Consider the following 144179-nt stretch of genomic DNA (forward strand, 5'->3'; position numbering starts at 1 on the left):
ATAATAAAATATCAATTCCATAACATACCTCTCCGTTGGAAAGCAATTGTCCTCAGTTGCAAAGATATAAATCTGTATCAAATAGTAAAAGAAAAAAATCCATAAAATTAGACAAGATTGCTTATGCCTATCGTCATCCACATACTACCTATTCTAGTGTCCCATATCACTAGAATAAGTAGTATATGTTATACCCTGATGAATTAGGATATCATTGGTCACACTCATCATTGTATAAATCAATTCTCATCAATCTCAAGTTCACTTTCAGAAATATTGTCGCGACAGAAAATCATCATATACCAATTCCAAATTCAATTCCAAAATATCTTTTATTTTCTAAACCCGGGTAACAAAATCATACCAGTTACAGTGGTGGCCAGTCACTGCAGCATGATTTTGTGAGCGGTGTTGCCTCAACCGGCAAGTCTGATACCACTGCTACAGCCGGAGGCGTGGCTGCCCTGCAAATCATCCAAGATAACACAATATAACACATAAATCGGTAAATCCCCATACCTGACGAATCCCATAGCACCGAATCGAAGCCGTACATGAACAAAGAGAGAGATTGAGAGCGCGAGAGGATAAAAGAGCGCATGCAGGTGCACCTCCTAGAGCGGAGTGCTACACCAGCACGATGAGAGAGAAAAGAGGAGAGGTGAGAAGAATAACACAGACACTGGGTGCAATTTCCCCCCGTGCAAGAGTGACCATTTCCCTCGTGCATGTATTTGATTTATAGATTTCTTGAATGGTTAAATGTGTGTACAAAGTGGCCGGCCGGTCATAAATGGCCAAAGCTCATAAAAGAGAACTTGAATAATCAAATGTACAGTATATATATTTCCATTCGCATAGGCCTAGCTTGGTCCAATCTTTTCCACCTGTCAGCTGCAATAAATAATAAAATATCAATTCCATAACAGACTGGGCCAAGGGCCGGACTAGGCAATGTGGAAAGGGAATCCAACTAGGGCAAAGGGCTAGGAGCTTGACCTATATAGTGGGAGGATGGGAGGTGGATTCCAAGCTCTAGTCTCCCCTACTCTTTACATTTAGCATGTCAATCTTTGACACCAACAGGTGCAGAACAGTGCTTGGATGTACAATAGGGGTAAAGGGAGTAATTTCAATGATTGGAAGCTAACTACACGACGCAGGTGTGGAACATTCACATGCCTTTCTTGAAGTGCGATTGCGAGATGCTAGGGCTAGGTTACCAGTGTAAGGACGACAATGTCCTCTGGTTTGATCAAGCACTTTGGATGATACTGCACCATCTACAGGATTTCTTCCCCAGTTCATCTGTTAACAATTCTACCATTCTTTCTCAGCTGGCTGGCAAAGGAGGCGTAGGAATCTCTAAAGGCTTTAATAATTCACATGTTTGACCACGAGAAGCTGAAAGAAGCCATCAAGTTCTCAATATTGTTCAATTAGCCGCCTCCGACTGCTAATATGCAGCATGAAGTGGATAACTTCGTAAAACATTCCATTGCACCAGCCCGAAAACATACAGATGGGCGGAAGAGATCTCGAGGCGAGCCAAACCAACATACACGAGGTCGAGGGTGCTACATAACCCCTCCACACTCCTACACCTCTAAACCCACTCCTAGGCGTGTCCACCCCTACTAACATCATCTGTTAGTAGCTACAAACCCTCTCAAGGCACGCACGTCTTTTTCCCTAATCCCACACAAGACCCTTTGCCTAGGGCCTGTTTTTAACACTAACTTCGGCAACACTGCCAAGTCTATTGTATGATTGAGATACCCTTATGTGATGCATCTAGTTTTGAAGTTAGTTATTTTTTGGCTTACAGGTGTGTAGGGACCGGCATGGTCGATTGCATTTGTCTCAAAAAGAAAGAAATGGAGGGACTTTCATTCCCGTTCATTTTGTAAACCCTCTTCTAGACATTCCTAATTGGAAACGGTTTTTCAGCTTCTTCTTTTTTGGTTTATGTGTGATCACCACTCCCCTCTGGGAGGAATGCGTGCTAAGCTGGTCATTTGACCCACCTCTAAAACTTATGCTTTGTAATGCCAAAGAAGTATTCACTTCTCACAATGAACAAGAATGCCAATGCTTAACATATCCTCATGAAATTGATGGCACTTGGGGACACATCCTCTCATCTAACTTGGAAACATTCATGAGTAACCCTCTCCCTATGATATGCAAGCCGGGTTTGGGGCATATCCCTTCAAAAACTTACGCTTTGTAATGCCAAAGAAGTATTCACTTCTCACAATGAACAAGAATGCCAATGCTTAACATATCCTCATGAAATTGATGGCACTTGGGGACACATCCTCTCATCTAACTTGGAAACATTCATGAGTAACCCTCTCCCTATGATATGCAAGCCGGGTTTGGGGCATATCCCTTCAAAAACTCCTAATCTAGAACAAGCCATGAATGAACTTCACCAACTATTAGATCACCTTATTGAGAAACAATGTGTATGCTTACCCTCACATCTCACAATCAATCAAACCCATACACTATTCTCTCAATATTGCCTCAATTTTTTGCCAATCAAACGACAACACCAAGTCTATCCTAATCACAATACAAAAATGGAGGAAATTAAGTAGAAATTATTTATCACATGCTTAGATAAATCAACAAATATTCTTGTATTAATTTGCAAACACTTCATTATCAGGGAAGCCAAGAAGAGACTCAATGGAGAAGATTTCCAAACATGGGAAATGAGTGTGGACCAAACTCTCTCATCCATCTGGGCACACCTAAATCTTGTCACATGTTCCTCTCATTACTCACTCCCTTACATCACTACGATATACAAAAGGCACAAGAATGCCTTCAGATGGATAACTTGCGGAGCATCCTGCTGCTACTCTAGAATCTCTTTACTCATGGCATGCCTCCTTGAAACATGCCTCCCAATCCTCAAGACCTGAGCATGGCAACTCAACCAAAAAGTATTGTTATGCCATAACATCCACATCCAATCATGGTGGATCATGGAGTCAGTCTACGAGTGCATCCTGAACCTACCCAAAAATGCCATATCTCTCTTTTGTGGTGATATTAAGAAATGTTATGAGAATATCTCCCACCAAGGAGACAATGGGTTAATCTTGCACCTTTCAAAGCTAATCAAACATGCTTTCACATCTACTCATGAGAAATTTATCTCATTCAGAAAGTTCCCCACCCATTGCATCCATGGTACATGGTCTTCACACTCATATAAATTTGAGCTCTCTTTCACTATGGATGAGATAATCACATTGAACACTTGGCTAATTTCTAACATGTTCATCCAATGCCCAAAAACGGTGTATAAAAAATTAATGGCATCCCTACGGAACTCACATGCTCTCCACTTTGGTGCAACTTGTACCTCCATTCCCTTGAATATGACTTCATAGCACAGACATTAAGAGATCCCAATGCCCCATCTATCCTCAACAAGTTGGGTACCTCTTTCAGATACTTCGATGACATCTTCCTAATAGACTCATTAGATCCAAGTCTATTTATGGATCACCACAAAATTTATCCAGATTGTCTAGAAATAGAACATGAGAATAAAGACTTAGTCAAATTTCTCAACCTCAATCTTTCCATAGACAATGGTCTACTAATAAAGAAACTCACAAAGAAAAAGGAGAACTTACCTTTCCTCCTATCAAATTCATCAAAAGGTCTAGCAATAGACCCTCAGACTGAGCACATAAAGTAATCATATCTCAGCTAAAGCCCATCTTATTTTGCAAAACTCGCCCCAATGATGCCTCTGTTGATATCAAAAAACTAATTGAAGCCTTCTGCCTTAATGTATTGGAACATGCCAAACTATGGAGACTAGTGAGAGGATACCTTCAGAACTGCGTAGCCTCCCCACATACTTGTGATCCCCAAAGAATACTACAAGCTTTGGAAATTGGAGGGCACTAGGACCCCTATGGGCGGCCTAGTGCCCCCCATATTTTGGGGATACTCTTACAAAACACCTAGTGTGGGTGGAGGAGGGCCTCTATCTCTCTCTCTTTTTCTAAACCTTTTTCTCCTTAGTCATTTGACTTTGAATTGGTTTTTAAAAAAAGGGGGTGATCCCATAAAAGATCTTTTTGAAATGAAAGGGTGCTAAGAGAGGAGAGTGGGTATGCTATGAGCAAGGACATTTTTTTGGGGAAAAAGATGCAAGCCCCCACTTACCAACTAGAACCGTTAGGCTCCCAAAACCACCTCCCACTCCCAATAGGGACCCCACCATTCTTGCCACCTTACTCTACAACTTCTTGGGCAAGCAAAGGCTGAAAAAGGACCCCCCTCTATAAAAAATAAGGGAGAAAGAGCAAAGAAGAGATAGGCTAAGATTTCTTTAAAGGGTCTTGCTACTCCAACACTTTCACCTCATGGACTCATCCTCTCAAGTCATTTGTCACTTAGAGTTCTTTCGCATTAGGGTGACATCAATAACACATGTGGGTTTCTTACGACACCTGTCTTCCACCACCTCTCTAATTCAAGCCCTGGTGACATTTTTTTCATATGTTTTTCCCTATCACAACGTATCACATTAATTATTAAGGCATGGATGGAAATGAGGCTTGGTCTGAGTAATTCTTGAGCAAATGCTTATGATTTTCACATTTTCTTGGCAAAATTAGTACTTAATAAGTTATGCTACCTACTCTCTCTCTCTCTCTCTCTCTCTCTCTCTCTCTCTCTCTCTCTCCCCCTCCTCACATTACTATGTTATAGTACTTAATAAGTTATGCTACCTACTCTCTCTCTCTCTCCCCCCACATTGCCTTTTGGGCTATTCAGTGCGCTCCTCACTTGCCATCCACCAACCCATCCTCTAGTTGGGCCACGTGGCTTGCGTGAATCTCCTCCTTAATTTACATGCCAAAGATTCAATGGGCTTTTGTAGGCCGTTCAAAGGACGGAAGGTTGTAGCATTGCCGGACCTACAAATATTTGTTAGGGCCGTAACTCTCTCTCTCTCTCTTTCTCTCCATATTGCCTTTTGGGCTATTCAGTGCGCTCCTCATTTGCCGCCCACCAACCCATCCTCTCCTTGCCTGAATCTCCATCTCCTTAATAGATTAATATAATATAGAATTATAGATAATATAGATGATTACCTGGTAAGACTTCAGCACTGAATTATTATTTGGCCACCGCCGTGGGAATCAACTTTGCCATTTGAAAACGTTGTCGCCCATGAGATGGTGACGAACCGAAAGGTTTGCTAGTACAGCTCGACAGGCAGCGACTACAGGCCTGAGAGAGTGAGAGAGAGCAAACGAGCGAAGCCAAAGGCTTGCTAGAACAGCTCCACACACACAGAGAGAGAGAGAGAGAGAGAGAGAGAGAGAGAGAGAGAGAGAGAGAGAGAGACGCATCTGTTTGTGGAATGGCAAATTCTACCGAGAAGAGCCAAGGTACCTTCCGTCTTTCTACATTCTGGTCTTCTTTCACTACAAGCTGTCTTGTGATTTGCAGTTCATTTTTTGTCTCGCTGCAGACGACGTGAGCTTAGTGGTGGTTTTGCTTGATGTGAACCCATACTTCTGGGGGAGGAGAAGTATTGAATCTGCTGCCTCCGGCTCTTCGGCCCTCACATTTAATCAGTTCATGCAGAATGTACGTTCTTGCTAACTTCTACCTCATATTGCTTAAACACACTCTTTCTCTTGTTTGTGAGACCAATGAAAAGGATATAAGTTGGCAAGGCTTCAATGAGAAGCCTGTTCAACAAGCATATTACATGTTAAAGAATTTAAGATGGCTTGCCCAAGAATTAAGAATAGTATTGTGAAGGATGTGTGTGGGAGAGAGAAAGAGATAGAGAGAGGGGGCGGGGGTTTGAGAAATGAGTGCTAAAACAAAGAGAATTGTCTTGGTTTTTTCAATCTCAAGATTTAGCATTAAAGAACAAACAATGATTTGAAGGTATCCATTTAACCATTATTGGCAAGTTGACGAGTCAAACATTTGATGCGTTAAAGTGTTTTTCTTGATTGGATGGAACACATGCTGTTGTCTTGACTCTTAACAACAAGTGACTCATATAATCAACTTTGTGAATTATTCAATTAGGAGTCTTCATCATTAACCAAGAAGGCATTCAAAATTTATAGTCTTTCATCTAAATAGGTAGCACACATCTCAAAAGGATGCAAATGTGCTCATAAGTACAAGACTCCAAAAAAATAGCATTAGCAAGAGCTTGCCCAACATAACCAACATCAACACCTTGGTGGGAATAACAGCCTAGTTGTTTGTGCACCTTGCAGCTGGTTGGGTAAGCCGAGGCAACGCATATATATGCAGGAGGGGGACGCCTAGCCCCAAGGTCAGGGGTGCCCTCTCATGGGCACCCCAAGGGGGTAGCATGTGGAGATCACATGCAGGCATCCCTAGCGTTTTTCATCAGCTTGACCAACGTTTTCCCTGGCAGCCCCCAACGTTTTTGGTGGGTAGCCATGGGGATGTTTGCAGATGATGGCACACATCTTCTGGAGGCGATCTCTTGCTAGGACAGACATGGGCAGCAGATCTTTCCCCTTCTTGTGATCCAAGGCAGCCCGTCCTGTGGGGCATCTCAATCAGAGGCATAGCACTATCCTCTAGGGCCTGCCTAGGAGAGCAGAGATCCAAATGTGTCTCTCTAGTTCTTCCTTTGCCAGGAGATGGATCAGTGGTGGGGAGCCCAACCCATGTGGCCGTGTCAGTGATCTCGTGTGCAAGACCAGTTGACAGTGTGAGTAGCAGTCGCAGTTGTGTGCACCTCGGGTCTATCCATTGGGCATGTCAGAGTTCTATGCCGGACCACCCTCGGTCATTTGTATGAGCAGATTGTTATCATCATGGAGAGCCTTTCCCGGATCTCTCTCTCTCTCTCTCTCTCTCTCTCTCTCTCTCTCTCTCTCTCTCTCTCAGACATTCTTAGATGTCATGTCTCTCTTTACCTCAGTGATCTCTCTTCTCCATAGGTGTGCCTTGTTCATGTGTTTGGCATTGCATGTGTTCTAGATTAGAGTCGAGGTACCCACCGGAACACGATCCAATTCTTGTCTTCATGGCATCTTCCGCTGCCACCTTTGACATGATATCAGAGCCCTATGGTGATATGACTACCTGGATGCTTGGATTTGGTTGATCCGGTGCAGTTTTGGACATGATTGAGAGAGAAAAAGTTTGCTGTTTGTTTTTTTGGCTTTCTCCAAGTTTGGAGCATATTTGCGGAGGCCTTGGATCCTCGTCTGCGACTTCCCTGTCTTTACCCTTGTTTACCCCGACCTCTCTTTACCGAGGGGAACCCGATGGAGGCTTCAGGATGTGTAGCAGCGTTGGATTGCTTCGGTTTCCTCCTAGATGGAGTCATGTTACCGTGTCTTCCTGAAGGGGAGCAAGCATGCGGTTGTTGGATCCAAAGGAGGAGTTATTCATTTCTAGCTTCTTCTTCAAAGAGAAGTGCTTGGACAACAGTAGGATCTTCTTCCTCATTTTTGAAGGAAGTTTCTATGGCTGTGTTTTCTTCGAGGAGATGAATTGGCAGATTTGCTGTGCCTTTTGTAAATGCACCATAGTTACCTGGGAACGGTCCTAGGAGGCTTTGGAATGCCGGAACGGCGTTCTGGCCGGTTGATCATGCCCGGAACGGACATGCGTTCCGACTTGCCAGACGTGATTGGAACGGTTGGGCTGGAACGCACTGGAATGGGCAGCAAAAAAATGGTCATTTGAGCAGCCAATGGTCATAAACGAGCATTTTCAGCTAGCAGGAAACTTATAAATTGCTCCCTCTTCCCCCCATTCCTTCACAAATGCATCAAGGCTCTCTCTCCCTTGCTCTCAAGCCATAGTCTCTCTGCTTGGGCCTCAAGGCTCAATCTCTCAACCTCTCTCTCTTGGGCTAACCCTCAAGGTTCAAGCTCTCTCTCCCTTGGTCTCAACTTTCAAGAGGTGAAGCCTCTCTCTCAAGCTCTCTATCTCAAGCTCTCACGGAGTCAAGCCTCTCTCCCAAGCCCTCTCTCAAACCCTCAAAGATCAAGCTCTCTCTCTTTCACGGATAATCCAATTATCCATGGTCTCTTCTTCTCGTACAACCCCCTCCGTTCATGCGGGCAACACTCAAAAGGTGAAGGAATGGTCGTGGTGGGATGAAGTGACCTTGGAGGGCACCTTGTTGGCGGTAGGAGGTTCTCGTGCATTGGCATGCAAGCTATGCTCTTACACGCGGAAAGGGGGGCATGACAAAGTGAGGGCACACTTTTCTCGAGTGTCGGGACATTAGGTGAGATTTTGCACCAACGTAACCATCGAGAAGAGCAAGGAGCTCGAGGAAAAGGATCGGCCAACCCCACGACGGGCGGGCGGGCTGGCAGACGGGGGCAACTCCCATGTTGGGGGAAGGCCAAGAAGGGAAGGTTTGCCATGAGAGAGAGGACGCGAACGGCCGACGGCACAAAGGTGCCACGATGGCACGGCCAGCGGTGGGGTGAGGAGCGTTGACGCGCCAACGGTGCTCGACGGGTGCGACTGGCAACTCCACCACGGCGTGGCCGGGAAACGCGTTGACGGGGAGGCCGACCGTTTAGGGTTGGACGCGTTGATGGGACGGCGCGGGTCGACGGGTGTGGTCAGACCAGCCAGCGTTTGCAGATTCAGCCCGCCATTCGCAGATTTCAGCATCTGCGTTTTCAGCGCATTGTCGTCATCGCCGTCGTCACCGACACAGAGTCGGAATTCAACATATACAAGATTTGCAGTTTTCAGTCCTTTAGCGTTTTCAGTTTTCAATTCGTCTCGTCATGGTCATCATCGTCGGCAAGTCCATTGCACTTAGACCATTGTACGGGGATTGTGCAATCAATAGTAGACCTCTCTCGCTTTAGAGAGTGGGGCCCTTGGAGGAGGGTTTGACAACATTTTGGTGTCTCATTCGTCTCTCTCTATCTCTCAGTCTCAACACCTTCATTCATAGTGTATCCACTTTGTTTGTGATCATTTGTACTCTCTCACCGAAGGAATGGAAGGCTCTTCCTTTCGTAAGTAAAAGGAACCCTTGAGCATAGTTCGGAGCACTCATCTTGAGCAAAGTCCAACATTCACTTCCGCTGCACCTTACATTGGTATCAGAGCTTTGGCAGTGTTTTTGTATCACTCAAGAAAAGAACCACATAGTTTTTTTTGCTTGTTGCGGTCGCACGTAACCCAAGTCTACTTGGGCGTGTGCAGTCTCAAGCAAAATGGTTTGCGAGTTATGTCTTTTTCTAACTGTGTTTTGTAGCTCGGCACCCAATTACGCAAATCGGATGATGAGCACAAGGAGGCTTTTATTTTCTGGCTGGACGACTTTATCAGGTTTGATGTCGAAGTCCTCGACCCCGTAGATCTCAACAAGGCGGTTGCGATTGCTCTTGCGTAGGAGATGAAGCACAATAAGGGAAAGCCGAAGAACAAGACTTCTCAAAGTAACTCTTAGACTCCTCAGAACCCTAAGAATGGTAAGAACGGTAAGAATGTTAACTCTTCTAACGAATCTTCCTCTAGTCTCTCCAAAAAGAACTCACACAATGAATCTAAGGGTAAAGCTAAAAGAATTGCTAAACCTAAGCTCACTCCATATGAAAAAGCAGCACAAGGAATTTTAGGAGGATACATCACGTCGGAAGAACAAGTCATTTATTCTAAGGAAGGTCGATGTTATCATTGTCACATCAAGGGTCATATAAAGAAAACATGTTCTAAGATTGAATCTAGCGAATGTAAAGAACCCACAAAACCCACATCCTCCGTTAATGCCATCAATGAGAACACGAGTGTGTCCCAAGTTTCTCATGATCCTCCCATTAATGAGTCTCTCATTAAGTGTTATGGTCATGTGAAGGGTCAGCGTTTTGTCATATTGTTTGATCCAGGCAGTATGCATGATGTGATAAATGACTCTCTTGTCGAAAGAGCCCGCTTGGAGGTTAGCAAGACATCTCCTTTCGAGGTGTCGGGCTTCGCTCCCGGTATGGACTCTCTCATTACACGAAAGTGCCTTGATGTGTTGTTCACTGTTCAACAAGCGTCCTTCCGCAGAAAATTTGTAGTATCTCCTCTTTTAGGATGTGATATGCTTTTAGGCATTCAATGGTTTCGTGAGCATAACCCTCTCATTGATCGGGCAGCCAATACTTTCACTTTCAATGCCAAAAGTGACTCTCCCATTGTCATTCATGGGGGGGAAGTTGTTCATTCTTCATCTCTCATTTCTAATGGGCAGGCGAAGCTTGAAAAGAATCAAGAGAAGGAGACTCTCTTAGTCTTCTCTTCTCCAAAGCACGACATGCATGATTTGCATGATATAGATGTGATTATTCACAAGCATGATGATTTGCATGATAAAGATGTGATTGTTCACAAGGATGATGGTTTAGTTGATGCTTTTTCTAGTGAAGCTAACCTCATTGCAGATCGATCAATCACAGAGAACCGATCTTGGCTCTCGAGTCGAGATCCAAGGAAACCACTTAGGAAGTATTATGTGTTCGCATGATTAGTCAGCACGTATTGTTCAAGTGTTTCATTCGTGACGGTTTCTTGTATTTTTGTTACCGTCTTTATGTGTTCCCTTTCCACAGGCATGCCATATTGTACGATGAACACGATTCACTCATGAATGAGCACGGATGTATGCGGATTACTCATGAAAAGAAGAAATGTTTGCATTCAAGGAAATTACATTCCATGTCTCTTCCTTGGCATGACACAGTCTTAGAAAGAGCACAAGAACGATTAACCATCAAGCATCGGCATTTCCATTGTGATTTGCCACAGTTGATAGATTTAGATCAGAAAGACAAGTTTCAATTCCAATTTTTGTGTGTGTTTGATGAACGGTTTGACACTCCGTCTCTTTGTTCATCTACATTGCATGCACAGTCTTTAAAGAAGACTAGAATTTTTCCAGTCACTTTATACATGGAATGGGTATGTTCATGTTTTTGTGTTGGAAGAGGTTTGAGGAATTTTCCTCCTCGGAGATTCTTGATGAAGGTGGACCTATGTCCATAGACGCAGTTGGACCATTGAAGCAGCCACAGATGACTGTGTCGCTTTCGGCGCGGCCCAAACAAGCAAGCGTTGCAAACCTTTGTGAAGTTCAAGTATCGCACGACCCACACATCAGAGTGGGTCGGCGAAGAGTCCTTCCTAGGATTCATCCAAGCGTTGTTGATGATCTTCCTCGACGCCATACAGTTCGGTACCAGTACCTCACTTTAAAAAGGAGGGGATGTCACGTGCATATCTAACCCTATGCGCATGTGGACAAGCTACTTCATGACAAGGGTTCAGTTAGCTTAGGAAGTGTTTTGGCACCTTTGTGAGTCTATTCGCAGACCATGCATGTCCGGACACTTAGAGTAGTTGCATTTCCTTTGGTTGCACACAGCATGATCATCAGAATTACAGCCAGTAGTCATCATGAGCATTTTACAGTGCTCAAAACCCATTTTCCCTGTTTTAGCCATTTTTCACGTATTATTAATAAGTGACTTTGTTGGGAAATTGGGTAGGGCAATTCTGGTAAGTCAATATGTAAGAAAAGCTAGCGCTAGCACTCTCTGGCAGAAGAGGCAGCAGGGACCCAGTGTCTGGCAGTGCACCTTCTTAGCAAGACCCCCGGCAGGAACTCCTAGCGTTTTTCAGCCATGAAGACAACCTAGCGTTTTTAGCATTTGCTAATCACCCTGGCGTTAGCAGATTCATAGCAGACTCCCTGGCGTTTTTGCAGCAGACAACAAATCAGCCCATCGTTTTTGCAATTGCAGACTACCATCAGCGTTTTGCAGATTCTTGGCGACAGAACCTTCACTTGCATCAACGTTTTGCATTTTCAACAGTTAGATTCCGTACCGCAGCCCCCAAACCTCGCAGACCTCACCTTTCCGCAGTAGATCCTCGCCGCACGGTCAAATCAGCCACCGTTTGCAAATTCAGCCGGCCATTCGCAGATTTCAGCATCTGCGTTTTCAGCGCATCGTCGTCATCGCCATCGTCACCGACATAGAGTCAGAATTCAGCAGATACAAGATTTGCAGTTTTCAGCCCCTATCTTTTTCAGTTTTCATTCGTCTCGTCGTCGTCATCGTCGTCGGCAAGGCCATTGCATTTAGACCATTGTACGAGGATTGTGCAATCAATAGTAGACCTCTCTCGGCATAGAGAGTGGGGCCCTTGGAGGAGGGTTTGACAACATTCTGGTGTCGTATTCTTCTCTCTCTCTCTCTCTCTCTCTCTCTCAATCTCAACACCTTCATTCACAGTGTTATCCACTTTGTTTGTGATCATCTGCACTCTCTCACTAAAGGAACGGAAGGCTCTCCCTTCCGTAAGTAAAAGGAACCCTTGAGCACAGTTCGGAGCACTCATCTTGAGCAAAGTTCAACATTCACTTCCGCAGCACCTTACAGTCAATAATAGTGCCATGACATTGGTCTTAACTGTTTGAGCTTTGGATGCAGAAGCACTACAACCATACATTTCCTTAGACCGAAGTTTCTACTACCCTGGGTTTTATTTTAAATGGGAGGGAATGTCATTATTACATCTTGTCCTAGTTGCAGATACGAGAAGTGACATGCTAAGGAGAACCCCTACGCTTCGATGGTCACGACTCTTTGTTCTAGAGTGTCACGTGTACATCTTACCCTATGTGCATGTGGACAAGCTATCTCAGGTCTAGGGTTTAACTCATCTTAGGAAGTGTTCTGGCACCTTTGTGAGCCTGTGCGCATGCCGTGCATGTCCAGGCACTTAGAGTAGTTGCATATCCTCTGGTTGCACACAACATGATCATCAGCATGACACTCAGCACCCATCGTGAGCATTTTACAGTGCACAAAACCCATTTTCCCTATTTATCCATTTTTCATTTTTTTTTAATAAGTGACTTTGTTGGGAAATTGGGTAGGGCAAATTTGCTAAGTTCTATAAAAGAAACCTAGCGCTAGCACTGTCTAGCAAAAGAGGCAGCAGAATCCACCAACTTATAGTGAACCTTCTCAGCAAGACCGGCAGGAGGCCTAGCGTTTCCAGGCAACAACAAATGAAGACCGGCGTTTTGGCTACAGTTTTAGCCTAGCGTTTTCAACAGCTCCAGATCAACCTTGGCGTTAGCAATTGCAGATCAGGACCAGCGTTTTTGCTACAGATACCCCTGGCGTTTTTGGTTGCAGATCAGCATCAGCGTTTTGCAGTTTGCCGGCATCAGATCAGCCCCTAGCATCAGCGGTTTCAGTTTTCAGCACTTGGACTCCGCAAGATCAGCCCCAAACCTCGCAGATCTCACCTACCTGCAGTAGGTCTTCGCCGCACCATCAGATCAGCCAGCGTTTTCAGTTTCAGCCCGCTGTCCGCAGATTTCAGCATCTTCGTTTTCAACGCATCGTCATCGCCATCGCCGTCCTCGTCGACACAGTGTCAAAATTCAGCAGTTAGCAAATTTGCAGATTTCAACCCCTAGCGTTTTCAGATTTCAGCCCGTCTCGTCGTCGACATCGTCGGCAAGTCCATTGCATCTAGACCATTGTACCAGAGTTGTGCAATCAATAGCATAGACCTCTTCGCCATAGAGAGGGGGGTCCTTGGAAGAGGGTTTGACAACCGTCTGGTGTCGTATTCTTTTCTCTCTCTCTGAGTCTCAGCACCTTCATTCACAGTGTCATTCACTTTGTTTGTGATCATCGCACTCCCTCACTAAAGGAACGGAAGGGTCTCCCTTTCGTAAGTAAAAGGAACCCTTGAGCACAGTTCGGAGCACTCATCTTGAGCAAAGTTCAACATTCATTTCCGCTGCACCTTACATTGGTATCAGAGTTTTGGCAGTGTTGTGTATCACTCAAGGAAAGAACCACAATTTTTTTTTGCTTGTTGTGGTCGCACGTAACCCAAGTCCACTTGGGCGTGTCAATTCCTAATCGTGTTTTTGAAGAGTGATAGGTAACCGAAGAAAGAAGGGCTTGTCTGGCCTCCCCTCGTTCCTCTTTTCACTCATTGAGAGCGGACCGTGCACTTAGCGGCCGGCCAATTGACGTCAGGTGGGAAAAAGCAACCTTGGTGTGAGCGCAAGGCCGCCAAGGGGTGCACCCTTAGGGAAGAGTCGAGCTCGGGTAAGAGAAAAGCCTTCTCTAACACAGATTGCAAGCTAAAGAAAGACCTCAAGAACCAAGAACCTCAAGGACTCAGTGTATGGTCATCACCCGAAGTGGAATGGATACTTTACGTGAAGGTGATGAGCATGGAGGTGGTGAAGAAGAATTTTCCCCACTAGAAGGTTTTTCCAACCCTTCCCCTTCCTCATCTACGCCAAGAGTTGCACCAAATCCTATGGAGGCTTTGGTCATGATGACGATGGACATGATGCTACATGTCACGTGCACATCTAACCCTATGTGTACCTGGACAAGCTACTTCATGACAAGGGTTCAATTAGCCTAGCTTAGGAAGTGTTCTGGCACTTTTGTAAGTCTGTTCGTAGACCGTGCATGCCCAGGCACTTAGAGTAGATGCATATCCTTTGGTTGCACACAGCATGATCATCAGCATTACCATCAGAATCCATCAGGACCATTTTCTAGTGCACAGAACCTATTTTCCCTATTTTAGCCATTTTTCACTTATTATTTTTAAGTGACTTTTGTTGGGAACTGGGTAGGGCAATTTAGCCAAGCTTGTATAAAAGAAAACCTAGCGCTAGTGGTTTCTGGCAGAAGAGGAAGGGGAGAGCAGATGCATCTAATTGCAGCAAGCCCTCTAGAGACCTTCTCAAGCAAGAACCTCCACAGCCCCCTTGGCGTTTTTCAACAGCCACATACATCGGCGTTGTTCAGCCAGCCCAACACAACGTTTTTGGACTACAACAGGCAACGTTTTCATCCTTGGCATGCTGGCGTTTGCAGCCTGCTGTCCCCGATAGAACCAAGCAGCAGCTAAATAACTTTGGATCTTCATGGGTGGTGGTGCAACTCATATTAGAGGCCATCACATGGCTTCCTTCACTATTTTCCTTGGGGTTAAGTCTAGATAAAGTAGCCAAATCTGTATAGATTCATCAAGACGATGAATCCTCAAGAGGGGGGATAACTGTAGCTTTTACAGGATACAAGATCTTGATGTGAAAAAACTTTAAATGTTGTGATAATGGTAACAATATTCTCAAATAAACTATCTATCAATCAGCTCATAGCCAATTGTTGCATTATCCATAAGCTCTTGCATGGTTGTAACCCTTTTTGAAAGGCAATACTCTTCTAGTGGTGAAGGTAACCCAATAGTGTATCTCTTACACTTGATCTTCTATCTTTGATGTTATAACTTGTAGTTTCCAAATCAGTCTTTCAATTTAATGGCATCAATAATGATCGATGCTTCTACTACCTGCGCTTCTTCTTGTATTTATTATGTTTTGGTGCTCTAATAGCTTGTACATTTTGTGAATTATTTAATAAAAAGAAACTCCATTTCTTAACCATTTTAGCCTCGGTCAAAACTTTGAAACTTCGGTTTTTCCATGTTTGTTTCTTGTTGCTACTATGGTCCATCTGTAAGAGATTGTACTTTGAGAAAAGATGTACGATAACTACGAGTGAAAATATTCTTAAAAGCTTGCCATGTCCTCGGTGTCATGATTGTGACGTATATTTCATCCGTATGTTACCTTCTTGCATTTGATCCTGTTGCAGATACGAGCATGGGCTAGAATGGAGACTCTTGTCCTTGAAAGGGTGCATCTCTTACACCTCTTCATCAAATGGTTGCACCCTTACACCGAATGGTGATGTCTGTCACAAACGGGAGCGCACACGAATAATCAACAAGCTGAAAATAAATATTGGGGACCAGAAGATGGGTTGGTTCCCCTCCCCCCCCCCCCCCCCCCCCCCCCCCTTTTAAAGAGAATCTTTATTAGGGAGAATCTTTTTTACAAGCACAAGAACCGGAGTAACCCCTCCATTCTAAATCTAAGACTTGATGGTCAATTCCTTTCCGTGCGGGAAATTCTAAGAGATGAGCTCTCCATTCCGTTTGCAAACGAAGTGTGAAATTCCGCAGACCGTTCTTGGTTCCGTTTTCGAAATCCCTGAGAATAGGGCGAGGCCTCCTTGCTCCTTCTTCATAACGGAGTACCTGTAAAAAGCACAAACACAGAACCACAACTCGAAAATCGTATTCACAATCGTTACCTGTCGCTCCAAGTGTGGAAAAAGGGAAATCCGTGCTTTGTCTTCCCGCGAGTACTTGCAAAATCTTGGCAGTAACACTCCTCTGCTCTAGCGCTGGCAAAATTGGGGTACACACAGAGAGAGAGAGAGAGAGAGAGAGAGAGAGAGAGAGAGAGAGAGAGAGAGAGCGTTTTTCCAGCCCACACTAGTAGCGTTGGTCTTTTATTGTAGAGCCTTGCTTTATTTAATTATTGGATATTAAGTGGGCGGTTGTTCAATTTTAAGAATGATGTGAACCTGTTAAAAACTTAGTGAGTTGAAAATTGATGCTATACGACACTTCCTAGGCGTCTCTAGATGCAATTCTCAGGCAGTGATACAATGCAAATACAGATTCCTCGCGGGAAAGCATCTGATTTTCCCGGAAAGCAATTAAGAATATTTTTTTTTTAGTAAAAGCTTCTTAGAACCCATCCTTTATTCTTGTGCTTGCATCTTTACGTGTACTCCTTTTCCCAGATCGATTTCTTGCCAGACCAATAGAATATTTCCTTTCTGATGCTCTTGTCGTTCTCATGTGACGCATCAAGAATATCCACTTTTTGGTCTCTCCCACCGAACTAACGGTACAATTTCTTCGCGATGCTTAATGTCACCCAATTATGACAAATTTGAGTTGTCCGTTCTTGATGGCTCTAATCAATTCCAGCAGATCTACATTTCCTAACATATACAGTTCAAGTGGACACATTTAAATATCCTAATTTCAATATATAATGTGCAGCGGAAGGGAATGATGGTGTATGGCTCGGATGAGTGAACAGTAAGTGCTCAAGGTTCCTTTTATCGACGGGAAGGGAGAGCCTTCCTTGACTTAATGAGAGAATGTGCAAGGAACAAACACGAGAGTGGAATGCAAACTGTGAATGAGTGTGCAAGAGAGTGCTAGAGAGAGAGAGAAGAGATGACACCAGATCGGGTCCCATATCCCCCTCCAAGGGTCCCCCCTCTCTATTGCTAGAGGTATTTGCTTTAGATTGCACAAAGTCTGGTACAATGCTTCTTGATGCTATGGTATTGATGATGACTATGTCGACAACGACGATGGAGATTGTGACGATGACGACGAAGGTGTCTTCGTCAAGTTCGGGATCTGCGACGAAGGTGTCGCCGTCAAGATAGGGATCTGCGATGACGACGAAGATGTCGACGACGATGATGGTGTCGACCATGACGACGACGTCAAGGCTGAAAACGCTAGATAGTCTGCTACTATGGCGTACTGCGGCCTGGATTTGCAACCGCTTCGCTGGGCGAGGGCTGAAATGCAAAAACGTTGGCTGATCTGGCTGAAATCTGGAAACGCTAGGCTGATCTGTGTCTTGATAGGGAAACTAGCGAGGGTCTGCAACCGGGTGGGAGCAGGTTCTCGCGAGGCTAAGGGCTGGAAACTGAGACGTTGATGAAGGCTGAAAACGCTGAGGATGGATCTCCAAAAACGCTGGGGTAAGGTGTCTCGTTGCACTCTGCACTTGTGCACTAAGCTTGTCTTCTGTCTTCTACACTTCTCTGGCGCTTGAGGGTTTCATTTAGAGGAATTATATTCTGGGTAGGGCAAGCTTCCCAACAAACTTAAAAAAAGAATTCTGAAAGTCACTTTAAATAAAATGACTTATAAGAGGTGTTTCCCATGCTGTCGTAAAACTGGGTCATTGTGGTGGAAAATGCTCATGCTTGGTACTGACTACTGATGCTGATGATCCTAGGTTGTGCAATCAGAGGGTATGCAGCTACATGCACGGCCTGCGCACAAGCTCACAAAGGTGCAAGAACACTTCCTAGGCTTCCTAAACCCTAGCAGTAGGAACAACTTGTCCATGTACACATAGGGTTACATGTGCGCGTGACATCCCCCGCTTTTCAAGGTGAGATATTGGTATCGAGTTGTATGGCGTTTGTAAATTCCGCAAACAACTCTTGGAATCTTGCGAAGAACCCTTTGCCGGCCCACTCTGCTGCGTGGGTCGAGCGATACGTGAAGTTCATGAAGGTCGGCAATGCTTGCTTTTTTGGGCTGCGTCGAAAGCAACACAAAATTATCTACTACGGCTCCAATGGTTCAACTTCGTCTATGGTCGTGGGTCCACCTTCTTCAAGAATCTCCATTGAGGAATATTCCTGAAACCACTTCAAACACAAAACCATAAACATACCCGTTCTATGTAGAGTGATTGCAAAACGACTAATCTTCCTAAATGACTGTGCATGCAATGCAGATGAACAAAGTGACGGAGTGCCAAACCGTTCACCAAACACACGCAAAAAGTGAGACCAAAACTTGACCTTTCGACCTAAACCTATCAATTGTGGCAAGTCACAACAGAAAAATCCTCAAATGAGAGAATCGTTTATCAATACCTCAGTGTTTGAGAAAGATGTGTCTAAGCTTAGGCTTAAGCCGATTGAAAATCGAGATTAGCCGGTTGCAAAGGATGGCAAAGGAGAGAAAACCCGATAAAATATACTAGAAAATAGTTTGAATATTTTGCAAATTAAAAAATTTCTACTAGTATTTCCATTTTGTATTTGTATAAGGAGGAAACTTGCCGCTTAGACAAAAAAGACTTTCTCGAAGACTGCATCATAAGATCAAACTCCTATGATATTTGTTTAATGTCTTGATCTCTAAAGTCATTTTCAAGCATGCAGAGAAAGTAAATGCTGCCTTGGAGAATAGCTTTCTATTCCAAAGTTTTAGCTTTCTATTCAAAAGACTTGTCTCTCAAAGAAGGTACACTTGTCTCTCAAAGAAGGTGATGTAAGCAAACAAAAAGGAAAACAATATTATTTTACAAAGACCCTTGCCATGTGGCGCTCATCTAGCCAAAGAATCCAATGGCCTGAGTCTTGCAACAACCTTGCACAATGAACCCCCAAAAAGATATTTTAATGCTTTCAAATAAGCATAGAAAATAATTAAACAATTTAGTAAAGTGATGCTTGATGGACAATTGTGCTCGTGCTTTTTTTGTGACTGTGTCATGCCAAGGAATAAAAATGGAAAATCGATTGACAAAACTGACAGTCGTGAAACATTGTGAATTCCTTGAAAACAAAGCTTCTTTCTTTTCGAGAGTGATCCGCATACATCCATGCTTATCCGTGAGTGAATCATGTGCTTTGTGCAATACGGCATGCCTGTGGGAAGGGGACACATAAAGACGGTGATGAAAATACAAGAGACCGTCACAAATGAGAAACTCGAACAATGCGTATTGACTAGTCATGTGAAGACAAATTACTTTGTGAATGGGTTTCGTGGATCTCGACTCGAGAGCCAAGATCGGTCGTGCACGACTGATCGTATCTGTAATGAGGTTAGCTTCACTAGAAACATCATCATCCAAACCATCATCCTTACGAACAATCACATCTCTATCATGCAAAAAATGTGTGTCCTGTTCGGAGAAGACATGACAGCAAGAGTTCTTTTTATGCAACGACTCATGCTTTTCTAAACTATGGGACTGTGTACTGAGAGAAACAATCATACTACGTGTATTAACCTCTTGTGAATCATGAGAGTGAGAGACTAATGGCAAAGAAGGAATGTTCTTGTCACAACGAAGGACCACGAGAGGTGCTCCTTCAACCGTGAGAGAGAGAGAGTGTGTTTTCTTTCCAATGAATGCGTGAATTATAACTTTAAACCACTTAATGCCAAAAATCAAATCACATCCTTTGAGAGGAGAAACTACAAAACGACGTCAAAAACCGACATTTTGAACTAACACTGTCACTTGAGGACATTCATGTGTGAGCGAAGAGTGTATGCTAGGAGCAAAGCCGCCGGCCGGAGATCTCAATGGGATCCATGGGGAGAGCTTCTAAACGTGCGCTCTTCACAAGAGAGTCACTAATCACATCGTTCATACTACCCGAATCAAACAAGACCACCATGCGTGTACTATTCACATGACCATAACACAAGATGAGAGACTCATCTACATGATCATGAGAAACTTCAAACACATTAGTGTGCTCACTGAGTGCATTCACAGATGATGTGGGTTCGGTGGGATCTTTTGTGGGTTCTTAGGGTCTTCTTTCTTAGGACAATCTCGTTTTATGTGACCTTTAGTGTGACATTCAAAACATCTTTTGTCTCGTGCGTATTCGGCTCGTTCTTCAAGAGTTAACCAACCTCCTATGATTCCTTAAGTAGATTTTTCATCAGGTGTCAACTTAGGGGTGTCCTGAGTTTTAGCCTTACCTTTATCATCATTGTGAGACTTCTGTGCTCTGGGTGTAGAAGAAGAATTACCGTCATTCTTACCCATGGTCTTACCGTGCTTACCATTCGGTTGGTCTTACGAAGTACTCGACTTGTTCTCCTTCGGCTTGCTTTGTTGTGCTTCATTTCTTGTGCTAAGGCAATTCGGACTGCGTCATTATAGTCCTTAGGGCTGAAAACTTGCACATTGACTTTGACGTACTCGTTTAAGCCAAAGAGGAAAGCCTCCTTGCGATCCTCATCAGACTTACGTAATTGCACGCCAATTTGCAAAGTACGGTTAGAAAAAGACATAACAGGGGATCCATTTTGCTTAAGACTACACCAATTTTCTATTAAACGATCAAGGTACTGTGGTGGCATGAAGAGAGCCTTGAGCTTGTCTTGGAAGACCCAACTCAAAGAGGGGGGTTTGTCTTCCTTAGCATGCTCAAGATGCTTGGCCATTTGTGACTCTTGCCAAGGTTGATACCAATTAATGGCATCACCTGCTAGGTACGTGGCAGTAGTCAAAACTTTACTGTTACTTGTTTTCTTGACATTCGTAAAGTTAGCATTAAATTGATGCCACCAAGAATGAATCAAAGAAGCATCCATCTTACCATCATACTTACTAAACGTCAACTTCTGTAAGGTGCAGCGGAATGAATGTTTGCGCTTTGCTCAAGATGAGTGCTCCGAACTGTGCTCAAGGTTCCTTTTGTTCTTATGGAAGGGAGAGCCTTCCGTTCCTAATGAGAGAATGCTATGATCACAACAAAGTGAATGGACACTGTGCGTGCAAGTGTATGAGACTGAAAGATAGAGAGAGAAGAGAGATACGACACCAGAGACGTAAAACCCTCCTCCGAAGGCCCCACTCTCGTCGGTGGCGAGAGTGGTCTACTATCGATTGCACAAGTGGTACAATGATGGTGCAATGGATTGATGTAACTTGGGACTATGTCGGTGACGACGACGGGGATGACGACGACCAATTAAGGGCTGAAATCTGCGGTCTTCTATCTGCTGTCCATAAAAACGCTACGACTGAAAATCTGGGACTGATTCGGGTGGCTGAAAACTCTGTTTTGGCTGTGTTTTTGAGGGCTGAAAATGGGGATCTTCTGCAAGTGGCTAGGGCTGAATCTGCAGTTTTCCTAATGGCTGAAAATGCTGGTCCATCTGCTGCCAATGAGGCTGAAAATAAAAAACGCTGATGTTCCTTGTAGCGTTAGTGAAAACGCTGGGTACTTGGAAGTGTTGGCGATGAGAAGAACTGAAAACGCCAGGGCTAGGGGCTTGAGGTTGACCAAAATGCCAGGCTGAATGTGGGTGCTGAAGGTATGGCCAAAACGCAAAGGGTGTAGAGGTTCTTGATGGTTCCTGCTGAGAAGATGCCTGTTGAGCGGGGAGCTCTTGCTGCCTCTTCTGCCATTGAGTGCTAACTTGGGTTTGCTTATATACAAACTTAGCAAAATTGCCCTACCTACTTTTGTTGGGAAGTCACTTAAATTAATAAGTGAAAAATGTCAAAAATAGGGAAAATAGGCTAAATGCATTGGAAAATTCCCCTAACTGATTCTAAGGGATTCTGATGGGAATACTGATGATCATGCTGTGTGCAACCAGAGGATATGCATCTATACCAAGTGACTGGGCATGTACGGTCTACGAATAGACTCACAAAAGTGCCAGATCACTTCTAATCTAGACCGACTGGACTGACTGAACCTTGTTATGCTGTAGCTTGTCCACGGACACATAGGGTTGGATGTGTCACGTGACATCCCCTCCTTTTCAAAGTGAGGTACTGGTACCGAACTGTATGGCGTCGAGGGAGATTGCCAATAGCATTCGGAATCTTGGAAGGAACTCTTCGCTGGCCCACTCTGATGTGTGGGTCGTGCGGTACTTGAACTTCACAAAGGTTTGCGCTTGCTTCTGTGGGCCACGCCGAAAGCGACACAAAGTCTTCTGTGGCTCCTTCGATGCTTCAACTTCGTTGAGAGTCATGCTTCTTTCTTTAAGAATCTCCATGGCTGAAAATTCCTGAAACCATTTCCAACACAAAACCATGAACATACCCATTCCATGTAAAGTGAGCGGAAAAAATCTTGTCTTCGCTAAAGACTGTGCATGCAATGTAGATGAACAAAGAGACGCAGTGCTAACCCGTTCACCACATACACGCAAACAATGAGATCGAATCATTATCTTTTGATCTAGAGCAATCAACTTTGGCAATTCACAACGGAAATGCCCATGCTTGGTGCTCATACTTTCATGTGCTCTTTCTACAAATGTGTCATGCCACGGAAGAGACATGGAATGCGACTTCCTTGAATGCATACTTTTCAGCTTTTCATGAAAAATCCGCATACATTCGTGCTCATCCATGAGTGAAACATGCTCAATGTACAATGTCATGCCTAGGAAAAGGGATCACATAAACACGCTGACTAAAATACAGGAAACGATCACGAATGAAATACTCGTACAATGCGTGCGTATCAATCATGCGAACACATAATACTTCCTGTGAGGATTCTTTGGACCTAGGCTCGAGAGCCAAGGTCGATTCTTCGTGATTGATCGAATCTGCAACGAGGTTAGCTTCGCTAGCAAAAGCATCAACTAACCCTTGTGAACAATCACATCTTCTTCATGCAACTCATCATGCTTGTGAGAAAACACATCTTTATCATGCAAATCATCATGCTTGTGAGAATCACATCTTGATCATGCAAATCATTCTGCTTGTCTTTATCATTCAATTCATCATGCTTCTCATAATCATGCAAATCCTGTGTGTCATGCTTTGGAGGAAAAAAGACTGAGAGAGTCTCCTTCTCCTGAATCCTTCCAATCTTGTCCTGCATATTAGCAATGAGAGATGGAGAATGAACAATGTCTTCTCCATGAATGACAATGGGAGAATCACTTTTGGCATTGAGAGTGAAAGTGTTAGCCTCCCAATCAATGAGAGGGTTAGCATCACGAAACCATCGAATGGCCAAAATCATATCACATCCTGAGAGAGGAGAAACAACAAATCTTCTAGTGAAGGCAGCTTGTTGGATTGCAAAAAACACATCAAGGCACTCCTCCGTGATGAGAGCGTCCATACCGGAAAGAAAGCCAGAGACCTCGATAGGAGATCTCTGAGTAACTTCGAGGCGGGCTCTCTCAACAAGAGAGGGACTGATCACATCATACATACTACCTGGGTCAAACAATATGACAAAACGCTGCCCCGACGTACGACATAACATTTAATGAGAGAATCATCAATGGGAGGGTCATGAGAAACTTGGGGCACACTCGTGGTATCATTAATTGCATTGACAGAGGAAGTGGGTTCTATGGATTCTTTAGATCCATTCGATTCAAGCTTAGGACATGTTGTTTTTATGTGACCCTTAATGTGACAATGAAAACAACGATCTTCCTTAGAATAAGTGCTATGCTCTTCCGATGTGATGTATCCTCCTACAATTCCTTGTGCTACCTTTTCATATGGATAAGCTTAGGTTTAGCAATTGTGTTATCCTTACCCTTAGATTCATTGGAAGAATTCTTTTCTGAGAGACTGTTGGAAGATTGGTTAGAAGAGTTACCATTCTTACTGTTATTACCGTTTTGAGGGTTGTGAGAAGTCTGCGAGGTACTTGTGGACGTCTTGTTCTCCTTAGGCTTTCCCTTGTTGCGCTCCATTTCCTGTGCGAAAGCAATCGCTATCGCCTTGTTGAGATCGATTGGATCGAAGACTTCTACATCAAACTTGTTATAGTCGTCTACTCCAAAAAAGGAATGTTCATCATCCGACTTGCTTAATTGGGTACCTAGCTGCAAAACACGATTAGAAAAAGACATAACCGGCATACCATTTTGCTTGAGAGCGCGCCAATCGTCCTTAAATCGTGCGAGGTATCGAGGTGGCATAAACCGCGCCTTGAGCTTGTCTTGGAAATCAGCCCAATTGAAGGAAAGGGGCATGAATTCGTCAGGTTCCTCTAGGTGCGCGGCTAACTGTGCCTCTTGCTATGCGTGGTACCAATTGATGGCATCACCGGCAAGGTACATAGCTGCCGTCAAAACTTTGCTATTTCGTGTTTTCTTAGTTGTCGCAAAATAAGCATTATATTGATGTAACCAAGAATGAATAACCGTAGCATCCATCTTATATCATACTTACTGAAAGTCAACTTCTCTGTGAGACTGGATGGTTGGAATCCGCATCGTGGCTTGCGCCACTCGATGAACTTCCACGATCCTTGGGTGGTTCGGACTTCGAGGCAAGTACTTGTCGAACCAATTCTTGAGTTTGTAGTTCTCTTTGAGCCTCTCGCTCGATCTCCAAGGCCGCGCTTCGTGCTGCTGCTTCTTCCTTTCTTAGTTCTTTTCGTTCTTTCCGTGCGTCGCGCTCGCGTTCTAAAGCAATGCGATTTTCTTCTTATCGTGTAGCAAGTCTTGCGTTTCTTTCGTCGCGCTCACGGTCCTTAGCTGCTTGTTCTGCGGCAAGTCTTGCGTTTCTTTCGTCTCGCTCGCGGTCCTTAGCTTCTTGTTGTTCTGCTTTGCTTGCGAGTTGTGCCAACGCAACTCGATTCGTTTCTTGTTGTTGTGCCATCATGTCTAACATCGACTTGACCATCGCCTCCATAGATGTGGGTCCAACTCGTGACGTAGATGGCGAAGGGGGAGGGTTGGAAAAATCTCCTGGTGGGGAGAATCCTTCGTCGCCTCTCTCATGCTCATCACCTGTATAGGAAGTATCCATTCCGCTTCGGGTGACGACCATGCACTATGATCTTTGGTTCTTAAGTTCACGAGGAACTTGGGTTCTTGAGGTTTTCTTTTGCTTGCAAATCGCGTTTGAGAAGGATCTTCTCTTCACCCGAGTTCTACTCTTTTCCGCGGGCGCACCCCTTGGCGGCCTTGCGCTCACACCAAGGTTGCTTTTTTCCACCTCACGTCGATTGGTCGGCCGCTAAGTGCACAGTCCGCTCTCAATGAGTGAAAAGAGACACAAGGGGAGGCTGGGCAAGCTCTTTTTTCTTGGGATTCATGTCACTCTTCAAAAAAACACGATTAGAAATCGACACGCCCAAGCGAACTTAGGTTCGTGCGACCGCAACAAGCAAAAAAATTCTTGTGATTCTTGTGGTTCTTTCCTTGAGTGATACAGAACATTGCTAAAGCTCTGATACCAATGTAAGGTGCAGCGGAATGAATGTTTGCGCTTTGCTCAAGATGAGTGCTTTGAACTGTGCTTAAGGTTCCTTTTGTTCTTATGGAAGGGAGAGCCTTCCGTTCCTAATGAGAGAATGCTATGATTACAACAAAGTGAATGGACACTGTGCGTGCAAGTGTATGAGACTGAGAGATAGAGAGAGAAGAGAGATACGACACCAGAGACGTTGTAAAACCCTCCTCCGAAGGCCCCACTCTCGTCGGCGAGAGTGGTCTACTATTGATTGCACAAAGTGGTACAATAACGATGCAATGGACTGATGCAACTTGGGACTATGTCGATGACGACAACGGGGATGACGACGACGAATTAAGGGCTGAAATCTGCGGTCTTCTATCTGCTGTCCATAAAAACACTATGGCTGAAAATCTGGGACTGATTCGGGTGGCTGAAAACTCTGTTTTGGCTGCGTTTTTGAGGGCTGAAAATGGGGATCTTCTGCAAGTGGCTAGGGCTGAATCTGCAGTTTTCCTAATGGCTGAAAATGCTGGTCCATCTGTGGCCAATGAGGCTGAAAATAAAAAACGCTGATGTTCCTTGTAGCGTTAGTGAAAACGCTGGGTACTTGGAAGTGTTGGCGATGAGAAGAACTGAAAATGCCAGGGGGCTTGAGGTTGACCTAAATGCTAGGCTCAATGCGGGTGCTGAAGGTATGGCCAAAACGCTAAGGGTGTAGAGGTTCTTGATGGTTCCTGTTGAGAAGATGCCTGTTGAGCGGGGAGCTACTGCTGCCTCTTCTACCATTGAGTGCTAACTTGGGTTTGCTTATATACAAACTTAGCAAAATTGCCCTACCTACTTTTGTTGGGAAGTCACTTAAATTAATAAGTGAAAAATGTCAAAAATAGGGAAAATAGGCTAAATGCACTGGAAAATTCCCCTAACTGATTCTAATGGATTCTGATGGGCACGAGTTGATGACCTTGGAGGTCGGATGTGACTGATATATCTTGGGACTACCATCGCCACCAACAAAAACACTGTTTGTCCAAGAGCTGATGGACCATGGTGTGCTCGGCCACGACCCTATGGAAGAAACCTAACCCTAATTTTTGATGCAAGTTTTAGGATGGAAAGTCAGTCGACTTTTCGAGCTCTACTGATGTCGAGATTGCTTTTTAAGTTTGAGTTCTGTTTGATCTTGTTTGATGATCCTGTTTGGAATTTGTTTGAAATGGATGGTATTTGTTTTGAACCTGTTTTGGTGCCGATTTGAATTGTTTGACTCTGGTTTGATACTGGTTTCAATGATTGGTGATCTTACTCCCGGGTGGAGAAGTGAGAAATCATGTTTGAGAATGCTTGTTCATATTGATGGCTCGGACCCTTGTGGTTATTTGCGGGGGGAGTATTGAATGATTGAAAAGTGCTGTTTTTATTTTTTTTACTCATGGCCCGGACCCTTGTGGTTATTTACGGGGGGAGTATTGTTGTTGTGACTCCCGGCCCGAGACCTGGATGGTTATGCGGGAGGAGTATTAAGAAGTCTGAGTAGTGGTTACTCTCAGCACCTCCAAACGACGCAGGTTGCGGTCTGGGGGACGTTTGGTTGTAAAAGGCCTCTATATCTCTCGGCCCGGACCTTTTTAGATTATGCGGGAGGAGTGATGAGGGAGTTGTCGAATATCTCCCGGCTCGGACCTTAATAGGTTATGCGGGAGGAGTGTTCATCGGGGGCTTTACGTTTCTATGTCTTGTAACATGCATATGTAAGCATTTGTGTTGCATTGTCATGTGCCAACTACTGAATGTTCCTAATTGGATGAGATTGCGTGGGTATGTAATTTTAGTGCATCAAGACACCCGTGGAAGATCAGTACGTTCTGGGTGTGATGGCTAATTTTACTACATCGGAATATCAAGAGTTTCGATCTGGACGAAAGGAGAAGCTAACTCCTTGATCAAAAGAGCAGAAAGGAGAAGCTAACTCCTTGATCAAAAGAGCAAACTGATTGTCCCTTGGAAATTTTTGAGCTAACTTGAGTTGTTTTATAGATATGTTGTAATCGCGGACGGTTACTCTGTTTCAAGAAGGGGAGATGTAACAAACTGCTGACGTGTCAAAGCCTAAAGAATGGAGCCAACTTATAGATGTGGCCGAGCGGTCTAAATTATCACAAAGTGATGACGTGCAAATTTCTACCAGAAACCCTAACTGTTGAAACCCTAATTCTAGAAAACCCTAACCCTGAAACCTGCAAACCCTAATTCTAAAACCCTAACCCTAAAACCTGCAAACCCTTATTCTGCTGCCAAAAACCCTAAAACTGCAAAAACCCTAACCCCTAAGGGCAATAGGGAGATTTTCGTGTTTTGCGCCGGTTGATGACGTGGCAGGCTGTACGGATTTTTGTGATTTACGTTGGGAGCTTTTTGGCTTTGCTTTTGGACCAGAAGCTTTTGAGTTTTGAAGGCTTTTTACTGTAATTGCTTTTTAGGCCAAGGGCCTTTAAATATGAGGTTAGGGCTCATTCTCTGGAATGCTTCTTGACGAAGGTGCAGAGTCTGGAGTACCGGCTTGTACTATGTTGATGCAATATAAAGAAATACTGAAAGGGGCGCCAAGGTTTGGGGCCAATACTCTCTGGGGTGGAATTCCGCCACTCCATATCGCGTGTCGTCTCTCTCTCTTTCAGTTCAGTTGTTATTGAAGTGCTAAAAGCGTGTTCAGTCTGTTCTTTTCTATTGGCACGTGGTGCCCTCCTTGTGACAAGCATCATCTCCATCATCGAGGATTCAGTTCAATCCGTGGCATTTATGGGGATGGGGGGGGGGGATCGGGGAACGATCCTCCTCGTGTAGAAACTTCTTCTTCTCCAACTCCACTCTCATCACCTTCATGCAAAGTATCCATTCCGCTCCGAGTGATGACCATTGAAACCGGCCTGTTCAATCCAAAAAGGGCGGTAGACTTTACTTTAAACCTTGATTTAGCTTTCACCCATTATTAGTCGCCTATTTTACCTGTACTTTCAAGACACAACAAAGGGGAGAGGGATACAGGCTGCTAGATTGCACCTGTATGAGTAGACAGACACCAGATTGGCCCCTAACTTAGGCGCCCCTTTCGGTATTTCTTTATTGTTCAAAAGAGGGAATAAACGCTGTGGTTCCCTACAAGCTGCCCCGCACAAACTCGGCTGAATTTCCACTGTTCCAGCCCGATTTCGGCAGTATAACTGTACTAGAACCCTTCACAGTCAGTATTCCCATGCATTGAATGACTTTCCCGACGCATACGGGCACTTTGCAAAACCTGGCGAGAATCTGCAGCATGCTGAATTCTCTGTTTTCAGCCCTGAAAATGCGCCAGATCACCTGTACAGCGGTCCCCTTGCGTCCCCGAACCTCCTGGGGGTATTAGGGTCCGTTTAGGGCCAAAACCCTAAACCTGCAAAAATACACAGCAGGCTGTAATTCACTGTTTCGGGCTCCATTTCGCGTGCCGGTCGCATCCGTAGCAAGTCCTCGAACTCCCGCACCTGTAGGGCTACTTGCCCTTTGAATCGGACGAGATTTCTGGCGTGAAACCTCTCCGAATTCACCTGTACCTGCGGGGGGATTAGCCGCTAGCTAATCCAGTACCTGTGCAAGAGGCTCTTGCCTCGGCAATCGCGCATGAGCCCACACAACTGTACATTGGTCAAATGAAGAGCCCACTAGAGGGGCATAACATACTGCCAAAGGGGAGAGAGAGGGCAATGCGTAGCGTGCAGGGCATCACTCCTGGCACCGCACTGTGCATAAGAGGGAAAGCAAGCACTCCATAGCTCTTAACCTGTGACAAAATCTGAAAATGAGGCTCTCCCCCTCCTAAATTCAGCGCCACTTCTTGTTGCATGAGGCAAGTGCACCAGAAGGTGCCACTTGGCACATTTATAAGCATTTTTCCGTTTCGGGGTTGCCATCTAAAAATATCCCAACCGGTTGCCCAGTTGACTTCACGGCAGAGTAAGAAAATGTTCCCCTTGTCATTCCGGAGATAATGACGTCAACACATTTTCAGGTCCCAAAATAGCAGTTCCCTAAATTTTAGGAGATGCTGCCATTGTATCTTTCTAGGTCATCCGACCCTCTTTGTACACTACGGCCACATCCAGAACTGAAATGTAGCCTCTGTAGCAAAGGATTCCACTTTGGCTAGTCAATGACCCCACTTGGCTAACCATAGTCCTTGTCCAACATTAGTGCTCTCTTGCCCTCAGGCCTGGACTCCCTCTGGACAGTTCCACACTAGCTATGCAATGCAGGGCAGTTAGATTTCCCGAGGGGTGTTTCCAAAAAGTGAAAGTAAATAGATAATAAGAAAGAAATCAACAAAAAGGATAGATAGTAGTCACACGCTGGTGACATACCCCCCTCTTGAAATCTCAAACGTCCTCGTTTGCATCTATGTCGTACATGCTTACTGTCAACACTGATGTATTCAACACCTGTCGACACATATACGACACATACATGGTCATTGTCAACCCTGGTGTATTCAACACCTCGTCGACTCATGTATTGCCTGCGTGTGAACCCTGTCCCAATGACATAGTGGTAGCTTCGCACTCTGCCATTGCTTTGAGTCACTAACTTTCCAATGACAAAATGGTAGCTGCACATTTTGCCACTGTCTTATAGTACACGTTGGATCCCGTAACACTTTCGAGCATACCCAAACCGACAGTTTAAGAATGCAGTTACACATGTACTCTTCAATAGAAGCAATCACTGTATCCTTGACAAACTGACAAGAAATACTCACTTCTATAGCACTAACCAAACTTTTGGACATTCCATAAGAGCAATTGCCAAACTGACAATCTGTACAGCTCTAACATTCATGTAACAGGTATTTGATTTGAGCTCACTTTAAATACCATGTACATCATTTGTTTCAGAAGCCATTGTCACACTGACAATCCATGTAGCTTTGAAACTCAAGGGGTCAAGGTAGGTTGCAAATCGAAGGCTTCAAGGTAAAGTGATAACACAGTTGGTGACTCTGCAAGTTCACCTTCTTCCATCCACTTAGCATCCATTGGTGGATAGTTTTTGAACTTTACCAAGTAACGCCTAGCAACCTTGCCTTTCACTTTCCTTTCTTTGTGTGCCAAAATCTGTTCAGGGACCAAGATCTCGTCAAGTTCCTCGACTTCCGGCTGATCTTCAGCTAGCATATCTTCTGGCACATCACCCACATAGGGTCTGAGAAGACTCACATGAAACGCATTGTGAATCTTCCAACTGTCAGGCAATTTCAGCCTATATGCAACATCACTGATTATGTCGCATACTTGAAAAGGCCCGTAGTAACGCATGCTGAGCTTTGGAAACAGTCTTTCCTTGCCCTTCATCTTCTTTAACCTTGCCTTTTCAAAGCGTAAAAGCACCCAATCACCAAGTGAATATACCACTTCACGACGGTGACGATCAGCTGCTTTCTTTTGCTTTGCCTGAGTCCTTTCTAAGGCCACTTTGACCTTCTTGTACATTTCATCCATGTCCTGAACATACTTATCTGCTTCAAATATCTTGTCCTTTGTATGCAGTATGGGAGGAACTTTCTTGCCACCTTCAACTATCTCAAAAGGTGCCTTGTCAGTTGATGAATGCACTGTATTATTGTATGCATACTCCACCAATGGCAAATACTGCTCCCACTTTCCTTTATGCTCTGACACATAACACTTCAGCAGATCTAGGACAATAGAATTTGCCTCTTCTGACTGCCCATCTGTTTGAGGATGAAATGACGAAGAGAATTTGAGCGTTGTGCCCATATTCTCAAACAAGCCTCTCCAGAACAAACTTGTCATGCGTGGATCACGGTCGCTAACAATCGACTGTGGCATGCCATGATACTTGAAAATATTGCTCATGAACAAGCGTGCCATCTGATCTGGTTTTATCTTCTTCCTGACAGGAATAAAATGAGCCTGTTTGCTGAATCTGCAAATAATGGTCCAAATACCATCGTTTCCTGTCTGCGTTCTCGGAAGATCAAAGATAAAATCCATAGCAATACTTTCCCATGGTTTATCTGGAATAGGTAGTTGTTGAAATAACCCTGGTGCCTTTTGCCTGTCAAACTTGACCTTTTGGCATATTAGGCATTCTCGCACAAAGGCATCCACATCCCTTCTCAATGTAGGCCAATAGAAGAATGTCTCAACCGCTTTAACTGTAGCATCGATACCACGATGCCCTGCATACGGTGGGACATGACTCTCTTCCATAACTTTGCGTCGCAATGGCTTTGTGACACACAATCTGCCATGCATCATCATGAACCCGTCTTTAAAAAGATAGTGTTCATGACGTTGTCCATCCATTAGTTGCTCGAAGACCCTTGCAAAATCTTCATCATTTGCATACTGTTCTCTCATATCATCAAGTTCATGATGATAAGGAATCGACACAGCTGAAATTTGTGGCTTCCTTGACAAGGCATCAGCCACAACGTTCTTCTTGCCTTCCACATACACAATCTGAAAATGGAACATGGACAAGATATTTGCCCATCGCATATGCTTCTCAGATAACTTTGTCTGTGTCAAGAAGTATCGCAAGGTCTGATGATCCGTTTGGACAACGAAATCTGCACCTAGCAGGTAGTGTTTCCAACTTAAGAGCGCATGAATCACAGCCAGTAACTCTTTCTCATAGACCTGCATGGTCATCTCTGGCCCTTGCAAAATTCTGCTCTCATAGGCTACTACCCTGCCATCTTGCATTAGCACTGCACCAATGCTACTACCGCAGGCATCACACTGGACCACAAATGACTTCCTAAGATCTGGCAACACAATGACTGGATCTGAAGTCATCTTTTCCTTTAAGAGATTAAAAGCTGAAATCTCTTTCTGTGTCCATCTAAAGGTGACTGCCTTCTTTTGAAGAGCATGTAAAGGTGAAGCAATCTCAGCGAAATTTTGGATAAACCTTCTGTAATAGGAGCATAGTCCCAAAAAGCTTCGGACATCATGCACCGTCTTCAAATTTGGCCATGACTTGATCGCTTCAACTTTTGCAGGATCCATTCTGACACCATCCTTTGAGACAATGTGTCCCAGAAAGTGAATCTCTTCCAAAAAAAACTCACTTTTCTTTGCATTGATGAGCAACCTATGACTGCGTAGCTCTTTGAACACAATGGCCAAGTGATGCCTATGCTCCTCTTCATTCTTTGAATAGACTATCATGTCATCAAAGAACGTACCAACAAACTGCTGGTGTGGACGGAAAATTCTGTCCATCATCCTATTGAACGTAGCAGGAGCATTTGTGAGACCAAAGGGCATCACTAAAAATTCGTAAAGGCCAAACGTCGTTCTAAAAGCAGTCTTGTGCACATCCTCTGATCTAATGCGGATCTGATGGTACCCACTCTTTAGATCTATCCTGCTAAACATAGCTGCTCCTTCTAATTTGTCCATAATATCATCAATTCTAGGTATAGGAAACCTATTCTTGATGGTATTCTTGTTCAGTGCACGGTAGTCAATGCACATACGCCATGAGCCATCCTTTTTCTGCACCAACAACACTGGAGAACAGAATGGAGATGAATTGGGCTAAATCAGCCCCTTTTCTAACAGCTCCTGTACTTGGCCCATTATCTCTTTCTGCTGAGCCGCACTAACCCTGTACGGAGGCTTATTTGGTGGGCTACTGCCTGGCACCAAATCTATCGCATGGTCCTCGGGTCTCTCTGGCGGTAATTGAGACGGTAATGAATCGGAAAAACAGTCACTATACTGTTGTAAAAACATTGACCTTTCTTTATCTAGCACAGCTAAATTTGATTCATCACAATCTGACACTTCACGTGCAAAAACCAAGTACGCAGAAAGATGCTTTTTCATTACAGAAGTAATAGCAAAAGCTGATACAATAGGAATAGACTCCCCTTTAAGCTTTACATCCAGAATGTGAGTCTTTCCCCTGCTCTGTACAGTGATCTTTTTGTTGTAGACATCCAGGATTCCCTGTACACGAAACAACCAAGGAATACCTAACAACACATCACATCCGTCCAGTGGCATGATGTAAAATTCTTCAGCATCTACATAGGACTGGATATGTAGACACAACTTTCCAATGATGGGCGTCACAGCCTCTGTATGGCCAGGACATGCCAAACCTGCCTTTGCTGTATACCCCATCTCTTCAGCTCTGATTCCCAACTTTGAAGCCAATTCTGGGGAAATGAAGTTGGCTTTGGCACCTGGATCAAAGAAGATAAGCACTGTTTGATCCCTGACCTTTCCCCATGCTCTGCAAAGCTCACTTGCATCTGAATTTGGCTTGTCGCCCACCATATCTGGCACTAGACCAGCCATGGGCTTCTTTCCTTTCTTGTCTTCCTTGTCATCAGAATCAGCTGGCCTTTTCTTTGTAGGACAGTTGTAAGCAATGTGGCCAGGCTGCTCACATATAAAGCATTTGTTCTCTGTCCTCAGGACCTTCTTTTGCTCTTCTGACTTGCGAGGAAAACGTCTTTTCCATTTCTTCGCTGGTCCCTTTTCTGATTCAGCCGTAGCTTTATCTTTCCCTGCGTTGGCTGACTCCTGAGTCCCTTTAGGAGCCTCATTAGGAACGTGCTTCTTGGCTGAATTTTTCTTGCCTGATCTTGCCTTGACGCCAGTGTTAAATTCACAATCTTCTCCCTTGAGCAAACCATTGCCAGTGTTTGCTACCTCGATGAGCTGCGTCAAAGTAGTGACTTTTGTCTTCGTGCAGTATTTTCTCAATCCTTTGGGTAGGCCACAACAGTATTTTTCAATCTGTTCTGTCAATGGCACAAACCTATAGGAAGTTACTGGAAGTAGAGCTTTCCAAAACTTCCGATTGTAATCATCCAGATTTCTGCAAGTGGCAGCATTTAGCTGGTGCCATTCTGTCATGACATCTGCTTCAAAGTCATCAGATAACCATGCTGCTGCAAAAATCTGCTTGAAGTAAATCCATGTGGACGGAGCTTGCCCTTGAAGCAATAAAGTTGTCCACCATTGTCCCGCATTCCTTGTCAAGAAAGTGGCTGCCTTGCGGACCTTTGAAGCCTCTGTAAAGTTTCCCCCTGCATAAGCCTTGTCAAACTGCTGGAGGAATGAGAGAGCCTTCTTCCTGTCATCAAACCCTGTAAAGGTCGTGAATGTCACACCTTTGCCACCTTCTTTGTACGGAGTTGGCCTCTCCAACAGCGTTAAATTGTCATATGGAAGTGACTGAAACATGGGAACACTATTAGGGTTCATCTGTGTTCCTTGGCCGCTATTAACTTGACCTGGAAATGCCATATTTGGCTGCTGATTTGTAATTCCAGCCATACCAAAATTTGCTTGTGGCATCCCAAATTGGCCCTGAGTGCTCTGAAACCCTGGTAGCATACCCATGACACTGTACATGGGGTTAGGCATTATCGTTTGAGCACCCCCAAACATTGTTCCTGGCGTGTAAAACTGATTTCCAGGTGCATGACCAGCCATGCTCTGGAATACGGATCCACCTCCAAAATAGCCAGGGTATACTGAAGGTGGTGGGAAGACCTGTTGCATAGCCTGTAGGTTGCTTCCCTGCCCATTAGCACTAGCTATAGGTTGCTGAAAGGTGGCGGGCTGAACTAGTACAGCTTGAAAGACTGGCATCTCAGCCACCTGTTCTTGCACCTTAGGCATAGGTTGTGGAGACTGCATGTTCTCTGTCAAGTGTACAGGTGTTTCCATTGACTGTGCGGTATGAATTACCTGTGCTCGAGCCTTAACAGGCTTTTGAATATGATCCAGTGACCCAACTTGCTGAGACGGAACAGGAGGTTGCAGAAAGGCTAAAAACCTCGGATTCTGCATTACTTGTGTGAACATAGCCACAGCAGTAGCCAACTGGGTCCTGAATATATCGTCATCTGTCTGTGGTGGTCTTGAGGACTCACCCACTTCATGTGTCTGTTGACCCTGTGAAGAGGAAACCTCTTCAGTCACATCATCTGGTCTGTCAGCCATAATTGCAATTCCCTGTGTCTGGTCTATATGATCCCCTGTGTCTTCAAGCCCAAAACTGACCAAGGCTCACTTCTATGGGAAAAAGTGATTTAATCCCGTCAATGGAACCATGAAACCGGCTTGTTCAATCCAAAAAGGGCGGTAGACTTTACTTTAAACCTTGATTTAGCTTTCACCCATTATTAGTCGCCTATTTTACCTGTACTTTCAAGACACAACAAAGGGGAGAGGGATACAGGCTGCTAGATTGCACCTGTATGAGTAGACAGACACCAGATTGGCCCCTAACTTAGGCGCCCCTTTCGGTATTTCTTTATTGTTCAAAAGAGGGAATAAACGCTGTGGTTCCCTACAAGCTGCCCCGCACAAACTCGGCTGAATTTCCACTGTTCCAGCCCGATTTCGGCAGTATAACTGTACTAGAACCCTTCACAGTCAGTATTCCCATGCATTGAATGACTTTCCCGACGCATACGGGCACTTTGCAAAACCTGGCGAGAATCTGCAGCATGCTGAATTCTCTGTTTTCAGCCCTGAAAATGCGCCAGATCACCTGTACAGCGGTCCCCTTGCGTCCCCGAACCTCCTGGGGGTATTAGGGTCCGTTTAGGGCCAAAACCCTAAACCTGCAAAAATACACAGCAGGCTGTAATTCACTGTTTCGGGCTCCATTTCGCGTGCCGGTCGCATCCGTAGCAAGTCCTCGAACTCCCGCACCTGTAGGGCTACTTGCCCTTTGAATCGGACGAGATTTCTGGCGTGAAACCTCTCCGAATTCACCTGTACCTGCGGGGGGATTAGCCGCTAGCTAATCCAGTACCTGTGCAAGAGGCTCTTGCCTCGGCAATCGCGCATGAACCCACACAACTGTACATTGGTCAAATGAAGAGCCCACTAGAGGGGCATAACATACTGCCAAAGGGGAGAGAGAGGGCAATGCGTAGCGTGCAGGGCATCACTCCTGGCACCGCACTGTGCATAAGAGGGAAAGCAAGCACTCCATAGCTCTTAACCTGTGACAAAATCTGAAAATGAGGCTCTCCCCCTCCTAAATTCAGCGCCACTTCTTGTTGCATGAGGCAAGTGCACCAGAAGGTGCCACTTGGCACATTTATAAGCATTTTTCCGTTTCGGGGTTGCCATCTAAAAATATCCCAACCGGTTGCCCAGTTGACTTCACGGCAGAGTAAGAAAATGTTCCCCTTGTCATTCCGGAGATAATGACGTCAACACATTTTCAGGTCCCAAAATAGCAGTTCCCTAAATTTTAGGAGATGCTGCCATTGTATCTTTCTAGGTCATCCGACCCTCTTTGTACACTACGGCCACATCCAGAACTGAAATGTAGCCTCTGTAGCAAAGGATTCCACTTTGGCTAGTCAATGACCCCACTTGGCTAACCATAGTCCTTGTCCAACATTAGTGCTCTCTTGCCCTCAGGCCTGGACTCCCTCTGGACAGTTCCACACTAGCTATGCAATGCAGGGCAGTTAGATTTCCCGAGGGGTGTTTCCAAAAAGTGAAAGTAAATAGATAATAAGAAAGAAATCAACAAAAAGGATAGATAGTAGTCACACGCTGGTGACAACCATGCACTGAGTTCTTGGGTATTTGGGGTTCTTGGTTCTTGAGTTTCTTGAGTTCTTGGCTTGCAATCTGTGTGTAAGAAGGCTCAACGTTCCTTTTACTGACGGGAAGGGAGAGCCTTCCTTGACTTAATGAGAGAATGTGCAATGAACAAAGACGAGAGTGGAATGCAAACTGTGAATGAGTGTGCAAGAGAGTGCTAGAGAGAGAGAGAAGAGACCATACCAGATGGGGTCCCAAACCCCCTCCAAGGGCTCCCCTCTCTATTGGTAGAGAGGTATTTGCTTTAGATTGCACAAAGTCTAGTACAATGCTTCTAGATGCTGTGGTATTGACGATGACTATGTTGACGACGACGATGGAGATTGTGACGATGACGACGAAGGTGTCGTCGTCAAGTCCGGGATGTGCGACGAAGGTGTTGCCGTCAAGATAGGGATCTGCGATGACGACGATGACGATGACGTCAAGGCTGAAAATGCTAGGTAGTCTGCTACTATGGCGTACTACGGCCTGGATCTGCAACTGCTTTGTTGAGCTAGGGCTGAAATGCAAAAACGCTGGCTGATCTGGCTGAAATCTGGAAACGCTAGGCTGATCTGTGTCTTGACAGGGAAACTGGCGAGGATCTGCAACCGGGTGGGAGCAGGTTCTTGCGAGGCTAAGGGCTGAAAACTGAGACGTTGATGAAGGCTGAAAACGTTGAGGATGGATCTCCAAAAACGCCGGTTGATCTTGTGACAAAGCGTGGGGGTAAGGTGTCTGGTTGCACTCTGCACTTGTGCACTGAGCTTGTCTTCTGTCCTCTACAGTTCTCTGGCGCCTGACGGTTTCATTTATAGGAATTATATGCTGGGTAGGGCAAGCTTCCCAACAAACTTACAAAAAAGATTTCCAAAAGTCACTTTAAATAAAATGACTTATAAGAGGTTTCCCACGTTGTTGCAAAACTGGGTCAATGCGGAGGAAAATGCTCATGCTTGGTACTGGCTACTGATGCTAATGATCCTAGGTTGTGCAATCAGAGGGTATGCATCTATATGCACGGCCTGCGCACAGGCTCACAAAGGTGCCATAACACTTCTTATGCGCAGGCTCACAAAGGTGCCATAACACTTCTTAGTCTTCCTAAACCCTAGAGGTAGGAACAGCTTGTCCACGTACACATAGGGTTAGATGTGCGCGTGACATCCCCTTCCTTTTCAAGATGAGATACTGGTATCGAGTTGTATGGCATTCGTAAAGTCCGCAAACAACTCTTGGAATCCCGCGAAGAACCCTTCGCCGGCCCACTCTGCTTCGTGGGTCGAGCGATACTTGAACTTCATGAAGGTCAGCAATGCTTGCTTTTTTGGGCCGCGTCGAAACGACACAAAATGATCTACTGCGGCTCCAATGCTTCAACTTCGTCTATGGTCGTGGGTCCACCTTCTTCAAGAATCTCCGTTGGGAATATCCCTGAAACCACTTCAAACACAAAACCATAAACATACCCGTTCCATGTAGAGTGACTGCAAAACGACCTATCTTCCCAAATGCTGTGCATGCAATGCAGATGAACAAAGTGACAGAGTGCGAAACCGTTCACCAAACACATGCAAAAAGTGAGACCGAAACTTGATCTTTCGACCTAAACCTATCATTTGACGGAATTGCCAACACTTGATGGACAATTGTGCTCGTGCTTTTTCTGTGACTGTGTCATGCCAAGGAATAAAAATGAAAAATCAATTGACAAAACTGACAATTGTGAAACATCGTGAATTCCTTGAAAAGAAAGCTTCTTTCTTTTCGAGAGTGATCCGCATACATCCATGCTCATCTGTGAGTGAATCATGTGCATCGTGCAATACGGCATGCTTGTGGAAAGGGGACACATAAAGATGGTGATGAAAATACAAGAGACGGTCACGAATGAGAAACTCGAACAACGCGTACTGACTAATCATGCGAAGACAAAATACTTCCTGAATGGGTTTTGTGGATCTCGACTCGAGAGCCAAGATGGGTCATGCACGACTGATCGTGAAATCGGCTCGTAGGGCGGTAGACGTTAGCTTTCACCCGATTCTTTAACACTTGACTATACGACACAAAGCAATGACTTAAAAGGAACCTATAACTGAGACTGGAATTACACTTCAAAACAAAAGGACGGCCAGGAAGCTAGAATGCTCCCAAGCAGACAGCGACACCTGTAGGTCCCAAAGGTTGGCGTCCCTTTCGGTATTTCTTTATTCTTTAACAGAAGGAATAAAACCCGTGGTCTCCTACAAGCTGCCCCGTACAATCCAAGCTAAGAAACACTTGTTTTGGCCCGATTTCGGCAGCATAACTGTACTAGGACGCTCACAATCAGTATCCCCATGCAATAGATGACTTTCCTGACGCATACGGACACTTTGCAAAACTTGGCGAGAATCTGTAGCACGCTGAATTCTCTGTTTTCTGTCCCGAAAATGCGCCAAATCACCTCTACAACGGTCCCCTCGCGTCCCCGAACCTCCTGGGGGTATAAGGAACCGTTTAGGGCCGAAACCCTAAACCTGCAAAAATACACAGCAGGCTGTAATTCCCTGTTTTAGGCTCCGTTTCGCGTGCCGTTCGCATTTGTAGCAAGACCTCGAGCTCCCGCACTTGTAGGGCTACTTGCCCTTTGAATCGGACGAGATTTCTCACGTGAAACCTCCCCGAATTCACCTTTACCTGCGGGGGATTAGCCACTAGCTAACCCAGTACCTGTGCAAGAGGCTCTTGCCTCGGCAATCGCGCATGAACCCACACAACTGTACATCAGTCAAATGAAAAGCCCTCTTGTGGGGCATCACATAACTGCATGTAAGGGAGAGAGAGGGCAGTGTGTAGCGTGCAGGGCATCACTCCTGGCACCACACTGTACATAGAGGGAAAGGAAGCACTCCATAGCTCTTAACCTGTGGGGCAGAGAACAAAGTGAGGCTATTCCCAACTAAAAAATTCAGCGCCAACTTTTTTGGAAAGGGCATGTTCATGAAATTTTGCCACTTGGCGCATTTACAAGCATTTTCCCGTTTCGTGTTTGCCGCCTAAAAATCTCCCGACTGATTGCTCAGTTGACTTCGCGGCAGAGTTGTTAAATGTTCCCCTAATCATACCGGAGGTAATGACGCGAACACATTTCACGGCCCAAAATAGCAGTTCCCTAAATTTTAGGAAATGATTCCGTTGGGCTCCTTGTGGTCATCTGACCATCTATTCTCATTGGGACCGCATCCAAAAGTGCAATGTGGCCCAACTGTCGGATACTTTCTGTTGGTAGTCACACCTTGACTTTAGGCCTTTATTGAGTTCACTTCCTAGTATCCACCAACTTGCTGAGTGCGATGGGGGGACCTATATGATCTTTCTCTGAGCCTAGACATCCTCTTACTATACGAATTCCAATGCCGACCACTTCCTGTCTGTGGGTGAAACTACCGTTCACATTCGCCATACAATGTCCGACCGTTTGCTACTTCAAAAAGAGGGTCTCAAAAATAAAACAAAACCCATTGGAGAGAAACCAACAACTAAAGTTAGCAGTTGCCACGTCCTCGTGACAGAGTTAACAGCTGCCACGTCCCCGTGATATACCCCCCTCTTGAAATCGCAAACGTGCTCGATTGCATACCATAAATACACGCCATTGATAATCTTGTGCTATTAACACTCTTTTATCATCGCATGTATCGGCCAGAAAGGTCGTAACACATAGATACAAATGACTTAATGAGACCTTCATACTTTTGTCATTTGCATCTATTACACTGAATTCATATGTACATTTGATGTACTAGCTCCATCATTACCCCTCCTTTGCACACGTTGGGTTGGGCCATAGGTAGGTTTTAACCCAAAGGCTTCAAGGTAAAGCTGCAATACATTTGGTGACTCTGATAGTTCATGCTCTTCCATCCACTTTGCATCCATAGGCGGATAGTTCTTGAACTTCAGCAAATAGGGTCTTGCAACTTGTCCTTTAACTTTTCTGTCCTTATGTGCCAAAACTTGCTCAGATACGAGGATCTCATCAAGTTCCTCAACTTCTGGCTGATCCTCATCTGGCATATCTTCTGGCACATCACCCACGAAGGGTCTTAGAAGACTCACGTGAAATGCATTATGAATCTTCCATGCATCAGGCAATTTTAGCCTGTAAGCCACATCGCTGATCTTGTCAAGCACTTGAAAAGGCCCATAGTAACGCATGCTGAGCATAGGAAACAACTGTTCCTTGCCCTTCATCTTCTTTAACCTTGCCTTTTTGAACCTTAACAAAACTCAATCACCAAGTGATAACAACAATTCACGACGGTGACGATCAGCAACCTTTTTCTGTTTTGCCCGAGTCTTTTCCAAAGCAATTCACGACTGTGACAATCAGCAGCCTTTTTCTATTTTGCCTGAGTCTTTTCCAAGGCAACTTTAATTTTCTTGTACATTTCATCCATGTTCTCAACATATCGATCTGCCTCAAAGTTCTTGTCCTTTGAATGCAAAATGGGAGGAACCTTTTGGCCGCCTTCAACAGTTTCAAAAGGTGCTTTGCCAGTAGACGAATGCACCGTATTATTGTACACATACTCAAACATAGGCAAATACTGTTCCCACTTGCCCTTATTATCTGACACATAGCATTTCAGCAGATCTAAGACAGTAGAATTAGCCTCTTCTGACTGTCCATCAGTTTGTGGATGAAACAAAGACGAGAACTTGAGCGTAGTGCCCATGTTCTCAAACAATCCTCTCCAGAACAAACTGGTCATGCGAGGATCACGATCACTGATAATCGATTGTGGCATACCATGGTAGCTAAACACATTGTACATGAACAAGCGTGCCGTTTGATCAGATTTTATCTTCTTCCTGACAGGGATAAAATGGGCCTGCTTGCTGAACCTGCAGATAATGGTCCATGTACCATCATTCCTTGTTGGCGTTCTTGGAAGATCAAAGATAAAGTCCATAGCAATGCTTTCCCATGGCTTATCCGGAATCGGCAATGACATAACAGCCACGATGCCTTTTGCCTGTCAAACTTGACCTTTTGGCAAATCAGTCATGCTCGCACAAAGGCATCCACATCTCTCCTCAAGGTAGGCAAGTAAAAGAATGTCTCAACCGCTTGCACTGTAGCATCAATGCCACGATGCCCCGCATACGGTGGGACATGACTCTCTACCATGACCTTATGTCACAATGACCTAGTGACACAGAGTCTGCCATGCATCATATCATGAAACCCTCTCTGAGGAGGTAGTGCTCATGGCGTTGTCCTTCCTGTAGCTGTTCGAAGATCCTTGCAAAGTCTTCGTCACTCGCATACTGTTCCTTCATGTCATCAAGCTCATGATGATAAGGAATTGACATAGCTGAAAATTGTGGCTTTCTTGATAACGCATCAGCCACCACATTCTTTTTGCCTTCCACATGTACAATCTGGAAGTGAAACATGGAGAGAATGTTTGCCCATCGCGTATGCTTTTCTGATAGCTTTGACTGTGTCAGAAAGTATCGCAAGGTCTGATGATCCGTTTGGACAACAAAATCAGCACCTAGCAGATAGTGTTTCCAACTTAAGAGCGCATAAATCACAGCCAGTAACTCTTTTTCATAGACCCGCATGGTCATTCTGGCCCTTGCAAGATTCTGCTCTCATAAGCTACTACCCGTCCATCTTGCATTAGCGCTGCTCCGATGCTACTGCCACACACATCACACTGGACCACAAATGACTTCTTGAGATCTGACAAAACAATTACTGGATCTGAAGTCAACTTTTCCTTTGAGAGACTAAAAGCTGAAATCTCTTTTTGGGTCCATCTGAAAGTGACCTCTTTCTTTTGCAAAGCGTGAAGAGGCGATGCTATCTCTCAAAATTTCTGATAAACCTTCTATAGTAGGAACACAATCCCAAGAAGCTTCTGACATCGTGCTTAGTCTTCAAGTCTGGCCATGTCTTAATAGCTTCGACCTTTGCGGGATCCATTCTGACACCATCCTTTGAGACTATGTGGCCAAGAAAGTGGATCTCTTCCGGGAAGAATTCACTTTTCTTACGATTGACAAGTAACCTGTGACTGCACAGCTCTTCGAACACAATGGTCAAGTGACGCCTATGCTCCTGTTCATTCTTCGAATACACTATCATGTCATCGAAGAACATCCCAACAAACTGTTGATGCGAGCGGAATATCCGGTCCAGCATTCTATTGAACGTGGCAGGAGCATTTGTTAGCCCAAACGGCATCACTAGAAACTCATAAAGACCAAATGTCGTTCTAAACGTAGTCTTGTACACATCCTCTGGCCTTATACGAATCTGATGGTACCCACTCTTAAGGTCTATCTTGCTGAAAATTGCAGCACCCTCTAAACGATCGAGAATATCATCAATTCTAGGAATAGGAAACCTATTATTGATGGTATTCTTATTCAACGCACGATAATCAATACACATGCACCATGAGCCATCCTTCTTCTGCACTAGGAGCACTGGGGAGCAAAAGGGTGAAGAACTAGGCTGAATCGACCCCTTCTCTAATAACTCCTCAACCTGGCCCATAATCTCTTTTTGCTGCGCCGCGCTAACCCTGTAGGGGGGTCTATTTGGTGGGCTACACCCTGGCACCAAATCTATCCGATGGTCTTCAGGTCTCTCTGGCGGCAATTGCAACGGTAATGAATCAGAAAAACAGTCACTAAACTTTTGCAAAAATGCTGACCTTTCTTTGTCTAACACAGATAAATTTGACTGATCACTATCTGAGACATTACGTGCAAAAATCAAGTACACAAAAAGATGATTCTTTATTACAGAAGTGATAGTAGAAGCAGATACAATAGGGACTGACTCTCCTTTAAGCTTTACATCCAAGATGTGAGTTTTGTCCCTATGCTGTACAATGATCTTTTTGTTGTAGGTATCCAAGACTCCATGCACTCGGAACATCCACGGGATCCCCAACAAGGCGTCACATCCTTCCAGTGGCATGATGTAGAACTCTTCTGTGTCCACATACGACTGAATATGCAGACGCAGCTTTCCAATGATGGGAGTAACACACTATGAGTGGCCAGGACATGCCAACCCTGCCTCTGCTATGTACCCCATCTCTTCAGCTCTGATGCCCAGCTTCATAGCTAACTCTGGTGAGATAAAGTTGGCTTTGGCACCAAGATCAAAGAAGATGAGTGCCGTCTAATCCCTAACTTTACCCCATTCCCTGCATAACTCATTGGCATCTGTGCTGGGCCTGTCACCCACCACGTCTGGCACTAAACCTGTCGTGGGTTTAGGCTTCTTGCCTTTCTGGTCTTCTTTATCCTCTGAGTCAGCTGGTCTTTTCCTTCGTGGACAATTGGTAGCAAAGTGACCAGGCTACTCGCATATAAAGCATTTGTTCTCAGCCATTAGGACCTTCCTTTCCTCGAGCGACTTGGGCACAAAAGGCTTCCTTTTTAGTTTCTTTGCCTGCGCTGCAGCAGTCCCGACTGTATCCTTGTCCTTGGTGGCCTTTTCTGACCCTTGTGATGCATCAGGAGCCGTTTTCACAAAGGGCTTCTTCGCTGAATTTTTCTTTTGCTGCCCTCCTTTGTCGTTGCTCGGAAACCCACTGTCCTCTCCTTTCAACAAGGCAAGACCAGTGTTAGCAACTTCCATTAGCTGAGTGAGGGTAGCCACTCTGTTCTTTGTACAGTAATCGCGAAGCCCTTTAGGCAACCCACAACAATACTTCTCTATCTGCTCTATCAATGGCACAAATCTGTAGGAGGTCACTGAGAGTAACGCTTTACAAAACCTCCTATTGTACTCCAGCAAGCTCTTGCACGAAGCTGAAGTAAGCTGGTGCCAATCTGTCATGATGTCGGCTTCAAATTCATTTGACAGCCAAGCAGATGCAAACATTTGCTTGAAGTAAACCCAAGTGGCGGGTGCCTATCCTTGCATTAACAATGTCGTCCACCAAGTAAGCGCATTGTCCTTTAAAAAAGTGGCAGCTTTCCTGACCTTCGAGGCCTCTGTAAAATTCCCTCCTACATAAGCTATATCAAACTGCTGGAGGAAAGTGAGAGCCTTTGTCTTATCCTCGAAGCCACTGAAGGTACTGAACTTTACAGCTGCACCACCTTCTTTGTAAGCTTTTGGCTTCTCCAGTGCCCCCAAGTTGTCATATGGAATGGTCTGCAACATGGCCATTGTACTAGGGACCATCTGTGCCTCTTGGTCATTGAGATTCTGCATCAAAGGTGCTATATCTGGCTGCTGTCCAAAAAAACCAGCCATGCCAAAATTGACCTGTGGCACCCCAAACTGGCCCTGATTGCTCTGAAAGCCTTGTTGCATGCCAATGTTACCATACATGGGGTTTGGCGTCATGCCATGCATACCCCCAAACACTATTCCCGGCATGTACTGCTGGTTTCCAGGTGCATAACCAGCCATACTTTGGAACACGGATCCACCTCCGAAATACCGAGGATGTACCGTGGGTGGTGGAAAAACCTGACGCATTGCCTGGAGATTGGTTCGCTGTCCATTCAATGCAACATTTTGACCCTGAAAGGTGGCGGGCTAAACTGGCAAAACCTGTGGAGTAGGGATCCTCGCCACCTGTTCATGGTTAGGAGGGACCTGTCTAGGAGCCTGACGTGACTCCGCAACATGTGAATGCTCCCTATCCTGCTCAGTCGCATGGGGGACTTGGGCTTGAGCCTCAACGGGCTCTGTACGCTGAGGGCATTCCCTTGCCTGTTGTGACTTTAATGGTGCTTGCAAATAATCCATAAACCTGGGATTCTGCACCAACTGAGTGAAGAAATTCACAGCAGCAACTAATTGTGTCTTGAACGCATCCTCTTCAAAGTGCCCAGTCATGAACCCTAGAACCTGTTCTCGCTGTGCATTCATACGAACAAAAGGCGTAGACAGTGGCGGTCGTGAACTCTCGCCAACTTCATGCTGTAAAGGAATAGCCTGTCTACCCTAGGAAGAGGAACCCTCTTCTCTAGCATTGTCTGTCCTATCAGCCATAATGTAATTCCAAGTTCCTGTGCTGTTAGGTGCAGCGGAATTATTGTTTGCGCTTTGCTCAAGATGAGTGCTCCAAACTGTGCTCAAGGTTCCTTTTGTTCTTATGGAAGGTAGAGCCTTCCGTTCTTAATGAGAGAGTGCTATGATCACAAACAAAGTGAATGGACATTGTGCGTGCAAGTGTATGAGACTGAGAGATAGAGAGAGAAGAGAATACGTTACCAAAGATGTTGTAAAACCCTCCGCCAAAGGCCCCACTCTTGTCGGCGAGAGTGGTCTACTTATGATTGCACAATCTGGTACAAATGGAATGCATGGGACTGATGCAAGTCTGGGCTATGTCGACGATGACGACGGTGATGACGAAGTCGACCTAAAGGCTGAAATATGCAATCTTTCTACTGCTGTCCAAAAACGCTATGGGCTGAAATCTGCGACTAGTCCAAAAACTCTGATTTGGGGGCTGTTTTTTGTGGGTCTTTGTTGCTGAAAATCTGCAGGTTTAGGGCTGAAAACTGAGGTTTCTTAAGGGCTGAAAACTGATGGTCCTTCCAGCTGAATTTGCTACCTTCTTAGGGGTTGATCTTGATGGTTTTCCTACTGCTGAAATCGTTGCATGCTGTGGCTGAAAACGCTGCAATCTGCAAACGCTGTGACAATCCAAGAACGCTAAGGGGAGCTATGCAAAAACGCTAGGGAAACTCTTGCAAAAATGCTATCTGAAGGTGCTCTTCAAAAACGCTAGGCTTGAGAGGATCTTGCGGGAGGATCTGATGCAAAAACGCCAAGGGGAGGTTCTTGCTTCTTGCTTGGAGGAAATCCACCAAGGGTCTTGTTGGAGAAGTTGCCTGCTGAGCTTGGCTCCTGTTGCCTCTTCTGCCAAATAGTGCTAGTCTAGGTTTGCTTATATACAAACTTACTCAATTTGCCCTACCTACTTTCCAACAGAAGTCACTTAAAAATAATAGTGAAAAATGTCAAAAATGGGTAAAATAGGCTAAATGCACTGGAAAATTTCCCTGAAGGATTTTGATGGGAATTCTTATGATCATGCTGTGTGCAACCAGCGGATATGCATCTACACTAAGTGACTGGGCATGCACGGTCTACGAATAGACTCACAAAAGTGTCAGATCACTTCTAAATCTAGACTGATTGGAATGACTGAACCCTTGTCGTGCTGTAGCTTGTCCACGGACACATAGGGTTGGATGTGTCACGTGACATGTGCTTTGTGTCTTCGCCGCAAACCAACCAAGGCTCACTTCTTAAGGAAAAAGTGATCTTGTCCCTGCGTCGGAACCATGAAACCGGCCCGTAGGGCGGTAGACGTTAGCTTTCACCCGATTCTTTAACACTTGACTATACGACACAAAGCAATGACTTAAAAGGAACCTGTAACTGAGACTGGAATTACACTTCAAAACAAAAGCACGGCGAGGAAGCTAAAATGCTCCCAAGCAGACAGCGACACCTGTAGGCCCCAAAGGTTGGCGCCCCTTTCGGTATTTCTTTATTCTTTAACAGAAGGAATAAAACCTGTGGTCTCCTACGAGCTGCCCCGCACAATCCAGGCTAAGCAACACCTGTTCTAGCCTGATTTCGGCAGCATAATTGTACTAGGACGCTTCATAGTCAGTATCCCCATGCAATAGATGACTTTCCCGACGCATACGGACACTTTGCAAATTCTGGCGAGAATCTGTAGCACGCTGAATTCTCTGTTTTCTGCCCCGAAAATGCGCCAAATCACCTCTACAGCGGTCCCCTCGCATCCCCGAACCTCCTAGGGGTATTAGGAACCGTTTAGGGCCGAAACCCTAAAGCTGCAAAAATACACAGCAGGCTGTAATTCCCTGTTTTAGGCTCCGTTTCGCGTGCCGGTCGCATCTGTAGCAAGACCTCGAGCTCCCGCACCTGTAGGGCTACTTGCCCTTTGAATTGGACGAGATTTCTCAGGTGAAACCTCCCCGAATTCACCTTTACCTGCGGGGGATTAGCCACTAGCTAACCCCGGCAATCGCGCATGAACCCACACAACTGTACATCAGTCAAATGAAAAGCCCTCTTGTGGGGCATCACATAACTGCACGTAAGGGAGAGAGAGGGCATTGTGTAGCGTGCAGGGCATCACTCCTGGCACCACACTGTACATAGAGGGAAAGGAAGCACTCCATAGCTCTTAACCTGTGGGAGAGAACAAAGTGAGGCTATTCCCAACTTAAAAATTCAGCGCCAACTTTTTTGAAAAGGGCATGTTCATGAAATTTTGCCGCTTGGTGCATTTACAAGCATTTTCCTGTTTCGTGTTTGCGGCCTAAAAATCTCCCGACTGGTTGCTCAGTTGACTTCGCGGCAGAGTTGTAAAATGTTCCCCTAATCATACCGGAGGTAATGACACAAACACATTTCACGGCCCAAAATAGCAGTTCCCTAAATTCTAGGAAATGATTCCGTTGGGCTCCTTGTGGTCATCTGACCATCTATCCTCATTGGGACCGCATCCAAAAGTGCAATGTGGCCCGGGATACTTTCTGTTGGTAGTCACACCTTGACTTTAGGGCCTTTATTGAGTTCACTTCCTAGTATCCACCAACTTGCTAAGTGCGACGGGGGGACCTATATGACCTTGCTCTGAGCCTAGACATCCTCTTACTATACGAATTCCAGTGCCGACCACTTCCCGTCCTGCGGGTGAAACTACTGTTCACATTCGCCATACAATGTCCGACCATTTGCTACTTCAAAAAGAGGGTCTCAAAAATAAAACAAAACCCATTGGAAAGAAACCAACAACTAAAGTTAGCAGTTGCCACGTCCTCATGACATAGTTAACAGCTGCTACGTCCCCGTGACAGATCGTATCTATAATGAGGTTAGCTTCACTAGAAACATCATCATCCAAACCATCATCCTTGCGAACAATCACATCTCTATCATGCAAAAAATGCGTGCGTGCTTCGAAGAAGACATGACAGCAAGAGTTCTTTTCATGCAATGACTTGTGCTTTTCTAGACTATGGGATTGTGTACTGAGAGAAACAATCATACTACGTGTATTAACCTCTTGTGAATCATGAGAGTGAGAGAATAATGGCAAAGAAGGAATGTTGTTGTCACAACGAAGGACCACGGGAGGTGCTGCTTCAACGGTGAGAGAGAGAGTGTTTTCTTTCCAATCAATGCGTGAATTATAACCTTTAAACCACTTAATGCCAAAAATCAAATCACATCCTTTGAGAGGAGAAACCACAAAACGACGTCGAAAACTGACATTTTGAACTAACACTGTCACTTGAGGACATTCATGTGTGAGCGAAGAGTGCATGCTAGGAGCAAAGCCAGAGATCTCAATGGGATCCATGGGGAGAGCTTCTAAACGTGCGCTCTTCACAAGAGAGTCACTAATCACATCGTGCATACTAAATCAAACAAGATCACCATGCGTGTACTATTCACATGACCATAACACAAGATGAGAGACTCATCTACATGATCATGAGAAACTTCAAACACATTAGTGTGCTCACTGAGTGCATTCACAGATGATGTGGGTTCAGTGGGTTCTTTTGTGGGTTCTTAGGGTCTTCTTTCTTAGGACAATCTTGTTTCATGTGACCTTTAGTGTGACACTCAAAACATCTTTTGTCTCGTGCGTATTCGGCTCGTTCTTCAAGAGTTAACCAACCTCCTATGATTCCTTGAGCAGAACTTAGGGGTGTCTTGAGTTTTCGCCTTGCCTTTATCATCATTGTGAGACGTCTGTGCTCTAGGTGTAGAAAAAGAATTACCGTCATTGTTACCGTGCTTACCATTCGGTTGGTCTTACGAAGTACTCGACTTGTTCTCCTTCGGCTTGCTTTGTTGTGCTTCATTTCTTGTGCTTAGGCGATTCTGACGGCGTCATTATAGTCCTTAGTGCTGAAAACTTGCACATTGAACTTGATGTACTCGTCTAACCCAAAGAGGAAAGCCTCCTTGCGATCCTCATCCGACTTACACAATTGCACGCCAATCTGCAAAGTACGGTTATGGGAAAGTGAATAGTGGTGATCCTAGATGTCATACTCATTTACAGTTTGTGGCTAGAGGAAAATGTGCTACACTTTCACCAGGCCTTGCGAATTTTGCATTGGGACTTGTATGCAAAGCAGCCAAATTTTGCACGGAGTGCTTGTATTTAGGACATCTTATTTCTGCACATGGTGTTCAAATTGACCAAAATGGGTGCGTATTGCCGATTCCACACACCATACATGAGGTGAAATTCTTTCTAGGTGTTATCAGACTCTTTCGGAAGCTCATTCAAAATTGCGCAAAAATTGTTGAATCGTTCACTCACTTATTGAAAGGTATATGGAGCAAGCAATGGGTAGCTAGTACTTTTATTACATGGTCTGATAAGCTTTACATTCTTTCTAGATTATCAGACGGCTTGTTGCTTTTGTGTCAATGTTGAAAACTGTGGATCTCGGTAAGCCTTTTATGGTGGGACCGGATGCTAGCAATTATGCTGTTGGCGCTAAAACTGATCGGCACTTCAAACACGGGCGATGTTTTAGCGAACAGACTTGGATTCAACTTGAAAACATGAAACTCTGCACATAAGGGAATGCATGCAAGAGACAAGTTCTCTTAGGAGATGTGTTCATCCCTAAGGTAGGCACCAAGCTATTGCGTTCCTCAGGCCCGACAACCAGCTACACAGAGAAAGATGGTGGAAAAGTATTCCATTAAAGGTGTTCTACTTTTCAAGCAAGGGAAAGTGTGTGACCAACAATCTGGCTACTTGCCATCAGTTTTTATATGAGTGTTGTGATGCACCCAGCTAGTATTTTTATTGGCTGCACATGAAAGATTTTGTTGAGAACTATGTGTGGGATTGTGCGCAATGCCAGCTTAACAATGCTGAGCATCAAAACGCACATATTCAAGACCCACAGCTTGTTCCCATTGTGTGCTTCACTTGTAACTTAGGATGGCCTGCATTCTGCAACTGTTTTGAGAAGGTATTTGAGCTGGCAGTATTTGCAAGAAGGTGCACGGGGGATCAAGCCTCAATGCAATTTCATGAAAGCATAGAAGTCACATGTAGATTGTCATGCAGTAAGCACTCAATTTTTATATGGGTCATTGACTCGAAGCGCACAGTAATGCTGCAAGAACTCGTTCAGTTCATGTACTCGTTGGAAGTTGGTAATTTAATGTTTGGAAAAATATAAGCTGGGTTTATACTGATGTTCTTGTTTATAAACCCAGTCACCAACAAGGAAAGTATGCTCAGTCACCAACAAGGATGCTTAAAAAGTTCCAGAATACAAAATGATGATATTAAATTTATTAGAGAATACTTATGCGAACTTTGTCATTTTGCTTTTCTACATTCTTTCTTGATTACGTAAGGGAAATTTTTTTTCCACTCTCTCTAGCAGCCTTGACGCATTGGATGTTCTTTTGGGGAAAAAGAAAACGTTCAACTACTTATCAATGGTTTGTAAGTGCAAAAAGGGTAGTTATCTCAAAAGTTTTGTTTTTCTAATGCAGGTCGTTCTGTTTATAAACTCCATTCTGTTGTTAAACAACTTGAATGAGGCTGTGGTTATTGCTTTTGGCACCCGAACTTGTGGATTTGTTTTTAACTCAAATTTGGAAAAGACACAGAATGAGAAGCAGAATGTTTCACCATCATCAAGACTACTAAAACAGGTGGAGGAATTCTTGAATAAAGAGGATGTTCTGCCAACTCCGGCAGAGTCAAATACAGTCAATGAGTCTTCACTCTTGTCTGGTGCCCTTTCCTTGTCTTTATGCTGTATCCTTTATATGTTCTTGGTTGTGCGTGGTGTGAGTGGACTTGACGTCTTTAGTCTAGTCTCAGAGTAATTTTTAGAATGATTTTACTGGTTAGTTCTTGACAGTTTATAGACATACAGAGAACTTTGAAAGCTGGCCCATCTCATCCGCAACCACGGGTAACTTCTTGGATTATTGCTTGTGCTTTGATGTGCCACTATTCTCTCGTGTTGAATGTCCAGGGGCTTTGATGCTTGTGTTGTTACTCCTGAAGCTCCAATCGATTGAAGGTTTTTTCACTGGAATTTCTAGCTGTATTTTGTGTGGGTTGAAGAGAAATGTGCTCTGATTTATCTGCCTCTGCCCTTTCTATCCGTATATTGGGGGGGGGGGGGGGGGGGGGGGGAGGAAACTCGATTGAAGACGACTGGGAATCCTGGAAAAGGTCCTTTGTTTTTAAATTGAGTGCTTTCATCCCTGTATAGATGAAATTTTGTAATTTTATATTTTATGACCTTTTTCTGTAATGATTAGACCATCGTTGCTTCCTTCTTGTATAATTATGGAATACGGTTGTCGTATAGAACCATGGCCTTTGGTGAATGAACCTGGTGGGTCAAAAAAGGCTTTAATAAATATTCTCTTGGTTTATGTTGAAACTTTTTCTGAAGAGCTGCAAGAGGTTTTTGGCCCATGTTGGGAGGGACATGCATGTGAGGGCTGTCTTGATGAAAAGCTAAATTTTGCCCACAAAGCTTTTGATGATTAAAGGATTGCATTTCTTAATTCACAGATATTGTGCTTGCAATGCAAATCAGATGCTCCTCAGCAGTACGTACCTTCCTGATTGTAAATTAGAAAACCTCTATAAACGTTTTTGACATTTCAAACGATTCCAGGTACGTGGCAGTTATGAATGCAGTTTTCTCAGCACAACGCTCCATGGTATGTGCATGTGTATATATTTATTGGTGGTAGTATTTCAATATGGTGTTCTTTTTTATGTACTTAAGTCAAATGTCAAATGTTATTTCTGGGAGTTAAATGTCAATCTAATAAAATATTTTGACGTTGCTCACTACATTCTATGTGTACCACTCCAGTATTTCATTAGTTTTGAGTGGCTTTAATTCTGGCTTTGTGTTTTCTGTCCTAGCTTCCTCTTTACTACCAAGAGTCTTTTTTTGTTCCTAGTTTTTCTAAGTTCTGATAAAATGTCGAACACCAATTGAAATTGTTCGGCTTATGAATGGAGTTCTGCAGGACATCTCTTAGCTTAAGGTTACAAATATGCCTCTTTAAGCGTTCAGCGGCATAAGGGAAACACTGATTTTTGTTGATTGAATATCAGCTTCAGTTTTCTGTAGTTAAGATTTAACATTGCTTTCTTCGCTCTTTGTCTCTGTCTCTCTTTGCCTCTCTTTAGTTGAGGTATACTTTTTTTTGTGTGTATTGTTATGGTCTCATAAGCCACATTGGCCTATAAGGAATGTTGAATATACTCTCTTGGGGTGCGTTACTCGGCCCACCATAGACTTGGGCAGGCTCGATGATAAGTGTGATCATCGCAAGTTCAGATTATATATATGGGACTTGCTTGGTTGGATAGTTCATTGCAGTGTTGTGCACATGTGTACATTTTGTGCAATTTTGAAGGAAAAGTCAAGTGACCCACACTTAGAGATCTGGAGCCACAAACATTGAAGATTTGCGCCCCTGAACTTTGAGGCTAGTGCGACAAACTCAAGGGCTTCTTTTCCTCACACTCTGTGCACCCACTGACCTATGGAAATTGAGATGTGGTCTCACACACAAAGCTGGCGGCGACTTCCGGAATTCTAGCTAGGTGTGCTTCATCACTCACATGGCAGCCTATGACTTACGGATCTCTATGTGACTAAGAAAGCAGCCCTCTCCCTCAGTCTGGTCATTCATTCAGGGCAACATCCTGGCGTTTTGCAAGGCCTCCCTTCTGCTGGTGATCCTCTTCTGCAACCACCTCCAGTCAGTCCATTCAAGGCCTTGTTGGTGGCACCCTTTGCTGCCCATCTTCCCCATCATCAATTTCATCCTCAGCAGCCAAACTTCCCTCACATCTGCTGTGTTTCTGCTTTTCAGATGTGCGTTTTAGCAGCCAGCATTCATTCAGCCTTTGAGTTCTCTCACTTTGGGTGTGTAAACCTGCCCCAGATCTTCTCGGTTTGGCCTTTCGCAGCTCACATTGACTCAGATCTCTTTGGTGTATTAGATTAGCCCTGGAGGTGCTTCATCAACTAACGCAAGGCTAACACGAAATATTTGTGATCATGTGATCTACTTGATTCAACCTAATCTCTCAATTCTGCTGCATTCGACAATCGGGCAGACCCCTTGCACAGTTACATATGTGCGCGGGGGGCCGGGGGGGCACCTTAAGGGTATGTTGTGCATTGCATCACCTCATGCATTATTTTTGCCAATGTTATTGGATTCATTATTCATCTCTCTCTCGCAAGATCTGTCTCTATCATGCTTTATGGAGTGCAGATATGGGGGTCTAGCCTGGATCGTCACGGGCGCACATATGATAGATGGAGATCCATGGAGAGACCACTTGTATCGAGGATCTCCAGGCTCGCCTCAGTATAACATGAGATTATCAGAGGCAATGAGTGCACTGCGGATTGTAGTGGAGACTAGTGTCTTTCATTCACAGCACATAGGAGCTCCCGCGCAACAAATATGCATGACTAGCGCTTGAGTCATCACGACAGTTGGCCAGTGAGGGTGATACTTCATGTTGGTTTTCAGAGATATCATTTTGGTTTGAGCTCATAGATTTAGTATGGACAGGCTGCCCCCTTTTCAGTGTTCCCTGGATGCACCATCCCTTACCCTCACACATTGAGAGATTAGTAGGATTATTAGACATGATCTCATTCAGTTGGATACTAGGAGGACTTGGCTGTCTTGCTCACATGAGTTGGGGACGAAGATGGCTTTTTATCAAGACCATCTTCTCCGCACGATAGATGATGGCTTTATCTCACCTCCTTGGTATATGGACACCAGCTGCTGAATCTCAAAAGGGAGTCTCCCAGTAAAAAGTTGCTCTCACATGAGTTTGGTTGAACCTTTTTAAAAACATTTGAATACTAAGAGGACTTGGCTGTCTTGCTCACATGAGTTGGGGACGAAGATGGCTTTTTATCGAGACCATCTTCTCCGCACGATAGATGATGGGTTTATCTCACCTCCGTGGTATATGGACACCAGCTGCTGAATCTCAAAAGGGAGTCTCCCAGTAAAAAGTTGCTGTCACATGAGTTTGGTTGAACCTTCCTAAAAACATTTGAATCTAGGCCCTCATGGCCATCGATGATCGACCCCACCAATTCAATTACTGCTCATCTTTTCCTCTAGTTACTTCTTTTTTGGTCTTATAGGTGCTTGATTGATTGCTTTCTGCGATTTAGAGAGCTTCTCTCCATCCTATTAAGGGTTTGATTTCTTTTACTTGTTTTTTCTCATTACGAAGACAAAGATAGCACAGCATCAACTTAATATTTTCTTCCTATAATGTAGATCCCGATTGATACATGCATAGTGGGCAATGAACATTCTGCATTTCTGCAGCAGGTAGTGATCCTTTGTTCTTGTACATACGGCCAAATGAAGGTCTTCTCACTTTGCAAATGGTGTTGCAGGCAGCCCATATAACAGGAGGCATATACATGAAGCCATCTTTGCCTGAAGGTATTTTACAGTATCTTACGGTAAGTAATTTGTGAATCCTACAAGGTTTTTTACCCTGGCGGGGGGGGGGGGGGGGGGGGGGGGGGATGAGAACTAGTCTTATTAAATCCAATAAATTGCTGTTAGCCGCAAATTACAAGCAAAATTCAGAGACAATAAAAGCATCGTTGAGGGATTGAACTGGAGATAATGTCCTAACTGCTTTGACTTTTTTTGATAAGAGAGTAAGTAGGTAGTTCCACTAGCTTAGTTGAGTTTTATTGGCTTTTAAAATAAAATTGTTTATGGCTAAAAAGCAGCTTCTGCAGGCACTGTGTATTGTCATGGCTACACGTTTTTATCGCTCCTTGTATTTTGACTGAAGAGTTTTTGGTGGCTGAGCCCAGTCAATTGCTTGCTGTATGCAGGTAGTGTTCGCAACTGATTTACATTCTCGAAGGTTTTTGCAGCTACCTCGCCCTGCTGGTGTCGATTTTCGGGCATCGTATGCACTTAGCTGTCTCTTTTTTTTTGTTTGACATATTTTCTGCACATTTTATGACTTCACATCTTAAAGATTTTTTTGCTGTGCAGGTGTTTCTGTCACAAAAAGACAATAGATATGGGTTTTGTATGCTCTGTCTGCCTATCTATTTTCTGCAAGAAGCACAGTTCCTGCTCCACATGCGGGTAAGTGTCAACAGATTTGGAACACTGCAGAATTTTGTTATTTTGATTATCATAATCACACTGCCCAAAGGTTATGATGCTGTTTGGTTGGATTAAATATATATTTTACAACATTGTTATAGCACCCCAATGAAACTCACACACCCTCTTCGCTAAGTCCTACAATGAGAGGTAGGAAGAACTGCCTTTGATCTTGCAAAAGGTGCTTCTGCTCTTTCTCGATTGCAGGCCCTCTCTCCAGAGCCAGTTAAGGCCTCACACTTCCCTGTATCTAGTGGTATGTGTGTGAGCGAAGTTAAGTAAGCTCCAGCCATTACTAATGATCACTGAAAATTGGATTTTCCTTGTAGCTTGTGAGATACATCACGACTATTCCAACGATACATCACGAAAATTGGATTTTCCTCGTAGCTTGTGAGATACATCACGAATATTCCAACGATCTGGAAGATGATTCTGAATTGACACTAATCAATTTTCTCTGAAACTTGACCTGTGCTTTGCTTTGAATAATGCCTTTCCTTTCATCTTTCGACTTTGAGCTTTCTCAATACAAAGCAAAACCCAAGTACCACTTACATATATAGTTTCTTGTGGGATTTCTCTTCTGCTTCACACTAAAGCGAAACCTTCTTGATCTTACCAGTTACATGCTGTCTAAAAGCACTATACACTGTACATATGTGCTACTTAATGTGTTTACAAAATAGGAGCCACTTCGTGTTCTCAATTATTGTCGAGCAACGTAGAGACACTGCCACTATTTCTCTTTGGATCATCCAACAATGCTCCAGATTTTTTCTCCATAGAGCGTGATTGGAAGAAATTTTCTGTAGGTTCCCAAGTTGAAAACCTCTTGGTAAATTTGCAACACATGAAGCGATTCCAAGTTCAACCTCTTTCATCCACTTTGCATCCATTGGTGGATAATTCTTGCTTTTAACTAAATAATGTTTAACTTTTCTGATTTTTGTGCCTAAATCTGCGGAGCAATCAAGACCTTGCCCAATTCCTTTACATCTGGCTGTTCCTCAACCGGCATATCTTATGGCACATCACCCACAAAATGTGTAAGAAGGTTCACATGAAATTCATTATGTATCTTCTAGACTTTTGGTAGCTTTATGTGTGAGCTACATTGCTAATCTTATTCAAAACTTGAAAAGGCCCACAGTAAGGCATACTGAACTTTGGAAACAATTGTTCCATGCCGTTGCTCTCTCTTGCTATAATCCCTCTTTTCCCCTTCTCGTGTTAGAGCTTCACCTCCTTCGGTGGTGGTCATGTGGAGATGACCGAAGACGACACTCTTATGACCTACAACCAAAGGTTTTGGGACACGTTTCTACCAGTGGCTTCTTTTCATATGGTCACATTCGAGGTGCCACTGGAGTGCTATTGTTTGCGACTTGCTTGAGGAACTACAGAGGTATTACCCAAAGCACAAGTCTTTTAGCACTCAAGAATTGATGGATCATGCTCAAGACGGCTATCATTTGCTTGTGATATTTGACTTTTGGTATTGATTTATCATGGTCAAAGCTAGCAAGCATAGAGACCAAGAAGGGAAAGAAGACGGGGAAGAAGTTTGCCAAGAGAAAGCGGGCTTAAGCACCTCGTTTGATGACCGAGCAAATTGTTGAATAAGTTCAAGAAAGGAAAATGTTACAGTTGTGTTGAGATTGGTCACAATACGACTAAATGTCCAAAGAAGGAGAAAAGTCTCTAAGACAAGTTAGAGATGTCAAAGGAAGTTGAAGAGCTACAAGCCAAGAAAGGAAAGACGCATGCAGAATTGGTTTCTGACTTTATGGAGACGTCGAAGAATCAAAACGGCAGGAGTATGGAGCTTTGCAGAGCATGGGGTAAAGTATGTGATCAAGTGGCGTTAATTTTGTTTGACAACGGAGCCAAGGAAAACTTTATTCCAGCTGAGATGACGGTAATGGGAGTGAAGCTTGACGAGACTTGGCCATAGATGGATACAATTCTAGTGGGCCATTGGAGGGGTGTGATGTTCTCTTGGTGTAAGGTGCAGCGGAAGTGAATGTTGAACATTGCTCAAGATGAAGGGTCCGAATTGTGCTCAAGGTTCCTTTTACTTACGGAAGGGAGAGCCTTCCGTTCCTTTAGTGAGAGAGTGCAAATGATCACAAACAAAGTGAATGACACTGTGAATGAAGGTGCCGAGACTGAGAGATAGAGAGAGAAGAATACGACACCAGAATGTTGTCAAACCCTCGTCCGAAGGCCCCACTCTCTATGGCGAGAGTGGTCTACTATTGATTGCTCAAATCTCTACAATGCTTTGGACTTGCCGACGACGTCGACGACGACGAGACAGGCTGAATTCTGAAAACACTAATGGCTGAAATCTGCAAATCTTTGATTGCTGAATTCTGACTCTATGTCGGTGACGAGGATGCGACGACGACGCGTTGAAAACGCAGATGCTGAAATGTGCGTTTCCCGGGCTGAATCTGCAAACTTCGGTGGATCTGACCGTGCGGCAAGGATCTGTTGCGGGAAGGTGAGATTTGCGAGGTTTGGGGTTTCTACTGCGGTGTCTATGTGCTGAAAACTGAAAAGGCTGAGGCTATGGCTGAATCTGTCGCCGCAAATCTGCAAAACGCTAGAATGCTCTGCAAACGTAAAAACGCTAGGGCTGATTTCTGACTTGCTGCAAAAACGTTAGTGATCTGCTGTGTTTTGTTGTCGCCAGGCTGTTGCAAATGCAAAACGCTGGGCTGATCTGCAAGCTGAAAACGCTGGCTTGTTCTTTGGCTGACAACACTAGGTGATCATGCCGGGGGGTCTTGCTGAGAAGGTGCATTGCCGGATGTCTGGTCCCTGTTGTCTCTCCTGTCAGAAAGTGCTAGCGCTAGGGTTTCTTATATATCTGCTTGCCAAAATTGCCCTACCCAGATTCCCAACAAAAGTCACTTAAAATTAATAAGTGAAAATTGGCTAAAATAGGGAAACTAGGTCTATGCACTATAAAAATGCTTGTGATTGGTTCTGATTGAAATTTGATGGTCATGCTATGTGCAACCAGAGGATATGCATCTACTCTAAGTGTCTGGACATGCACGGTCTGCGAACAGACTCACAAAGGTGCGAGAACACTTCCTAATCTAACTGAACCGAACCCATGTCATGAAGTAGCTTGTCCACGTACACATAGGGTTAGATGTGCATGTGACACTTGGGAATGCCTTGGCACCACAAGGACAATGTGATTGTGGACTTTTGGGGTAGGAAACTAGGTGAAGAATAGTAAGGACAAGGATCTAAGTTCTAAATGTAAAACTCAAAGAAGAATGTGTATCTCTTGTATTGGCTCTGTCCATTAAAAATCAATGAAATCAAGTCTTTTTGTCATAGTCACAAGGGACGCTGCCGTGCCGTGACACGTTCATAATGTGAAACTAAAATATCTACCTCACTCTCAATGCTTTTGTTATGTGGGACCAAATGGTATGATGTACATAGTGTGATATTTGCGAAAACGGATGCTATGGTTGCAGGCGTGTACATACCTTGTCCGGCAGGCGAGGCCAGGGACGTGGCACCGTTGCATGTTTTACCACATTAAATCATGCCTAATTTTCTTTAGGAATGTACAAATGTCAAGTGTTTCGAAGTGGCACGCTAGTTTAGCCTAGAAAGTTCAATGTGGAACAATCTTGGCAAAAAATAGCAGGTTTCATGCACGGGCATAAAAGACGTGTCCAAAGTGCTCACCAAGTGGGAAAAGGAGGTTCAATATGAAATTTGAGCCCGATAGGATTTTTCCACAAATTTAGGGATTTTTTCCAGCTCGTTTGGGTATTTTACGAACAGAAAGTGGTATTTTTGGACAAAAAATATCCATAAAATGGTCAAAAAATAGCTCAAAAATAGCACAAAATGGCTCAAAATGCCACATCAACGACGGTGCCATTGTTTCTCAAGCTAAGGGAGAAGTTTTAGAGCCAAGAATGAGCTGATGTGGGCACATAAGCAAGGAGATACAACCATTTCATTACAGGGTGCTAGTGCAGTCTCGTGCTGCTTCCACTACATGGGTGAGGGTGTGAGGCCTCCAATTAGGGTTTCCACTCCTCAAATAACTACTTGGGCTTCTCCAATGAAGTATTGAAGCTTCCATGAAATGGTCACGACGAGAAATCGAAGCATCATTTTAGGGTTTTTAACTGGTCAAATGAGCACTGCATCTGTGCAATTGGGAGCGAGGCTACACCTAATCTTCACACACACAAGAGTTTTGAGTTAGTATTGGTTCTGTTTGAAAGTGTAGCTTGGTTCTTTTTTAGTGTATTTTTGTATTCAAATCATCAACGCCTAGCTTGAATTTGCTACGAATCCTCACAGTCAGAGGCCCAATGCTTTCCTAGTCGCACTGCGCACTTCTTGACACATTTTTGGTGAACCCGACGCGAAGTAGGCTAGGGTGAGGGCTCAAAAGCTTCATTGAGAGTCTCAATTCAAAAGTTTAAAGCTATGGAGCAACAAGAGGAACAGGGGGTTCGATTTGATCGAGTCACAATGCAAATGTTTCAAGCTTTTGCGGTGTTTATGCAGCAACAAGAAGCTGCGGAAAGGAGGGAGCTTTCAGCAACCAAAGCGCTTCAATCTGTGGTGAAGAAAATGGACCAATTTAAAGGTAAAGATGTAACAAAGTATCTTTGTGGGTATGTAAAGGAGATGGAGCTACATTGAGTGCCCGAAGCAGAGATGGTGCAAAGTTTTGAACTAGCTGTGGTTCCCGAGATCAAAGAGCATGTAAGGGGAATTAGAAATGAGCATGGGGCAACTTGGGAAGCATTCAAATTAGCCTTGAAGGAAGAGTATTTCATGGAGGACTCCGAAAGGGTAACAAAGAGGACATTTTTAGAGTGGGTAGTTCGTCCAAAAGAGGGACTTTCGCCTACCGAAATGCTAAGGGAATTTGAATGCCGCTATGATCAACTTTCAAGGACTGAGAAGGCCACCCTAAACTCAGAGAAGACAGAGCTTTTTTTTAGGCCGCAGCGCAGGTAAAGAGATTCAAGATAAGTTAGAGCTACTACTTGAGGATAAGGATGCGGAACAAGGTGTACAGACTAATTGGAATGAAGTTGAAGACGCCATTTTGCTGCTAACTAAGCGACAACGACGAAGAGACAAGATGATAGTCAACCCTACTCAAGTCCCAAGTGTTCCCAAGAGTCCTATAAAGCCTGTGATGTGGTTCCAAAGAGTGACAAGTCCATTCTAGATGATATTGTCAAGGGAATGAAAGAGCTCAAGTTAAAGCTTACAAGGCTAGAAGAAAAGGGGCAACCATCAGGTCAATCTATAGGGCAACGACCTCAAATTAGAGAAGGCTTTGTCAATAGATGCATATGGTGTGATAGTACTGATCATGCAAGGAGGGATTGTGAAAGTTTTAAAGACGCTTTGACAAAGGAGCTTGTTTTCTTTAAAGATGGCAAAATTCACTGAAGTGAAACAGGTAAGCTCTTTGGGACAAACTTTGGCAAAGGTGGGATGAAGAAACTAGTTGAGGACATGGCTACTAGCCATGCTATCTCGATGGTTGAGGCAGCCGCCTAGGGGTTGAAGGTGGAGTCTATTAAGAAAAAAGGATCAGTCAAGGTTGGGGAAGAGGAATCTAATGGTATTGGAGAGCTATGGCCATGCGCCATAGAATCTGCTATGAAGGGTAAAATGACTACAGAGGTTTTACATGAAGCTGGAGATTATATTCGGCTAGAAACAGGTTGGAATGACCATGTAGATTCTTTGTCAGTACATGCATACATTGCCAAATGTCAAGCCAATGAGGCCATTGCTGAAGAGAAACGTAGGCGTGAGAATGGGGATGAAGGGCCTTCCAAACGGGCGACGAGGAGTGGAGACAGAAATGACAGTGCCTCCTATATCACGTTCCCCGCAACATATCAATGTGACATAAAAACGCGTTTCATGCAGATGAAACCCCGAAACCTATGAAACGTTTTGCCGGAACGCATGAAACGGACATGCATTTTTTATGAAACATTTAAAATTGGGGTTTTTTTTCCATATTTTTGAGGTCTAGATCCAATTAAGAGATGATTGTGGTCCCTAAAACTTATGGTTTGTGACATTGAATTAAGTTTGAACTTTGCTAAATGAATCAATGATGCATCAATTATGATTCATGAAATTAGTGGCTGTGTTTTAACTTTCATCAATACTGACCATCTCTTTGATCGTGCTCGCTTGAACTCGCTTCTAAGCAGTGAGCACGTCTCTCTCTCTCTCTCTCTCTCTCTCTCTCTCTCTCTCTCTCTCTCGCGTGGACATTAAAGTCTAGAGTCATGTGTGCTACATTGTATACATATTTATCATATTTTATTAATATTTAATTTAATCTCGTTTATGAAACCTGTTTCATGTTTTTGACGCTTTGAAACGAAACGTTTCAAAACCTCGAAACCTCGAAACGACCGAAACCACGAAACGTCTCATGTCACACTGCAACAGATACCTGTCTCCGAAGTGCCTATGCAAGAAGCCTCTAAAGAAAAGAAGGAGGATGCAACGAAAGCTAAAGCAAAGGGTCCGGTCTACAAACTCCAATCTGACATAGAGGCGGCAATTGATCTCAAAAAGGTTTTGGAAGAGAGGATTTTGAACAATAAGGTGGAATTTACCTTGGGTGAGGTCCTTGGTATAGCAAAACAGGAATTCCACGAAATTGATATCATAAAGAGGAAGCGACAGTCTCTTACTGAATCTATCCATGTACAAGGTAAAGAAGAGACTTTAAATTCACAAGGTGTACAGGTCTATGCCGAGCAAGGTGAAGAAACTGTTGTTGAATGCTACAAGTCTAGGGGAGGAGTAAAACACATGTTCGCTTCTTGGATGATGAAGATGAAGTTGAGACCACTCACAAGAGTTACTACTTGAAGAGTCACTGGGCAAGAGCAACTACTGAGACCAAGTACAAGTCTGTGGCAAAGAAAGTGAAACCAGTGGCATTACCTCTACTAAAAGACTGTATGGATAAGATGGATCAAGCTGCTTTGCAACCCAGTCTTTGTGAGCCGAGCAAGATTGGACATAAGTTTACACATGATACTTTGAAGGAGTTAAAGATTGGTTGCAAGGACAATTTGATAGATGTTGAAAGAGTATGCTTTGAAGAAATGCTTGCCAAACATGGGAAGGCTTTTGCATTTGAACCGCATGAGATAGGGTGTGTTGATCCATCCATTGTTGCTCCTATGGTGATCTTCACTATCCATCATGTACCTTGGTACTTGAGGTCTATTCCGGTTCCAAAGGCCCATTTGCCAAAACTCATTGAGTTGCTTAATGAAAAGATCAAGATGGGTATTTTGGAGCCCTCTTGTGCTCCTGTCACGTGCACATCTAACCCTTTGTGTGCGTGGACAAGCTACTTTATGACATGGGTTCAGTTCAGTTAGATTAGGAAGTGTTATGGCACTTTTGTGAGTCTGTTCGCAGACCGTGCATGTCTAGGCACTTAGAGTAGATGCATATCCTCTGGTTGCACACAACATGATCATCAGATTACAGTCAGAACCCATCAGGAGCATTTTTACAGTGCATAGACCTAGTTTCCCTATTTAAGCCAATTTTCACTTTTGGGAAACTGGGTAGGGCAATTTAACAAGCAAGTATTTAAGAAAATCCAACGCTAGCACTTTTTGGCAAAAGATGCAGCAAGGATCAGACATCCAGCAGCGCAGCTTCTCAGTAAGACAACCCCCCCCCCGCCCGCAAACCTAGCTTTTCAGCCATCAACAAGAATTAGCCAGCGTTTTTTCAGCATTGCAGATCAGCCAGCGTTTTGCAATTGCAGATCCACTTGGCTACAGGAGGACACAACAGATCTGCTAGCGTTTTTCCATCAGAACCTCAGCATAGCCTAGTGTTTTTGCATTTGCTGACTAATCCCAGCATGTGCAGATTCCCGGCGACAAAACCTTCAGTTGCATCAGCATTTTCAGTTTCAGCATAGACACACTGCAGAATAGCCCCCAAACCTCGCAGATCGCACCTTCCCGTAGCAGATCCTCGCCGCACGGTCATTTCAGCCAGCATTTGCAGATTCAGCCAAGAAAACGCAGATTTCAGCATCTGCGTTTTCAGCGCTTCGTCGTGGCATCGTCGTCATCGCCATCGTCATTGACATAGAGTCAGAATTTAGCAGAGAAAGATTTGCAGATTTCAGCCATTAGCGTTTTCAGATTTCAGCCCGTCTCATTGTCGTCCTCATCGTCGTCGACATCGTCGGCAAGTCCATTGCATTGTAGAGATTTGTGCAATCAATAGTAGACCGCTCTCGCCATAGAGAGTGGGGCCTTCGGAGGAGGGTTTGACAACATTCTGGTGTTGTATTCTTCTCTCTCTCTGTCTCTCAGTCTCAGCACCTTCATTCACAGTGTTTATCTACTTTGTTTGTGACCACTTGCACACTCTCACTAAAGGAACGGAAGGCTCTACCTTCCATAAGTAAAAGGAATCCTTGAGCACAATTCGGAGCACTCATCTTGAGCAAAGTTCAACATTCACATCCGCTGTACCTTACATTGGTATCAGAGCTTTAGCAGTGTTCTGTATCACTTAAGGAAAGAAACACATTTGTTTTTTTTGCTTGTTGCGGTCGCACGTAACCCAAGTCCTCTTGGGCGTGTCGATTCCTAATCGTGTTTTTGAAGAGTGACAAGAATCCCAAGAAAGAAGGGCTTGTCCAGCCTTCCCTTGTTCTCTTTTCACTCATTGAGAGCGGACCGTGCACTTAGCGGCCGGCCAATCGACGTGAGGTGGGAAAAAACAACCTTGGTGTGAGCGTAAGGCCACCAAGGGGTGTGCCCGCGGAAAAGAGAAGAGCTCGGGTGAAGAGAAGATCCTTCTCTAACACAGATTGCAAGCTAAAGAAGAACCTCAAGGACTCAAGAACCCAAGATCCCCAAGACCCCAAGAACCTCAAGACCCTCAAGAACCCAAGAACCAGAAGAACCCAAGTTCCTTGTGAACTTAATAACCCAAGACTCCAGTGTATGGTCATCACCCGAAGCGAAACGGATACTTTGCATGAAGGTGATGAGCATGAGGGTGGTGAAGAAAAATTTTCCCCACCAGGAGATTTTTCTGACCCTCCCCCTTCCCATCTACGTCACGGTTTGCACCAAATCCTATGGAGGCTTTGGTCAAGTCTATGATGGACATGATGTTAAAACAAGAAGCGAATCGCGTTGCCTTGGAGCGCGAGCGCGAAGCACGCGAAGAAAGAAACGCAGCTATTGAGCGTGAGCGTGAGCGTGTGCAAGCGCGCTTGGCGGCCGAAGCAAGAAAGGAGGCGGCTGAAGAAAGATGAGCGGCTTGGAGGCCGAGCGTGAGATACAGAGAGACCTACGCATGCAAGAGTTGGTCCGAGAGGTTCTCACCGCGAAGTCCGAGCCGGCCAAAGATATTGGTAGTTCATCAAGTGGCGCAAGCCGAGATTCAAACTCCAACAACCCCGTCACAGAGAAGATTACGTTTAGTAAGTATGATGGTAAGATGGATGCTACGATTATTCATTCTTCGTTGCATCAATTTAATGCTTATTTTGCGATATCAAGAAGACAAGAAATAGCAAGGTTTTGACAGCAGCTATATACCTTGCTGGTGATGCCATTAATTGGTACCACGCATGGCAAGAAGCACAGTTGACCGCGCACCTAGAGGAAGCCGAGGAAGGCGCGCCCCTTTCCTTCAATTGGGACAACTTTCAAGACAAGCTCAAGGCGCGGTTTATGCCACCACACTACCTAGCACTGTTGAAAGACTATTGGCGCAGTTTGAAGCAAAATGGTATGCCAATTATGCTTTTCTCTAATCGTGTTTTGTAGCTCGGCACCCAATTACGCAAATCCGATGATGAGCATATCAGTTCGGCACCCAATTACGCAAATCGGACGAGTATATCAGGTTTGATGTCGAAGTCCTCGACCCAATCGATCTCAACAAGGCGGTAGTGATTGCTCTTGCACAGGAGATGAAGCACAACAAGGGAAAGCCTAAGGAAAACAAGACTTCTACAAGTACCACTCAGACTCCTCAGAACGGTAAGAATGGTAAGAACGGTAACTCTTCTAACCAATCTTCCAATAGTCTCTCAGAAAAGAACTCTCCAAATGAACCTAAGGGTAAAACTAAAACAATTGCTAAACCTAAGCTCACTCCAGATGAAAAGGCAGAACAAGGAATTTTAGGAGGATACATCACGTTGGAAGAACAAAGCATTTATTTTAAGGAAGGTCGTTGTTTTCATTGTCACATTAAGGGTCACATAAAAAGAACATGTCCTAAGCTTGACTCTAATGAATTTAAAGAACCTACAGAACCCACTTCTTCTGTCAATGCAATAAATAAGAACACGAGTGTCACCCAAGTCTGAAACCGGCCCGTAGGGCGGTAGGCATTGGCTTTCACCCGAAATTCTTTACTTTACACACAGAGCACTTTGCAAAGGAGACCTGTAACGGGAATTAACACTTAATCACCCACACGGCTCGGAAGCTAGAATGCTCCGAGCAGACGCCGACAACCTGTAGGCCCCAAAATTGGCGCCCCTTTCGGTATTTCTTTATTCTTTAGGAGGGTAAATTACAAGGTAAGGTCCTGGGAATCCTTCACGTGTATCCACCTAGATACCATTCGATTTGGCCAAATTTCGGTAGCATAACAGCCCCAAAACTTGCGCGAAACCAATTCCCCTGCTGGAACTTGCTTGCACTGTCGTATACCCTCTGATTCCTGTCTAAAAACAGTAAATTCAGCACGCTTTATTTACTGGTTTTTGCCCTGTTTTCAGCCCCAAACAGTCCCCTAACTGTCCTTTGCCAGTGGGGCACGATTCCCAATGATCCTGGCGTCCGTACGGCTGAAAAACAGTGAATTTACAGCGCATACACAGCGCTGATTTTGCACCTGTACGGTGAGGTTATGACCCTCACCAGTGCCTGCTTTGGAGCAGCAGTTAACTACCCCTGTTCCTGCTCAAGGAGGCTCTTGCCTCAGCACAAAAGCATGAACCCACACAACTGTACATCAGTTCAAATGAGTAGCCCTCTTGTGGGGCATCACATAACTGCACGTAGGGGAGAGAGAGAGCAGTGTGTAGTGTGCAGGGCATCACTCCTAGCACCACACTGTACATGAGAGGGAAAGGAAGCACTCCATAGCTCTTAACCTGTGACAGGTTGCAAATGAGGCCTCTCCCAGCTTAAAAATCAGCGCCCATTTTTCTGCAAGAGGAAAGTTCACGAAAATGTGACTTGGCGCATTTTCAAGCATTTTCCCGTTTCGGGTTTGCCGCTTAAAAATATCCTGACCGGTTGCCCAGTTGACTTCGCGGCAAAGTTATAAAGTGTTCCCCTAGTCATACCGGAGGTAATGACGCGAACACATTTCCCGGCCCAAAATAGCAGTTCCCTTAATTTTAGGAGATGCTTCCGTTGGGCTCCCACTGGTCTTCTGACCATCTATCCTCATTGGGACCGCATCCAAAAATGCAATGTGGCCCAACTGTCGGATACTTTTTGTTGGTAGTCCCACCTTGACTTTACGCCTTAATTGAGTTCACTTCCTAGTATCCACCAACTTGCTAAGTGTGACGGGGGGACCTATATGATCTTGCTCTGAGCCTAGACATCCTCTTACCATACGAATTCCAGTGCCGACCACTTCTCGTCTGCGGGTGAATCTACCGTTCACATTGGCTATACAATGTCCGACCGTTTGCTACTTCAAGAAGAGGGTCTTAAACAAATAAAATAAACCCCATTGGAAAGAAACCAACAACCAAGGTTAGCAGTTGCCACATCTCTGTGACATGGTTAATAACTGCCACGTCCTCGTGACATAGTCTCTCATGATCCTCCCATTGATGAGTCTCTCATTAAGTGTTATGGTCATATGAAGGGTCAGTGTTTTGTCATACTGTGTGACCTAGGCAGTATGCATGATTTGATTAGGGACTCTCTTGTCGAAAGAGCCCGCTTGGAGGTTAGCAAGACATCTCCTTTCGAGGTATCCGGCTTCTCTCCCGGTACGGACTCTCTCATCACGCACGAGTGTCTTGATGTTTTGTTCACTGTTCAACAAGCGTTCTTCCGTAGAAAATTTGTAGTCTCTCCTCTTTCAGGATGTGATATGCTTTTGGGCATTCGATGGTTTCGTGAGCATAACCCTTTCATTGATTGGGTGGAAAATATGTTCACTTTCGAAGCAAAAAGTGACTCTCCCATTGTCATTCGTGGAGAGCAAGTTCATTCTTCATCTCTCATTTCTAATGTGCAGGCGAAGATTGAAAAGGATCCGGAGAAGGAGACTCTCTGAGTCTCTTCTTTCCCGAAGCACGACACACATGATTTGCATGATAATGATAAGCGAGATGATAAGCATGATGATTTGCATGATCAAGATGTGATTATTCACGAGCATGATGATTTGCATGATCAAGATGTGATTGTTCACAAGGATGATGGTTTAGTTGATACTTTGTTTAGTGAAGCTAACCACATTGCAAATTCGATCAATCACGAAGAACTGATCTTGGCTCTCGAGACGAGGTCCAAAGAATGATTAGTCAACATGCATTGTTCGAGTGTTTCATTCGTGATGGTTTCTTGTATTTTCGTCACCGTCTTTATGTGATCCCTTTTCATAGGCATGCCATATTGCATGATGAACACGATTCACTCATGAATGAGCACGGATGTATGCGGATTACTCATGAAAAGATGACATGTTTGCATTCAAGGAATTCACATTCCATGTTTCTTCCTTGGCATGACACAGTATTCAAGCATTGGCATTTCCATTGTGATTTGCCACACTTTTTTTTTTTTTCGAGAAAAAGATCCTTCTATTAGTTAATGAAAACTGCCCATAGGGCTACATCCACCTCTGCAAGAGAGGGCTACAACAAGCATGATGGGGAGACTCTCCCAATGAAAAAACAACATATATACAATGAGGCTAAATCAAGAGATGGGAGGAGGGAAGAGCCACACAGGTTGACAGTAGTGCCATCTGAGCATCCCCTGGACTATGGTGTAGAAAGGCCCAGGTCGCCAGAGTCGAAGGAAAGCCTCGCGGCGCTCTTGCATGCGGTCGGAGCTACCTTGTAGTCCCTCAAGCTGTCCTCTGAGAGTATGGATCAACTCTAGCCAAAAGTCACGAACAGTCTCTGCTGGTGGCACAGGGCTAGCCTCAAAGATGTGGAAACAGCGGACCCGCCAGATGAACCAAAGTGTCAGGCCACTGACGAGCTCCCAACACTCCTCTCTCTCACTGCACCACTCCTGTGGAGTAAACTCTGTAGCAGGCTGGAGTGTAGGTCGCCCCCCCTGCATCACTATCATCCTGTTGGTGGAAGATACTCAAGCTGAAGTGCCGGGCCCGTGAGGGTGGACCAAGCCGCTGCCCCCCAAGTGTACTGTCGAGCCGTGGAGAGGGCAGGCATCAGCCGAAGAACTCGTAGCCACACCTGCTGGGCCGAGGGACAATCCCAAAGACAATGACGCTGACTCTCCACCAACTGGTCACAGGCTGCACATGCGGCCGAGAGACCACTATGCACAAGCCCGCTCCCTACTGCTGTGGCTCTGTGTGCAACCGGCCACTTAAACAAAGTGACGCGCCTCGGCTGTCTGGAGTCCCACAGCCTTTGCCAAAAGGCTGCCAAGAACTCGATTGTGAGGCCCTCCTTCTGCCAATGACGTGCTGCAGCGGGGCGGGCCTCTCTCTGTGCTGCAAGTATATGACATCCAAGCCGAACAGTGTACTGAAAGAAGGGGACTCCTGGGCGGTCTGCAGAAGAGAAGGGGTCCCTCCATAGCCACTCACCAGGATCCCACTGTACTCGTGCTAGTGGACAACACTCCCAAGCCCATAGCCTCCAGTGTCCTGTCTCAAGAGCTGCTGGGTCAGGGTCTATGACGCAAGTCCTCCCACAGATGCCCACAACTCGGATCCTCCAGAAACAGCACTCTGCGACTTGCGGGGCCTCCACTGCAACTCGCTGTAATCGTCCCCCACCCTGAAGCTCGAAGAACAGGGCTGGGACAGTCTCTGAGCAGGCCCTGACTGAAATGAGAACCTCCATTCGTGTGAAGGCTCCCATCCACCGGGGTGCTATTGGCTCGAGAGGCGTGAGCCACTCAGCTGGAACTGACTCTGAGATGTCCTGACACATGCTCTGCACCCCCCTCATGCCCTGTAGTAGTTGGAAACCCTGCACCTCCTCTGACAAACCTGTGAACTCTAGCCAGTCACCTAGAGAGCGCGCTGGACCTGCTGCCATGGGACCCCAAGAAACATGAGGCCGACTCCCAACCAAGTGGCCTCTCTGAGTGCTGACCATGGGGTTCCAGACGAGGGACTGCCGTAGGCGCTCCTCCGTGCATGTCGGCTGTCTTTGCTCTAGGCCACGCCGTAAGAGCTCCTAGGATTGAAGCAAACTCACAGCGAAGCGGTCCTCCAGTCTCCTGCTCAAACCAACTCGGCGCAACTCTGTAAAGATCCATCTGGTCGAAGGTTGCCAAGGGCCTCCTGACTGAGGCACCCTGGCACGAAGCCTCTGTAGCAAGAACTCCTTCCAGGGCTCCTCGCCTTGAAGAAGTCCTCTGACGACGAACTTCCCAAGAAGGGCTCTGCCCTGCTGTGCTGGATCAATGATCCCAAGCCCTCCCTGAGAACAAGGAAGTGTGATGACCGACCAAGCCACCTTGGCTCGGGCAATCTGAGTGTCACGACCTGACCAAAGAAAGTTCCTGATCAGCCTCTCTACCTGGCTGATACAAGAACTTGAGAAGATTTAGCAAGAAGTGATGTACCACATAGTCGCCAACAACACCTGGTTGGCAACTACTACTCTACCAGCCAGCGAAAGCCGTGCTGAGCTCCAATATAACAGCTTTCTCCTGATGGACAGGAGAAGAGGAGCAATCTGCTGCTCGGGGGACAAGTCAAAACCAACCTGACAACCCAAGTATCGAACTGCAGTCCCTGGGGGAGTCCACCTGAAACCCTCTCCTGGCATCCAATCTGGCACAGGAGCACTGCCAACCGAGAAAGCCACTGTCTTTCTCCAGTTGATCAGTGCGCCCAATGCACAATAGAAGGTCTCCAAAGCCTGCTCACATCTGTGTAGATTGGCCTCCTGGCCCTCTAAGTACAAGGCTGAGTCGTCGGCAAACTCAGCGTCCAGAAGCTCATCTCCCCGTATAGGGTGCTAAGCCCCTCAGACCAACCTGCTGTGACACCAAAAATCTGCTCATTGCCTCCGCATAGAACAGAAAGAGAAAGGGGGCAAGAGGACAACCCTGTCTGACCGATCGTGTGAGCATGAAGCGCTCACCTCTACCTCCTGCCAAAAGCACCCGACTGTGAGCCTGTCTGTACAAAGCTGACACCCCTCTGATCCAAGCATCTGAGAAGCCCATCCTGCGTAGAGTGCCCTTTAGAAAGTCCCAGTCAACTCTGTCGTATGCCTTCTCAAAATCGAGAAGAAGAATCACAAGGTCCTCCCCACGGAGCCGTGCCAGGGCAGAAGCCTCCCAGAAAGTGAAGATGTTGTCAAGGATACTGCGTTCCTTGACAAAACCTGGCTGAGTCCCATGTATAAGGCTCTCCAAAAGTGGCTGAATCCTCAAACTCAGAGCCTTGGCAAGAATTTTGTAGGCTGAGTTGAGGATGGTGATGGGGCGCCACTGTCGAATCTCATCCAAGGAGCCACCCTCCTTTGGAATGAGGTAAATCAGGCCCTCACTCATGCTATCTGGCATCACTCCTGTGTGCAGAATGTACTGAAAGGCACTACAAAGATCTGGGCCAAGCAGGTCCCAGTACTCCAAGAAGAAGCTGGGAGTCAGCCCATCCTCACCTAGACAGCTACCACGAGGAAGGGCCCTAAGAGCCGTGTGCAGCTCCTCAAGCTAAAGAGGCATCTCTAGCCTCTGGCGCATCTCCTCAGTCACAAGACAAGGCATCTGTGCCCAAACCTGCTCCCTGCATGCATCCTGCCGCTCTGACTGGGGCTCAGCCGACAGTAACTCACGGTAAAAGTCAATAGCGACTGCATGCATATCCTCGGGCTCACAAACAACTGACCCATCGGGTCTCCTCAACGGATTGACCTTGGCATGCGAGTGCCGAGGTCCCACTGTCTCAAAAAAAGCACCAGTCACTCTGTCACCCACCTGAGTCCACTGAGATGCCTGGCGGTGAAACGCAAACTCATGACGCCTCTCCTCTGTGCAAGCAAGCTCCTGTCGAGCCTGCTGTAATTGCTCCTCTAACCATGGACTATCTGGATGCTGCTCCTGCATCCTCTGTAGTGAAGCAATGCCTCGTCTGAGACGCTGCTTCTCCTCTCTTGCTGCAGCCCGTCGAGCCAGAGACTCCTGGAGAAGAAAGTGGCTAAGCTGAGCTAGGCCTAAGGCCACTCTGTCTGCAGGCAGAGCCTGGCTGTCCATGCCCTCTGTCCAGAGAGCCTCTACCCTCTCTCTGAGTGCTGAGTCCAACAAGACCCGCTCTGGGATGCGAAGCATCGTGCTCCCACTCCTCTGCCCGTCTGCCACTATGAGGATCACTGGTGCATGGTCCGAGAAGGATGTCCCTGCCAGGATGCCCACTGATCCCCCCAAGTCACTGAAGTGGTCACTAGTGTAGAAGCGATCTATCCGCGATAGATTCACTCCTCCCACTCTGCGGTCCGATCTAGAGAAGGCAAGACTCTCTGGACGCCTCACAAAGCCAGAGTGCTGCCATGTATCCGAGACCCTCATAGTCATACACAACCTCTCCCAAGCTGCTAACTCGACTCCATGCACAGTAGCATGGGTGCCTCCAATCCTATTAGAAGGGTCCTCCAACATGTTGAAGTCCCCTCCTACACACCAATGGTCAGCCTGTGGCAAAGACTCAACAATCTGTGACCAGAACTCTGCACGAGCACTCGCCACATTGGGCGCATAGATGTTCAGGAAGCCCACAAGGCCACCCTGAACCTGCATAGTAAATCACTGAGCCCTGCCTGGCATAATAATCCCTCTGCCCACAATGGCCTGCTGCAAGGAGTCCGCAATAGTCATACATACCCCACCCTGGATGCCTCCAGGTCCAAAAGCAGCTGACCAAAAGGTATCATATCGTCCACGCAAAATCTGACCACATCACCGAATGCGGCTCTCAGACAGATGGTGCTCCTGAAGCATAAGGAGATCAATCTGTCCTCCCACAAGGCAACGCTGAAGCTCCTGACGCAATCGGCCTCGCTGTCGCTGAAACTGGGGCCCACCTAGTCCCTGCACGTTCCACGAGACGATCCTCATGGGGAGCGAGAGAGAACAGATGTTGCCGCAGCAGCAAGACGGGCTATCTTCGAGGCTGGCTTGGATGGAGAGTAATCCGCATCCGAACGTCCTCTAGATAGGCGAGACTGCATGTTAGTGGCTAGTCCAAGCCCAAGCAGAGCGAGCCGTGCGTAAAGCAACCTCCTCTGTCCAGGAGTCCTCATGAATGTATACATAGCAAGGCAAACACTGCGTATCAGCAAAAAAGTACACCACAATGTGTCTACATCCTGCTGAGTCTGGGGGTGTCACCGCAAACTTGGCTAGTGGCCACAAAGTCTGCAGCAAATCTGTAACTCCAAGTGATCCCATGTGGTGAGAGAACTCGAGAACCTGTGTATGCAACCATCCCACCACTGAGTCGAGGGACCACTCTGTCTCGGTCCTACCTGAGAGGGGGAAGGAGAAACCAACTGCTGAGTCCAAGGCCTCTGTCCCCCTAGCGGCGAGGAACAAAGCATGGACCCTGAAGCAGGCTGCCTCGTGGTTTGCTGCGGAATGGCCGAGAAAGCGAGTGAACCCGTAGTCGAAGAAATCCCAGCGGCGTCGGAGGTCAATGCTCGTCAGACCACGAGGGATAGCTGCAAGGGAAGATGTCTGAATCTGCAGAGGGGGCTGCAAGAAGGGCTGACCCTCTCACGCTAGGCGACTCGTGGCAAAGGCGCTGCCAAGAGATCTCCTAGCCGTCGGCGAGGGACCAGTCTCCTGAGATGACTGTGGAATTGGAGCAGGAGGGGGGGGGGGCGGAGGGGAGGAAAAGCGGGGTGGGGCGACAGAGGTAGAGGGGCGAGGTGGGGAGTGGACGGGAGCAGAGGGCGGGGGGGAGGATGAGGAGGAGGAGGGGAACTCTGAAGGGGGGGCGGCTGGCGAGGGTGAAGTAGGGGTGGAGGCTGGCGTAGGGGGCTCCTCCTGCTCAAGAGGACCAAAGCGGTTCCCCGTGGGAACCCACTGCTGCTGAGTAGGCACCTGAGGGCCACTCTGAGTGCCAGGCTGTCGCTGTGGCCCCTGGCGTCGACGGCCGCGGGCCTGCTGCCACCCCTCCTCCGCTGGAGCCCCTGGCTCGGAGGGTGGCTCTGAATCTGTGCGCTGTGCCGCTGGCTGTGGCTGCGGCTCAGCCTTGGCAGGTTGGGGCTGAGGCTGAGGTGCAGGTCGTGGCCTCCTCTGTGGACAGGCCTTCGCTAGGTGGCCCATCTGTCTGCAAATGAAGCACTGGTTCGGGAGACCCGAGTACTCCACACTCGTCTAAACCAACCCCCACTCACCCGAGGCAGAAGGATGACCTTCGGGAGTGTGTGGGTATCTCTGACCAAAACTCGAACTGAGGGGATGCCACCGCCTTGGCAGCTACTGATGCTGCCGTACGAGGTGACTCCAGGACAGTCCCGATGGCGGAGCCAATCCTGGAGAGAAGTGGTAGGTACTCCCTCCGTAAACCCGGAAAGCAGACTGAGATGGGGATGTCTGCCTCCGCTACTAGCACATCCGAAGTCGGGTCAAAACCATGTCGCCACTGTCGAAAGTGGGCGCGTGATGCTCGGATGGCCAGTGGACTCATAGCTATGACCTTGGAAGCCATCTCGGAGGTCTCGAACTCGATCTGGTAGTACCCTTGTCCGAGAATCTGGACATCCAAGATCTTGCCCACCTCTGCGAGAAGGCGGGCCTGGAGAAGGTCTCGTAGCTCTCCTCTGCTAGGACGGGTGCCGAGAATTTTGCAGATGACCGAAGTCGCCTGCAAACGCTCAACCTCAACGGCTAGGCTCGCTTGCTCTGACGGCGAAAGAGCAAGTTGAATGGTGGGCTCAGCGGGGTCGGGCGAGGGGGCTTCGGATGAGTCCCTATGTGGCGGAGCTGGAGCCTTCATCTGTGTCTACTGCTGTGGCGAAGAAGCGGGCGGTGAAGAGACTCTGCAACTGAGCACGCCGAGCACTGTCCGAAGAAATAGTGTTGCAGAGCCAAGTGCAGGAACCTTCGGGAATGACGAAGACAGTGGGGGGGGGGAAGGATAAGGCAGTGAGCGAGAATTCAAGGGGCAGCGGGCGGGGGGGGGAGGGGCAGCAGACAGGCTGGGGGGCAGCGGACAGGCTGGGGGGCAGTGCGAGGTGGGGGCAGCGGGCTGTTGCGCGCAAGGGCAGGCGGGGCGGGCTGGGTTGATGCACGCGGGCTGGGCTGGGCTGGGCTGGGGCAAGGGCAGGCGGGGGACGGGAGGCAGCAAGGGGGAGGGGGGGGAAGTGATGGCGCAGCAGGGGGGGGGTCGTAGCAGTAGCGAGCGATGATACCGATTTGCCACACTTGATTGATTTAGATCAGAAAGTCAAGATTCGACCCCATTGTTTCCGCGTGTTTGATGAAAGGTTTGGCACTCCGTCTCTGTGTTCATCTACATTGCATGCACTGTTTGTTCGAAAGACTAGAATTTTTGCAGTCACTTTACATGGAATGGGCATGTTCATGTTTTTGTGTTGGAAGTGGGTTCAAGAATTTTCATCCTCGGAGATTCTTGAAGAAGGTAGACACATGACTATCGACGAAGTTGAAGCATTGAAGGAGTCACAGATGACTTTGTGTCGCTTTCAACACGGCCTAAAGATGCCAGCATTGTAGACCTTTATGAAGTTCAAGTATCGCATGAACCACGCATCAGAGTGGGCCGGTGAAGAGTCCTTTCCAGGATTCCAGACGCTGTTGGCGATCTCCCTCGACGCCATACAGTTCGGTACCAATACCTCACTTTGAAAGGAGATGTCACGTACACATTTAACCCTATGTGTACGTGGACAAGCTACTTCATGACATGGGTTCAGTTTAGTTAGATTAGGAAGTGTTCTTGCACTTTTGTGAGTCTGTTCGCAGATCGTGCATGTCCAGGCACTTAGAGTAGATGCATATCCTCTGGTTGCACACAGCATGATCATCAAATTACAATCAGAACCCATCAGGAGCATTTTTACAGTGCAGACCTAGTTTCCCTATTTTGCCAATTTTCACTGATTATTTTTAAATGACTTTTGTTGGGAAACTGGGTAGGGCAATTAGCAAGCAAGTATATAAGAAAACCAGCGCTAGCACTTTCTGGCAGAAGAGGCAGTAGGGACCAGACATCCAACAACGCACCTTCTCAGCAAGACCCCCCCCCCCCCCCCCGCCCTCCGCAAACCTAGTGGTTTTAGCCATCAACAAGAATCAGCCAGCATTTTCCAGTATTGCAGATCAGCCAGTGTTTTGCAATTGCAGATCCACTTGGCTACAGCAGGACACAACAGATCCACTAGCGTTTTTCCAGTAGAACCTCAACGCAGCCTAGCGTTTTTGTATTTGCTGACTAACCCCAACGTTTGCAGATTCCCGGCGATAGAACCTTCAGTTGCATCAGCGTTTTCAGTTTTCAGCATAGACACACCGCAGAATAGCCCCCAAACCTCGCAGATTGCACCTTCCCGCAACAGATCCTCGTCTCATGGTCCGATCATCCATCGTTTGCAGATTCAGCCCGGAAAATGCAGATTTCAGCATCTGCGTTTTCAGCGCTTCGTCGTCGCATCGTCATCATCGACATAGAGTCAGAATTCAGCAAATAAAGATTTGCAGATTTCAGTCATTAGCGTTTTCAGATTTCAGATCGTCTCGTTGTCGTCCTCATCGTCGTCGACATCTCGACAAGTCCATTGCATTGTAGAGATTTGTGCAATCAATAGTAGACCACTCTCGCCATAGAGAGTGGGGCCTTTGGAGGAGGGTTTGACAATATTCTGGTGTCGTATTCTTCTCTCTCTATCTCTCAATCTCACCACCTTCGTTCACAGTGTTTATCCACTTTGTTTGTGACCACTTGCACTCTATCACTAAAGGAACGGAAGGCTCTCCCTTTCGTAAGTAAAAGGAATCCTTGAGCACAGTTCGGAGCACTCATCTTGAGCAAAGTTCAACATTCACATCCATTGCACCTTACAGCTCCATATTCAAACAGGCGGTTCACAATTCCGAAGAAAAATGGTTCTTTACGCTTTATTCAGGATATGCAACCTGTCAACAAGGTTACAATTAGAAATGTGGGTACAAGGCCAGTTGTAGATGAATTTGCAGAGGCATTTGTAGGAAGGGCAATATATTCTATGGGGTATTTGTACTTAGGGTATGATCAATTCTAACTAGCAATGGAAAGCAGGGACCTGACTACGATGAGGACACCTTTGGGTCTGGTAAGGATGTGCACCTTACCTCAGGGAGCAACTAATTCAGTTGCACGTATGATAAATGGCATGAACAAAGTCCTACGTGACTTCATACCGCAAACTACAATGCCTTTCCTTGATGATGTGCCAATCAAAGGATGTGATGTAAGTGATATAGATGTGGCTCTGGACTCGAGGGGGTGTCGCAAGTATGTGGCAAATCATATCAATGATTGTGATGATATCTTGTCGAGATTGGAAGAAGTGAACCTTACCTTGTCTGGACAAAAGTTAGTGTTTTGTGTGAATGAAGTTCTTATTGTGGAACATATGTGTGGGCCGTATGGTAGAAGGCCTTGTCCAGCAAAGATTGATGTAATTCAAAGAATGAAAGAGACATATATTAATGTAACTGAGGTTCGAAGGTTCTTGGGTGCATGTGTGTTCTACATTATCTGGATTCCACATTATGCGCATGTGGCAAAACCTTTGTATCAACTTTTGAGAAAGAACCAAAAGTTTCAATGGGAAGAAATGCATACCCATGCCATGAGAAAATTAAAGAGGTTGCTACTTATGTCTCCAACTTTGAGGAAAGCAAACTATGAATGTGAAAGATATGTAATTGTGACAGTGGATACTAGCCCCACAGGAATTGGATGGTCGATTGGGCAAGATGATGATGATGGCAAGCGATATGTGGTGAGATTTGGAGCAAAAGTCCTAAGTGCTCGTCAACGCAACTATCCACAGGTAAAAAGAGAGTTATGGGGAGTAGTCACATCATTGAAATGTGACAGAGTATTTGATAGGATCAAATATAATCGTGGAGACTAGTTGCTCAACTCCCAACATTGCTATGTTGAGATGTATTGCCTACATAAAGCCTTTAAATCTAGAATTTAAGCATATTGGAGGGAAAGATAATCCAGTTGCGGATATGCTTTCAAGAGCAAGGTATGAAAATGAAGGAGACATGGTTGTCGAGGACGATGATGTAGGCACAAGGTTCTATACTATCTCTCATGCGAAGGGTGATCATGCTTGCCTGTCAAATGCCCTTGAGTCATTTACAGAGGACCTATATCAAGGTGAATGGTTGCTCATTGGACGCTATCTGAGCACTTTGACAAGGCAAGAAGGGTGGACTGACCAAGAGTTCAAAAGAATACGAAGAAAGGCCTATGAATACATTTTGAAAGATGGGTACTTATGAAAGCGTCCGAAACAAAGAAATGGAATGCCGTTGAGAGTCGTGAATGATAAGGATGCTCAAAATGAGCTTATGAAAAAGTTTCAGGAGAGTCTTTATGCTGGACATAGAGGTGTATGGGCCACCTTTACTAAAATGAAAGTGAGGTATTGGTGGAAAGGTATGTATAAAGATGTATCTCACTATGTGGAGTTTTATGAAACCTGTCAAATGTATTCAAATATACGTCATCGTGATGGGTTGCACCCTACTTACCCATTGGCCATGCACTATAAGTGGGTAGTAGATCTGGTTACAATGCCATTGGGCTTATGGCAAATGAGATACATAGTGCTTGCACAGGAAGATTTAACCAACCAAGTTGAAGGTCGTGCTCCAAGAACAAAAAGCATTGAAGGGGTACGTAAGTTCCTGTTGAATGATGTAATTAGCCGTTATGGCTGTGTTGGGAAAATAACAGCAGACAGGGGTGAATTGGATGCCGACAAAGCAAGGGAATTTTTCTCCAGGTTGGGCATTAAACTTGCTCTCACTAGTGCATATAATCCTGAGGAAAATGGCAAATCAGAGCGTGGGCATCCTCCTATCATTAAAGCTTTGGCTAAGGCCTGCAAAGGTAAAATGGGAGAGTGGCCTAGGTTATTGCCTTATGCTTTATGGACTGATCGTACAACTCATAGCTCAGTTACTGGTTATATGCTTTTTGAGTTGATGTATTGTCAGAAACCTATAATGCCAATTGAGGATGTAATTCTCACATGGAATGTATTGCATTGAGAAGATAGAATGAGTAGGGAAGACCTTCTTGCTTTGCCCATTCAACAATTAGAAAGAAGGCCTCAAGATATTGAGAATGCAATAGCACGATTAAAAGATGCAAGGTTGAAGAATAAGGACAGATTTGATAAAAGGCACAGGCTCAGACCTAGAGCTATTTAGGAAGGTGATTGGGTGTTGATGTATGACAGTAGTCTTGATAACCAACGTTCAGCAATAAGAAAGCTTTCAAAGAGATGGGTTGGTCCTTATGTTGTTAAGCATGTACACGGGAATGCAACTTATACCTTGCATGAGTTGGATGATACAGAAATGAAGATTCCCATTGTAGGGAAAATAATTAAATCGTTCAAAGGAAGAGGCGATATAGATCTCTTTCTTTCACAAGAAAGTAAAAATGAAGGCTCTGATGAACATGTTATGGATGAAGATGAAGAAAGCGACGATGATGCACTAGACTTTGTTGCAAGTGATGACAAAATTGATATGTATGTTGACTTAAATGAAGACTGAACCTGCAAAAGATATGTGTGGCACATGCCGGAGGATGTGCAGGTTTAGAGGGGGTGGATGTCGTGTCGTGGCACGTTCATAATGTGAAATTAAAATATCTACCTCACTCTCAATGCTTTTGTTATGTGGGACCAAATGCTATGATGTACATAGTGTGATATATACGAAAATGGATGCCATGGTTGCAGGCGTGTACATACCTTGTCCGGCAGGCGAGGCCAGGGACGTGGTACCGTTGCATGTTTTACCACATTAAATCATGCCTAATTTGCTTTAGGAATGTACAAATGTCAACTGTCTCGAAGTGGCACGCTCGTTTTGCCTAGAAAGTTCAATGCGGACGATCTTGGCAAAAAATAACAGGTTTTATGCACGGGCATAAAAGACGTGTCCAAAGTGGAAAAATGAGGTTTAACATGAAATTTGAGTCCAATGGGATTTTTCCACAAATTTAGGGATTTTTTTCAGCTCATTTGGGCATTTTTGGGCAGAAAATGGCCAAAAAATGGTCGAAAAATAGCCTAGAAATAGCAAGAATTGGCTCAAAATGCCACATCAACGACGGTGCCGTCGTTGCTGAAGCTGAGGTGGAAGTTTTAGAGCCAAGAATGAGCTGATTTGGGCATCTAAGCAAGGCGATACAACCATTCCATTACAGGGTGCTAGTGCTGTCCTGTGCTGCTTCCACTACATGGTTGAGGCTGTGAGGCCTCCAATTAGGGTTTCCCCTCCTCAAATAACTACTTGGGCTTCTTCAATGAAGTACTAAAGCTTCCACGAAATGGTCACGATAAGAAATCGAAGCGTCATTTTAGGGTTTTTAACAGGTCGGGAATGAGCACTGCATCTGTGCAATTGGGAGCGAGGCCACACCTAATCTTCACACACACAAGAGTTTTGAGTTAGTATTGGTTCTTTTTCAAAGTGGAGCTTTCATGGCTGGAGTTTTGTTCTTTTTTAGTGTGTTTTTGGATTCAAATTATCAATGCCTTGCTTGAATTTGCTACAAATCCTCACAGTCAGAGGCTTGATGCTTTCCTAGTCGCATTGCACACTTCTTGACAATGCGCAAGAGGACGGGAAACAGGGGATGGGGCTCAAATGGATTTTTAGTGTAAAAAATGTTGGGGTATAAAGCCCAATGTGGTCGCCCAGGTAAGTGGGCGGGCCGCCAGGTATGTACACATATTCTTTTGTAAAAACCTAATAAGAACTCACTATGCTCTACACATTACAGTAGAGCGAGTTCACCATATCGTCGTGCTCTTCTTCTCGCACTCTCTCTCGCGTCGCACTTCCGCTCGTACTCCTTCAACTGGTATCAGAGCTCAGATCGAGGCTCGGGGCAACACTGCAGGAGGCTAGAGTCACCAACTTAGATTGGAGTGAAATTCGACAGGCGAAGACACGGCCCCAAATCTCGTGGGTAAGCCCGAAGGGCTTGATGTTGTCAGAATTTCATTCTGAGGTCATCTCGACCACCGTTCGGCTTCGACAAAGGCCTGCGCATGCCATTTTCGACTACGTGGTCTTGGCGGGTGCAAATCCGACTCTGCAAATTTGGGGTTTTCGGCCTACGACTGCAGGTGTTGAGGATATCGACACTCCCAGAGTGTTGATTTGTGGCTGTTTACACATCGAAGGAGGACTCACAGTTCTTGGAGGCGTGTCACATACGACACGAGCGCATCTACACACAGACTGTAGGCGACATCCACTAGTTCATCAGGTAGCTTGTGTTTGCTGCTTGATATTCCAGATTTCATCCTGACATTGCAGGTACTTCCACATGGGATGTATTGTCAGAGATGATGTATGTCTGTTGAGGGTTTGTTGGCTGTGAGTCACGCAGCAAACAACCGCCGCAGCGGTTACAGCATACAGTGGGAAATTTGTGGATGTATGACTTTGTGGGAAGTCTATGTACTGTCAGATTTACTGCAGCCTTTGTTGAGGGTCGAGTGAGGTTTTATTGAGCTGGGGGATTCTCGAATGTTGAGATCCTTTCGGTGATACAGGTCTTGGAGCGATCCCTCGAGCACCCTTAGATAGGCAGCTAAGATGTATTGATTGTGAGTTAGACAGTTGGGATTGCATCTTTGCATTACTGCCGTTGAGGCATTGTCGCAGTTTATGCTTATAGGACAGTGACAGGACAGTGAGAGATAGTACAGGTGCAGGACAGGTTTACCCGCAGCTTACAGTGTCAGAGAGACAGTGTTTTTTGAGCTGTTTTTTGGTCTGTTTTTAGTACACCAGAGCCATTTTACAAAGGAGACTGCCAAAATTTCTGCAGAATTTGAAGCTTTCTTGGTTCATTTGACAGTTTGATATTGGTTCAGAAGTCAGTTTACAGGGGAAACTCTGTCGAATTTTTCCCAGAAAAAGTAAACTACTGTGAAGCGTAGCTATGGCTGGATCATAGGACACTGCTCTTTACAATATCAAGAAGCTGGATGGAACCAATTTCCCATTGTGGAAGAAGCAGATTTGGCACGTGTTGGTACAAAAGAAGCAGATAAAACCTATAAAGCTCAAGGGGATAAAACCAGAAGATATGAACGAAGATGAATGGAGCGAAATGGATGAATTGACACTTTCTACCATTATGCTGACTTTGGCAGAAAGCGTTTACTTCAATGTAGCAGACGAGATGTCGGCTTATCAAGCATGGTTAAAGCTGAGTGATCTTTATGAGAAGCAGAGTGCAGCTTCACAGGTATACTGGCTTAAGAAGCTTGTTGACTTGAAGATGAAAGAAGGGACACCTATGTCCAATCATCTGAATGAATTCAACACAATCTATAGTCAATTGTCAGCTCAAGGTGTCAAGTTTGATGAACCTGTTAGAGCTATGTTCCTGTTGATCACATTGTCGGAAAGTTGGGACACTTTTCGCACAGCTTTGAGTAATTCTGCACCTCCAGATGGTTTGAACATAGCAGGTGTAGAAGGAAGTCTGCTTACTGAAGAAACCAATAGAAAGACAATGGACAAAGGCAAAGGAACAGCCTTAGTTGTCAAGGGAAGGACCAAAGAAAAGTACAAAGGTGGAAAGAGGAATCAGTCTCGTAGCAAGTCCCGCAGTGCTAAAGGCAAGAGTGACATAGAATGCTACCATTGTGGCAAGAAGGGTCACATGAAAAGAGACTGCAGAGAATGGAAAGCAGAAAAAGGCAAAGAGAAAGCTGAAGACCATGGTGAGAAGAACAAGTCCTCAGTGAAGATTCAAGAAATAAATGTGACAAACACTGTTGCAGAGGATGACAGTCTAGTGTCAGGAGACATCTACTTCTTGAAGAATACAATGGACTCAGCTCTTCTTACAGCATCTGATGGAAATGCACTGAGTGACTGGATTATAGACTCAGGGGCATCACTTCATGTGTCTCCAAACAAGGAGTGGTTTACTTCTTATGTGACCACTAAAGATCATGTTCGGCTATGCAATGGGCAGACATGTGAGATCTTAGGTGTTGGAGATATTCAATTGAAGTTTCAGAATGGCTCTTCTTTCACGCTGAAGAATGTGAGACATGTTCCCGCAATTACAAAGAGCTTGATCAGCACAGGTTTACTAGATGATGCTGGCTACGTCACCATTTTTGGACAGAACATGTGGAATATATCCAAGGGTTCTATGACAGTAGCACATGGAGTAAAGTCTGGTGGACTTTTACATGATTTATGTATCAAATGTCTCTAAAAATGTAATCAATGTAACCGAGCAGCCGAACGTTTCTTTGTGGCATAGCCGGTTAGGACATATGTCCAAGAAGGGAATGGAAATCTTGTCTCGTTCTGGTTATTTGCCTGGCTTTTCATTTAATGATTTTGAATTCTGTGAACATTATCTGTAGGGTAAGCAAACACAGCAGCCACATAAGCATAGAAGCAGTAGAAGAGATACACAGTTGGTACTTGTTCATAGTGATTTGTGTGGACCTATGCCTAACCTATCTCTAGGGGGAGCTTCTTACCTTATGACATTTATAGATGATTACTCGAGGAGAGTATGGGTTTACTTTCTCAAGCACAAGGATGAAGCGTTTAGTGTTTTCAAAACGTTTGTGACACTTGTGGAGAATCAGAGTGGCAAGAAGCTTAAATGCTTACACTGACAATGGTGGAGAGTATGTTTCAAAGGCCTTTCAGGACTTTTGTGAGTCAAAAGGTATAAAACGTGAACTTACTGCTCCTTACAATCCTCCTCAAAATGGTGTTGCCGAGAGGATGAATAGGACCATACAAGAGAAGGTCAGAAGTATGTTGTCTAATGCACAGCTGCCAAATGGGTTTTGGGCTGAAGGATTCAGTGCCAGAGATGGTATGGTCAGGCAAAATGCCCTCATACAAGCATCTCAGAGTCTTTGGCTGTGAGCCATATACTCACGTTCCAAAAGAATTTAGGAACAAACTTGAGCCAAAGAGTAAAAAGTGCATCTTTCTAGGCTACGGTAATTCTGGTGAGATGGGGTACAGACTTTGGGATCCCGAATCCCGAAAGGTTGTCCGCAGCAATGATGTTCACTTTAATGAATCCAAATATCATTCTAAACCAGAGAGGGTTGAGGAGATTAGAAGAGTTGTCTTCCAAGAAGATGGACCTGCTTGTGCAAGACAAAATGTCAGGGCTCAAGAGGAGCAAGGACAGGATAGAGTGGAACCACAGGTTGTGGCTGAGCCTGAGCCACCTATTGTGCGTAGATCTGGACGTGTCACGCGACCTCCTGATAGGTTTGTTCCATCTATGAACTATGTCATGTTGACTGATTGCAATGAGCCTTCATGTTACAAGGAAGCAGTGCAAATGAAGGACTCCGGGAATTGGCAATTGGCCATGCAGTCAGAAATGACAGCGCTGCATAAAAACCAGACATGGAAGCTAGTTAAATTACCACGGGGCAGAAAGGCTCTACCCTGTAAATGGGTTTACAGGTATAAGATCACCGCTCATGATAGTCAGCCAAAGTACAAAGCAAGGCTTGTTGCCAAGGGCTTTAAGCAAGAACAAGGCATTGACTTTGATGAAGTCTTCTCTCCGGTGGTCAAGATGACTACATTGAGATGCTTTCTTGCATTGGTTACCATATTAGATTTGGTGTTGCACCAAATGGATGTCAAGACAGCGTTCTTGCATGGTGATTTAGATGTGGAAATTTACATGCAGCAGCCAGAAGGGTTTGTTGAGAAAGGCAAGGAAGATTGGGTATGCCAGTTGTTAAAGAGTCTTTATGGCTTAAAACAATCACCGAGGGCATGGTACCATAAATTCCACAAGTTTATGCTTTCTCAAGGCTACAAACGTATTGAGTTCGATCACTGTCTATATACAAAGAAGGCTAAGGATGGCAGTTGGCTGATCCTTATTTTGTATGTGGATGACATGTTGATTGCTGGCAAGCACTTGGAAGAAATTTCAGCTTTGAAGTCAAAGATGGCAAAATCGTTTGACATGAAAGACATGGGTGAGGCAAGTCATATACTTTGTATGCGCATTGAGAGAGACAGATCAAGGAAGTTGATTTGGTTATCTCAAACAGAGTATATTGACAAGGTTTTGCAACGTTTCAATATGGAGAAGGGAAAGGCATTGAGTGTTCCATTGCCACCATATGTGAAACTTAGCAAACAAGATTGTCCTGTGTCTGAGGAAGAACAGGCTGAAATGGATAAGATTCCATATGCGTCTGCAGTGGGTAGTTTGATGTATGCAATGATTGCTACTCGCCCAGACATTGCATTTGCAGTGGGAGTAGTAAGTCGATACATGTCAAACCCAGGCAAGAAACATTGGGAGGCAGTGAAAGGAATATTGAGATACCTGAAAGCTACAAAGAGTATGCGTATATGCTATGGGAGTCAGGAGCTAAGTGTAAAGGGTTTTACAGACTCAGATTATGCAGGTGACTTAGACAACCGAAGGTCTACGTCAGGGTATGTCTTTACATTGGCTGGTGGAGCAGTATCATGGCGTTCTAGATTACAAGATTGTGTTACTCAGTCTACTACAGAGGCTGAATATGTTGCAGCATCAGAGGCATGCAAAGAATCAATTTGGCTTAATCGACTAGTAACAGATTTGGGAATCAAAGAAGAGATGCCTGTGTTATATTGTGATAGTCAAAGTGCTATACAATTGGCTCGCAATCCAGTTTATCAGTCAAAGACAAAGCATGTGGATGTGAAGTATCATTTCATCAGGGAAATGCTCGAGGATAAGCAACTTCAGCTTGTCAAAGTTCACACCACAGAAAATCCTGTTGATCTACTTACAAAAGGACTTCCCTCAGAGAGCTTTGCGCATTTTCGCAAGCAGTTAGGTGTAGGGTAGTACATCACTTCTCTACATCTCTTGTATATTAGCTTGTATAGTAGCTTCTCTCACACTTAAAGTAGCACATTGGACTTTAAGTGGGAGGTTGTTGGGGTATAAAGCCCAATGTGGTCGCCCAGGTAAGTGGGCGGGCCGCCAGGTATGTACACATATTCTTTTGTAAAAACTTAATAAGAACTCACTCTGCTCTACACATTACAGTAGAGCGAGTTCACCATATCGTCGTGCTCTTCTTCTCGCACTCTCTCTCGCGTCGCACTTCCGCTCGTACTCCTTCAAAGAAGAGGGTGTGACAGCAAGTGGGGACAGGAAGCCCAAAAATGGGCGTCCCCTGTGACTATGCTTTTTGCTTACCTGATTTTTGTCAAACTAATGAGTGAGTTTGAGGATTCAAATTTGTCAAAGCGTTCGAATATTCTCAGGTCTCATGGGGATTGTTCTCAGAGGATCTACCTGGTGAGTTACCTCTGGAGTAGCCAAAGGATCACATTGTTGATTTGATAACAGGGAGTTAACCTAGAAATTGACCCCCCTACAAAGTTAGTAGAGCACAATAGGAAGAAATCATGAGCCAAGTCAACGGATTGGAAAAGGTCTTGGTCCAACCAAGTTCTTCATATTTTTATTGATAGTGCTACTTGCGCAGAAGAAAGACGGATCTTGAAGGATTTGCATCGACAATGGGCTTTTACTTACCTCTGGAGAAGCCAAAGGATCACATATTGAGTCCACCTCAAAACCAACCCCCATACAGAGTTAGTAGAGCACAATAGGAAGAAATCATGAGCCAAGTCAACGGATTGGAAAAAGTCTTGGTCCAACTGAGTTCTTCATCTTTTTATTCATAGTGCTACATGTGCAGAAGAAAGATGGATCTTGAAGGATTTGCATCAACTTTCAATTATTAATAAAATCACCATCAAGAATAAGTTTCCAATTCCTAGGATCAGTGCTATCCTTGATAGGTTACAAGGTTCTACGCGCTTCAGTACAATTGGTCCGACGAGTGGATACCATCAGATTAGGATCTCTCTTGGAGATGTTAACAAGACTGCGTTTGATGATGCCGTTTGGGCTCACCAATGCTCCTTTAATGCTCAATAGGATGATGGACCTTACTTTTTGAGAGGATAGGTATTATGTTGGCACAATCTTTGATGATATCATTGTTTTCTCCAACCCCAATGCAATTACGAGCTTTTGGGGTTGGCCTCTCACCCAACTACAATGGGACCTTGGAAAGTGGCTGTGGAGGGATGTGTCTGCCTCTCCGGACGACCTTTGGATACCTTTTCCCATACAGTAAGTCTTCATGAATTGACAGGAGGCCACATCAAAAAGAACTCAACCTTGGCGACAAGGGGCTCTATGTTGAATCCCTTGTGGTTTTTTGGGCTAGCCACAAGTCTTGCAAATTTTAGTGGTTGGTCGCACAAAGGGGCAATTGAGGTAGTTTGGGTAGCACACAATACACATCTCTTGGTTTACCTTGGGTTTGGAGACCCAACAACACTGTCTATAGAAATGCCCACAGACACAAAAGATTTAACTTGAAGTATTCTTCGTGTTGTGGCCTTTATACTTCTTGAGATCATCATGTAGGGGGCTGTCACACGGTTAGCGATGTCAGAGCCAACACTCCGCTAGGAGACGGAGTAGGACAACTTGAATATCAGGCTCCTTTACCTTACACTCTAATGTGATCAATCCCTAAAGCCAATCCCTAAAGCCAATGCTACACATTGTAACCTACATGCTACTCTCTACCATGTGGTGCATATCCCTCTCACCTTTATTTCCCCTTTTATCTTGAACCTATAAAGCCACTATGCAAAGCTTGTATCAATCTCTTGTCAAAGGTGTAACGGAAAAGGGTGATAAACTTGTCTGCAATTGCGAGCAAACCACCTCTTTGTACCGGGCAGCCAATAGTTCGCGTATCTATCGCGATGGATCTCCTTGTCATCATGCTCCTAGAGCGTACCACCCACCGAATGGGCACGGGAACTTTTCGTTGGCAATGTCACACCGAGAGGGTGTGGACACTGAAGAGAGAGAGAGAGAGAGAGAGAGAGAGAGAGAGAGAGAGAGAGAGAGAGAGAGAGAGAGAGAGAGAGAGAGAGAGAGAGAGAGAGAGAGAGATCATTGTGGGAAAGCGCCAGGGAGAAAGAGATCGATGTGGAGTGAAAAAAACGCTCTGATAACACACATGTCAAAAGTACAAGGGAAAAGGGGTGTGTGTGTGTGTGTGTGTGTTTGCATATATAGGCAAATCACAGATTTGCCCTACCTCCAACAAAACCCCACGATCCCATAAATGGCCTAATAACTTATAAGTGCTAATAAATATGTAAACTCACTAAAGTGACCTGACACATATTTAGTAGCAGAATTGCAGAAGACTTGAGACTTTGACGCGGGGAAACCATAGAAACGGAGGTCTCGCCTCATGTCAGCCTATCGGGTGAGCAACACAATGAACTGCACCGCCGTGAGCAGGTGCGTCTACCTCAAGTACGGCCGGGCACAACCACAAAACAACCCTCACTCCCTAATCTGCTTCTGGAAGATACTGAAGCTACCATTGGATAGGAATTGAACTCTAACACCCCCTCTTAGCTTCGGACGAGAAACAAGTCCAAGGGAGCTGGCATGAGAGGATAATGTCGCCTTTGGAAAAGGTTTGGTATGTCAGCAAGGTTATTTGAAGCCGTGATGTACTCTAGTCGGATAGAGCCATCCCGGGTCTTCTCACGAACAAAATGGTAGTGTGTGTCTATATGCTTGGTCCGAGCATGGAACACCGGGTTCCTCGCAATGGCTATATAACTCTTGTTGTCAGAGTACATGATGGTCGTCTCCTGGGGAAATCCATCTCCAAAAGTAACCTTCGAATCCACACTGACTCACATGTAGGATTGCAAACAGCTTGGTACTCTGCCTTTGTGGAAGATAAGGCAATTGTGGGCTGTTTCCTGCTGCTCCATGAAAGTGCTCCTGAGCCAAAAGAAAAGGTGTAACTTGTTGTCGTCCTTTTGGATCTCCACCCCAATCCGAATCACTCCATCCTCGTAGAATGATCTGGGAGTCTGTATCTTCAGCCGCATAGTGAATGCCTAATGACTTGGTCGCCTTTATCTACGACAGAGTCCAAAGAGCTTGCTCCAAATGTGACTTGGCCGGTTTCTGCATGAAAGAATTGAGAAGTCCTACTGGGACACTGACATCAAGCTGGGTGTTAAGAGTACCCAAATGAGAGAAGCAACGAGTTTCCGATACTGTGTAGCATATGCTACAATGGGGAGATCAAACTGTGACAACTTCTGATTGGGATCCATAGGGGTTGAGATAGGTTTGCACTCAATCAATCCAAATGTTTCAACAATTCTTGGATATACCGCCCCTGAGAGAGAAAGTGATGAAGCAAGCCAAGGTCTGTCATATCAAACTCCTTAGCCAAGGTCTCCATAGTACTGTGGATGTGCTCAACATGGCTACCTGTAATCATAAGATCGTCCACATTCAGGATACCAAGTGTTGCCAATCCTCCCTCACGGAAAATGTATAAATCTGGGTCTGCACAAGATTGTCAAAAGGAGTGTCGTAGGAAGAAAGAGTCTATCTTCTGGTCCCACGCTCGAGGGGATTGCTTTAGGCCATAGAGAGCCTTTAGCAACCTACATACCATGTCTGCAATGTCTGGATCCTCGAACCCTAGATTGCTCCACAAACATCTCCTCCTCTAGATCACCATTGAGGAATGGCGAAAGAACATCTATTTGAAAAACCGGCCACCCAAAAAAGGCAGCAAGGGCAAAAACTATCCGAATTGTCGCCATCCTTATAGTCGGTGTAAAGGTCTTGTCATTGTCCACACCAGGTTTTTGAGAGAAGCCCTTGGCAACTAGTGTTGCCTTGTGCTTGTCTAAAGAACTATCATATCTGTACTTGGTCTTGTAGACCCGTTTGACACCAGTCACCGTGGAACCAACTCTCAATTGTTGTTGTTCTTTATGGAATCGAGTTCTTTTTGCATAGCCAACTTCCGCTTTGGTTGTGAAAGTGCCTCCTCAACTGCAAGAGGATCTTTGTCCTTGATCACTCTAGACATCAAAGCATAGTTCAACTGCAATAAAATCCCATCCACGTCAGCAACATGAAGTCATTGAGATTGTCGTGTCGTATCGGCTTCAGGCCCATCGGATGAAAAATCTGAAGTTGTTGAATTTCACAAAGTCTCCAATAGTATAACTGGCCTGTACACAACTGTTATGTCCCGCTTACAAGAGAGGGGATGTCACAAAGTGATGACGTGGCGGATAGCAGAAACCCTAATTTCTGCCAAAACCCTAATTTCTGGAAATCGTGGAGGCTAAAAAATTAAAATAAATTTTTTTTAATAAAAATGATGAGCGACGCGAATTTCGCTTTTTACTCTACGCAAGAGAAAAGGAAGAGAATGCTTTTTTTTAACAAAAAAAGGAGAGCTTGAGAGAGAAGAGCTTTTGAGCTCTTATGCTTTTAACTGGAAAGCTTTTGGGGCTTTGCTTTTGGGCATCCCTTTTAATCTTTAAATTAGTGGTGAGGGCCTCGCTTGTCAGAGCATCTGGACGCAGAGTCTGAGAGTGAAACCCTAATCGCTCTCTTGTACTTTGATGATTGATTAATACAAAAAGAAATACCGAAAGGGGCGCCAGTCTTTGGGGCGAATATCTCTAGGCACGGAACTCCGCCGGGCCAGTGTACGTCTATTGTGATCTGTGACTTGTTTTGAAGTGGTTATTTGGTGCTGTCGTGGTTGATTCTTGACTTGGAGTGTCCAAGTCTGTTACAGTGGTATCATAGCACGACTGATTTCTCTTCTAATGGAAATCAGATCCCCAATTTTTTTTTCCGCGGCACCTATGGCTTCACACAAGGATCAGTCGACTCCCTCTGCATCTGGAGATGCAGGCTGGGATCACAACGAAGATTCAGACAGAGAGTATGGCCCGCCTCGGCCTAGTCAGGCGGAGCAAAGAGAGATGAAGCGTCGTCAATTGATCGGCGATGCAACGAAGATGATGCTCAATTTTTGCGAAGGACCCGAAATTTGCAATATATATGAGGGAGACTTCTTTTCAAGAAGTGCATGAGCAGTGGCAGAAAACCACTACACCCACTCTCAAGAAACTTTTGCTCACAAGAAATATTCAGAGAAGGAATTAGAAGAGGTGGTTGATGCACGGATTGCTCAGCTTTTTGACGCGCAAAAGAAAGCCAAAAAGCACGGCAAAAAGTAGAAGAAAAGCACTGACTTCCCGGGATATTTGGGTCGTCAGTCGACTTTTGACAAGGCAAAGAAACAGAAGAAGCGTGTTCGATTTGAAGGAGTACCCAGTTCTTCTTCTTCTTCTTCTTCTTCTTCTTTTGACAGTTCTTCTAGCTCTTCAGATTCGAGCGAAGAAGACAGAAAAGGTAAAAAGCGAAGCAAGAAACAAAGCTTCGGAAAAGGGCAAGAGAAAGGCAAAGAAGGCTACATCTCGCCCAGAGACTGACAGTTCTACTGAGGACTCGTCTACAGACAGCTCAGATTCCGATGACGGAAACTTTTATGCGAACAAGAAGAATTTGTACAAAGCTAACCAGTATGACTTTCTCGAAGATAAAAGCAAGAAAGTTCAAGAGTTTAAGGAAGGTGGCCACTCGATCAAGTTTGATACTTTTTCAGGATACTCAGATGCTTCGAAGGCTTTGTCTTTTATACAGTAGTTTGACATCACTTTCGCGGGACGACGCTATTCAGAGCACTCCAAGATTCGGAGAGCTGCGTCTTACTTTAAGGGAGGGAATGCTCGTGCTTGGTGGTCCATGCTTCTTTTAAACAAGACTGCGCCAGTTAAATGGTTGAAATTTAAGAAGCTTTTTATTTCTTCTTGGTTGACGCAAGAATATATACGAGCTGCTTGGAACCATCTTCGGATGACCAAGAAAGATACAATCAATGCTTACTGTGAAAGATTCTGGAGCTCTTTTCTACCCGCCTCTTCATTCAAGAAGATCTCATTGAGAGAACAGATTGCCCGGTTTACCTTGGGTCTACCTACAGAGATCCGAGATCACTGCTTGGAACAGAAGTCAGCTTCTATTCAGGAGTTGATGTGTCATGCGAAGCGGGGCTTTGTCATTCACTCTGGCAGTCTAACCTACCCCACAGATGAGGCCATGACACAACGAGCCGAACAGACTTCTCGGAATGAAAGTAGAAAGAAAAAGAGCAACCGAGAGAAAAAGGATGCACGACCCAAGCTTACTCCTGAGGAGAGAGCTCGCTTCATCAGAGAGGGGAAGTGCTTTGGATGCGGGGAATAGGGACATACCTCCGCGAAGTGCCAATAAAAGGCACAGGAAGAACAGAATGATAAAGAACGACGACAGGCCCGAGAGTTCGAGAGCAGGTGAGGAACGTGGCAGGAAAGGCAGATAGAAAAGCAAAACTGGTACCACATGGCGTGAGACTCGCATCGAATCGAATCAATGAAAGTACAAACTTTGCCGCTTTTTGGGGCAAAGTGAAGGATCAGGAAGCTCTTTTGAAGGAGCCAAGGTCAACTTCTTTTCACTTGGAATCGGCGGCTCGATTTGAAATTACACCCGATAGACTGACGCCACAGGCGGAGGTAGTTCGACTAGCACCCGGATGGGATGTTGCCATTACATCGAGCATTGGCAAACTTCGTGTGCAATGATAGGGTGTTCAGGGCACGCGAGCGACGTTCTACTCAGATCCCTTGGTACCACAAGAACTATGCCGTGGTTGACTATTAGGCCGAGAAAGCGACTTTGATAAATGAAGGGCTCAGAGAATTGTACTTGATAAACTTCAGTTTCTTTACTCGTTCTTTTGGGAGAGAACTGAACGATGGATAAAGGTTGAATATGTTTTGACGTGATCAAAAGAACGCCAATATTTTTCTCCACACTCATGCCGATTGTTTTTCAGAGGGCCTGAAGATCAGACCATTGATCTGATACTTGGAAGCACGCCACCAAACCGACCACCTTACCATGTGAGCCGAGTACAGAATGAAAAGATTATGAACCCAGTGAAAGACCTCTTGGAAAAGGGTCTTGTCTAGCCTAGTACTTCACCGTATTGCTCTCCAGTGTTGTTGGTTTTGAAGAAAGACGGATCTTGAAGAATGTGCATCGATTATAGCATTGTCAACGAAATCACCATCAAGAACAGATTTCCGATTCCTAGGATCGATGATATACTCGACAGGTTACAGGGATCCTCGTGCTTTAGCAGGATTGACTTGAAGAGTGGATATCATCAGATCAGGATAGCGCCAGGAGATGTCTACAAGACAGCTTTTCGGACGACTTTTGGGTTATTTGAGTTTTTGGTGATGCCTTTTGGCTTAACCAATGCTCCTGCGACATTTAACCGGATGATAGACAGGATTTTTCGAGAGTAGAGGCTGTTTGTTGGCACTTTCTTTGACGACATCATTGTTTTCTCCAAGAATGAGGCAGAACACAGAGATCATCTGCTTCAAGTCTTTCAGGCATTACGAGATCACACGTTAGTGATTAATGCAAAGAAAAGTGAATTTTTCCTACCAAAGATACACTTTTTGGGACACATTGTGTCAGCAAGCAGGAGTGCAAATGGACCCGGCCAAGATAGAGACTATCCATGATTGGCCCGATTTGAGGAATGCCCATGAAGTTAGAAGCTTCTTGGGACTGTGTTTGTACTACAGGCGGTTCATACGAAAGTTTGCAGAGGTTGCTTCCCCTTTGCATATCTTGACACAGAAAGAAGTCCCTTTCTCGTGGGGATCCACAGAAGTGACTACCTTTCAGACATTGAAAGAGAAATTGACTACGGGACCAGTTTTGACTTTGCCGGACTTGCAAAAGTCATTTGAAGTATATTGTGATGCTTGTGGTCGTAGTCTGGGTGCGGTCTTGATGCAAGAAGGCCATGTCATTGCTTACGAGAGCCGATTGTTCTCTAGGCCGGAGATGACAGCACAGATATATGAGAAAGAGCTTTTGGCAGTGATCCATGCTCTTACTCAGTGGCGGCACTACCTACTCGGAGCGGATTTTACTGTCTTTATAGACCATCAGAGTTTGCGCTACTCCTTGTCACAGAAGCAGCTTTTAGAAAAGCAGATGCTATGGGCGAACATCTTGTCACAGTTTCACTTCCAGATTGTCCATGAGCAGGGACATAAGAATGTGGTGGCAGATGCTTTGTCTCGGAAGCCGTTGGATCTGGCTATTTCCGCGATACATCATAGGAGCTTCGAGGACATGGTCGATTAGTATGCTACAGATACAGATTTTGCAGATATTTTCACACGGATACGGGATGGGGAGACAGTAGCTGGATACTCCCTTCGGGAAGGCTACTTGATGAAAAAGACTATGTTGTGCGTTACACAACCGTTGAGGGAAAAGGTTATGACTGAATGCCACTGTCCACCTTTTATGAGTCATCGCGGCATTGCTACCACCATGAAGGGGATAGAGAGATCCTTCTATGGGCCGAGACTCAAAAAAAGGATGTTGAAGAGTTTGTGCGTAGTTGCTTAGTATGCCAGAAGGTCAATTTTGACTGGCATAAGGCACAGGGATTGTTAAAGCCTTTACCCATACCCACCCGCCCTTGGAAAAGTATTGAAATGGATTTCATTTTTGATCTCCCGAGAACACAGAAAGATCACGATGATTTTCTGATTACATGGCACGTCTGAGACGATTGTCTCCGACAGAGACCCCATATTTATGAGTTTGTTTTGGAAGGCAATTTGGGAGAACATTGGCACACAGTTGCAGTTCTCGTCATCGTTCCACTTGCAAACTGACGGGCAATTTGAGATTGCCAATTCAGTGATTTTAGATTTATTGAAGTCTTGTATCTCGGATCAGAAGACTCAATGGGAAAAGAACTTATCTTTGGTGGAATTTGCCTACAATAACACAATACACACTTCGACGGTGAAGACGCCATATGTGAGATTGTTGAAAGTGCTGCGAAGGTTCCATCCTTCTTGAGCACGAAAGATTAGATATTTGAAGCGAATGAATATTCGCGAGATTTGGATACGGCTTTTGCCAAGGTTTGCGAGACTTTGTAGGAGTCTCAAGAACGACAGAAAAAGGCAGCGAATCGCTATTGTCGCAACATGAAATTGAAGGAGGATGATTGGGTGCTCTTACGTTTTGAGAAGGCACGCCTACGAAAGAAAAAGGGAAGGAGAGGCTTTTTCCAAAGTTTAGTATGCGATACTACGGACCTTTCCAGATCACTGACAAGATAAATGATGTCTCCTTCCGATTGAAACTGCCAGATACTTGGAGGATTCACAATGCATTGCATGTGAGTCTCTTGAAACCTGTTAAGGGTGATGTGTCTGATGATGGGGAGCTTGATGAGCAACCGGAAGTGGAAGAAAACGAGGAGATCCTTCTTCCTGAACAGATTTTGGCACATAAGGCTACGAAGAATAAGGGTAAAGTCCGAAGGCGGTTCTTGATTAAGTTCAAGAACTTTCCTGCATTTGATGCGAAGTGGATGGAGGAGGAGTACCTAGCAGATACTCCTCGGATTGTGAAACTTTACCTCGATGTTTTGGTTTAGCATAGTCTACTTCAGCTTGGCCGAAGATCTGGTGCAGTGGCATGCACAAGAGGGGAGTTACTCCGCTCCTTTGTCAACAGATGCCTTGATTTTGATACTAAAGTCACTTATGTCTCTTTGAGCTTCAGGGATACTGAGAGCTGATAGTATTCTGCTGGATGACTTTATGAAATGGAATTCCTGATAATGATGCCGATTTGTTCTTGACTTCTTTTGAGTGCAGGAACTGATAGCCGAAATGATTGCGGCATTTTGGTCTGATTGATCTCGAATAGACATGGTTGCAATAGGGGTTAGTCAATCAGACATCGATGAGGTCCCGATTGGACCTAGATGTGATTGCTAGCTACATTGCCGATAAATCATGGTCTAAGATCCGAATGAATGTTGAATGTCATGTGATGTCCTGTGATGTCCTGTGATGTCGTGTGATGTGACTGTCGATTTGGTACATGTGCTAGATGTGTGTCCCTAGTACGTAGGTACTAACAGTCAGTGTCTGCTAAGACGGTTTATGGCTTTTGTCGGTTTTGCAGGCGTAATCGCGGTCGATTACAATGCTTTCAAGAGGGGGGTATGTCGCAGAGTGACGACGTGGCAGACAGTTGAAACCCTAATTTGTTCCAAAAACCCTAATTTTTGAAAATCGCGGAGGCTAAAAAAAATAAAATAATTTTTTTTAATAAAAATGATGAGCAACGCGAATTTCGCTTTTTACTCTACGCAAGAGAAAAGGAAGAGAATGCTTTTTTTTAACAAAAAAAGGAGAGCTTGAGAGAGAAGAGCTTTTGACCTCTTATGCTTTTAACTGGAAAGCTTTTGGGGCTCTCCTTTTGGGCATCCCTTGTAATCTTTAAATTAGTGGTGAGGGCCTCACTTCTGAGAGCATCTGGACGCAGAGTCTGAGAGTGAAACCCTAACCGCTCTCTTGTACTTTGATGATTGATTAATACAAAAAGAAATACCGAAAGGGGCGCCAGTCTTTGGGGCCAATATCTCTAGGCACGGAACTCCGCCGGGCCAGTGTACATCTATTGTGATCTGTGACTTGTTTTGAAGTGGTTATTTGGTGCTGTCGCGGTTGATTCTTGACTTGGAGTGTCCAAGTCTGTTACAGGGGATCTAGCCTAGACGTCGTCGAGATGGGCGAGCAGACGTAGTGTGAACCCGGCCGGTGTGGCCGGCCATTATTATAAAAGGGAGGCCAAGGCCTCATTTGTAGTTATCGACCCTCACTCGCAGAGTGCCAGTGGTTAGCCCGTGAGGCTAGGAGTTCCCGAGGTCTCACCATTTCAGTGGTTTTGGATTTGTTGAAGTCTTATATTTTGGATTAAATGATTCAATGGGAGAAGTATTTGCCCTTGTTGGAGTTTGCCTACAAAAACACAGTTCATTCATTGACGAGAAAGGTGCCATTTGAGGTAGTCGAGGGTGCTAACAAGGTCCCACCATTTGTGAGCACCAAAGACAAGATTTTGAAGCGGAGAAAAAGCAAGAAAAGCAGATTTTTGAGAATTTCTAGACGGTGTGGAAGGCCATCTAGTAGTTCAAAGGAGGAGAGCTCGTCCTTTTCTAACAGTGACGAGATGAGCAAGAAGACCAAGGAGTTCAAGGAAGAAAGTCAGACCGTCAAGTTTGAGACGTTTTCAGGCTACCAAGACACCCATCGAGCCCTTGAGTTTGTACAATTGTTTGACGTCGCCTTCTGTGGAGGTCGGTTCACAGAACGCTCCAAGGTGCAAAGGGCGGTATCTTACTTAAGGGGACTGCATAGACATGGGAGTCTACTCTGTTGTTACGCACATAAGCACTTGCGACGTTGTTAAAATTCAAGAAAAATTTTCACATCAACATGGATATCAGATGAATTTGCAAGAGATGTCATCATGGCTTGGCATCACTTAAAATTGACTGAGAAAGTTACAATGGATGGCTACTACCAGAGGTTTTGAGATACTTATTTGCCAATGTGATCGTCTTGGAAGATTACTTTGAAAAACGAGATTTAGCGGTTTTGCTGTGGTTTGCTCAAAGAGATTCGAGGCTATTGTCTAAATCACAAGTCTTACTTTATTCAGAGATTTATGCAACATGTAACGAACGATTTGGAACGCATGCCAGCTCATGTACGGATAGAACAGTGTCCACCTCAACAGGGCAAGAGTCTGCCAGTGAAAAGAATGAATCAGGGGAACCGGATGACAACTCATCACAGGATTCTGGAGAATCAAATGGTAGCACATTCAAAGGTTTCAACGAACTAAGGGAACCAGATGCAATTTCATCAGAGGATTCCCGAGAAAGGGGATCATATGATAGTGCGTCTCAAGGTTCCGACGATTGAGACTAACGTGCCAATGGACAGGGGAAGCTAGCAAAGATGCCGACAGGTCTCAAGGCACAAGAAAAGAAAGGAAAAAGGGAATCATCTGGTAGATTAACGAATTCCCTAAACCCAGGATAAGATTTTTGAAGCAGATCAATATGATCTAGATCTGGATACTGCTTTTTCCATTGTGCACGAGGGTCTTGAGAACTCTCAAGCACGGCATAAGAAGGCAGCCATCAAGATTCGACTGTTAGGTGCAGCGGAATGAATGTTTGCGCTTTGCTCAAGATGAGTGCTCCGAACTGTGCTCAAGGGTTCCTTTTAGTTCTTATGGAAGGGAGAGCCTTCCGTTCTCCAATGGAAAGTGCTATGATCACAAACAAAGTGAATGGACACTGTGCGTGCAAGTGTATGAGACTGAGAGATTGAGAGAGAAGATATAGAGTGGTACAATGACGATGCAATGGACTGATGCAACCTGGGACTATGTCGCTGACGACGACGACGACTTTAGGGCTGAAATCTGTGGTCTTCTATCTGCTGTCCAAAAAAATGCTATGGCTGAAAATATGGGACTGTTCGGGGTGGCTGAAAAACGCTGTTTTGGCTGCATTTTTGAAGGCTGAAAATGGCGATACTCTGCAAGTCTTTATGGCTGAATCTGCTGCTATTCATGCATGCTGAAAACGTTGCCTATCTGCGGCCAAATGGGCTGAAAATAGAAAACGCTGATCTGTCTTGTAGCGTTAGTAAAAACGCTGGGCTGTAGGGATGTTGGCAATGAGAGAACTGCAAACGCCAGGCTAGGGGTGATGATGATGCTATAAAACGCTAGGCTGAATTGTCGGCGATGAGGAGAAAGTGAAAACCATAGTTACCGGGGAACGCCCCCTAGCCCCCGTTCCGGCGTTCCGGGGGGGCATTTCCCTTCCCGAACGTTCCGAAACGTCCCGAAACGTTTGACGTTCCGGGTGGCCAGTGCAAACCGGAACGGCTGTTCCGGAACGTTCCGAACGCCCCCAAAACGTTCCGAAATGCCCCTTGAACGGCCAACGGCTACAAACAAATTTGGCAAAAATTGAAAAAATTGAAGTAAATGTTTGGGCTTCTTTTTGAAGTGTGCAAGGCCTCAAGGACTCATAAAATGCACCCCCCTCCCCCTTTCTCTCCACAAGCTAATCCTCAAGGCTCAAGCTCTCTCCCTCTCACACTCTCAAGATCTCTTCCTCTCAAGACTCACTCTCTCAAGGCTCAAGGCTTTAAGCCTTCAAGCTCTCTTCCTCTCCCTCCCACTCTCTCAAATCTCTCCCTCTCCCTCTCACTCTCTCGAGTCTCTCCCCCTCTCTCTCTCTCTCTCTCTCTCTCTCTCTCTCTCTCACATCATCTAGTCATAGCAAGATTGAATGGTCTTCAAAACGAGTTTTTTGTGAGTATTAGAGTCAAAGCACTCCAATACTCGTATTTAAACACAAGAAGCTAAAAAATGCACTATTTGGGTGTTTTTTATACCTCCCGTTCCGTGCCGTTCCCGTTCCGAACCCCTAGCCGTTCCCCCGTTCCGCGGGGATCTCGTCGCCGTTCCCTTTCCGCGTTCCGGGTAACTATGGTGAAAACGCTAGGGCTTGGTGAAGGAGATCGCCAAGGCTTGTGGGTGCTGACGGGTTCTTGCTGAGAGAGAGGGAGTACCTGCTGCCTGGTGGCCTGTTGTGCTCCTTGCTCATCTGCCCAAGAGTGCTAGCATAGGGTTGCTTATATATTAACTTAGCAAAATTGCCTTACCTACTTTTGTTGGAAAGTCACTTAAAAATAATAAGTGAAAAATGTCAAAAAGAGGGAAAATAGGCTAAATGCATTGGAAAAATCCCCTAATTGATTCTAATGGATTTTGATGGGAATACTGATGATCATGCTGTGTGCAACCAGAGGATATGCATCTACACTAAGTGATTGGGCATGCACGGTCTACGAATAGACTCATAAAAGTGCCAGATCACTTCTAAGCTAGATTGACTGGACTGACTGAACCCTGATCATGCTGTAGCTTGTGCACGGACACATAGGGTTGGATGTGTCATGTGACATCTCCTCCTTTTCAAAGTGAGGTACTGGTACCGAACTGTATGCGTCGAGGGAGATCGCCAATAGAATCCAGAATCCTGGAAGGGACTATTCGTCGGCCCACTCTGTTGTGTGGGTCGTGCGGTGCTTGAACTTCATAAAGGTCTGCAACGCTTGCTTCTTTGGGCCGCGCCGAAAGCGACTCAAAGTCTTCCGTGGATCCTTCCATGCTTCAACTTCGTCGAGTGTCCTGTTTCTTTCTTCTTCAAGAATCTTCATGGCTGAAAATTCCTGAAACCACTTCCAACACAAAACCATGAACATACCCATTCTATGTGAAGTGAGTGGAAAAAATCTTGTCTTCTGTGAAGACTGTGTATGCAATGTAGATGAACATAGAGACGGAGTGACAAACCGTTCATCAAACACATGCAAACAATGAGATCGGATCTTTCTCTTATGATCTAAATCAATCAACTGTGGCAATTCACAACGGAAATGCCTATGCTTGGTGCTCATACTTTCATGTGCTAGTTCGGAAACTGTGTCATGCCAAGGAAGAGAGATGGAATGTGACTTCCTTACATGCATACTTTTCAGCTTTTCATGAAAAATCCGCATACATTCGTGCTCATTCATGAGTGAAACGTGCTCAAACATACAATATGTCATGCCTAGTAAAAGGGATCACATAAAGACGCTGACTAAAATACAGAAAACGATCACGAATGAAACACTCGAACAATGCATGCGTATCAATCATGCGAACACATAATACTTCCTGTGAGGGTTCTGTTGACCTAGGCTCGAGAGCCAAGATCGATCCTTCGTGATTGATCGAATCTGTAAACGAGGTTAGCTTCGCTAGAAAAAGCATCAACTAACACATCATCCTTGTGAACAATCACATCTTTTGCATGCAAATAATCATGCTTGTGATAAATCACATCTTGATCATGCAAATCATCATGCTGATCACAATCATGCAAATCCTGTGTGTCATGCTTTGGAGAAAAAGAGACTGAGGGAGTCTCCTTTTCCCGAATCCTTTCAATCTTGTCGTGCATATTAGCAATGAGAGATGGAGAATGAACAATGTCCTCTCCATGAATGACAATGGGAGAATCACTTTTGGCATTGAGAGTGAAAGTGTTAGCCTCAAAATCAATGAGAGGGTTATTATCATGAAACCATCGGATGCTCAAAATCTTATGACATCCTGAGAGAGAAGAAACAACAAATCTTCTAGTGAAGGCCGCTTGTTGAATTGCAAACAACACATCAAGGCACTCCTCCGTTATGAGAGCGTCCATACCGGGAAGAAAGCCAGAGACCTCCATAGGAGATCTCGGACTAACTTCGAGGCGGGCTCTCTCAACAAGAGAGGGATTGATCACATCATGCATACTACCTGGGTCAAACAATATGACAAAATACTGTCCCGACGTACAACCATAACATTTAATGAGAGAATCATCAATGGGAGGGTCATGAGAAACTTGGGGCATACTCGTGTTATCATTAATTGCATTGACAGAGGAAGTGGGTTTTGTGGATTCTTTAGATTCATTCGATTCAAGCTTTTAGGACATGTTCTCTTTATGTGACCCTTAATATGACAATGAAAACAACGACCTTCCTTAAAATAAGTGTTTTGCTCTTCCGACAAAAAAAGTCTTGCGTTTCTTTCGTCTCGCTCGCGGTCCTTAGCTTCTTGTTGTTCTGCTTTGCTTGCGAGTTGTGCCAACGCAACTCGATTCGTTTCTTGTTGTTGTGCCATCATGTCTAACATCGACTTGACCATCGCCTCCATAGATGTGGGTCCAACTCGTGACGTAGATGGCAAAGGGGGAGGGTTGGAAAAATCTCCTGGTGGGGAGAATCCTTCGTCGCCTCTCTCATGCTCATCACCTGTATAGGAAGTATCCATTCCGCTTCGGGTGACGACCATGCACTATGATCTTTGGTTCTTAAGTTCACGAGGAACTTGGGTTCTTGAGGTTTTCTTTTGCTTGCAAATCGCGTTTGAGAAGGATCTCCTCTTCACCCGAGTTCTACTCTTTTCCGCGGGCGCACCCCTTGGCGGCCTTGCGCTCACACCAAGGTTGCTTTTTCCCACCTCACGTCGAGTGGCCGGCCGCTAATTGCACGGTCCGCTCTCAATGAGTGAAAAGGGACACAAGGGGAGGCTGGACAAGCCCTTCTTTCCTGGGATTCCTGTCACTCTTCAAAAAACACAATTAGGAATCGACACGCCCAAGCGAACTTGGGTTTGTGCGACCGCAACAATAAAAAAAAATTCTTGTGATTCTTGTGGTTCTTTCCTTGAGTTATACAGAACACTGCCAAAGCTCTGATACCAATGTTAGGTGCAGCGGAATGAATGTTTGCGCTTTGCTCAAGATGAGTGCTCCGAACTGTGCTCAAGGGTTCCTTTTAGTTCTTATGGAAGGGAGAGCCTTCCATTCTTAATGGAAAGTGCTATGATCACTAACAGATTGAATGGACACTGTGCGTGCAAGTGTATGAGACTGAGAGATAGAGAGAGAGAAGAGAGATATGACACCAGAGACGTTGTAAGACCCTCCTCCGAAGGCCCCACTCGTCGGTGAGAGTGGTCTACTTATTGATTGCACAAAGTGGTACAATGACGATGCAATGGACTGATGAAACCTGGGACTATGTCGCTGACGACGACGGGGATGACGACGACGACTTTAGGGCTGAAATCTGTGGTCTTCTATCTGCTGTCCAAAACAATGCTATGGCTGAAAATATGGGAGTGTTCGGGGTGGCTGAAAAACGCTGTTTTGGCTGCGTTTTTGAAGGCTGAAAATGGCGATACCCTGCAAGTCTTTATGGCTGAATCTGCTGCTATTCATGCATGCTGAAAACGCTGCCTATCTGCGGCCAAATGGGCTGAAAATAGAAAACGCTGATTTGTCTTGTAGCGTTAGTAAAAACGCTGGGCTGTAGGGATGTTGGCGATGAGAGAACTCCAAACGCCAGGCTAAGGGTGATGATGATGCTACAAAACGCTAGGCTGAATTGTCGGCGATGAGGGGAAAGTGAAAACGCTAGGGCTTGGAGAGGGAGAATGACAATGCTTGTGGGTGCTGACGGGTTCTTGCTGAGAGAGAGGGAGTACCTGCTGCCTGTGGGCCTGTTGTGCTCCTTGCTCATCTGCCCAAGAGTGCTAGCCTAGGGTTGCTTATATATTAAGTTAGTAAAATTGCCCTACCTACTTTTGTTGGAAAGTCACTTAAAAATAATAAGTGAAAAATATCAAAAATAGGAAAAATAGGCTAAATGCACTGGAAAAATCCCCTAATTGATTCTAATGGATTTTGATGGGAATATTGATGATCATGCTGTGTGCAACCAGAGGATATGCATTTACACTAAGTGACTGGGCATGCACGGTCTACGAATAGACTCACAAAAGTGCCATATCACTGCTAATCTGGATTGACTAAACCCTGATCATGTTGTACCTTGTCCACGGACACATAGGGTTGGATGTGTCACGTGACATCGACGCTACTTGTAGCTGAAGGAAGAAGATTGAGTGCTCTTATGGTTTGAGAAGGCACGCCTAAGAAAACGAAAGAGAAAGGAGCGGCTTTTTCCAAAGCTAAGAATGCGGGACTATGTCCCTTTCCAGATTCAAGAGAAGATAAATGATGTATCCTTCGGACTGAAGTTGCTAGATACTTGGAAGATTCACAATGCTTCTCATGTCACTCTATTGAAACCTTTCAAGGGTGAGGTGCCACTCGACAGGGAACTTGAGGACCAACAACCTGAAGTGGAAGAGAGCGAGAAGATACTCTTTGCGAAACAGATACAGGCTTACCAGGAAAGGAAAGCGAAAAGGTAAAGTGAACGGCGGTTCTTACTTAGTCAAGAACTCTCCAGCATTGGATGTGAAGTGGATGGAGGAGGAGGACCTAGCAGATACTCAGATTTGGAACTTTATCTTGAGATTTCGGTCTAGCTTTGACTATTCCGAGAGATCCCTAAGATCACCACAGTTGATTCTGGTGCAGACGGGACCGCACACGAGGGGAGTCACTCCGTTCCTTTGTCACGGATTACCCAGATGGAATAAAGTCATTGATTTTCCTTTAGACTTCAAGGATACTGATGTGCTGATAAAATTCTGCTCTATGACTTTATGAAAAAAGTACTTTGAAATGGGAATTCTCGAAAATGAATCGGATTTTTGTGTGCTCACTTACGTGACTATATTTGAGTGCAGGTTTGAAAGTTAATCCGACATCAGAGAGGTCCGGCGTGGATCTAGATGCGATTGGTGAACACTTTGCCAAGAATCATGTTCCTAGATCTCGATGGATTCTATGTGATTTGCTTGGAATGGATTTGATGTTCAGTGACTTTCATCTTTGTGCAAGTGCTGGATTTGTGTCGTTTAGTGCGTCGGTACTTAAGAGTCGGTGTCTACTGAACTAGTTTATGGCTTATGTCTGATTTTGCAGGTGTAATCGAGGGCGATTACAATTCTTTCAAGAGGGGGGTATGTCACAAAGTGATGACGTGGCAAGACCCCTAACATATGGAAAATGACTTTTAAAGTTATCCCAATTATTGTTCCTTTCCGACAGGGCCTAAGGGACACAAGGCTATTAAAAATAAGGCCAAAGATGAAAATCGTGCAAGGAATGCTGACGTGGCAGTTTGTATGGACGTTCTTCATTTTGTATGAATGATGACGTGGCAGCTGTATGTAATTCCGCGATTTGCGTTGGCAACTTTTGGCACCAATTTTTGGACCAGATGCTTTTGGAACTTGAAGCTTTTGAACTGATTGCATTTGGGGCTCTACTTTTGACATCCCTTATATAGTTTAAAAGAGCCCTTGGGGTCTCACTCTGTAGAGTATCTGGAGGTAGAGTTTGAGAGCAGAGGTCCCTCAGGAGTTGTACTTTGCAATGACAAAATACCAAAAGGGGCGCCAGACTTTGGGGCCAATACTGGTGGGCACGGAACTATGCCGGGCCGTTTTTACTCTCTCTCTCTCTCTCTCTCTCCCCATTGAAGTTCAATGATTTTGAAGTTTTTGTTCGTGTGTTGCTATTGATTTCTTGCTTGGAGTGTCCAAGCATGTTACAGGGCTCCCGCTGGAGGGGGTGAAAACGGTTCCCTATCAGAACACTATGTTGCTGAGTTGTAGGAGGTCGGCCACCAAGGGGGGCAGTGTGGCGAGCCCGTCCTTGTCGATGGTGGCTGGGCACTTGTTACCAGTCATCAGCTGGCTGATTGCTGGCATCTGTCGAGGTACCAGCGTGTGAGTCCTGGGTACCTGTCTGCTGAGCATGCTCAACCTTGGGAGGGTGCACATGCGTTGTGGGTCGAAATCTCCTGCGAGGACAAGCCTTCACTAAGTGGTCCATCTGTCTGAAATGAAGTACTTGTTCGGAAGTCCCGGAGACTCTACCTCTGGCATAACCATCCTCCGCTCACCCTAGGTAGAAGGACCATCTTCGGGAGGGAGTGTATCACGACCCAGAACGTGAATTGAAGGCACACCAGCAGCCTTGGCTACAACTGAGGTTGTCGTGCACGGGGTCTCCAAGACTGTCTCGATCTCAGAACCAATCTTGGAGAGCAGCGGTAAGCATTCCCGCCTCAGTCTAGGGAAGCAGACCGAAATAGGCAAGTCTCCCTCCTCTACAAGAACATCTGATGCAAGATCGAACCCATGGTGCCACTATCGGAAGTGAGCTCCGATTGCTCGGATGGCCAATGGGCTCATCGAGATGACCTTGGCCCCCATTTCGGGAGTCTCGAACTCTATTTGATAGTATCCGGGCCCAAGGAGCTGGGTGTCAATGATCTTTCCTACCTCTGCTAGAAGGTGGGTGTGCAATAGGTCACATACCTCTCCGCGACTGGTACGGTTGCCATTAATCTTGCAGATGACAGAGGTGGCCAGAAAGCGCTCCACCTTTGCTGCGAGGTTCGCTTGCTCTTCTGGCAAAAGAGCAAGTTGGATGGTGGGCTTCATCTGAGTCCCTCTGTGGCGGAGCACGAGCGTCCATCTGTGTCTGCTACTGCTGGCAGGGGGGTGATGGCGCGACCTTTGCTGCTGCAATCCCTTACGTTGAAGGGAGTCCAAACAGAGACAACAGAGGTCAGCACAGTGAAGAAGCAATTTGGGGGGGGGGGGGGGGGAGCTGCGTGAGATGGTGCCTATGAGGAGGGTTGGGCGGGCAGTGGGCTGAAGTGAAAGAGGGGAAAAGGAGCGGGCGGGGGAAGACAGGGCAAGGGATGGCAGCGCGAGCTGGGAAGGGGGCGAGGGCGGCGTGGGGAGCAGGGCCAAGGTGCGCGAGGTGGAGCGAGGGAGGGTGCGGCAGGTGAGATAGCAGAGCAGCGAGTTTCTTCGTCGCGTAACCCTTCGCAATTCCAACATGCACCGTTAAAGAAGTGTAGCACAAAAGTTGAACTTCGCATCTTTTATCATTCGTATGTGGCTAATAACAAATAATGTACTGTCGAGGATAATGAAAGACCGGATTTGAGCATTGACATGCTCCAATAACTTCGCTTCTGCAAGGTCCTTTGGCTTTTGAAAGTTGCTCCAAACAAAACCTCCAAGCTAGTAAGAATCAAAGACCGCCATCATGGTAGCTTTCCAAATGGCATAGTTGTCTCCATTCAATTGCCAATCCGAGGGAAAGGTAGGGAGTGTAGGTATTTTTATTGGTTGATCACCTACGCCGGAGTAGAACTGGGACCATTCTTCCCACTCCTCGTTGACGGTGGGTTCACCGCCATGGGTCTCTTCCTCATGATGTACTTCGTCATCACGGGTTGAGCTTGTTTTAGAATCATCACTCTTCTCCATCGTGTTGGAGAATTTAGGCATGTGATAAGGCTAGGTCAAGGTAGAAGATAAAATTTATAGATCTGCCCACTTCAGCCGAAATCAGCCCGAAAAGAGTGAAAAACGCACAAAAACAACAAACCGTCTCTTTTCGTTGCAATATATAAGCATCACAAACTTGCACAAATCACCGATCCGACTCAAGAACATGTTGTGGCTATGATACCATGTCAAAGGTGCAGCGGAAAAGGGTGAATCGGGTGATGAACTTGTCTGCAACCACGAGCAAACCTCTGTACCGGGCAGCCAATAGATCTCGTATCTATTGCGATGGATCTCCTCGTCGTGAGGCTCCTATCGCATACCGCTGACCAAACTGGCACGTGAACTGTCCGTACGCAATGTCACACCGAGAGGGTGTGGACATGACGAAGGAGAGGTAGTGCTAGCGAGAGAGAGAAGAAGAAGAGAGTTTTAACGTCGTAGGAAACTATCCCAAGAGACCTTAGAGAGAGAGAGAGAGAGAGAGAGAGAGAGAGAGAGAGAGAGAGAGAGAGAGAGAGAGAGAGAGAGAGAGAGAGCCCAAACATTGGATCTCTGCATTGATAACACACATGCCAAAAGTACAACGCGCGGGGGGGGGGGGGGGGGGGGGGGGGGGGGGGGGGGGGGGCGCGGCACATATAGGCAAATCACAGATATATGTAACCCTAGGAACGGGGGTTTCGCCTCATGCCAGCCTACTGGGTGAGCAACACAGTGAAGTGCACCACTGTGAACAAGTGCGTCTACCTCAAGTACGGCCGGGCACAGCCACAAAACAGCCCACACTCCCTAATCTGCTCCTGGGAAATACGGGAGCCACCACTGGATAGGAAACTGGATTCTAACATCTCTCTCATTTTCTCTAATCAATCAAGAAATTTTCCATTCCATTGCGTACACTCTATTTAATGTACCTATTCTATACGGCTATGGTGTTTACACAATGATGAATGCCCAACGGTTTATCTATTGTAGCTCCTACATGTGGTATCAGAACTAACATGTAAATAGTATTTCCTAATTACATTGGTTAGATCCCTATGCTAGATTGAGCTCTCTCTCTCTCTCTCTCTCTCTCTCTCTGTCTCTCTCTCTCTCTCTCTCTCTCTCTCTCTCTCTCTCTCTCTCTCTCTCTCTCTCTCTCTCTCTCTCTTTGGAATAACAGAGCTCTCACTGTCTCCCCCTTGAGCGAGGGGCAGCCCTGCGGGGGGGTCCCAAGCGCAGAGAGAGATTTGCCCTCCCCTCTCGTCACCAAGTCGACCTCGCCTTGGTTCTTGACCTTGAAGTTGCAACCTGTTTGGGATTTCTCCTGCTCGTAATTGTTCGGGAGTTTTGCTGCTCGCAACCTGCCCGTCTACTCGACACTTCAAGAGCTTGCAAGAGTTCATTCGTTCGCCAAGGTCTTGTTTGAGGATTTGTGCACAGGGCCTGCTCACACAGTGAGAGGCTCTCAACTGGTTGCCTGTTCGCTGAGGTCCAGTTTGAGGATTTGTGCATCCACATGGCCTGGTCACACAGTGAGAGGCTCTCAACACAAGGGTATTGCCAGGTCGGCGTTGTTGCGGGCTGGAGTCGTAGGCTGCCTGGAAAGGGAGCCCCAGTTGACCTCGATTTGAAAAACCACAAGAACAGTGTCCCACAGGTTTACAAAGAGCCAAGCTTCAAGGAATTTTACACCGTTCACACAACACTCAAGGTTTACACACCGAGTCATGTCTTCCTTCAACACGCCGACCCCGAGCACACGCAAGAGTTTTCTTGCTGTGGCAGCTGCACCCAGGAAGGATCCGGCCGCTTGCCAAGACGCGAGGATCACAACCCTATAGGCTCAGATCCAAGCACTTGTTTTGGAGAATGCTGCACTCAAACAACGCTTGAGTAAGCTCAAGGATGTGGCAAAGGAGAACGAAACTCTACTTGCAAAAAAACACGAAGTCGAAGCTTCTCTCAATGAGACTGCCAAGGCATTTTAACAAGAAGCCAATGCAGCAGCGCAAAATCCAAGCAGCCTTACAATAATGCGGGCTACAAGAATCCCTTGGGGTGTTGATGACGAAAAATCTATGGAGCATTGTGAAACCACCATGCGGTTCGGAACAAGAAGAAGGGGATGTCAACACTGTGTACTATGAGAATGTTTTATAATGGGCTTAGACACTGTTACAAACCCAAAGTTTGGTGGTAAGATCTACCCTCTTGCATTAGATTCATCTTTATGAGCCTTATGTAGTCCATCCCCACAGCTTCCCATAAGCACTCGCAAAGATTGTAACAATCATGGTGCTTTTTGCTTGTCAAACTTGTCTTTTCGGCATACTTTGCATGCTTTCACAAATGCATCCTCATGTCTTCTTAAATTTGACCAATAAAAGAAAAGTTTCAACTGCTTTCACTATAGATCAATACTGTGGTGCCTTGCAAACTGAAGAGCATGAATTTCAACCAAGACCTCAGCTGTTTAGTGACACACAATCTTCTATTACTATAGAGAATATCCTTGCAAATAAAAGAAAACTTCAACTGCTTTCACTGTAGATCAATACTAGGGTGCCTTGCAAACTGAGGAGCATGAATTTCAAGCAAGAGCTTATGTCACGTGTGCACTGTAGTTGCGCCACGTTGACATGCTTCTGCTAGAGTCTAGCGTCAGTCTTAGCTTAAGACCTAGCCTGGCACCCTTTTGAGCCTCTAGTAGGACGTGCATGTCTAGGCTGGTCATAGTTGCATACCCTCTCTTGCACAGAACAACATTTCATCTTATATGCATTTACCGTGTGTGAACCGCCTCTTAGCATTGCATTAATAATAAATGACCTTTCATATTCCAAATCGTGGGGTTCAGCCAGAGGGCTGCCCGACCCAGCTTTTTGCACCTATAAGAGAATGCCCTTGGGCGCCAATAGAGAGCAGAGTAGTGACATTGGCCACAAAAAAAATTCTAAGGTTTGGTAAAATGGAAATTGGACCCAAAGTCAACTTCTCTTTTTAGGACTTGAAAGCTGTGATCTTCTTGAAACTCGAAAGTGACCCCATTGGATGAATTGGTGAAGCAACTCAGTAAAATGGTGGACAAGTCTCTTGTACTAACAACATAAGCCTAGAAAGCTTCGTACATCATGTACTATTCTTAAATCTGGCCTTGTAGTGATTACTTCCCCTGTACAAGATCCATACATTTTCCAAAGCAATGCTTCAAGATTCTTCCTTCTAGTTCAATGTTCAAGACCCATTCAGGCCAGCAACGTTGGAGCCACCTCCCCAATCTTCAGCCGCACGACGACGTTGAGTCGTACCAGACATGGTCATTGCGTTGTGCATGGCGCCACGACCTTAAGCATGGGGACCACAATTGACGGCCTACACCATGGGCAGATTAGCGTAATGGTATGGCAATGCACGTGGCACCGAAGACTTGATCCTGGGCACATCTGTAGCGTGGCTCTAGACCACATCATGGGATAATCATGAGAGGGATTTTTTATATCTTGAATTCACAGACACAATTGTTTCTTTCTTACCCAGACGAAGTTGTCTGAGAAACACAGGTGATGGGTATACATTTTGTCTGTCCATCTATTTCGTGCTGGAAGCATTATCAAACATCTGCTCATCCTCAAGATCGAAGTGTCTTTGAGAGTGTAGGGAATTCGGTGATTGTGTGTGTTTTCAAGGAGGTTTAAAATTACAAGCAGCCATAGCTTTTGAGAGAGAGAGAGAGAGAGAGAGAGAGAGAGAGAGAGAGAGAGAGAGAGATGAAATGAAATGTTATATTAACGTCTTCAAAAAGGCCAAAATGACCTATGAGACCAAAAAGTTACAACTCGTGAATCTGATACCATGTCTGAGTACGGAAATTACCAAGTTACAAAGAACTAACACTAAAACACTAAGGCACTAAGAAGAAAGGGAATAAGGGGGGGAGGGAAGGGGGGTTTGTGGGTTCAGATGAAATCTCTCATCGGTCACTGTCGGATCTCATCGACTTCCTCCATGATCAGAACTTTGGTTGGGCGTCTTGCATGTCGAGCTAGAGTGATATGTATCTTCTGTTGCAACCTTCGTCGGTAGCAGGAGACCCCCCGAGGTCGTGGACGTCTGGATCTGCCAAGTTCAGTGGCTCTGTCAAGCAATGTACCTCTAGTATGAGTAGGCTGTAATGACTGCTCAGTTTGCTCTCCTCTGTTTGGTGTAAAGAACTCTGTGATTCAGCTCTGAGACTGTCTTTGCCCTGATGTCCTCAGCAAGCTCTCCCTAAGTCTGCGCAGCTCTAGCAGGAACAATCCGAGACACTTCTGATCCTTGTATCTCATGACTCTAGAAAAAGGTCCGAACCCTTCTCTGAACAAGCAGTGGAAGCGTCCGCGTATCTCATAGTATGCCGGGCAGTGGCATGTGTAGTGCAGTTCTGTCTCTGGCTCTAAGTTACATAGGTGACATATCCTGGCTCTTGCTGGCACCCCTCGGAATCGGCCAGTCTCGATCTGGAGCTGATGTGAGGATGTGCGTTTTTGTCCAATAGCGCATCTTATCCCATGAGATAAGTGTGTATCCATGTATGGTGGCCTAGTCACAAAGCTGTCCTTCGTGAGTTGGAGAAGATGCTCTTTGTAGAAGGCCATCTTCGTGCCCAACTCTTGTGTCGGCTGTATCCATGTGCTCCTGGTGTTTAGTTGAGTCAGATCCTGACGTATGAGGCTGGTGATCTCTGTCCGTGTGAGAGACAAGGAGGGTGCATCCAAGGAGTATTGAAGCGGAGGTAATCTATCCATATTGAGACCATGCGACTGGAACCATGATGCCATCTGTCCATACCAACATGCTGTATCGCCTTGTAGAGCTAGTTGTCGAGATGACTCCGGGGCAAGCCGAGCGTATCTGTCTCTGGGGAGATCCCATAAACCGTGCATAAAGGAAACTGATCTCGTCAGTGCCTCCACCACGAGGGGGGGGGGCGGCTAGCTCGGCTCGGATAATCTCATGTGGTATTGAGGCCTTAGCCCGAATCATCCGAGCGATCATAGAGACCAGAGGCCTCTCCATACATCCCCATCCATCTGTATTACCAGATCTCCCATGGTGGTCTACCGAGGGTCCCCATACCTGAACTCCATAGAGCATAGTTGGAGTCACTAGAGTGTCAAAGAGCCATAGCTTTGTTCGCGGTTCCTAAAACTGAACCTGCGAACACATCCTCTCCAGTCCTCCCAAAGCTGCATATGCTCTCGTCAATCTAGTCTCTGATGCTCTCCTTAGTGAAAACACCGGTCCACTGAATACTACCCCAAGATAGGTATATGCATCTGTGTACTCCACAATCTCCTGGCCATACATAAATGTGGGTGCCGACCTCCTGACCCACTGTGGTGTGGTGTTGAACACCATAACCTTGGTTTTTCCCAGATTGACCGACAATCCACTGTCACGAGCAAATGTATGCAGAGCATCCAAATGACACTGCATCCCCTCTGGGGAGTCTGAAATCAGCACAATATCATCAGCATATAGTAATAGCAGAATCCATGTCCCTGCTGGCTGAGCCCCCTGTCTCCCTGTCGCTCTACATAGTCTGAAAACTCATCCACATACATCCCAAAAAGAGTCGGGGATAGTGGGCATCCCTGCTTTACTCCAATAGTGGAGTGGACCATGTCAGACATTCCCTCAGTGGTGCGTACCCGTCCCATCACTGTCCTGTATAGAGCCAGAATACCCCATATCAGCTCTGTAGGCACACCCATGTCCTATAGTCTGTGTATAAGTCTGGCTCTCGGCACCGTGTCAAAAGCTTTGCGGAAATCCACAAAGCTACAATAGATTCTCTTGCCATGGTGTCTACCCTCCTCAATAATAGCTCTGAGTGTCAGAATCTGGTCAAGAGTGGAGAAACCTCTCTTGAAACCTGCTTGCCCTGGTGCTCTTATTCCCTCTCGCTCTGCCCATCTACTCAACTCCTGCTCAAGGACGGATGCATACAACCTAGCTAATGTGTGGCCAACCATGATGGTGCGATAATTCGCGGGAATCATGGGATCTCCTGACTTGAAAATAGGCACAATCGTAGACATACTCCAGGTCTCCGGGAAGCCTTCATACATGGCTCGATTAAACATCATAGCCAGGAGCTCTGCAAGCATATCCCTGGCATGGATGAAGTGCTCTGCTACCAGACCATCATGATCATGCTCTCTCCTTGTCTTCATCCTGTCAATGGCTTTCCTTACCCTCTCGACAGTAAAGAAAGAACATGTCTCTGGGCATGTCTCTAGTGGGTCCGGCAGAGGTTGTTGCCCTGATGCTGTGGAGAGAGATGTGGCATATTCCCCCCATGTCTCAGTGGAGGTGACCGCGGGTGGTGGTGAATGCTCATGGAATAGCCTCCATGCTTCGCCTGAGTCCTGACTTTATAAATAGCTGATATAGATCCCGCTCTAACTGAGATAGATAGGCCCTTTTCTCTCGTTGCACTAGGCGGCGAAAGATAATCCATGACTGTTGATGTGTGGTAATACCCGTGAGCACTTCCCTCTGTAGTTTGATCCTCGTCTCTTTGCACTCCTCATTATACCAACTGTTCTGGGGCATGTTCCCAGATCGTCTCCGTGTGGGCTGGCTGTGGGGGTATGCCTCTGATGCTACATCATGGAGCGTCTCTGTCAAAATCTGAGTGAGTTCATCTAGTGGCCGTCCCGGCTGGCTGTATATCTCATCCATATACACAGAATCTGTCTCCCTCATGAAGGTATACCGAGTGTGTATGGGGACCCCACCTAATGGAGCTGTGCTGAACTGAAAGGTCAGGGTGAAAGACACGATAGCATGATCAACTGCTACTCCAAGTGGCCTAGTGCCCACCATGAAATTCTGAAAGAATGGGATGAGACCTGGGCAATAACATAATCCACTGTGCTTGCACCATATCTGTGTGGAAAGCAAGTAGAAGTTCCGGCTGTCGAAAATCTTTGTAGGCCATTCACAATGGCCAATCTGTGTGCGGTTCCCATATCTGTCAAGTATCTACCATACTCAGTGTATTCCTCATCTTGTGATAGTCTGGATAGACCCATCTCTGTGACGTCCAGCTCCCTGAGCATCTCTTCGGAAGTATCATAAAATATTGTCTGGTGGTGGGCAGTCCTGGCATTGAAATCCCCTAGTATGATAATGTCACCATCCTTGGAAAACTCCCATATGTCATTATCCAAAATAGCAAAGGGGGATTGTCCTCTAGGTGATGCATATACTGACGTACTAGGAGGAAAGTAACAAATAGCAATGTAGAGGTATCTGCCCGCCTCTGCCCTGAGCCTCACCCACATGTACTTAGCGTGTTCATCCTTGCGTGCTATATATATCATTGGCTGCAGTTCCTCCCTGAATAGAACTGCCACTCCCCCTGAGCCCCGTCCTTGATGCTCCGATCTGGTCTCTTGTTTGCAGGCTGTCTCCCATCTATATCCGCTCACCTGTGGCATGGATTGTCCCGGTGCTTGATGCGTCTTAGAGTAGAAAATGATGTCTCTCCCCATAAAGCTATCCTCAAAGGCCCCTACATCAAGATGGAGTGACCCGTTACAATTCCAGGTTGCCATCTTTAGTGTGGTCCCATAGGTCTCGCACCGTCATGCGGGGCGTCGCTCCAATATCACCACCTTTCCATCCCTGTAAAAGGCAATCTTCCCCTTTTCCCTTGCTGCTCTTATTTCCGGCATTACTTCTTGCATATGAGCAATCTGTGAGAGGGTGAGGTCATCTCCAAGAAAGATGCCCGTCTTCTTTAGAGTCGCTCTCTTCTTCAAGAAGTCTTTCTTCGCTTCCATGGAGGGGAAGCGGAGAATGAGTGCCTTTTCCTTCGAGGTTTCTCCGTTGCTCCCACTTTTCTTAGTGCCCACTCTCCAAGCCCTTGTATGCGTCTACTCGTTGACCCCCACCAAGGTCATGAGTTCTTTCACCTCTTTGTCTACATTATCTGCGTCTCTGAGGCCACTTACCCTTACGTGTAAGGCTCGCACACGTCTCCTTTGCTCCTCTTCGAGTGTCAGGTTGATGATGGTTGGTGTGGGGGTGGGAGTTATTTCCTTGCCTTTCCCTTTCTTGACAATCTCGATCCATTTGTCGGCCTTTTCTGCTTTCTGCTAAGTCTTTGTGATGACATCTACCCACGAGGTCGTCATTTCTTTTTGTTGCTCCCCACCTTCTTTGATGGCCCGTACTTGTTCCTTGATCGTGTTAAGCTCTTCAATGACAGAGGGTTGAAGTTCTCCCTCTTCGAGGACATTCTGCGATCGCACCTCTGCAAGCTCTTTCTTGAGTAGTGCGATTTCCTCATCTTGGGCCTTCACGCGATCTTTGAGTGTACGTATCGTGCTTTCCTGTGCTGCCACGCGTGCGTCGAGGCCGTTAATAGTACCTAAGAGGTGGCAGTTGATCTTGCAGATGGACTCGCTCAGTTCTTCTTTGCATTTTTGGATGGCATCCTCCACCGGGTCATCCTTGCTATTCGGCTTTCTCATGATTGAGAGGCCGCGACAAAGGGGGGGGGAGAGGCGGTATTGGAGAGAGGAAGAGTCGCGGTGTTTTTTTTTTTTTTCTCTCTACGCGGACAGAGTCGCGGGTTTTCTCTCTCTACGCCTTTTTTTTCCTCTCTCTCTCTCTCTCTCTCTCTACGCCGAGGGGGGCTTAGGGTTGGGGGGTGGGTGGGTGCCGAGGGGGGCTTAGGGTTGGGGGGTGGGTGGGTGTTTAGGGTTCAAGAGGGCGGCGGGAGGGTTGCAGAGAGGAGGGGGGCAGGAGGCGGGGGGGCATGGTGCGGAGAGAGTGGGCAGGGCGCGAGGGGGGGGCAGGGGCAGCGGGTGCGGGAGCAGCGCTGGGCAGAGAGAGAGAGAGAGAGAGAGAGAGAGAGAGAGAGAGAGAGAGAGAGAGAGAGGGAGCAGAGCAGGGCGCAAGGTTGCGGGAGCAGAGCAGAGCAGGGCAGAGAGAGAGAGAGAGAGAGAGAGAGAGAGAGAGAGAGAGAGAGAGGTGCACGGATTCTGAAAATTGACTCAAATTACATAGGGCATGGGGTAATACATTTTACCATCTCATATATACAACATTGGCTTTATTTATATAAAGCTGGAATAGATACCACGGCTGATATCTTTTCATGTAGCCTGACTAAGCAGCTTACAACTCATAGGACAAATGTCAATACAAAATAATATACACATGTAGAGATGTTTCCCATAGTCGCTAGACAAAGGACGTTTCTACGTTGTAGGTAAGAGTAGTTTCTTACACCAGCTGTCGGTTAGGCTTTATTTATCTCTGCAGATTTAGCTTAGATGTCTCACCTGCCTGCACAAAACAATGAAGGTGCCGATAAGAGCACCATTACATGAGTCTTTGATGCATTTCAACATTAGAGAGGCTAAGTGGTGATGAATTGTTGTCATTGTATAACAATGACCACATGAACTTTCTCAACTCGCCTATACGAGTTTGCAAACCAGGAAACACGTCTCAATTTTCAGCTCCACTTTTTTCCATTTCTGATAAGGACACTTGAAAGGAGCCTTAAGGCCAGTGCACGACTGCTCTTGTGATTTGAGACTTGGGAAATGAAGGGGTTAACCTTCAAATGAAGCGTAAAACATTAGAGGGCCACATGTTGCGAGGGGCCAAACGGCTAGAGAACATTTGCATGTAAAAACAAAATGTCACTACTTCAATTTTACTTTTCTCATTATTTATGCACAGATTAATTTCCAGCGATGGCAACAGTCTGGTTTCAAATAATGCCAATCATTTGACGTTTCTGCAGAGCAAATTTTAGCCAGAGTCGGCTTAGCTCTATTGGACTAAAGCGTAAAAGTGCTTCAATGGAGAAGACTTGATTGCTGACCGATTGCGAGACTTTAGGAGAGGACTTACCAGTCAAATGATGAACAAAGCACCCAGAATCAATGAGAGTGGCAGCCAAAGGAATTTGCAAGTGTTCATCATATGCGGTAAGTCTCCTGTCGCTCAAATGATTGATGCACTGTGTTGCACGAGTTTCATGGCTAACACTAACAAAAATCTTCTTGGCTAAGTATTGCCACAGCCTTATCTACAGTGGCGATACGATCTCCTGAATCTTCAACTGAGTTCTAGGAAACATGGACAAAAGCAAGCAGTTGTTTTATGATCAGCTTTAGATTACAAAGGTTTTGTAGATATGTGCTGGCCGATTTTGATAGATAGATGCAATACATCGAACTGAGGGCTACCTCTAGCCAGTTTCTGCCCACACTCTTCAATACATGATGGAAAGGTGCTAACACCAACTGCTTCCTTGACCCTTTTGTAGTGAAGCTATACTGTAAAAAAGAGGACGTTTAGATTAAAAGCATCACTGATGTTGGGAGAACTGTTGCGTCAAGCATACTGTACCACTCTATGCTAAAGATTTTGCAGAGTTCTTACTTTGATTTTGATTATCTTGTATCGATTGGTTATTGAAGGTTTCTTTTTAGCCTTGGGTTGCAGGAACTCTTTCTCGTTGGCAATCATTGCAGCATTTGACGTATTTGGGCGATCGATGTGGACCATAGGCCACCATAGTGGTTGATGATTAATCCTTGTTTGGATTCTGTGAGTTATTTACAGATTTATATGATCCGTTCTATAAAGATTGGTATACTGATTACTAGTTGAGTCTCTAATGTGGGTATGGGTAGTCTAGCTGTGAAATATTGTGGAGAGATCTAAATATTTGCCCAACTTTCTTGACCTAGGTAGGATGAAAGCATGATTGATAGACTCTCATCGTCAAGTTTTTGGATACTAGTTAGGTGTGTAAATTCTAAGGCTGGGCTTTATCTGTTTGGGTAGCAGTTTTGTCACCGATTTTCTCAGTTTTGCTATGTGTATATAGCTCCTCTTGTTTTTGTACATGTGTCATAGGGGATGGCAGTTCCTGTCTGGTCCTATTCCTTGTTCTCCGTGTCGATTTTGCGTTCCATGCGACTATGAGCTTTGGATGCTTAATGATAAATGTGGAACTGAGAAGTGCTTTTTGAGTAGAAGACTTGACAACCTTTTATTGAATTTGTCACCTTTGGGGGGTTAAAATATGGTACATTTATTTGTTGGTATTTGGACTGCTTAGAGGCTAGCCTGGTTTGCAATCCTTGTGTCAGAGACAAATTTACACAATGATTATTCTGCGTTTCACTAATCTGGGACCTTTTCTCTCATTTTGAGTACTTTTTGTTGGTATAGTGAGAGAACCTGCAGTTTGTTGAGAAGTAGAAATGGTCTAGATTTTGTTGGTGAAACCGAGGACTAAATAGACCCAAGGAACGTTGGTCATTTGGTGGAGCCCAACGTTGATCATTTGATGTAACCCCAAGGTTGAGGGTTCGAGGCTCGTGGGCTACACTCGATGGATGTTACCAACTTATCCATTGGGGAAGTTGTTCCCTGTGGTATGGCCCTTGTGGGTGTAAGCTCTCCCTACTACCTTCCCCTGTGCCAATGGTTGACAAAAAAAAAAAAAAAAAGAGGACTAATTAAAGTGAAATTCTATTAAGTCTAAATTTTTGGTGGATGTCTTATCTGAAAATAAGTATGGATTATATGGGTACCTACTTAAAGATTGCCTTGGATATACCATAATCAAAATTCAAAATTAAGGTCTTCTCAATAGAAATAAAAAGCCGTTGTGCACACTTGGAGAAGTTACGCATGAAACTTTGAGCAATAGCAGAACTAGGGGTGACATGGATAACAATTGTAGGTTTAGTTGCAGGAGAGGACTTACTTGTGTTTTGCTTGGATTTATTGTTGATTGAGGATAGAGAAAGTATTGCACATCAGTTTTGAATGGAGTTTTATTTTTGACAAGGGTGTACAAAGTTATAATAGCTCAAAGTTTTGTGCATGTTGTCTATTGTGTTGACTTTGGGTGGTGTTTTGTAGAAAAGTTATTGGTCAATTGTGGGTGTAGTCTAGCGGTAGATATGTGAAATTAAACAAACATGTGGGCACGCGTGCGGAATCAAAGATGCCATGTTCTGAGATATTACCTAAGAATATTGTGACAGGAGAGCAGAAACTCAGAGGGATGGTGGTCTTTTTTTTAAAAAAACGTTGGTTTTGTGGGTTGTCCCTTCACTTTTTCTGTCACTCCTCTTAAGTCCCTTGTGTGTACAATGATTCACAAGGCGTGAATACTCATCCCTACTGACACGATAAACACAAGCCAAGATTGGCTCCCTCAGACTTGAAACCACGTAGACATGACCAACAGCTATAAATCAAGATCTCCTCGTTAAGATTGCCAAATTGGATGGATGCTGGGAAATGGGAGGGGGAAAATGATTTGACAATATATAGGAGTACAGGCCATCATCCACAATGCATTTCAGTTTGACTTGTTTTCACAACCCTCAAGGTCGTGGAGAGGGGAGCTGCTGATCACAGCCCTCCATTCAGTTGCCATTCCTGCGCGGAATGAGGAAGTAGAGCCGTCGCATGAGTGACCTCAGTTGTAGGAATATTGCTGTCTGCATCCAATTAAAATCAAACAACTCAGCAGCCGGAATGAGTTTACAGCTTGACAGCTCAGCATGTGTAATCGGGCTTCCACTCTATCGCTCAGCAGCCGCCACCTCAGCCCTTGGAATTCATGCAGGTTGTGTAGGTTAGCACTGTCAAGCAATTTCTGCTGTACGGGCAAAACAGCGACAGTGGGCGGATCTGCACAGTGGTCCTGGTTCTTGCAGGTGTTGCGAGTGTTGGCCCCCCTCTCCCACGACCCTTGACGGTCGGGAATGGTCCTTCAGTGATCATTCCCACGAAATAATTGCTCCCGCCATGGCTCGGCCTCCCCGCCTCTCTCCATGCGGTCACAATTATTTCGGGGAATGGTCATTGAAGGACCATTCCCTACACCATCTTTGCCTTCACTCTTGCAACTGATTGCATATCATATTAACAACCAATACGGTTGCAGGTTTTCCCTTTCCCTCTTTTGATAAATCCTCCATGCCTAGCTTGTGTTTTTGACAACATCAGTAATGGTTTCATTAAAGTTGATTCACTTTTTGTCGGTCAAAGACACTCTTCGTGCAAGGTAAGGCCCCCTTGAGTGAATGTATCTACAAATACAAAGCAAATGATGAGAGCTAACCTTTTCAAGGATGATATCACATCAAAACCATGAGGTGATTTTAATATGAACTTGCCTATAGCTGACTTTCTAATGCTCCCAAATGTGAGTCTCCACATAACAATATGATTATTGAATTGATCATTGAGTGTGAAGAAAATTGGTAGGTCATTCTTTAAACAAACGTACATTACATGGTGACCAAAACTTGTCAAGAACACACAACTATGCCTGGAAGACAAATGTCGAAGCTTAGAAGGCAAAAAACATGTCACGACTCTAGTCAAGATATGTTGGATGAGAGATAATGCATAGTACAAGTCCCGTTCTCGCAAGATGAGTTGGTAAATTAACATATTTTCTAGAATGTGTAGAAATACAAAATAGAGATTTGCATGCAATGTAGGGCCTCTTCTTTGTTGTACATTTCATGAAGTTTGGACACATGCAACTTGGTTGCCTCATTGCTTGCACTTCGTATCTGTCGACATAGTTCTACTTTGACAACTTCCTCTGTGTGCTTAGCTTGTGAACTTCTTCTAGCTTCTTATAATGCCAAACCAACCCTCTTTGCTGCCTTAGATATTACTTGAAGTCCTCGATATTTCAACTTACACCATAGCACGTGATTGAATGTCTATCTATGTTGCCTCAGATATTACTTGAAGTCCCTAACATTTCAACTTACACCATAGCCCGTGATTGATTGTCTGTTTGAGTTAGGTGTTGCATAAGAGTTGTTAATAACTCTTTAAGTGTTGCAAAAAAAAGAAATCTCTCTCTAGAAAGCACCAATAGCATCTTCCATCAATCAATGAGCTACAATAGTGGTGCCATCTGCATTGGCTAGATGTCTGACAAAAGACTAGGTTTTGATTCAATAGTGTTATCCACCAAAGAATAACGAAGCATGTGATCTGGATAAAGCCAAGATCACTGTCACACTAGACCTTTAGGGTACTTTTGATAGCCTTCAAATGATGGTGCAAATAAACCCTTGGTTGCACTTGCTAGGCCCATACCTTGTACCACCATTGAGGAGAGCCGCTATCGGTGACCTTGCTGCTTAAGTTTGTTTGCCGAACTATTACAATGCTTTGTTTAACCTTGTTTTCCAATACCTTTAGCTTTGTTAAACTTTAGCAATCCATTTTGACGTTTGTTGCATGGCCCCATCCACGAATTCTAGCAACCTTGGCCTTTCTCCATGCTTGCAGTCCCTTGTGTATGCATTACCTATATCATGTAGTGATTTCCCTTGCCTCATTGAAGGTTTAAACTAGTCTTCCTTGGTGGGCCTTGCTATACAATGTTGTAGCAATGAAGATTATGGTATCAATTATTTAGGACTAAAGTAAAGATGCACAAGGTGCATTCACTACTGTAATATAGTACATGCATTGGCTAGCAATCGTATGCAAAGATATGCGTGTCTAATTAGTATGTGAAGATGTTGATCGACATCGAAGGTATAGTTCTGAAAACAACATGCATGTAAACCAAATTAAAGGAAGCAATGTGCAAAATTCTAAAACAACAAAATGGATAAAGCATCGATGAATTGCAATAAGAAATGAAGTGCTTTATTGACTTGCAATGATGTATATGTGTTTCTTTAATGTCCAAGCTATACGCTGATCTTTGAATCAACCTAAAGAAAAGCAATGTGAATAGTTAAACATTTAGTCTTGCAATGAAGTACCACAGATTGAAAATGCTAAGTATACAGGGTATGTCATGCAAAAATGCCATAAAAAAGTATGGTGGAGATTTGACACTCTTGTCTCTCTAAAAATAATAAAAAACGGAAGTCGTACCCTGCCTGTAGCATTTATGTGCTGTGTCAAGCAAACGTCTAGGCATAGGAAATTACATGCAGATAAAGGACCTTGCATTACTGTCAAGCTAGAATTGTGGTTGTGCAGTTGAAACGTCCATTGTTGTGAATATATGTCCTATCACACACAAAATAAGAGTTAACACAAATATGAAAGATGTAGGAGATAGATTAAAGTTAAAGAGAAGCGGATATAACTTTATGTTTGTTGGAATTAGGGTTGCAGAGAAACACACACAGCTTGGAGAAGACGAAGGAAGCTCAAGGCACACAATAGAGAGTGTGTTACTTAGTGTGCAATGGAAAGATAGATAGCCCTAGAGTGATGGGCGTATATACAATGCACGGGGGAAAAAACCTCCTAAAGAGGGAAAAAATGCCCCGGCGGTCCTAGTGTGTTCACACACATCACTACCACATGTATATGGTAACAAATCCCCCCTGGAGTGATGCGATGAACGAGAGCTGGCACATGAGTAATGGGAAGTGCCATGCCCTGAGGACATGATCAGTCCACAAAGGGGAGTAAGCCCAAAGCTTTGCGGAAATCTTCAAGCTTCTCACGAGACAATGCCTTTGTGAAAAGATCTGCGAGGTTGTCCTGTGTTGGCACATAAGACAAGCTGATCTCTCCTGCTGAGAGCCTCTCCCTGACATAGTGGTAATGCACCTCAATGTGCTTTGCGAGCATGAAAAACTGGGTTCCTCGCAACTGCCAATGCGCTCTGACTGTCAGTGTAGATAGTGTTGGCAGTGTCCTGTCCAACACCCAAATCAGCCATAAGGCATCTGAGCCATACACACTCAACCGTAGCTGTGAAGACTGCCCTCTACTCAGCCTCACAACTCGAAGTGGCCACAGTATGTTGCTTCTTGCTCAACCATGATATACATGAATTGCCAAGCATGAAACAAAAACCACTTGTGGACACTCGCGTGTCAAAACAACCAGCCCAATCTGAGTCCGAAAAAGCATGTAAGTCTGGCGGCAATGATCCCCCCTTGGGATAAAACAAGCGAAGATGTAAAGTGCCACTAAGGTAGCGGAAAATCCTCTTGACAGCCTGCCAATGCTTAGACCCTGGGCTATGCATAAATCTGCTGACTTGTGAGACTGCAAACTGAATATCTGGCCCCGTGTTGCATACATAAATGAGGCAGCCAACATCAGTTTGGTAAAGAGTGACATTAGTAGCATCACCAGCATCATGTAGACTCAACTTCAAACCTGTTTCCATGGGAGTGGCAATAGGTTTGCAATCCTCAAGTCCAAACTTACATAGCAATGTCTCTATGTAACTTTTCTGACACAAGGCAATACCACCATCACACTGCTTAAACTGTATACCCAAATAATGATGCAACAGCCCCAAATCTGTCATCTTGAAAGTAGCATTCAAATCAGTCTCTCATTTGGTCCAGTGATCAGCAAATCATCAACATAAAGAACTACAATGAGAAGTACATCACCCTCACGCTTTACATACAATGTGCTTTCTATTGGACTGTTACGAAAGCCTTGTTTGACCAAATGAGTGTCATCTTTCTCATACCAAGCACGAGGAGATTGCTTCAACCCATACAAAGCCTTGTTACATTTGCACACTTTGTCCTCCTGTCCTTTTATGACAAAACCGCGAGGCTGCGTTACATAAACTTCCTCAAATATGTCACCATTCAAGAAAGCAGTAACAATGTCTGATTGATGTACATCCCAACCAAAATGAGCTGCCAATGCACATAGAAAACGCACAGTAGTCATACGACAAGTGGGAGCAAAAGTCTCTTCATAATCTATGCCTTTTTGTTGTGCATAACCCTTTGCAACAAGTCGAGCCTTATGGCGATCGATCTCACCATCCGGCTTGCGTTTCAACTTGTAAACCCACTTCGTACCAATGGCCTTTTTGCCAGGAGGCAAATCACATAAAGTCCATGTGTCATTTTCTATAAGTGCATCATATTCTGATTGCATGGCAGCCATCCAATTTTCTGAATTTTGTGCTCATCAAAAGTCAGAGGCTCCTCAACATCATGTAAGCTAGACACAGCCAAAGCATAACAATCTGATGCATAAGATGCATGGCGAGAGCCTGAACGAGTACGACTAGACAAAGGTGCATCCAATTTACTGTCACGCAAAGTGTGCACCAGCCATTTTGGCATACCTCTAGCCTACTCATTTTCAGCCCTTTCCTCATCAAGTACATCATGTACATCTGCATCAGTAATAGGCTGATCTAGAACATTTTCAGAAACCCCCATAGGCTGTTCATTTGCCTCATTGGGACTTACATTCGTATTTCCACCACTGAAAAGAGGCAACAAAGTGTCATAAATGTCCTGTGAGCTTACATTACTGTCTCTAGTACATGACAACAAGGGCTGAACAGAATCTTCCACAAACACTACATCCCGAGAAACCAGAATACGTTTTGTTTGCGGATGATACAACCTGTAACCTTTGCTTTCAGCACTATAACCAACAAAAATACATTTGACAGCCTTATCATCCAATTTTTTGCGCTGCACTTGTGGCACCAAAGCATATGCCAAACAGCCAAAAACACGCATGTGCTCAATAGAAGGTTTTCTATCATGCCATGCTTCATATGGAGTAATAGACTGCAAAGATTTCGTAGGACACCTGTTAAGTACATAAGTGGCACACATGATGGCCTCAAGCCAAAAAGAATGCGGTAAAGCTTGACTTTTGACCATACATCGTGCCATTTCCGTCAGTGACCTGTTTTCCTCTCAGCAACACCATTTTGCTGAGGTGTATAAGGCACTGTACATTGGTGTTTTATCCCACGACTAGCCAGAAATGCATTAAATTCATGAGACATATACTCCCCCCCTCGATCAGAACGGAGGGTGTCCATAGTACATTTCGAGACATTTTCAGCCATAGCCAGAAATTGTTTGAAGCATAAAAACTTCGGACTTCGCTTTAAGCGGAAATACCCATGCATGCCTGGAGTAATCATCAATGAAAGTCACAAAGTACAGGTAATTGCCCAAGGACGGAGTTTGCATGGGCCCACAAACATCACTATGCACAAGCTGCAACCTGCATGTGGCCCGAACTGAACCATCCTTTGGAAACTTAGAACGCTGCATCTTACCCAAAATACAGCCTTCACAAACGTGTTTGACAGGTGTTTCAAGAGGTGGCAAAGAAGCAAACATATCAGATTTTTGCAAACGCAGCAAACTGGCAAAATTCAGATGACCAAAACGTGCATGCCAAAGTTTTGCATTTGAAATAGCCCTTGAATCTGCAACAACATTTGCAAAATTTTGTCCACACTTGTCATACAAAGTGAGCTTATACATCCCACGGCACAAAAGCCCAGATGCAACAATTTTATCACCGAAACTGAGATCATGAACTGTACATCTGTTATCCACAAATTTGACTACAAGTCCAAGTCTAGCAAGTGCGGATACAGACAAGAGATTCTTCTTGATCCTAGGTACATAAAGTGCATCAACAAGTGTGAAGGAACTTCCATTAGCAGCAGTGAGCACAATCTTTCCAACTCCCTGAACTGGATAAGAGGCGTTGTTGGCACAAGTGACTGAATTCCCATGAGGGACAGACTCGAGAGAGGTAAACAATTCACGATGTGAGGTAATGTGCTTTGTAGCACCACTGTCGAAATACCACACATGTGAATCTGCAGCAACTGACAAGCATGCATCATGGACAGCAGGATTGTAAGTGCACTCTGCGCTAAAAGCCCATTCTGCATCAACATCAGCTACACAGTCTCTTTTCACAGAAGACTCAACAATGGCTACATTTGTAGTGGAACCAGCATTTGCAGTGGAACCACTCTCTTTCTTCTTAGCCTCTTTGGCCTTCAACTTAAGACACGACTTGATCAAGTGATCATTGGCTTTACAATAATGGCAACGCATCTTCTTTTTGCCCTTATCACCAGAATTGCCAGACGAAGTGCTGTCAGCAGAAGCATTAGGAACAGAATTTTTGCCACTCGCAGCAGAACCATAAGAAGTGGCTGCATTACTGTTACCACCCTTTCTTTGAGAAGCAATAAAAGCATGTTCAACTGCACACTGCCTAGTCCTATTTTTTCTAGAAAGTGACTCTTGCAACAGCAATGTGCATAATGCATCAAACTTGACAACTTCAGGATTTCCTTGGGCCATCAGTCTCCAAGTACTAGCAAAAGTCTGGTAGGAATCTGGTAAGGCATCAAGAACAGTCTGCACAAGGGAATGGTCTGAAATGACTTCACTTGCAGAAATAAGCTGCTCATTGATATCCTTGACACTAGCAAGGAAAGTGTCCATATCATCTTCCTCATGCATAATCTTCGACTCCAGCTCTTTACGCAGCAAAGCAATTTTAGCCTCATTGCGGCTTGCATAAAGACCTGCTAAAATATCCCAAGCCTGTTTTGCAGATTTTGCTGAACGGATGTGAGGAACAATGGTGCGCTTCACAGACAACGCAATCAATGCATGAGCCTGCGCATCCTTAACATCCCAACGAGCTTGTTCTGCCGTAGGCAAAACAACTCTAACAACTGCAATCCTTGCAGCAAGACCTGCAACATCCTCAACATCGCCTACATCCTCAGAACCAGGACGTACATCAATGCCCTGCACAATGTTCCAGACACCCTTTGACACAAGAACATGTTGCATCATATAAGCCCACATAGGGTAGTTGTCCCCGTCCAACCTGTCCTCAGCAGCAAACATCTTGAACACATCTGTGTTGTTGTTGTCAGCCATGGTAAATGCTGCACCTGATGCCCGAAAATAGGAGAAACGGAGCGGGAACAACTTGTGCTCTATAGCGCAAACCGTAGAAGACTATAAGGCACCTGTTATGCAGAAAATGGCACTGATAGAATTTCTGTACAAAATGATGAAATAGCCTGTGCAGTACTGCCTGTAGTGGAAACGGAGGCCGAAATGAGCCCAAATCAAAATTCTGAGCAGACCGCGCTCTTCGAGCTCGCCCAAAATGTTTGTCGACCTGCAAACGCTTGCCAAAGCTCACTGAAATAGGAGAAAGTGAGCAGGCGTGTGCTGGAGCAGCTGGCTACTAAGCCCGGGAGGACGTGACCTGCTCTGATACCAATTGTTGGAATTAGGGTTGCAGAGAAACACACACAGCTTGGAGAAGACGAAGGAAGCTCAAGGCACACAATAGAAAGTGTGTTACTTAGTGTGCAATGGAAAGATAGATAGCCCTAGAGTGATGGGCGTATATACAATGCACGGGGGGAAAAACCTCCTAAAGAGGGAAAAAATGCCCCGGCTGTCCTAGTGTGTTCACACACATCACTACCACATGTATATGGTAACAATGTTCTGTGTCATAGATAGTGTAGGGTTGATTGTAATGATGAGTTGACAGTTTGAAAGCCCGATGGAAGCTATTGAAGCACGTCGTTACCATGAATCATCCTATAAATTCCTATCTCAATCATTAGCAACTCTAATTTTTTGAAAATGTAGTTGCTATTGAGGAGGTGACGGGTGTCGGGCTTGTACAAATTCATGTCTTTTCTCACCCTTCACTCAGATGGTGCTACAACTGGCTGCCATCGTGTTGCCTGCTGTTTCAGCTAGCCCCTCTTTTGTCCATTGCTCCAAAGTAGCACAAGCTACGCTATCACTACGCATGCCTCTTGGAGGGACCACATCATATCTATGTTGCCTTACCCAATATAGTCTTTGTCACATGACCATTTCTCTCCATTTTGGGATGGTCTAAGCTCAGGCTGTGCCACATGCCTTTTGTTTGCCCTTTTCTTCCAATTGCCCCCATTGAATGCATGTAGCCCCAAATAGCCTAAAGCCATTGCTTCGTGAGCCCAAGCCACCCCTTATCCAATTGCCACATGAAGATAAAGCAGTGAAACACAAAGTACTTTCCATAAGGAGTGAGTTCAACTCTTCGTAAGTAGTCACTTGTAGGCAAGTAGTGCTTCGATCGGGGTGTGGAATTTGGAAAATCTCCCCTTATTCTATGCAGTTGGTGGCTCACACACCCGACTGCAAAATTGTTGCACTACCACTATAGTGGCCTCCCTGTGCTCCAAAAAAGAATGTTGCAGTGCTTTTTTGTGCTTGTCATTCTTGTAAAAAAATCCCATTATTGTCTTTTTTTTTGCTGCTTGTGTATCTTTTTTCATAGACTTTCTTGCAACAATATCCAACATTATTCCTTTTTTTTAAACCCTCCTCTTGTTTTTTGAAAGCTGCTCGTTTTCTTATATAAGCAGCGCTGCTTCTCTCTGCTATGCCGCTTGTCCTCCTCCTTTGTAGATGTCCTCCCTTTGCAGATGTCGCTCATCTTCCTCCTTTGCAAAGGTTGCTTTAGAAGTTGTTTTTCTGTTGTCTGCCGATGGTGCTCTCTGCCCCATCAACTAGCATGCTACTCTATTCTTCTCGCCGTCCTCTGCAAAACCTCCAATGCTCCCTTCATAAACCTGCTCGTGCCATCATCTTTTACTTAATGCAACTCATCAGCTCTCTGAAAAAGCTGCTCATGCTATTTTTTTGAAGCTTCTGCTTGTTTTCACTACGCTATTGGTTTTTTTTTTAATATACTATTATTTAAAAGCAAGTTTGAGGTTCGTGGCCGTGCAATTAGGCTTGAGAAAAGCATGCCAAGTGGCCACCTCCTAGCTCAAGAATCCAAAAAACCTACCATGGCCAAATAATTGAACCATAGAGTAACCAGAAGAGTACTACCAAGTAAAGATTCAGCAGGCTTGTAAGTCGATCGGAAACATAAAGTGAAAATGCTAGCTTTTTAGTTTTTGGGGGGACATTCAAACTTCATGTTACCGTATGATGATAGGATGGTACAGGCCATAGAGAAAACTGTTGAAAGGTGGTGGGCATGGTGCCATGGCGGTACGTAGAAAAGATATGCACAATGCTTGAACTTGAGTCTTACTACCTATCAAGCCATGTGATTTTTAATGTGATTTGATCACAAGTGCTATGCATGTGTGCACGTAAGGACAGACTCAAGAGATATGGGTCTTGGTTTGCCTATGGTCATTGGAGGCCCTTTGGGAGTCGATGTTGCTCTGGCCCTTGGGGGCAAATATTTCCACAATATTGAACGTATTGCATACATCCATGGTGGTTCCTTTGCCACCGTAGTGATCATATTGGAAATCATCCATCCGTAATTTTGAAAGTTGTTCGATTCTACTTGAGGCCAATGGATTACATCATCCCAAGTGGTCAATTCTAAGCTCAAGTATCCACAAAAGATCATTAGGCTTACCAAGTAAACACTTGAGCTAGCCTCTTGGAGAATATTTCTTTAAGTTTTTCCAAGATAGCTGCTTTCCTATGTTCTTGCCCTATGTGCTTTGTAAGAAGGGATGCATGGTATAGAGAAATCCTTCCTTGAAATCCCTACCCACATGAAAATTCTTGTGCTTGCTCTTAGTAAGATTTTTCTTGAGACTATTCGGATCATCAATTCTTCTCTCTACTATTTTCATGACATTACCTCATAGGGCAATTTCAACCTCTCTAGCTAAGTCAAAACTCCACTACAGTTATGCTCTTTCCCATACAATTTCCATTTTGTCACCATTTTTGAATTAGTCTAGCCTCTACTACAACCGCCTCTCTTGCTGCTTCCAAACAACAAGCTACATTTATGCATTATCTATGGACCAAATGTTCTTTGCTTGATGAGCACCTAGTTCCAATGCCATAGATTTTGTACCCAAGTTATGAAATCTAGTGGCTTGCGCCAACAAATTGAAACCAAGATATAAAAATATGGCTAAAAACACAAGCTAGTTAGTCGTGCATGTTTGACATACCAAAAAAAGTACTTCTACTCACATTTGAATGGGGATGCGGTACACATGGCATTGAATACAATTCCATTGTTGCACCTCAATGTGGGTGTTGCCTTGCCTCCAATTGTTCTTACTCCTATGCAACACAATAACGTATTTGCCTTTAATTTGCCCAAACTCAACGCTTTTAGTCAATACATAACATTGCATGTTTGTGTAACCGCCTTTTGTAAGTAGATCAGCAGGATTTTCTGTGGTGTGAACTTTGACAAGCTGAATTTGCTTATCCTCGAGCATTTCCCTGATGAAATGATACTTCACATCCACATGCTTTGTCTTTGAGTGATAAACTAGATTGCGAGCCAATTGTATAGCACTTTGACTATCACAATATAACACAGGCATCTCTTCTTTGATTCCCAAATCTGTTACTAGTCGATTAAGCCAAATTGATTCTTTGCATGCCTCTGATGCTGCAACATATTCAGCCTCTGTAGTAGACTGAGTAACACAATCTTGTAATCTAGAACGCCATGATACTGCTCCACCAGCCAATGTAAAGACATACCCTAACGTAGACCTTCGGTTGTCTAAGTCACCTGCATAATCTGAGTCTGTAAAACCCTTTACACTTAGCTCCTGACTCCGATAGCATATACGCATACTCTTTGTAGCTTTCAGGTATCTCAATATTCCTTTCACTGCCTCCCAATGTTTCTTGCCTGGGTTTGACATGTATCGACTTACTACTCCCACTGCAAATGCAATGTCTGGGCAAGTAGCAATCATTGCATACATCAAACTACCCACTGCAGACGCATATGGAATCTTATCCATTTCAGCCTGTTCTTCCTCAGACACAGGACAATCTTGTTTGCTAAGTTTCACATATGGTGGCAATGGAACACTCAGTGACTTTCCCTTCTCCATATTGAAACGTTGCAAAACCTTGTCAATATACTCTGTTTGAGATAACCAAATCAACTTCTTTGATCTGTCTCTCTCAATGCGCATACCAAGTATATGACTTGCCTCACCCATGTCTTTCATGTCAAACGATTTTGCCATCTTTGACTTCAAAGCTGAAATTTCTTCCAAGTGCTTGCCAGCAATCAACATGTCATCCACATACAAAATAAGGATCAGCCAACTGCCATCCTTAGCCTTCTTTGTATATAGACAATGATCGAACTCACTACGTTTGTAGCCTTGAGAAAGCATAAACTTGTGGAATTTATGGTACCATGCCCTCGGTGATTGTTTTAAGCCATAAAGACTCTTTAACAACTGGCATACCCAATCTTCCTTGCCTTTCTCAACAAACCCTTCTGGCTGCTGCATGTAAATTTCCACATCTAAATCACCATGCAAGAACGTTGTCTTGACATCCATTTGGTGCAACACCAAATCTAATATGGCAACCAATGCAAGAAAGCATCTCAATGTAGTCATCTTGACCACCGGAGAGAAGACTTCATCAAAGTCAATGCCTTGTTCTTGCTTAAAGCCCTTGGCAACAAGCCTTGCTTTGTACTTTGGCTGACTATCATGAGCGGTGATCTTATACCTGTAAACCCATTTAAAGGGTAGAGCCTTTTTGCCCCGTGGTAATTTAACTAGCTTCCATGTCTGGTTTTTATGCAGAGTTGTCATCTCTGACTGCATGGCCAATTGCCAATTCCCGGAGTCCTTCATTTGCACTGCTTCCTTGTAACATGAAGGCTCATTGCAATCAGTCAACATGACATAGTTCATAGATGGAACAAACCTATCAGGAGGTCGCGTGACACGTCCAGATCTACGCACAATAGGTGGCTCAGGCTCAGCCACAACCTGTGGTTCCACTCTATCCTGTCCTTGCTCCTCTTGAGCCCTGAAATTTTGTCTTGCACGTGCAGGTCCATCTTCTTGGAAGACAACTCTTCTAATCTCCTCAACCCTCTCTGGTTTAGAATGATATTTGGATTCATTAAAGTGAACATCATTGTTGCGGACAACCTTTCTGGATTGGGGATCCCAAAGTCTGTACCCCATCTCACCAGAATTACCATAGCCTAGAAAGATGCACTTTCTACTCTTTGGCTCAAGTTTGTTCCTAAATTCCTTTGGAACGTGAGTATATGCCTCACAGCCAAAGACTCTGAGATGCTTGTATGAGGGCATTTTGCCTGACCATACCATCTCTGGCACTGAATCCTTCTGCAAAACCTTGCTAGGAGATCTATTTACAAGATGAACAGGTGTTGATACAGCTTCAGCCCAAAACCCATTTGGCAGCTGTGCATTAGACAACATACTTCTGACCTTCTCTTGTATGGTCCTATTCATCCTCTCAGCAACACCATTTTGAGGAGGATTGTAAGGAGCAGTAAGTTCACGTTTTATACCTTTTGACTCACAAAAGTCCTGAAAGGCCTTTGAAACATACTCTCCACCATTGTTAGTGTGTAAGCATTTAAGCTTCTTGCCACTCTGATTCTCCACAAGTGTCACAAACGTTTTGAAAACACTAAACGCTTCATCCTTGTGCTTGAGAAAGTAAACCCATACTTTCCTCGAGTAATCATCTATAAATGTCATAAAGTAAGAAGCGCCCCCTAGAGATAGGTTAGGCATAGGTCCACACAAATCACTATGAACAAGTGCCAACTGTGTATCTCTTCTACTGCTTCTATGCTTATGTGGCTGCTGTGTTTGCTTACCATACAGACAATGTTCACAGAATTCAAAATCATTAAATGAAAAGCCAGGCAAATAACCAGAACGAGACAAGATTTCCATTCCCTTCTTGGACATATGTCCTAACCGGCTATGCCACAAAGAAACGTTCGGCTGCTCGGTTACATTGATTATATTTTTAGAGACATTTGATACATAAATCATGTAAAGTCCTCCAGACTTTACTCCATGTGCTATTGTCATAGAACCCTTGGATATCTTCCACATGTTCTGTCCAAAAGTGGTGACATAGCCAGCATCATCAAGTAAACCTGTGCTGATCAAGCTCTTTGTAATTGCGGGAACATGTCTCACATTCTTCAGCGTGAAAGAAGAGCCATTCTGAAACTTCAATTAAACATCTCCAACACCTAAGATCTCACATGTCTGCCCATTGCCTAGCCGAACATGATCTTTAGTGGTCACATAAGAGGTAAACCACTCCTTGTTTGGAGGCACATGAAGTGATGCCCCTGAGTCTATAATCCAGTCACTCAGTGCATTTCCATCAGATGCTGTAAGAAGAGCTGAGTCCATTGTATTCTTCAAGAAGTAGATGTCTCCTGACACTAGATTGTCATCCTCTGCAACAGTGTTTGTCACATTTATTTCTTGAATCTTCACTGAGGACTTGTTCTTCTCACCATGGTCTTCAGCTTTCTCTTTGCCTTTTTCTGCTTTCCATTCTCTGCAGTCTCTTTTCATGTGACCCTTCTTGCCACAATGGTAGCATTCTATGTCACTCTTGCCTTTAGCACTGCAGGACTTGCTACGAGACTGATTCCTCTTTCCACCTTTGTAATTTTCTTTGGTCCTTCCCCTGACAACTAAGGCTATTCCTTTGCCTTTGTCCATTGTCTTTCTATTGGTTTCTTCAGTAAGCAAACTTCCTTCTACACCTGCTATGTTCAAACCATCTGGAGGTGCAGAATTACTCAAAGCTGTGCAAAAAGTGTCCCAACTTTCTGGCAATGTGATCAACAGGAACATAGCTCTAACAGGTTCATCAAACTTGACACCTTGAGCTGACAACTGACTATAGATTGTGTTGAATTCATTCAGATGATTGGACATAGGTGTCCCTTCTTTCATCTTCAAGTCAACAAGCTTCTTAAGCCAGTATACCTGTGAAGCTGCACTCTGCTTCTCATAAAGATCAGTAAGCTTTAACCATGCTTGATAAGCCGACATCTTGTCTGCTACATTGAAGTAAACGCTTTCTACCAAAGTCAGCATAATGGTAGAAAGTGCCAATTCATCCATTTCGCTCCATTCATCTTCGTCCATATCTTTTGGTTTTATCCCTTTGAGCTTTATAGGTTTTATCTTCTTCTTTTGTACCAACACGTGCCAAATCTACTTCTTCCACAATGGGAAATTGGTTCCATCCAGCTTCTTGATATTGTAAAGAGCAGTGTCGTGTGATCCAGCCATAGCTACGCTTCACAGTGGTTTACTTTCCTGGGAAAAATTCGGCAGAGTTTCCCCTGTAAACTGACCTCTGAACCAATATCAACCTGTCAAATGAACCAAAAAAGCTTCAGATTCTGCATAAATTTCGGCAGAGTCTCCTTTGTAAAATATCTCTGGTGTACTCAAAAACAGACCAAAAAACAGCTCAAAAAACACTGTCTCTCTGACACTGTAAGCTGCGGGTAAACATGTCCTGCACCTGTACTGTCTCTGACTGTCCTGTCACTGTCCTGTAAGCATAGACTGCGACAATGCCTCAACGGAAGTAAAGCAAAGATGCAATCCCAACTGTCTAACTCACAGTCAATACATCCTAGCTGCCTATCTAAGGGTGCTCGAGGGATCGCTCCAAGACCTGTATCACCGAAAGGATCTCAACATTCGAGAATCCCCCAGCTCAATAAAACCTCACTCGACCCTCAACAAAGGCTGCAGTAAATCTGACAGTACATAGACTTCCCACAAAGTCATACATCCACAAATTTCCCACTGTATGCTGTAACCGTTGCGGCGGTTGTTTGCTGCGTGACTCACAGCCAGCAAACCCTCAACAGACATACATCATCTCTGACAATACATCCCATGTGGAAGTACCTGCAATGTCAGGATGAAATCTGGAATATCAAGCAGCAAACACAAGCTACCTGATGAACTAGTGGATGTCGCCTACAGACTGTGTGTAGATGCGCCCGTGTCATATGTGACACGCCTCCAAGAACTGTGAGCCGTCCTTCGATGTGTAGACAGCCACAAATCAACACTCTGGGAGTGTCGATATCCTCAGCACCTGCAGTCGTAGGCCGAAAACCCCAAATTTGCAGAGTCAGATCTGCACCCGCCGAGACCACGTAGTCGAAAATGGCCTGCGCAAACCTTTGTCGAAGCCGAACGGTGGCCGAGATGACGGTCGAATTTCGAATTTCACTCCAATCTGAGCTGGTGACTCTAGCCTCCTGCAGTGCTGCCCCGAGCCTCGATCTGAGCTCTGATACTAGTTGAAGGAGTACGACCGGAAGTGCGACGCGAGAGAGAGAGTTCTAGAAGAAGAGCACGACGATATGGTGAACTCGCTCTACTGTAATGTGTAGAGCATAGTGAGTTCTTATTAGGTTTTTACAAAAGAATATGTGTACATACTTGGCGGCCCGCCCACTTACCTGGGCGACCACATTGGGCTTTATACCCCAACAAAGAGCAATTAGCAAGAGGGCTCACCCAAGAGAGAGAGGGGGCTGATTTTTGCAAGGCATTATCACACACACACTCACACAATCTCATGTGTGAAGAAAGAGAAGACTATCTCTTCCCAAGCTTTAATGGAGAGCTCATCACCTACTCCAAGCTTGTGAGATAGAAGCTTACATCAACACACTCTTGGCATGTGGATGCAAATCCAACCAAGAGCCAAGCTTCAATGCATGCTCATCTCCTCTACCAAGCTAATTACTAAGAGAAAGCTATGCTAATATGAGTGATTATGTGAGGAGATGTACATCTTTCTCGTAAGATACTCCTTCTTCCTCTCAATCTACTCTCATACCCTGCTAGCTCTCACCATCTTCGAAGGTGTGTGAGGTCTTGGGTCTGAGAACGGGGATAATTAAAGTTGTGTTTGCTAAGTGTTTTGCTTAGTGCATGAAGCTTTCATCTTCATTGCACTAGCTAGTCTTGAAGGAACACAAAGAATTGTATTGTACAATGTCTCTCTTGATGGGAGAAACCATAATACAAAGCCTTTTGGAGGGGGGACCGGCTCCATACAAATCCGGTCCTCAACTGTTGTCAATAGCTTAATTTCTCTCTCTTTTGAAAGTATTGTTGATGCTATCTAACTAGGTGTTATGCTTTTTGTTGCTCTCTCCACCCAAGCACTCTTGTAATTCTCATTAGGAATCTATTCTAATGAAATGCCCACTATGTTCATGCTAATTTCCGCTACACATAAGTTTTTTAGACCATTAAATGTTACATTGGTATCAGAGCACAAGGTTTCTCTTTTCTTGCTCAAGAAGGGAGGTCCTCAAGCTAGCTATAAATGGTTGGTATTATTAATTGCCTATGAGTAAGTAGAATAGGGATTTTTCAGCCTTGCAGTGCGCCTGCCTTCGTGCAGTTAACGGGGCATCACCGTTGAGAGCTATGGTCTTAATAGTGGAGTCCTATGGGGCTTGCCTACGGCTTAACCACTATTGAGCTATTAGAAGCTTGACAGGAGCCGGTGCTGTTTTGGTGTCGAAAGACCCTCTCTTCTATTCCTTGCAATTAATGGTATTCGAGCCGCGGGTACAGTAGCTTGAGTGCTTTTTCTAAAGGGGTAAAGAGGAGTAGCAACTAGGGCTTGAAGTGCCAAAGTACACCTAAAAAGTTTACAGCTAAAAGTTGTTAGAATGGCTGACAATAGTAAAGGGAGTGAAATTAATGTTGATAACTTTGATTTTGCTCATGAGCAAGCTACTAATGATGCTTCAATGCTTGTTAACTATCTTGTTTCTAGGCTTCAACAAGCCATGGGCAATCCATCTCTCCAAAGTGAAGTGCAACGACAGCTCCATGCTCACGGGATTCTCCAAGCTCATCACCATGACGAGAGAACACCTAGGAAGCCTCCTTGTGAGACTACCAAAAGAGGTCTCTCTCCGATTTGGGAAGAAGAAGAGAATCCGTACGAAGGGCTCAAGAATTTACTTCTTGATGATGCATCTCCTTCCCAAAGGAGAACTCAAGAGCCTCCACCGAAGGAACGAGAAAGAAGTGAGTCTTCCGCCACCTCGGTCGAGATGGCTCCACGAAGAGGGCGGGCTAAACGCTCTCCATCACCACCAAAGCGGACAAGACCATCACACTCTTCTCCATGCCATAATTCAAAGAGGGATGATAAAAAGCAAGAGAAGAAAAAGGCGAGAAAGAGGACACCCTCTTCTCCATCTTCTTCATCCTCTTCCTCTGATGAAAGTGATGGTGAAGACAACGAAGATCAAGACAAGAAAAAGGCGAGAAAGAGGTCACCCTCTTCTCCACCTTCTGAAGAAAGTGATGGTGCAACCTTTGAACCATCAAAAAGAAGAGGCCATAGGAAATCCTATGCCGCATGGAAGAGGTCATCCAAGTTGAAGAAATTCAAAGAGGGAGGGAAGAGCATCTCTTTCCTTACCTATGATGGTACCTTTGGTGCTACGGACAAAGTCTTGGCCTTTATCCAACAGTTCGATGCGGTGTTTGGAGATGAGGGCTTCACGGAGTCCTCTAAGCTACGCCATGTAGCTATGCACTTTCAAAAGTTCGCCAGGCAATGGTGGTCTAGCCTACGAGCCAATGGTGAAGCTCCACGAGCATGGAAAGCTTTAAGAGTTTCCATTATGAAGCAGTTTTTGGCCACCGATGCCAAAGACAAAGTACTCACCGAATGGCGAAGCTTAAAGCTCTCTCCCAATGAATCCATCCACAAATATGTAGACAAGTTTTGGGACCTACAACTCAAAGCCACTGTCTTAAAAAAGTTGGATTTTGGAGAGCAAAAGCAACAATTTTGTGCGGGCTTAACAGAAGAAATGGCGGAGTATGTCAACTCCCAAAGGCCACGTACCATATCGGCGGTAATACACCATACTATGGTGGCCTCTTGAATCAATTTCCAAACGGGGGCTAAAAGAAATAATAAGCCCCCGGAAAACAAGGGTTCCAATGAGCCTAAGGGGAAGGACAATGTCCAAAAGTCTCCTAAGGGCAACTCCAACAAAGCTAAAGAGAAGGGAGTTTACAAAGGTAAGAACAAACTCTCTCCTGAAGAGCTTGAGTGTTATCGCAAGGATAATCGGTGTTTCAAGTGTGGCGAACAAGGGCATGCGTACCGCGCTTGTCCCCAAAAGAACAACCGCCAAGATCCTCCTAGAGCTTCCTTGGTTGAAATCCAAGAGGAGGAGACTCACCAAACTCATCACAAAGGATCTCCTCTATGCCATGCTTGGGGAAAGGTAAGAGAACATGATGCTTTTATTCTCTTTGACCTTGGTTCTACTCACAATTTTATATCTATAGAGTTGGCCACCAAGCTAGGCATACAATCCTACGAGATGGGAGATGTCCTACCCGCAGAGAATGCCTTCAAGGGGCAAGAAGCTTCAGTCACTCCCTTAATCGGGAAATTGAGGCTTCATGTCCAAGGCTATGTGGACAAAGAGGACTTCTTTATCTCTCCTCTCAAGCATGAGGATGTAATCCTAGGGGCACCATGGTTTGACCACCTGGCTGCCAATGTTAAATTTCCTGAAAGGAGAATCTCCTTTAAGTTCAGGGAAAAAGACATGTATATAGATGCTAAGGAAATGGGTAACACTATCCCCATTGTACATACACCAGCTTTCAACAAGTCAATAAAGAGCTCTATTTCCGTGTACATGATTTTTGTTAAAGATTCTCAAAATGAACCTAATGCTTTAGCAAAAGAAAATAAAAGAAACCAAAAGGAATTAGAGTTATCCAATTTTCTCAAGGGGTTTCAAGATGTTTTTATTGACGACATCGCTTGTGAGCTACCTCCTAAACGAGGTAATGATGACCATGCAATTGAACTTCTTCCAGGAAGTTCACCGCCTAACAAACCTCCTTATAGAGTTTCTCAAGCTCAACAAGAGGAGATTATGCGGCAAGTGCATGAGTTAGTTGAGAAAGGCATGGTTAGGCCTAGCTCATCTCCATTTTGCTCACCTGTGCTATTAGTGCAAAAGAAAGACGGCACATATCGTATGTGTGTCGATTATAGAGCACTAAATAGGATCACTATCAAGAATAGGTTTCCCGTTCCACAGGTAGAAGACCTATTTGATAAGCTACAAGGATCGACCTACTTCAGTAGGATTGACCTCAAAAGTGGTTATCATCAAATAAGGATAGTTGATCAAGACATTGTAAAGACCGCATTTCGCACCACATTTGGTCTTTACGAATACATTGTCATGCCTTTTGGCTTAACCAATGCACCAGCCACATTCAACCGCTTGATGGAGAAGCTGTTCAGGCCTCATCGAACCTTCACTGGAGTGTTCTTTGATGATATTATCATCTACTCTAATTCATTAGATGAACACAAGCAACACCTCCAGGTAATATTTCAAGTTTTAAGAGAGAATAAACTTTATGTTAATCGAAAGAAAAGTGAATTTTTCTTGCAAGAGATTTAGTATTTAGGTCATATTATCTCTCAAGATGGCATCCAAATGGATCCATCAAAGTTAGAGGTAATAAAAGGATGGCCTAAACCAAGGAATCTTCATGAATTAAGAAGCTTTATAGGTATGTGTGCATACTATAGACGCTTCATAGAAAAGTTCTCACAAATTGCGGGACCATTACATGACCTAACAAAGAAAAGCGTTAGGTATACATGGTCTGCTAAGGAGAACAATGCTTTCGAAAAGCTTATCTCTCAACCTGTGCTTACACTACCGGATCTCTCAAAACCATTTGAGGTCCAATGTGATGCTTGTGGTGATTGCCTTGGAGCTGTTTTGCTCCAAGAAGGGCACGCCATAGGCTATGAGAGTCGAAGGCTCGACCCTGTTGAGCAAGCTTTAGGCATATATGAAAAGGAACTCCTTGCAGTTCTACATGCCTTAGACTCATGGAAGCACTATTTATTGGGGACTCCTTTCATTTTGTGAACGGATCACCAAAGTCTTAAGTACTTCATGACGCAGACCAAGCTCTCCGACAAACAAATGAGGTGCTAAGTTGCATTATTCGTTATTCGGGAGACGTATAATACGCGAATAATGGGCGTATTATTCGTTTATCTAAATTATACGGCCGTATTATACAGTGCCACATCAGCATAAACGGCTAATCGTATAACTTCTTAGTTTTTCGATCGAAAAACTTTTCGATCGAAATTATTTTCGATCAAAAATTATAACGATCGAATATGTTAGTATATATAGCACCACGCGACAGGCGTTATACCAGCTTTCACAGTCAGTGTTGTCCATGTGAGTACTCTCACCAAACGATCAAAAAAAGTAATTTGTAAAAAAATAAAATAATTTGAGTTTAATAAAAATTAAAATTCAATAGAATTTTAAGTTTTGTGATTCAAATATATGAATTTGTTTTGAAAAACTTAGTAAATAGTTGGAAGTTTGTATTTTGTGAAGAGTTTAATCTCTCACCTGATACAAACTGTAATTATAAGAATCACTTGTCAATGTGTTCAATTAATTGACACTTGAAAGTGACTAATAAAAAAAAGGAAGATATTATCGTTGTGTGTAGAGTGTACTCTCACATGAGATAATTAGTTTAAAAATATAGTTACATAAAAATGAATTTTATGTAATTTAAAGTTCGATTTTGATGTGTAGAGATTTTCTCTCACTTCAAAATGAATATAATGAAACAAAATTATATTTTTACGTTTTGTGTAGAGCTATTCACACTGCTATGCTCTCACTAGAGTAAAAATTTAGGAAAAAAATGTCCAAAAATATTGATATTCTCTTATCTTTATTTGGACTGCAAAATCTACCGTACTGTGTGAGAGCATACACATGCTCGCATTGTAGATAGATAATCGCTTAAAAATCTATGGTAAAGTGTAAGAACTTTTTGTTCGCACTTTACATAGATACGATAATTATCAAGTATTGTAAGTGATTATCGTTTTGACATTTAAAAATGTCACTTATAGCTCTTGTATGTATAGCAATTTATAATGATAATCATTTTAATACTTGATTTAATTGTAATTATTGATTATCGTAATGTGTTAAAGCTACAAGCTTGCACTTTAGATAAATCGATGCAATTTATATGTAATCCAATGGTATTGTTTTTTATTATTGTATTTTTGTTCAATCATTGTTTTTAATTATTTTAATTTCATTCAATCATTGTTAGTTAAATTAGTTTAATGTTTTAATTGATTTTGATTATGAAAATGATCATTGACTTTGTTTTTACTAGCAAATTACTTTTGTGCATCATGGTGAAAGGACAAGAGTGGAGTTATGTGCATGAGTTGAAAGTTGGGAGAAATACATCTTGACTTAAATGTAAATCTTGTGGCCATGAGTTCAGTGGTAATGCAACCAGAATTAAAGAGCATTTATTTAAAGTCCCTGGCAATGTTAAAAAGTGCGGGGCACCACCAAAAGATATTCATGAAAAATTTGCCATGTATTCTCGCAAAGTAAAGTTGACTCTTGCAGCTAAACATAAAGGTGATGTTTCTAAAGATATTCATGCGAATATTGAACCATCTGTATGCAATGAGGCAACAGAAGAGGTGTGTACCACTCAAGTAAACGATCAAAGTTCTCAATTAAACCCTCTTCATGGACATGCTTCTACATTAGGAGGAGTTCCTAGCACAAGCAAATCTGGCCAAGCGTCATCCAATGGACAAACAATGCCTGAAGCATTAGGTAAACAATGGTTGCTTGAGTTGCATTTAAAATGGACACAAGCATTTGTTGCGTGTGGCATATCGTTCAATGCTATGCACAATCCAATATTTCAAGATGCTTTGATGAGTACAGCCAAAAAAGGATTTGTGCTTCCTGACTATAACAAGATGCAAACTGAATATCTTGATAAAGTCAAAGACAGTATTGAAGCCATTCTCAAACGCACAGTTCTAGAGTTTGTTCCAGCATATGGATGGACCATAGCATTGGATGGATGGACTAACTATCAGAAAAAACCTTTAATCAATGTAATGCTTATTAACCCTAGAGGGGCTATGTTCGTGGAAGCAATTGACAGCTCATTGAAAGAGAAGACTATCACCTACCTAGCAGGGGTGTATGAGCGTGCAATTGCAAAGGCAGGTGGACCAAAGAATGTGACTGCTATTGTCACAGATAATGCGTCCAACTACAAAGGAGCAGGAAGAGCTATTCAAGTCAAGTATCCGGAGATTTCTTGGGTACCATGTGCAGCTCACACTTTAAATTTGCTTTTAAAAGATATTGGTAAAATGGCATGTGTGAAGCAAACTTTATTGGATGAAAATCATGTGGTGAAATTCATTAGAGAGCATCAATTTTCGTATGCTCTTTTTCGAACCAAGTCACCAAATAAAGCTTTGCAAATATTTTGTGCGACAAGGTTTGCTACGGCATACTATGTTCTTGCTGCTTTGCAAGAGTTGAAGCTTGCATTGATGGAAACCTTAGCAGACAGAAGATGGGATGGATGGCTCAGCAAGTATCCAAGTTATCAGGAAGGAGCTGGTTGATGTGCGCAAATAGTAAACTCGCCAGTCTTTTGGCGTAATGTAGAAAGAATAGTAACTGTGTCAAAGCCATTTGTAGATCTTTTGAGAGCAGTTGACACAGATTCTTTTATTTTTGGTCGGGTATACTGGTATATGTCAGAGGCTATACGCAAGCTAAGAGAAAATGTCAGTTTTGGTGCAAAGGATAAAGCTACCATGATTACAATTGTTAACAAGCGTTGGGTGCAGTTGCATACGTCATTACATGGTGCGGCTTTTGCATTGGATCCTAAGTTTCAAATGCATCAGTAATCTGCCAACAAAGAAGTTATGTCCGACTTCAAAACAATGTGCTCCCAACTCTTAGGGCACGAAGATGGAAAAACAGCTTTTCATCAGCGAGTAGATTATGCCAACAGAACTGGTATGTTTCAGGATCCGTGGCATATAGATGCCATTGGCAAAACAAGTGCACCTTTATGGTGGAAGGAGTATGGTGGAGAGAAAGTGGAGTTGCAACACATTGAAGTTAGAGTTTTATCAGTAGCTGCATCAAGTGGAAGTTATGAGCGAAACTGGTCAGCATTCGACTTTGTGCACACTAAAAAGCGAAACAGACTTCATACTAAACGGTCTACTGATTTGGTGTATGTTTTTTGCAATATGAGACTTATTTATAAGCCTCAAAACATTGCAACTAGAGCCGCTCAAAAGCAATATGGAGTCTTCCAAACGCATGAAGCTATTTCTGCAGAAGTTGATGATGATGATGATATGGAATGGGAGATAGTTTCAGAATGCTCAGATATGGACGAAGTAGATGATATGGTTGCAGTTTTTGAAGATGGAGATGATTTGTGAGAGTACCATTGTAATACTTACTCAACAAGTTTTTGTATATGATGAAAGAAAGTGTTATCTCGTTGTCGTTCACATCAAAACCTCTCTCGTTCTCTCTCTCATACGCACATATTCACTCACACTCAAATATAAACTGCCGATAATATCTTGTCAAATAACAATTACATAAAGTCGATGTAGGTTTGAAATTACAACAAGGTTCTGGGAAATTACTCAATCAAAAAGAGTTT

At 44.7% G+C, this 144179-nt stretch overlaps 1 protein-coding gene across 3 annotated transcripts; it reads left to right on the plus strand.

Moving 5' to 3' along the window:
- Positions 1–5171: 5171 nt before the first annotated feature.
- On the plus strand, positions 5172–118390 carry LOC147419326 (basal transcription factor complex subunit-like protein). 3 transcript variants are annotated; one of them, XM_086505990.1, is made up of 12 exons: positions 5174–5435; positions 5519–5637; positions 51911–52178; positions 52292–52338; positions 52953–52990; positions 53059–53104; positions 55724–55777; positions 55846–55914; positions 56302–56378; positions 56468–56563; positions 117696–117882; positions 117967–118390. In XM_086505990.1, exons 1-11 carry the CDS (start codon positions 5408–5410, stop codon positions 117766–117768), a joined length of 915 nt encoding a protein of 304 aa, XP_086362116.1. In that variant the 5' UTR covers positions 5174–5407; the 3' UTR covers positions 117769–117882; positions 117967–118390. The 3 variants fall into 3 exon arrangements, with proteins under 3 accessions (XP_086362117.1, XP_086362116.1, XP_086362115.1); XM_086505989.1 differs by having other exon boundaries at positions 117978–118390; XM_086505991.1 differs by lacking the exons at positions 117696–117882; positions 117967–118390 and having other exon boundaries at positions 5172–5435; positions 55846–55894.
- The last annotated feature ends 25789 nt before the right edge of the window (positions 118391–144179 follow it).

The sequence above is a fragment of the Adiantum capillus-veneris genome, chromosome 29 (genome assembly GCF_014529385.1).
Source record: "Adiantum capillus-veneris isolate H3 chromosome 29, ASM1452938v2, whole genome shotgun sequence".
NCBI classification, from domain to species: Eukaryota; Viridiplantae; Streptophyta; class Polypodiopsida; order Polypodiales; family Pteridaceae; genus Adiantum; species Adiantum capillus-veneris.

Excerpts from the sequence above, each read along its gene's own strand:
- LOC147419326 (XM_086505990.1), top strand. The coding sequence starts at position 5,408 with ATGGCAAATTCTACCGAGAAGAGCCAAG. Across the intron at positions 5,436-5,518 it reads TTCTACCGAGAAGAGCCAAG|ACGACGTGAGCTTAGTGGTG; the intron begins GTACCTTCCGTC and ends GTCTCGCTGCAG. Across the intron at positions 53,105-55,723 it reads TCTCAGCACAACGCTCCATG|ATCCCGATTGATACATGCAT; the intron begins GTATGTGCATGT and ends CCTATAATGTAG.